This window comes from Parasteatoda tepidariorum, chromosome 3, assembly GCF_982258835.1.
Source record: "Parasteatoda tepidariorum strain Cologne lab strain chromosome 3, Ptep-v5.0, whole genome shotgun sequence".
In the NCBI taxonomy this organism is placed as follows: Eukaryota; Metazoa; Arthropoda; class Arachnida; order Araneae; family Theridiidae; genus Parasteatoda; species Parasteatoda tepidariorum.
Window position 1 is genome coordinate 33,066,829 of NC_141757.1, and position 144,179 is coordinate 33,211,007.

At 30.2% G+C, this 144,179-nt stretch overlaps 1 protein-coding gene across 1 annotated transcript; it reads right to left on the reverse strand.

Moving 5' to 3' along the window:
* Positions 1 to 32,244: 32,244 nt before the first annotated feature.
* On the reverse strand, positions 32,245 to 107,710 carry LOC107456506 (uncharacterized). Its single transcript, XM_016074380.4, has 4 exons — positions 107,553 to 107,710; positions 95,546 to 96,368; positions 50,890 to 51,116; positions 32,245 to 36,917 (listed from the first exon to the last, which is right to left on the reverse strand). Exons 2-4 carry the CDS (start codon positions 96,357 to 96,359, stop codon positions 36,849 to 36,851), a joined length of 1,110 nt encoding a protein of 369 aa, XP_015929866.2. The 5' UTR covers positions 96,360 to 96,368; positions 107,553 to 107,710; the 3' UTR covers positions 32,245 to 36,848.
* Between the last annotated feature and the right edge of the window lie 36,469 nt (positions 107,711 to 144,179).

The window sequence follows — 144,179 nt, forward strand, 5'->3', positions numbered from 1 at the left end:
TTTGCTAAAAAGGTTGGAAATGTTTTTTTCTTTTTCTTTTGGAAGTTAAATTAATAATCGTTTGCTTTTTTTTTCTTCTTTTTTTTAAAAATTTGGTCAAAGAAATTTTTTTTTTTTTAGTCAAAACTGTTCAATATCAAATGTTTTATTGTAGTAGACTCACTTGAAAAGCTTGCTCTTAATTTTTAATTAGCTTTTTAAATCATTCGAAATTACCAATCTGACAAAAAACTATTTTAAATTTTTTAGTGGAGTCAGGTTTTATTCATCAATATGTCAATAATATAAAAACTCAAAATACACAAAACGATCGTTTGCTCCAGCAAGAAAAGCTCAACATTTTACCTCAGATAATTTGATTGTCGGTATTATTTAATTATTTATTGTTCAACATTATTTTTTATTAAAACGACTGTAACTAACACGAGGAAATTTTCGAATAATTTTTCACCATGTTAACAAAAATATCGAATCGCGTCAACTGCATTATTCTGCATTAGCCATCAGATGAAGTTTGTTTTTTAATTTCGTTTTTTCATCAAAAGTTCATTTTTTGTACTTCATTTGTATAAGGTGAATTAATTGATAATATGTTATCGTTAACAAATAAAAAATCAATAGATTGCATGAAAGATATCAAGACTACGTAAAACCATGAACTTTTTGTTCTTTATCAAAATACTTAATATAAAAATCTTTGGCAACCAGACTTTAAAATAATAATTGAATTTTAAAAATGCAATTTAAATGGATTATATAGATAATAATAGCTTTCGAATATATACAGCGAATAAAAAAAATAAAAAAAACACTCTGCAATGATACGAGAAACTTTTTCCAATAATCCTTTGTTCATTAAAAATTTTATTTAATTCCTCTCCGTTGCTAGGCAACTGAAAAATGTTTGACAAAAGTTTTTTTTTTTTTTCTGTCGATATCAGATTTTTCCTCATTTCTCTTAAAAAAGGAAAATGTTTTGTGAAACCAGTAAAGTGCTTCTTAGTGAAAATCATTTTTCAATATGTTCCATAACCCGTATTTTGAGTTTTAAAAAAAAAATTAATTCGGATTTTTTTAATAGATTAACGTAAAAACAAACTATATAATCTTTGATAGAACTGTTGTTAAGTATGAAAAGGAGCTTAAAGTTTATTTTGCTTTGATTTAATTACTATTTGTAAAAAGTGAAAACCAGTTAGACGATACAGCATAAAAAAATACAACAAACCTTTAAATATATTTACGAAAAAATTAAAGGATTATACTTAAACTGAAATCGAAAAGTAAATTGAAATAGAAAAGAAATATAAAGGCTCGCAAAGTGTCCTCTGAATAAGTCCTGCATTACATTCTGGTTTCTTTTGTTTTATTTCAATTTACTTTCCAATTTCAATTTATTATTACTATTATTATTATTTGGTGAACATGAAATTGTTTCATTAATGAATATGGTTTAAAAAGCGTTATCATTTATTTTTATCAATACTCCAACACTTGTCTACCACATTGAAGTTAAAAAACAATAACAGCGAGGGAACGAAAAAAATATTGCTGTTACTAATGAAAAAAACAAGCTTATAATCATGATCAATTTTTGACTATTAAAAATAAATATAACTTGGATAGAAATACGTAATTAATCTGTTTTTTCACACAAAGCAAAACTTTTATTCGTTTTAATTCTTTTTTCATAGATGTTTTTTTAAAAAGAGAAATTATACCCCTCGTATTCTATTTTTTTTGGGGGGGGGGGGGAATCAGTTAACTTCAGGCTGCAGCTCCCCCTATAATAAGGAGAGGAGTGATATATTACTCCTCCGCAACCTTGAAATATCTTGGCATCATATGCACACCCCAGCACCAGAAAGAAGGGGGGGGGGGGATTGATAAAAAACAAAATGGAACACTTCCCCCTAAATAGATATATTTTTTTGGGTTGTGTTAGGCCCCTAATTACGCACCTGTAGTTGCACGTGCGTTAAAGAAACAAGAACAGACATGACATAGCAAAATCTTGCAAAGAAGTGAAAAAAACAAGTAAGATTTTTCGTTTTCCACAGCAAACAATGTTGATTCTACCCGAGATCGTACTTCTTGTAATTTTTATGATACTAAAAAGTGTTTGAATGCAAAGTGCAAAACGATTTCTTATATGTCGGGAAGCAAGAATGACAACTGAGTCTTATACCCCACCTTAAAAAAAAATTTAAAAAAATAAAAAGTAGCGAAATAAAAATTAAAATAATAATTTGATTAATTTTGCCACCAATTCAAAACTTCACACCCCGATTAGCAGGTCTTACATATTTATTTAAAATGATTATACATAGTGATGGACATAATCATCGTAGATCAAACTTTTCATATATTACTTTTATAATTTGTTTCTTATATATTGCAAAATTGCACAGAATCCTTTTGTACTTAGATAAAAGCTAAAATTTTAAATAAAAGCTTTTCAAGAAATTTACGAAAATAAGAATACGAAAATTCATAAGATATAAGAATAAAACTAGATAGATTTTTAGTTATCTGTCGCAGATAAGCACATAAGATTTTTTACGGCTCATTTACCTCTCAATACCTACTAGTTTGGGTGTTTAACTTACCGTAGCATTTTGTTTTGAAGCGAAAAAGCTGTAAGACTTAGAAACTTGAAATTTCTAAGTTGTATAAAAAAAATATACAAGGAATTCAACGGAATGAAAAAAATTTTTTAATTAAATTATTAGTTTGAGAATTATCAACTGTTAAATTTGTTATAAACAAAAATCACGATGTGCTACCTGCTAAATGCAACTACAGAGTAGAAATTTGAAGTACTGAAAGAGCCATTTTCAATTATTAATGTATTTTTTCTTTTACTTCAACTTATTCAATTATCAACTCAATTATTGACTTTTTATATATTAGGACAAGCAGCAGTCATTCAAGGGCCGGGATAGCTTGATCGGTAGGGCGCTGGGCCCATGTCCGAGAGTTCGTGGGTTCGAACCCAGCCGGCCGAAGAAGTGAAGTGACTGATTCACGTTAAATCTGTCGAGTCGCAAAAGTCCTCCGTGTTCCCATAACAAATCAAAACCTCTGGTGGTACTGGATTGGAGATGGATCGTTCTCTGATTCAGGTCAAAATTGCGATCTGTGGATGAATGAATGGATGTATGAATGGGTCCGCTTTATAAACGGGTGCGACGTATGGTGTGGCAGAAGTCGAATTCTTGGCCATAGATGGCGCCACTGAAAAACAAGAAACGCACACTCTGACTTAAGTTCGCTCGATTTCACCAAGCAAGCTTGCCCGTGAGGCAAGTAGCATTAGAAACAACAACTAATATTTCTTAAAAAACCACTTTAAAGGAGAAAGAGGTTCACATGTATGGGTAAGGCGAATTTCTTCCTGGATGGAGAAGAGAAAAAATAGATTTCTTCTAACGTAAGGGGAAGAAATTCTTTTTAAAAAAATATTCAACATTAAAACAGCGTTTTAAACAGTTTATAATTGCGATCTAGCTTAAATAGTAGTATTTGATTAACAAACTATTTTAGTAAAAGTGAAAAGTAAAAAAAAATAACGATTGGAGGGGAAAATAAATAGAATGAGTGTATTAAGAAATTAAAATGACTGTAATTCCTCAAAATTTTACGTCAATGAGTCTAATAAAACCTGATTTCGTAATTATATAATTGTTAAAATATCATAATCTTAATATATTAATAATAAATAATTAAAAATCGCATATTAAACACATAAAATACTTCAAAACGCATATACAATCAGCATACTAATATTTATAATAAAATATTGTAAAGTATGAATACTCAAATCGAATCTTATGTAGTATGATAAATAGTTTTTAAAATTCAGTATAGTAAAAAAAATTGAAAATAGTTATTTTTAAAGTTAGTTGATGTGAAAAACTTTACTATTTGGTGTTAAATTTATTAAATTTAATTTATTGAAATTTGAGCCACTCTTATAATACTTACTGCTAAACATCCTATTATTTTATTTTATAGCCGTCTATGAGCAGCCTAATCAATATTTTGGATTTACGACTACTATTGTTCAACTACACAACCTTGTAATTTTGAACCCAATCCAGAAGACAAGGGAACTCCTGGATCAAGTACTGGGAGAAATTTGATTCGTGGAGGACTTTTTGATGGAACTAACCCGCATTTGCGTTTAACACTAGATTGCCTAAGGAAGTAATTTTGACTGCTTTTTAATTTCAATTAGAAAAACAATGATGACACAATTTCTTAGAATTTTGCAACTTTTTGTACAACATATAATTTTTTTTATTGTTAATATTTACTAATAACTTGTTTTATAACTGAAAATAATATCAAAAATATTAAAAATTAATTTTAAACAAATTTCTTTTTACATTAGTTATCCTTTCAAAATGCAATCATTTTGACTGATTTCGGGCAGTATAGGTATTTCAGTCTTTCTAGTGTTAGTGGAGAGGAAAACCACGAAAACCTCCCACGGTTAGCCTGGTGGCAAAGAGACTCTAACCCATGAGTCATCTTTCACTGAGGATATTTTTACGTCAGCACTGTGGTCGGTGCAAACCGGGTGCGGAATTTGTATCGACCAGCTATCGTGAGATTCGAACCCGGTTCCCCTAATCGGAAGGCGAAAGCTTCATCGCCTGACCCACCATCTTAGTAGTCATTTTTAGTTTCTCCCATTTTGTTCAATTTCTTCCGTTTTGTCAAGTTTCTTCCAATTTTTCCCAAATCTACAGGGCAAAATGCCAATACATCAAATGAGAATCAAAATTTACGAAAAAATTATATTGGTCAAGCTTAATCCGATATTTAATTTATAAGTTCTTATAAATCAAAAAGTAATCAAAATTAGGAGAAAAAATATCTCAGGCACGATTGTTCCCATTATCAATTTAAAAGTTCTTGTAAAGCAAATAACCAAGCAAGTTAAGCAAAATAAGAAAAACAATTTCTAGGACATGATTACTCTGATAATTAATTTAGAAATATTTATAAATCAAAATTAGAAGAAAAAAAATATCTTAGGCACGAAGATTAGGCAAATCAAATAAGATGTTCTTTTGAACCCAAATCTCATTCCTCATTCGAAGAAAAATATCTTGCTCACTATTTTTCCGATAATCAATTTAGAAGTTCTTAAAAAATCAAAAAGAAATCAAAATTAGAAAGAAAAGAATATCTTAGGCACGATGACTTGGTCAAATCAATTTAGAAGTTCTTTTAAGCCTAATGTTAGTCTTCATTCGAAGAAAAATGTCTTGTTCACTATTTTTCTGATAATCAATTTAGAAGTTCTTAAAAAAGCATAAAGAAATCAAAATTAGAAAGGAAAAAATATCTTAGGCACGATGACTTGGTCAATCAATTTAGAAGTTCTTTTAAGCCTAATGTTAGTCTTCATTCGAAGAGAAATATCTTATTCACTATTTTTCCGATAATCAATTTAGAAATTCTTAAAAAAACAATAAGAAATCAAAGTTAGAAAGAGAAAAATATCTTTGGCACGATGATTTGGTCAATTAATTTAGAAGTTCTTTTAAGCCTAATGTTAGTCTTCATTCGAAGAAAAATATCTTGTTCACTATTTCTCCGATAATCAATTTAGAAGGTTCTTAAAAAAGCAAAAAGAAATCAAAATTAGAAAGGAAAAAATATCTTAGGCACGATGACTTAGTCAATCAATTTAGAAGTTCTATTATAACAAATGGTTAATCACCTTTAGAAGAAAAATAACGATTCCGGTTATGAATTCAGAATTTCTTGCAAATCAAAGAGCTATCAAAGAACATCTTGAACACAATCACTTCGCTAATGAAAAAGTTTTCTTATCCTTCGAAATAAACTTTTCATTTAATCCAAGCTCTCTATTTCCATGCATCACAGCAAACCTAATCTCTGCAAATGCTTGTTGAAGTTCGATAAACAAAACAAAAATTCGAATCCACTTAAATCCTTCTAAATACAGCTTCCTTCCCCTCCCCCTCTCTCTTTAGTTGATATGTTTGATTACGTAGAATGTTAAGCGGTCCACCATCACTTCTTATATAGTCAATCACTTTATTTACGGAATCGAACCATTGACCCAAAGTAAATACACTCCATGATTGTTCGATACTTTGTTCGAGTACTTCTTCGGGGAGAAGAGTTTCTCCCTCGCTTGGCCTCACTTACATCATTAATCTTTCCAGTTTAGGACGTTGACAATGATTAAAGTTTTGCCGGAGTGACATCTCCCGTTCAGACCTGATTTCGCACCGTCCTGTATGTGTGTGTTTGCCGTTGGAATTAGTTTTTCTTTTCCGCAAAGACAAGAGCAGATTGATGAGTTTAATTTGTTTAATTGTATAAATTTTTCTTAATGAAAAATGCGAAGAATTACTAATCACTCACTTGGAACTGTATAGTTTACGAACTGAACTTGCATATAATTTATTTATTTATACAAAGAGTAAAAGTTTTGCTAAAAGTTGCTTTTATTTATTTTGAAGGTTCTTTTGTTATAAGGAACATTTTGGAGAAGAATAAGCCGCTTTTTTTTTAAAGTTCATAATAGTTATTCATATCTTAATTTTTTTTCCGTCTGTATAAAGCCAAAATTTCGATGTGCATAAATCCTATATTTTAAAGAAAGAAGAGTGTTTTTTCATAGTTAATTTAAAAACAAGCTTCTTTTTTCCTTCTGAAAAGTTACTGTATTATTTGTGATCTAAAAAAAGCGTTCATTCAAATTTTTAAAGATTGATTCATTTTAGAATTCTAACTTCTATTGTTTGATTGATGATAAATAGAGCCCGGATTTTGATGACCTAAAAAATCTCAACTAATGCCCTTAAAAAGTGCAAAAAATGCCCTTAAAAAGGGCAATAAATGCCCTTAAAATGCAAAAATTGAGCAAAAAATGCCTTAAATAAAGTAAAAATATTGAATTAAAAAAATGTTTTGCTCTTTAAAATTATTAATCATTTAAAAATATAAAGCAATGCAATACTTGTTCTACGTTCATTAAAGTTTGAAAAATATGCTTTATATCCTAAAATAACAAAAAAAGGAAAATATATTGACACCAAAATATTTTTATTTTGTATAGAAACTTTAATGAATATAACAACTTCCATCTCATAATATTACTAAATATCAGAATTACATTGGATTATTAAATGTTTTTTGATAATTTGAAATGTAAACGAGCGTCTCTTGTCTGAAAGTAAATTTTCATTCCTGCAGAAGCTTCTTTCAACGTCTACTGATGTTACAGGGGCGTACTTGAAAAAGACGGTCTCACTTACTGACAATTCTTCTTCAATTTGAAAAGATTTTGCTTCACCTAATATCCTATAGATTTTCTTCATTGCTTGGAAGCCAGTGTAATAATGAAAATTGATAAAAAATAATAAAAAGTGGAAAAAAATTAACAAAAAACTTTAAAAAATGCATTAAAATGCAAAATACGCCCAAAAATTTAAAGAAAAATGCCCTATAAATCTAAAAAAATGCTCTAAAAGACAAAAAATGTCCAAAAATGCAAAAAATGCAAAAAAATGCAAATGCCATCAAAATCCGGGCCTTAATGATAAATTTAACGTAGAACTTCATTGAATTTTTCAGAGTATTTAATAAGTAATATAAATTAAAAATAAAATAGGTTTTTTTTTTAAAGGTGTTACTTTTTTAAATAAAACTGGGAAAATATTCATTTGAAAACGAAGGAAATTCTATAATAGAGGAATTAAATAAATAAAATTAAAAACCATTCTTAATTTCCATTATTTTTACCTTATTAAAATAAATCAATACTAAAAATAAAACCAAATTCAAAATGAGATAAATACTTTGTTAATTAAAATACTAAATCAAGTTAATAATTAATAAAAAAAGTTTTGAACATTTTTAATTTTCAGAAATTTCAAGCTTCTGTGTGGAATACATTTAAATGTCCCTTCTCAAAAAAATAAATAAATGAAAAACTTACTAGAAACCGAATCAAAAACAGAAAGAAAAAAAAAATCACAAAGTAAAAAACTAACTAAATTTAAAGTAAAATTTAGAAAAATATTTATTTATTTATTTTCTTTATTTTAATTTTAGTGTTTCGTTTGTGAAATCGAATGTACATTTTGCGTTGAGTTCAAAATAAATAAAGGAATAAATTGAAATAAAAAAAAAAAATCCCTGAACACATAAAATAAAAAAAGCGATTTTTTATTTCATATCTCATATTTTATTCTCATATCTAATATCTTATCCTATAGCTTATTTCTTACTTTTTATATGATCCTATCTAAAAAAAAAGAAAAATTAATAAAATAACGAAATAGATTTGTAAAATTTATTTGCGCGTAGGAAAAGTACGAAGAAAGTTTATTAATTTTTTAAATAATTAAATACATTAATAAAGCCAATTTTCCTTCGTCCAATCATAATTATATAAATAAATTTATGTTGTTAAAATTTTCAACTCTCAAATAATGCTTTAAGTCACTCCTATATGTTGAAATGCGTTTCTCAAAATTATGGTCAAAAGAGTTTAGCTTAGCCGCCAAGAAAAGGATAAGATATTTTAAATATAAAGAATTGTTTATTTCGAAAAATTTAAAATGAGCAAAACCATCATCAAAATTATTTTTAAGTCCTACAGACACTTAATTGGTTTTAATCAGTGGTTCAAATCCCAAATAACGTCAATAGATTCGCGTTTATCTCTTTGCGGTTGGACTAAATATGGGAGAGTTTTGTAGTTTTCCTCTCCATGCAACGCAATTACAGGTCAATTTTATCAAAAAACCCTCCAAAAAAGGAAGTTGCCGATTACCATTGTTTCAAAGCTTAATCCAGGAGTTCATTTGCCTTCTGGGTTAGGTTCAAAATTACATAGGAATTGAACATTGATAGCCTCAAACATTATTACAAGTCATAGAAAAATTAATAATAATAAATAAAAATTGATTCGAATCAAGGAGCTTTATTTAAATCACGATTTTCAACTTCATGGATTATATTTAAATCAACAGATTTAAATCATTGATTCGAGTGAGTTTCAAACTCAAAGTGGACCAACTTCTTTCATTCTAGTTAACTACATACAAAAATAATTTTCAAAAAATTATGAAAAATAAATAATTCAGTCTAATATATTAGAATCATTTACTTGAATAAATGCCAGCACGGATCAATGATTTTGACTTGCATTAACTATTTTGAATTAATTGTCTCGAAAACTTAGTTATAACAGAACAAGTTATAACAGAACAAGATTTTGAATTAAATTATGTAAAACAGTGAGTTTAAAACAAATTTATTTCGAATCAAATTATTCAAAGCGACATATTAATTTTAGTAATTTGAATCAGTCCTGAATGGATCTAACTATCACACAAATTAGAAATAACTGATTCATATGGAACTATGCAAATCAGTATATTATTAACACTGATTATCGTTAGGGTCAAAATGCATTAAAGGATTAAAGGATTTGAGTGAAACTATTTTGAATTATTCGATTTAACCCAATCTTTGATTTGAATCAGCGATAGTTATTATTAATGGGTTTTATTGACTTAAACTATTTTGAATTAACTGATTCAATTAGATTTATACAAATCAACAGATTATAATCCCAGATCCGAAAAATAGAAATTTATTCAAATCAAACAATTTGAACTAACTATTCTGAATTAATTTATTGAAATCAACTATTTAGAATTAGAGATTCCAATAAGGAATAAAATAAATTAATGATTTTTTTTTTAATGTAACTAAATTGAATGAACAGGTTCGAATTTGTGTATGCAAATCATTGCATTATAAACTCAGCATCTCAAAGTCATTTAAGTCAAACTAATTTGAATAATTTATAGAAATGAACTTATTCGAATTAGCATAGTAGACACATTCGATTCAATGGGAGAAGAAATCGACGGGTTTTATTCAAAAAATTGTCCTGAGTATAGAATCATTGCTCCTTATCAGCGCTAAAATATATTAATGAATTTTAATTTGACATAATTTTTAATAATCAAGATATTAAAACCACCTATTCGAATTAGTGAACTGATCTTATTCTAATCAAATTAAGTTGAACTCGTTAAAATCACCGTATCAAATCAGAGTCAAAATAAATCTAAGGATTTTATTCAAATAAACTAATTTTAACTTTTTAATCGTAACTAAATTTTTTCAAATCAACATATTATTTTTATTGATTCGAAACACCATCAAAATTTATCAGCGTGTTTTATTTGAATTAAAATTCGAACTAAATGGCTGCAATTAATTCATTCAAATCAATAGATTGTAGCCATTGATACAAATTATTGTCAAAATGATGATTCGAATCAATTAACCATTTCAATGGCTCAAAATAACTAGTTTTGGTACTAAACATTACGAAGCATTCGAACTCTCCATAAAAATCCCCATTTTAAAGTTAACAGAACGCATTGAAAAAACGTATAACAAATGTGCTTCTTAAAGTGATTGCAAGCTTGAAATTAATCAGTGGCGTTGACCTTGCCGATATCTAACGTCATTTTTTGTAACTGTGACTGTATCTCCCCGAGGGATCATAAAGGAACTAATAATAAGGAGGAAAGAAGAAAATAGAGAAATTTCACTGATGAAGAAATACATATCTAAACGAATCAAGTGATAGATTACCCGGGTAGTAGGGGAAAAAGGAGAATAAATTCATCTTGCAGTGTTATTCTATCATAGCTGTTTATGCTAAGACCAAATCTGTTCCCACAGTTAGGGGGGTTTCCTGGAGTAAATACACAGTGAGATTGCGTTGAATCCAATTCAACAGATTGTGTCGTGCTGGAGTTGAAGTAAGACTGCACACGGGATCGCCATTTTGGACCACTTTAATTTTATTATAAGAAAAAATAATTTTGAATGGCTCAAAATGGCGAGAGTGAAATTTCAGTTTAAAGAATAAATGCCAAATCAAATTACACTGTGAAATCAAACAGATCTGCGGTGATATGCTCGTTGAAGCACTCGACTCTGTCTCCGACTGAGAACCGAATCCGACACCGGCTTGTAAAATTGTACCGAATCCCAGAGAAGTATTAATTATACAAATAAGTAAATGTTAATTACAATTAATCTTTTGTTTATTTATTTTTATTATTTTTGTAGTGTGTGATTTGAGCGTTTACGCAACAAGATACACGTTAGATCTATCGTGGCTGAAAGTTCACTTGTTGATTGTGGTGTGGAAGTTTGGAGTGAGGGATATCAACTCAGGCGCTGTCCTCGTTGTCAGTTCAGGTTCAAAATCGCTTGACATTTAAATGGCGTTAAAAGATAGAAACCTGGAAAATGGGGCACGGCGCTTGGCCATGGCTGGTTGCCTTTATTCGACGAATCTGGCATTATAAAACCAACAATTTCTCCACTGGGAAGTAAAAGCTATCCTCAGTGGTAGACGACGGATCATGGGTGAGAATCCTCTTGCCGTCGAGCTAATCGTGGATGGCTTTCGTGATTTTTTCTTTCCATGTAACGCAAATGAGGGATAGTTACCTCAAAAAGTCCGCCACTAGGGCTAGTTTGCACCAATGCTTGATCCAGGAGTTCCCTTGTCTTCTGGTTTGTGTTGAAAATTACAAAGCTATGGAGTTGAACATTGATGATTGCAAGCTCAGAGCTAGGCCCGATGTTCAATGTCGGTTTAAAAATAAAATAAAATACCTCCATTGGGCTTTATATATATGCTATGACCAACAATGTCGGACTGAGCTACTGTAAGGCGAGTTAAGTTCATGCTAATATCTTCCTCTGCGTATTTCGATCAAATTGATACACATGCCCCCGATCACACACGCAACCCCCTTCACAAGACGCTTTGACATACTGAGCGAAGGGGGGCAATTTGTCACCCAACCAATAGATTATCCTCACTCTGGTCATGAGAGAGAGGGGGGATGAAATAAGATGACACCACAGAATTAATGACGGAAGCGGGGGTGGGCAGAGAATTTTCGATTTTTCAAATATTCTCTCTGAGCTTCCGTTGTTCTACATGCGATACCTATCTGGATAGTCGAGGGTATTTGTTAAAACGACAAAAGAGATGCTATTGTCTTATTTGATGGAGCGAGTCGTGCGTCAAAATGTTCTCTCCTCCCCTCATCTATATGAGTGCGCTATCTATTTAGATGAAAGATTAGATTAGTGCAAATTGCAAGATTGAAAAATGAAATGCTTTAACGTTATAATTAGTTTCATTAGATTTTAATTTCTATATCTGCTTTAGTTTTATAAAATAGAAATGACTCAACGAAACTTTATCATTAAATTATTAGGGGGACCGGAAAGTAGTGTCGTTTCGGCTCATTAAATATTTGTTAGTCTTAAAAACCGATTCATTTTTATCGATCCAGTTCGATGCATTTTCGATTCGCCATTGAGAGGTTGTTGCTAAAAGGGTAAATACATTATTGATTAAAAATAAAACTTGATAACAAATATCAAATGCACCGAAACGACATTACTTTCCTGTCCCCCTAATACATGTAATAGTTATGTAGATTATACTAATGCGTGGGATGGCAGCATTAATGTATGCATATGTTTTATACTAATTCTGTTTAAATTAATTTCCTTCAAATTGATTTTTTAAACATAGGATGGGTCGAACTCAAAAGCTGAACAACTCAATATTTATCAAATCACCAAAAAGAAAAAAAAACAAACTATTGTTTAAATTTACAGCTCGATGAGATTCGGGCTGTTGAACTCGAATTTAGTGTAAATAAATAACTATTGGAACGAAAATAGGTATTTCTTAAAAAAATAACTAATGAAAACAACTTTTATTACTTTAAATGATTTTCATTACAAATATGAAATATGATTGAGTTGTTATGAATAATGTACCAAATAACTATAGTCTTTCAGAGGATTAATCTGTAAATAAATTAAAAATATTAACAAAAATTGTAAAGTATTTCAGATCAATAAAAAAAATAATAAAAAAATTGTTAGCTGAAAAAATATTAGTTGTATATTATTGTATCACAATACAAAAGTGGAATTACTTAAACTTTGAACAATTTTAGAGCCATTTAAGGTATTTTATTAAAAAGTATGAAGTGGGGAAGGTTCCTTTCACATAAATCTTAAATTAATCTTTAATTAATATTAATTTGTTTAAAATATTTAATTTTATTCAAATAAATACTTAATTGCTTTTTTCCAGCCTTTTTCTTCCGGTACTTTTTTTTTCCAATACTTTTTTTTCCGTCCACCCTTTACTTCGAATCATCATTAAAAAAATATTCTTCTCAATAATGCAACATCACTGACTTAGCAAACTGTTTCTTAAACGAGCAAAAATTGACAAGAAAAGAGCTCAACCATTATCAATCTTTAAAAAAAAATTTATATTATATAAGGAAAAAAAAAATGAATATAAAAGCCTTCAAAAAAAATCGTGTAATATCTTTTTGTATATTTTTAAATGACTCCTTGTGCATAAATATAATTTTTTTTAAAAAATATCTAATTTTGTTCGTGTGAATATTCAATTACATTAAATTCGAGTACAACGGCTTGAATTACATCTGTTGTAAATTTATATAATTAGTAACAACTATGGTTTCAGTATCTTTCCCACAATGGCAGGGTTGTCAATAAATACTATTTAACATGGGCCTCAAGAACTCGGCCACCCTTGAAAAGTTGAATTCTTTCGAGAAAAAATGAGATCTCAATAGTAAGAAAAAAATTAAAATAAATAAATAAATTTAAAAAATGGCAGAAAGTTTAAAATGTGAACAAAAGTTGAAGCGTTCATAGAAATAGTTGATAATACCTACGTTAAATCAATTAAAGGTTAAATATCGGGGGACAATACAAGTCACCATTTCCATGAAAAATTTAAATATTTTTGTGACAATTTTTAATTACGTAAATCATTCAACTTTGGCCGCTATAAATGTCTAAGATAAAAGTACATTTAAGCAGCTTTTTATTTAGCTCTTATAACATTTTTATTTATTTATTTAATGAAGATAATTTATTTATTTGTTTTATGAAATGCCTTGTTATTAAAAAACCGTTTTTACATTTTATTTCGTCAACCGTTCCAAAAGCAATTAAGAAATAACTTGAAATTTCTTAATGAGGTAAAAGAATTCCCGTGAAAACGAAAGAATGTCTATAGCAGAGAAACTAAATAAATAAAGATGAAACCTATTCTTAATTTCCATCATTTTTAGCATATTAAAATAAATCAATACTAAAAATAAAATTACATTAAAAATGGCACAATTACCTGATTAACTGGAAAACAAAATCAAGTTAATTATTAGAAAAAGTTTAAATCATTTTAAATCTTTAGAGATTTCCGAATCATATATAAAATACAATAATTATCCTTTCTTATGGAAAAAACTATACCGATATTCAAAATGTATCAACATTTTTCAAGGATTTAATAGATAATTTCAACTTTATTTTATTAGTTCTTATTGAGTTTTCATTGTTTAAGTCTATAGAGATTTAGAAGCATAAGTATCGATATAAGAAACAACTTCAAAAAGAGCTAATTTGGTGACGTCATCACCATACGCCGCGAAATTATTAACGTTAGTTTTACGTGCAATAGCCTAACATAAGAAATCAAAGATAAATAGTTCAGAATAAATTAGAGCTGGAAGCTAGAAAAATCACCCAAATTATGAAATTTCTATCAAATCTATGGTATTCTCTTTCTTAGGGATGTAGTTCACCAACTGGCGACCGAAGGAAGTCTTAAAGTAGAGATCCGCCTTGTCTCCAAACGTGCGTATACCAAATATGGGCAGATCGATTCAGAATTTCAGATTTAAATTATCAAAAAATTTAAATATTAAGTAAGTCAAATTTTGATCAATAATTAAATTTTTACAATCACACAACGTTTTAGAAAGAAAAGGGAGAAGAAAAAAAAAACATTAGTTTACCAAATTTTATTTCTTTTTTTAAAGGGACGCTAAAAAAATTTCGAGATAGCGAGTTTTCGATTATACAACTTCAGAACTGAACATGTTCTAAAAAGTAGAAAAGTATATTCTAAAATATTCTGTAAAAAGTAGCGTCATGAAACATAAGAATAACTAATAATAAATATGTTTGTAATGTTAAATGATAGTTGACTATAAATCTAAATACAGTAATATAATCTAATTGAGTTTCAAAAGTAAGACAAAAATAATTATGCATTGAATAGAAAAGAATTGGCTTGCAATAAACTTACATTGTGATTTTTCCGAAAAAATTCATTTTCTATTTCGAAAAAATTTCGAAAATATTTTTTTTTGACATTACAAGGTTTTTGAGATATTAGGTGTAGTATAGTGATAATTACAAAAAACAGTAAACTTACGGATTTTTTTTTTCTTCCTAAAACACTGCACCAAAGAATAAAAAAACTAAAGCGTTCTTGTTTCATAAGTCTTAGCTAATGTAAAAAATGTTTAAAATAAAAGCTTATTTTTGTGTTTTCATAAATTTTAAGCGCGCTGCGTGGACGGATGGCTTTTATTAACCGATTTTAAAACCTTTTATGCCGTTTTTATATGCATTACAATAGGCAACTTTTTCAACTTGAAGCGATCAGAAATTTAAATATTTATTCTTCTCAGCTCACTCTACTAAACTAAACTTCCTGCTTTATTTATATAGATTGTACTTTGTATATAATGTAACAGTTAAAGAGAAGGAAAAAAAATTATAAAAAAAGAAAAAAGAATGTGCGAAATATTGAAATGAAGCAAAACCGTAATTAGAAAAAGACTGCATATCAGCATTAATGTACAGATATAAACGTCTTGTGAAAAAAAAATTTTTTAGTGAATATTTATTAACTAGAAAAGTTTCACAAATGACATATTCAATTCATTCGCATATATTTTTTTTTTAACCAACTTACTAACATAGCCAAATATATTTGGATTTGGAATTTATAAATTAGTAGAAACCTTACAGATGATCCATTCAATAATCTCTATTTTCCAATACTTTCATTAATTGTATGTTTTTTTTTTCCATTTAAACACAGGCTTGAAAACATTTAAATGTGATTAACTAAGTTTTGTGAATAGTAACAATATAAATAATTGTCATAAGAGTAATTTTTTTTGTTTTCATAATAATAAATAACTGTCTTAATAATTTACATAAAATCAAAAACTTTCATTTTCTCTTTCATCTTTACACGATCTAACTTTTAATGAAACGAAAGTTATAATTTCTGTTTGTTTATGTCTTTTAACCATTTTAGTTTTACTCCTTATTTTACATTTTCGACGGCAGAATTCCATGTTACAGTGATTCATGGATCATTATTTGTTTGGAAGATCAGTTGAGGAGAAATAATTGCACTTCTTTCTAAGAAAAAGTGTTGTTCTTATTTGTTCCCTCAGTAAACCCAATTATAAGCAGCCGCCACATACAGATTTAGTGCGGGTAAACGCAAAAGAGGCGACACATTGTTAACTATAACCGTATATAATGGAAGAGTGTGTTTTGTGAAGTAAATAAAAGGCTGGTTGACCACTATTTTCAGCAGGTGCTTATGACTCATCCGCTTTCTTTTCATGTCTAGACTTTTAGACGAATAAGATGTGGACACCATAAAAAATACACAGCATAGCCATTGGTTGAAAGTCAGAAAACCCTCCTTTTTGGAAAATGAGAGAACCTCCCTCCCTGATAAACAAGTTTGGAACAACCTCTCTAACAAATTTTTCTTTTTCCTCTTTTTGATTTCTAAACACGTCATCGTGAGTAATGTTCATTTAACTTAATTTTCTTTATGTGCATCATAAATTTTGTTTGCATTGACCTTGTTTGGAAAAAGCGAAGCTCCCTATTTCGATAAAAACCATACGTTTTATCAATGATTTTATCATTTTTTAATAAAATCAAAGAATATTTGATAATGTAAGTTAATCTTAAAATTAATCAATAGAAATACAAGCTTGTCTTAATAAAAAAAAGAACCCAATTTCGCGGAAGATTCGCGAGGAACTTTGAAAGTTTCGCGGTAACGACAATGCCTTACAATACACAATATTGTTGATTGTGGATATTATTGATAACACAGTTGATTTTCACCGGTGAATGTTGACAGTGACATAGTCGCTTTGGTAAATGTCCAAAATATATACTAAGCATCATTGCCCGGTATACCCTTGCCGGTATTCTCCACTCTGAAGTTTTAAGGTTCAGTGCCACTGCCCGGTATGCCCTACATGAATTTTTTTAAAGGTCAAGTGCCCAGTATGTATTTAACCGGTACTCTGAACACTGATGTTTCTCCTAATCTATCCTCAGCAGATATTAGAATATCGAATGAATAGAATAATATCAACGAATAACTTAACATGTAATCGGATATAGCAAATATTTCAGACATTCACCAAAGCTATTATGTGATTGTTGACATTCACCGGTGAAAGTCGACATTCTCTTAATTTTTGTCATTCACGGTAATAGTTATATTACAATTAATAAAATAAAGGCATATAAAAGAGTTTAAAAAAAATATCTTATTTCGCGCAATACTAGCTGAATACTCGTCCTTTATATGGGATTGGAAAAATTTGGTAATCAATATATCTGTACCGAACAATATCCTGCACAAAACCGAGCAATATCCTAAAATTTGGTAATCAATATATCTGTACCGAACAATATCCTGCACAAAACCGAGCAATATCCTAAAATTTGGTAATCAATATATCTGTACCGAACAATATCCTGCACAAAACCGAACAATAACCTAAAATTTGGTAATCAATATATCTGTACCGAACAATATCCTGCACAAAACCGAGCAATATCCTAAAATTTGGTAATCAATATATCCGTACTGGACAATATCCTGCACAAAACCGAACAATATCCTAAAATTTGGTAATCAATATATCTGTACCGAACAATATCCTGCACAAAACCGAACAATATCCTAAAATTTGGTAATCAATATATCTGTACCGAACAATATCCTGCACAAAACCGAACAATAACCTAAAATTTGGTAATCAATATATCTGTACTGAACAATATCCTGCACAAAACCGAGCAATATCCTAAAATTTGGTAATCAATATATCTGTACCGAACAATATCCTGCACAAAACCGAACAATATCCTAAAATTTGGTAATCAATATATCTGTACCGAACAATATCCTGCACAAAACCGAGCAATATCCTAAAATTTGGTAATCAATATATCTGTACCGAACAATATCCTGCACAAAACCGAGCAATATCCTAAAATTTGGTAATCAATATATCCGTACTGGACAATATCCTGCACAAAACCGAACAATATCCTAAAATTTGGTAATCAATATATCTGTACCGAACAATATCCTGCACAAAACCGAACAATATCCTAAAATTTGGTAATCAATATATCTGTACCGAACAATATCCTGCACAAAACTGAAACCCATAAGCTAACACAACTAATAAAGGTAAATTAATTCCATTTTTTAAATTTATGATTATATTTTATTCTTCTCTGTGGTTTTACGATATTAAATAAAGCAAAGTACTTTTTTAGTATTTCAGCAGCAGTCCATCAAAATAAAGATTAACTGTGTTCAATATCATTTTGCGTAATGATGTTGCTCGAGACCAACTCATGGTAGTCAAAATTTTTCACAATCACGTGATTTACTCCGGTACTTATCACTTTAGAGGATAAATAAGTACAGGAAAAACCCGTAAAAAACCTTTTTTCAGAGTATCGATTATAAAGCTTTTTAATTGGTACCTGACGCAGTTTTAATTGGTATCAAATATGCTAATATGATACATTACACTGATATTTGTACATTTGGTACCCATTGAAACTTCACGAATTACCATAATACCAGTAGTGCCTATTACCAAAATTAATTAAGCATCATTAATGTCAATAATAATATTGTGATTTTTTAGATTTTTTCCTAAACTATTAGAGCCATTTTTATCTTAATTTTGATTTATAGTATGTAGCATATTTTCCAATTTAAATTAGCCCTCATTTCCGAAATTAATTTTTGATGGTAAAACTGATATGTATAGATAAATTTGGTATAATTTATATATCAGTACATAACAACTACAGACATTCCATACGTTTTTAAAGAAAGAAAAGGATGGGCGCTAAAATAATTACAAAGAAAAAGAAAGGGTTATATTTGAGCAACAACATAGAATAATATCATGTATAGCACAATATTTTTTTTCTAAAAAACTAATATATCTGTTTGTATGCCATTTAATAGTGACTTGTGTTTAACTAACAGAATAATAATAATAATATTTGAAGTATCTGACTAGTGCGTGCAAAAACATGATTTCGGCAAAATTTTCGAAATTGAGTTTATTATAAATTTAGAATGCCTGTATTCTTAGCTTCCTAAAACCACTTTACTTTTGTTTTGTAATATAATTAATCACAAAGTTAAAGCAGTTTTTGTGCAAACTGATGACAGTGGATAGACTACTGATTTATAAGTCTTAGCGTTTATCTCAAGATCAGGTTTTTTTACATTATACGCCACCTTAAACATGGTATCTCATGTAGTTTTTAAAATAAGTGTCTATAATTTTTTATGAATGTTTATGATTATGGCACACATCCTTCGATCTACAAACTAAGAGATAAAAGTAGAATTTAATTTTTTATGCATGTTTTAAAGCAAAAATATGTGCAAAAGTTTTTAAAAATTTGCTGTTTTAACTACATTGATCCCTAACTCAATAGTATATTGATAGCGTTCTCAAAAAAATCCTCAAAGGATTTTTTATATCGAGCTATAGAAATTTTTTTACAGTGCCTTAAAAGCAAAAGAAAATGCCTCGTTTTTATCTAAAAATGTCCTATAAAAAGAAAATAATAATAATGATAATATTTTTGCTAGTTTTGTAAGTTTTTACACATAATAGAAAAAATAAACTAGTGTTTTAATATTTTATATTCATATTTTCTAAAAAAGTTGTCGAAACTAGTTAAACCTTAAATTAAATGCAATATTTTTTTTTAAAAATGGGGGGGGGGGAGAGACTTTTCTTTAAACCATTCTTAGAGACGAATAACATCCTTTAAAAGTCAGTTTAAAAGTCAAACACGGGCAGCAATTTGAGATAAGAAAGAGAGAGAGGTTTCATAAACATGGAAGGGTGAAATAGAAAAGTATTAACTTTGGAAGAATAAAATAAAACGCCAGTCTATTCTAAACATTCGAAAAGCGTGAGAAACTTGCACCCTTATTGCTTTATTCTAAAAATAACTGAGATCGTTCGAAGAACGAAACAGTCTAAACACGGCGGACAAGATTTCCCCAAAACTTTTTATCTTTTGGGAGCTGATCACAAAACATCACTTCAAAAAAAAAAAAAAAAAAAAAAAATTCAAGAAAATCCTTAGAAAAAAATTACGAAATAACAAATGAATTAAGTTTTTAAAATTTCGTTCTTTTATCTTTTGAGAACTAATATATTCTCAAAGATAAAATTTGATCACTTGAAAAATAATGTTTTATGATTTTGTTCCCTTGTTGAGAAAGCGATTATATGTATAAAATTATAACTGGTCTTACCCTTGTTGGTCAAAATTTTTAATTATAAAGAAATTAAAAATAAGGTAAAATATTAAAGTCCCGTTTTTGATAATTTTAATGGCACATACATAAATATTTTATTACTAGAATCTAATGAATTTCTTTACGTGACTATAATGTGAAGAGATAAGCTCTAAAAATATCATATATACCGTATAAAAAACTGTTAAAAATTAAAATTTATCTTATTTATGCAATTTTTAAAATTATTGAAAGAATAATAATTAAGTTTACTTAATTGAATTTTTTTTTGTTTTGTTCTATTAATGAGTTTCTTTCTTTCTAAAGTACATATTTCTTTGTAAAAAATCATAAGTTTACTTTCTAAACTGCATATTTCTTAATAAAAGTCATATTTATAAGTTTGCTTTCTTTTAAGCTACATGACTCACAGTAAAAATCGAATTTTTAAGTTATCTTTCTTCTAAACTTCTTATATATGTCTTAGTAAAAATCATATTTATATGTTCACTTTCTTCTAAGTCTATATGTTTATGTTTACTTTCTTTCTATATCTATATGTTTACTTTCTTTTTAAGATAAGCAACATGTCTCGTTTAAAAAAGTCGTAAAGTAGTTAAAATTCGATTTCTCAGGAACGATTGAACCAATTTAACTCAAACTTTGTATTTTGCCATGCAAAATGACAGATTTTAAAATGATGTAAAAAATTATATACCTTACAATTCAAAATAATTTCAACTATTAATAAATAAAATAACAAATATTTACTAAAAGTTATTTTTTGCACGGAATTATATTAGATAATCGAATTTCATTAAAAAGTTCTCGAAATATCGTCTGCACTATTTAATTAGCATATTTGAGGTCACCTCCTCGAGCCATTAAGATCCTAGAATGTAAAGATCCGATCTTTAGATCAAAAATTAAGAATTCAGAAAAATCCTTTTAGATTTTTTTTTAAATATAATTTGATTACAGTTTAAACTGATAAAACCTATTTTGATATACTGCTAAGAAATTCTTTCAACTTAAATTATACAAAAATAAAGATATTTATTAAAAATCCAAAAACAGACCAACGTATTCTTTTTATCAGCTTTCAAGAGCTGTTGGTCCCAGAATTGTAATCGTATTTAATTGATATAATATTTTATCAGAAGAAAAAATTGAATAAATAATCTGACGCCTTACACCTTTATATACTACATTTTATATCGTCGAAAAATACTGCCAAACATAGTTAATATTTTTTTATTATCAGTTTATTTGTGAAAAATAAATAAAAAGAGAGAAAGGCATATTTAAAAATGTAAGTAAGAAAGATATAATTTATGTTTAATTGAAAATATATATATATATTGTAGCAAAATTTGTGTGCTTCATTTATTTAACTGCTAACTGCCATTGAGTACACGACAAATCTTTCAACATACAAAACATGTCATCAACATCTGATTCTTCATTCGATAGATTCCAGACACTTTTTCTTGTAAGGAGCAATCCTCTTCTTTCAGGGGTGGTCTTATCCTCACCCTTTTGGTATCAATAAATAAGGGGTAGACGATTCCGATAGTTTGTTTTGAAAATAAATCCCTCGCCTGAAACTGGTGGGCGTACTTTGCTCTCGAACGTTTTGACATAAGATTGATAATAAATAAATGTGAGAAGCAGACAAAAAACCGGGGCCCACACAGAGTGGACCGGGCATGCCCGTGACTCATAGTTCGTGAATAGTAAACGAAAAATGCTAACATTACCTTCGTATATCTTTGATTGCACTAAAGATACATATTGAAACAGTTAATTATTTCGTTTTTACTTATTAAGGGTTAATTTTATTAATTTAGCAGACAGTTTTTTTTAGTTCTGCATATGATTAAGAAATTAACAAGAGTTATTTTTTAAACGGAGTGATTTTTTATTTATGCACTTATCATTTCTGTCTAAGGTTCTGGGGTCAAAATAAAACTATGGTTATTTTTTAAACTGAATGTTTACTGAAGATTCATATTGAAACAGTTAATTATGTTCGTTTTTACTTATTAAGGGTTAGTTTTTATTAATTCAGCAGACAATTTTTTTATTTCTGCATATGATTAAGAAATTAACAAGAGTTATTTTTTAAACGGAATGATTTTTTATTTATATGCTTATCATTTCTGTCTAAGGTTAAAATAAAACGATGGTTATTTTTTAAATTGAGTGTTTACTAAAGACTCATATTGAAACAGTTAATTTTGTTCGTTTTTACTTATTAAGGGTTAGTTTTTATTAATTCAGCAGACAATTTTTTTAGTTCTGCATATGATTAAGAAATTAACAAGAGTTATTTTTTAAACGGAATGATTTTTTATTTATATGCTTATCATTTCTGTCTAAGGTTAAAATAAAACGATGGTTATTTTTTAAATTGAGTGTTTACTAAAGACTCATATTGAAACAGTTAATTATGTTCGTTTTTACTTATTAAGGGTTAGTTTTTATTAATTCAGCAGACAATTTTTTTATTTCTGCATATGATTAAGAAATTAACAAGAGTTATTTTTTAAACGGAATGATTTTTTATTTATATGCTTATCATTTCTGTCTAAGGTTAAAATAAAACGATGGTTATTTTTTAAATTGAGTGTTTACTAAAGACTCATATTGAAACAGTTAATTATGTTCGTTTTTACTTATTAAGGGTTAGTTTTTATTAATTCAGCAGACAATTTTTTTAGTTCTGCATATGATTAAGAAATTAACAAGAGTTATTTTTTAAACGGAGTGATTTTTTATTTATGCACTTATCATTTCTGTCTAAGGTTCTGGGGTCAAAATAAAACTATGGTTATTTTTTAAACTGAATGTTTACTGAAGATTCATATTGAAACAGTTAATTATGTTCGTTTTCACTTATTAAGGGTTAGTTTTTATTAATTCAGCAGACAATTTTTTTATTTCTGCATATGATTAAGAAATTAACAAGAGTTATTTTTTAAACGGAATGATTTTTTATTTATATGCTTATCATTTCTGTCTAAGGTTAAAATAAAACGATGGTTATTTTTTAAATTGAGTGTTTACTAAAGACTCATATTGAAACAGTTAATTATGTTCGTTTTTACTTATTAAGGGTTAGTTTTTATTAATTCAGCAGACAATTTTTTTAGTTCTGCATATGATTAAGAAATTAACAAGAGTTATTTTTTAAACGGAGTGATTTTTTATTTATGCACTTATCATTTCTGTCTAAGGTTCTGGGGTCAAAATAAAACTATGGTTATTTTTTAAACTGAATGTTTACTGAAGATTCATATTGAAACAGTTAATTATGTTCGTTTTCACTTATTAAGGGTTAGTTTTTATTAATTCAGCAGACAATTTTTTTATTTCTGCATATGATTAAGAAATTAACAAGAGTTATTTTTTAAACGGAATGATTTTTTATTTATATGCTTATCATTTCTGTCTAAGGTTAAAATAAAACGATGGTTATTTTTTAAATTGAGTGTTTACTAAAGACTCATATTGAAACAGTTAATTATGTTCGTTTTTACTTATTAAGGGTTAGTTTTTATTAATTCAGCAGACAATTTTTTTAGTTCTGCATATGATTAAGAAATTAACAAGAGTTATTTTTTAAACGGAGTGATTTTTTATTTATGCACTTATCATTTCTGTCTAAGGTTCTGGGGTCAAAATAAAACTATGGTTATTTTTTAAACTGAATGTTTACTGAAGATTCATATTGAAACAGTTAATTATGTTCGTTTTCACTTATTAAGGGTTAGTTTTTATTAATTCAGCAGACAATTTTTTTATTTCTGCATATGATTAAGAAATTAACAAGAGTTATTTTTTAAACGGAATGATTTTTTATTTATATGCTTATCATTTCTGTCTAAGGTTAAAATAAAACGATGGTTATTTTTTAAATTGAGTGTTTACTAAAGACTCATATTGAAACAGTTAATTATGTTCGTTTTTACTTATTAAGGGTTAGTTTTTATTAATTCAGCAGACAATTTTTTTATTTCTGCATATGATTAAGAAATTAACAAGAGTTATTTTTTAAACGGAATGATTTTTTATTTATATGCTTATCATTTCTGTCTAAGGTTAAAATAAAACGATGGTTATTTTTTAAATTGAGTGTTTACTAAAGACTCATATTGAAACAGTTAATTATGTTCGTTTTTACTTATTAAGGGTTAGTTTTTATTAATTCAGCAGACAATTTTTTTAGTTCTGCATATGATTAAGAAATTAACAAGAGTTATTTTTTAAACGGAGTGATTTTTTATTTATGCACTTATCATTTCTGTCTAAGGTTCTGGGGTCAAAATAAAACTATGGTTATTTTTTAAACTGAATGTTTACTGAAGATTCATATTGAAACAGTTAATTATGTTCGTTTTCACTTATTAAGGGTTAGTTTTTATTAATTCAGCAGACAATTTTTTTATTTCTGCATATGATTAAGAAATTAACAAGAGTTATTTTTTAAACGGAATGATTTTTTATTTATATGCTTATCATTTCTGTCTAAGGTTAAAATAAAACGATGGTTATTTTTTAAATTGAGTGTTTACTAAAGACTCATATTGAAACAGTTAATTATGTTCGTTTTTACTTATTAAGGGTTAGTTTTTATTAATTCAGCAGACAATTTTTTTAGTTCTGCATATGATTAAGAAATTAACAAGAGTTATTTTTTAAACGGAGTGATTTTTTATTTATGCACTTATCATTTCTGTCTAAGGTTCTGGGGTCAAAATAAAACTATGGTTATTTTTTAAACTGAATGTTTACTGAAGATTCATATTGAAACAGTTAATTATGTTCGTTTTCACTTATTAAGGGTTAGTTTTTATTAATTCAGCAGACAATTTTTTTATTTCTGCATATGATTAAGAAATTAACAAGAGTTATTTTTTAAACGGAATGATTTTTTATTTATATGCTTATCATTTCTGTCTAAGGTTAAAATAAAACGATGGTTATTTTTTAAATTGAGTGTTTACTAAAGACTCATATTGAAACAGTTAATTATGTTCGTTTTTACTTATTAAGGGTTAGTTTTTATTAATTCAGCAGACAATTTTTTTAGTTCTGCATATGATTAAGAAATTAACAAGAGTTATTTTTTAAACGGAGTGATTTTTTATTTATGCACTTATCATTTCTGTCTAAGGTTCTGGGGTCAAAATAAAACTATGGTTATTTTTTAAACTGAATGTTTACTGAAGATTCATATTGAAACAGTTAATTATGTTCGTTTTCACTTATTAAGGGTTAGTTTTTATTAATTCAGCAGACAATTTTTTTATTTCTGCATATGATTAAGAAATTAACAAGAGTTATTTTTTAAACGGAATGATTTTTTATTTATATGCTTATCATTTCTGTCTAAGGTTAAAATAAAACGATGGTTATTTTTTAAATTGAGTGTTTACTAAAGACTCATATTGAAACAGTTAATTTTGTTCGTTTTTACTTATTAAGGGTTCATTTATATTAATTTAGCAGACATTTCTTTTTATTTCTGCATATGATTAAGAAATTAACAAGAGTTATTTTTTAAAGGGAATGATTTTTTTATTTATGTACTTATCATTTCTGTCTAAGGTTCTGGGGTTAAAATAAAACGATGGTTACTTTTTAAATTGAGTGTTAACTGAAAATTCATATTGGAACAGTTAATTCTGTTCGTTTTTACATATTAAGGGTTAATTTTATTAATTTAGCAGACAATTTTTTTATTTCTGCATATGATTAAGAAATGAACAAAAGTTATTTTTTAAACGGAATGATTTTTTATTCATGCACTTATCATTTCTGTCTAAGGTTTTAGGGTTAAAATAAAACGCCCGATAGTTGTTTCTTAAATTGAGTGTTTATTGAAGATTCATATTGAAACAGTTAATTTTGTTCGTTTTTACATATTAAGGGTTAATTTTATTAATTCAGCAGACAATTTTTTTTTATTTCTGCATATGATTAAGAAATTAACAAGAGTTATTTTTTATACGGAATGATTTTTTATTTATGTACTTATCATTTCTGTCTAAGGTTTTAGGGTTAAAATAAAACAATGGTTATTTTTAAAATTGAGTGTTTACTGAAGATTCACATTGAAATTGTTAACTTTGTTCGTTTTTACTTTTTAAAGGTTGTTTTTATTAATTTAGCCAACGTTATCAAACCGGCTTACACCAGTTAAAACAAAACAAAAATAAAATTTCAATATATCTGAATTTCAATAAAAAAAATTTTTTAACTATCCACAATTACTGATCAAGTTATTCCGTTTTGAATTCCGAAATTTATTATTAAGTGTGATTTCTTACAATTCCAAAACAAAAAGCATCAAGTTTTTTTTTTCTTCTTTTTTCTTTAAAACCGTCGTGGAACAGCCGATCCAATTTTTGGGTTTACGAGTACTAATGTTCAACTCCGGGGCCTTTTAATTTTGAACCCAATCCAGAAGAACTCCTGTATCAAGTATTGGGAGAAATTTGCCTCCGTCTACGACATTTAGATGGAATTAACCAGCGGAATTCGTATAGACCAGCCATGGTTGGGATTCGAACCCGGTTCACTTGACTGGAAGATGAATGCTCTATTCCCTGAGCCATCGCGGCTCAAAACATCAAGGTTATGAAAATCAAAAATTTAAAAACGTCAAGATGAGTAGAAAAGGGGAGTCTCCTTGGCTCATCTCATCATCTGCGTAGACTGCGCAGGAACTCAAAACTACAAAAAATAATTCGAGAGTATTTACTAACAATATTTTGCGAAAGTGCTCTCATGTCACTACTGCCGCTGGACGCAGTGTGCTTAGAAAGAAATAATTAATAGTTACTTGTGGAGCAGCGTACAATATCTACATGGATTAAGACATTCTTTTTTGTTCTCTTCTGCAGATTTATGTTAACATAGTTTGCTGTTTGTATTTGCTAGCTACATTTTTTCTAGCTCATCAGTCAAAAATGCATTCAGATTTTTAATATTACATACAAAATTCTAAGCCTTGATTCATTATTGAAAATTAAATTGTTCAAGATCATTACAGTATTGTTTTCGATGTAGAATGAAATAAAACACTATGACAGCAAGACAAAATTTTCTTTCTCTAACTATGAATTACTCATTATTCCTCAAAATTAGGTCAACTACATGTAGTTTGACCTAATTTGAACAGTAAGTGTCATTAATCTGCTTCAAAATATTAACACAAAAAAAAATCCCTTTACTTTTTCTCTATCCATAAAAAATACTGGCTTAAAAACAATATTAATAGTTTCTGCAACCCAATCGCCCACCCCCGCAAAAAAAAAAAAGACTTACAACCCCCTTAAAAGCCAACGCACCCCTCAAATCTGTCAAAGACACTTCATGAATTTGCTCGCTTCTTGAAAAGTGGATAAAGTAGCTACAACCATGGAATAAAACCTTCCTCCCCTTATCAGCCCTCTTGGTGAGGGGGAACTAGATCATTTATCATCGTAAAAGGAATGATGCGAGGCCAAACCGTCTGAAAAAAAGTGCCAAAAGGTTAAAGAAAAGATGGCAACTCACGCGCAGATGACGAATGATATGTTTGTTCTATTTGGAATAAAAGCTGGAGAATTCAAAGGTATTGGATATTCCAATTAAAAACAGACATCATAATCCAAAAGAGGGCATTCGATTGAGCATCCGCCCCCGCAATTTTGCCGGATGGATAGGGGTGGACGTCTTTTAAATGGGATCCATTCCCTCCAAAAAGTGGTATCTGATCGTTTCCACAAATTGGCACAATCTGCGTAATCTGTTGCAATTCGTTATCGGCGTATAGTCCTATCTAAAGTGGATTTCACCCTCTGCAATTATAATTAAAAGCATAAGGACAGATTCTTCTTTTTGTCCTGAATCATTGGAAAGACGAAAGTCCTTTTTCACGCTGTTCTTATCTGCTGGACGATAGACTCAAGAGAATGGCATGGTGTACGTAACGCCAATTACAATTCCAGCTGCGTCACTCGATGTAAAGAACTGATTTATTTAAATAGTTTACTACAAGATGAACTAGATATTGGAAGAAATTGCATGAAGAAGCCTCTACCCTCGCCATCTTGTATTTTGGGTTAAATTTTTGAGTTTCATCTTGATATTTTTTTGAGGAACAAACTTTAGATGATATAGTTCTTTTCGACAGCAAATTATACCTTCCAAAAAAAAAAAAGTTATAAAAAAAGGGGTTGCTTTATTAGATGAGGAGAAATAGCGCTTAATATTTTTTAGAACTTCCTGTGATTTTCTTCAAAACTTCAAAGCAATAAAACTAAATATTTTGTTATTTTGAGTCAGATTTACATTTTTTAAAATTTAATTTCATAACACTTAACACTGATAAAAACCGATTTCAATGTTGCTAAAAAATTCTTATAAACGTAGACAATTAAGAAAAATAATAAGTTTGATTTACTGCGCATAAGCTGCAAGTATAAAGAACTCATAAAATAAGTTAAAGATAAGAAAGAAAACATGGAAAATAATATGAAAAAGGTTATTGAAAAGTGAAGAAGAAAAATTATTAAAATAAAATATTTTTAAAAATATTTAAAAAAAACATTTGTTTAAAAAAAAATTTAAAAAGGCAGAAAGTAAAGTAATGCAAAGATATAACCTCATCATCAGCTCACACGATTATATCCACAAAAAGGAGTGCTTTCTAATATTGTACTAATATAGCTAAAGCAAAATATATGGAAACAATAGTATAAGGAGCATTTTTTTCATGTTTTCTCTATATCTTTAGCTTATATGGCTTCTTAATAACACAAATAATGTATATAACTCATCCCGAAGGGGTAATTTTTGAGGGGTTGACCAGGTACTGAAAAAGGGGTTCGAAGTAGAGAAAGAAAGCATATTCAATGAGTTTTGGTGAGTTTAATTTTGGTGAAAACAAAAGACTAATTTTATAGTTATAGTATTGAAAACAATTAGTTATTGTATAGTATTGAAAATAAATTATAGAATACTAAAGAGAAAACATTTCAATTAGATGACAAAATGATTAAAAATGAATAAAAATTATGCAAGTTCGAAATCTTTTTTCTTGTCGAATTTTCGTAAAGTTTCTCATGACTTCATCGTTGCTCTGATAAATCCATCACGATTTTTCTGGCATCGAGTTTTTTCGAAATTCCAACATATTCGAAAGATTTTGTAATTATAAGTTCCCTACTCGCGATTTTTTTAGAATTTTTTGGTTTAAGAAATTACTATTTATTCACCGTTGTAGAAAAATTTACTTCCCTCGAGGTCTTCATTTATATAAGCACGCTCTTGACTTGGTCTAAAAGAAAACAACAACAAAAAAAAATTTATAAAATAAGTAAATATTAGAAAAAATAATAAGTGCGAGACGTTGCCAAAAATATAATTTAACATTGGTATCGAAATTTTTAAAAATCTTAAGATAAAAGTCGTTCTTACTTGGAATTGTTTTACAAGTTAAGGCTATCGGTATTTATAGTGAACGAATAAAAATTACTTGTCATTCATTTCCTTTTACTGTTTCACACAATCTGTGTTCCTCAGTTAAAAAAAAAAAAAAAAAAAAAAATCCTGTAGCGCTGATCATTTTTCACTTTATTTCTATTAACAAAATATTTTTATATATAATTATAATATTTATACGTATTCAATAAACAAAATTATCTTTTTTTATAGAAAAATATCAACTTTAAAGGAATAGAACGATGATGAATAAACCATGATGGTTGGCGAACGGAGTCTCCTAGTTGAAATACTAGAACTTAAAAAATACTAGAACTGCAGTACTATTTATAAAAACTATTCAGTACTATTTATAGTTTCTATGTATGCGTCATGAGCTTTTTGAGAAATTCCGCCCCTGGTAAACATCACCATCATTTTGCAGCGTGCTGTTCCAATTTTAAAACTCTATATTTTCCAATGAACTTGATAATTTTTAGGCTTATCACAATCGGCCTATATGCCTTGAAGACAATTTAAAATTCAGTAAAGTGTTACTCAGTCAGACTGAATTCGCTTAGGTTTACAATAACCCTTTACTCCACCACTACTTTCGGCTCATTTCAAACAGCCTGAAATAAAGCAGGCTAATTCAGCAACAGAGGATGCATTTTCTAATCATTCTACAGGCATGTGGGTTCTCTGCGATTAGCCTAAAAATTGTCAGGCTGATTTGAAAATGTGGGAAACTTTGCCAATTAGTTAGGCACTTAACTAATGTTGTAAAAGACGGGATTATTCTATTCGAGAAACGGAGTATAAGGGCTGTGCTCCTATTTATCGTCGAGGACCGGTCAACATTTCATAATTTTACTGCTGACCGTTGAGGGAGGGGTAGACGTTGATTGTTTTTATCCAAGGTTTTTATTTTAGAATGTTTCGATTTACTAATAGTAATTGTATTTAAACATGCCTTTAAAATAAAATACAGTTACATGCGCGGTATTGGCGCTGCTTTATGTGGTATCTCTCAGCTCCCGGTCAGTTTCCCGTACATGGGAAGTCGAATAAATCTGACAAAAATGAGCCACAGTAAATAAAATAGAAATAATTTAATGTTATTTGGGCAGCCTGGTACCATTTACTCCACAGACTGGTACAAGTCCGCGGTTTGGAGACCACTGGCTTAGGGGATAAAGCTCTCTCCTCCCAATGAGGTACCCAGGTTCGAATCCCAGCGATGGTCGGTCGATATGAATTCTGCTTCCGGTTCACACCAACAAGTACTGACATAAAATATTTTCTGTGGTAGACAGATGATGGGTTAGAACCCCCTTGCCCTGTGCTAATTGCGGGAGGTAACACAAACGCAGGTTAGTTTCATCAACAGACCTCCGCGATGGCAGTTTGGTTCAGTGCTTGATATAGGACCTCCCTTGTGTTCAGGGTTTGGGTTAAAAATGACTAAGCTACCGAGTTGAACTTTGATAGTCGTAAACCCAATATTGGGTAAATTGTTCAACGCCATATAACATACAAAAATAGGCTTGCGATGTGTGCATCTAATGCTTTCAGATTGGGTCAGACTTGGGAGTTTTTTGAGATTGCTAAGATGATATTGTAACATCGTTCGAAAACAGAGTTTAAACGGTTTTACTCTTAAAAGAATTGAGATATTCTTTATTTCTCGATTTATTATAAACACAAGATTTTGTGCCGACTTAAAATATTTTGAAAACGAAGTTTTCATTTTAATATACATTTTTCAACATTCATTCAAAACATTTTTTCATAACTTTCTCATTAAAATAAAGAATTCTTACAAAATATTTATTTAGATATTGAGAATTTGATGTGGGTGCATTTTAAGTAGAACGATCGAACCAGATTCAGTTAAAATGTTCCCCCAAGTTTCTAAAAATCGAAAAAATTTATTATTCTTAAAAGATTTTAACATTTTTATTGTAGTTTCTTTTTCCGATAGAACCATTCAAAATATTGGAGTAAATTTATTATTAAATATGACGTCACGTAAAAATTATAAACTGACTCCAGACTTCCTGTCGCGGACCACACACATTATGAATATTGTAATTATAGTTTTCATAAAGTATTAAATCCCTCCCTCTCCAATAATAAAAAATAAATAAATAAATAAAAATAAGAATGACCACAACAAATTGCAAAAACGAATAATTTTATTTTTATCAATTCACATACACTTTCATATCCGAAGAAATATAAAATCCGTTTAACATTATTCAGAACAGTTTAATTTTTTTTTCTCTATACAGCAGCACAAAAATATTTTCGAATACATCCAGAATCCAATACTTATCAGATATTGTATGTATATATACATATATTTATATCAAAGGCTATGTATAAAAAAAAAAAACCATCACAGAGAACAATGAAAAAATAGTGGTATTTACACAGCAAAGTTACGAGCCTAGCGGAAAAGGGAAAAAACTACACGGCGCTAAAATTTTTTTCTTAGTATTTACAAAAATTTACATTATCTGATAAAACATTTCAGATAAACCGAAATCATGGTTAAAAGTAATTAATACAGCATATATACCAGATATATGAGCTTAATACTCAACATTACTTTCAACCGCTAGGCCAGAAAATCTAATTTATTATCTTGATTCTCACATCGGGTGATAACTTTCGCCAAATTGTAGAGAGATCCAGTTCGTTGATTGGCTAAAAGATTTTCAGCAATCGTACGTCATTTAATTGGCGAAATATTACCACCAGAGGTGAAAATGGGAGATTAAGCCAATCGTATGCTACAATTTTTACAAGCAAATACAAGTAAGAAGTATTTTAATACACAAATATTGGAAAACATAATGATGCTATTGGCATGTTAATTTTTTAAATTACAAGCAATAAAAAAATACAAATGGAATTCAATTTATTTTATGTTTACGAAGATAATATGACATGAATTAATTGTTCAGTGATAATTTTTTAACGTTTTCGCAAATAGTAACTTCTTTTTTTTAATATATAGCATTTGAAAAATATTTGTGACAAAATTGCTACCTTTAATTTATTAAATTTAAGTAATCTCGTTCACACATTCTAATAAATGTAGAATTAATTATTATTATTTTTTTTAAAAAAAAGTTCGATTTCAATCAATGCAAATAAACCTGGAGGCGAATCATTCATAAAAATGATCTAGAGTAACTCGCCATTTTTCTTTATTGCTAAAATTCAGCATTTTAATTGTTATAACGAATACTTATGATATATCCGCTGTATAAATCTTATCACTTATTTGTATAAATGAGCAATAAATATAAAAATAAGTGAATTCAAATCAATAATTATTTTCCTGCTTAAACGTAACAAAATGCACACAAAAAATATAAAAAGTTTGGAAATCTTTGACTATAAACACAGTTACGATTATCACAATGCTGAGATCAAAGTTCACAGTCATGTTTCCAGACCCAAAAATATATACAAATGTATATAATATATATATATAGTGTAAAATGAATTACAAAGAATTATTGCAAACTTTTCACAACAATAGCAAATGGACAAGCATGAGGCAAAAGGCACAAACACAAGTGAATAGAAAAAAATTTCTAGATTAGTAAGGTTTCTGGATTAAATATGAAAAATAGCAAATAAAAAAACGAAATAAAATAGTTAAAGACTATTTACAATTTGAATCAGGAACATATAACATATGGCAGCAATCTTACAAAGGCAATCAGGGCGTGGATAGGATCAGAACTATTATTCTATCAGTGTATGAGTAGGAGCTGAAATTTTTTTTTATTTTATCTACCACTACAGTTATTTGCTTCATTTCAGAAAATTTTCACTTTATATATGGTATAAAAAGTATTTTTTTTTTGTTGATTGTAGAAACATTGTGCGTTTCTTGGGCTTTGTGACCAAGAAGTTAGCAAATGTGCTAACATTTATATGATAAAAGGCAGTTTTGATTGCTTGCAATATTCACAACACCTTTCCAGCAACAGATGTTTACGATGAAATGAGTGAAATATCGAGCCAAATATCGCCAAATGAATTTTTTAAAAATCCAACATCTTAAAATTGTTAGAATCGGGATATCGATTATGCATTATAAAAATTAAGGTAAAGTATAAGAACTTGTTCGAATAAATTAAGTAAAGAATCGCTAGTCATATGTGATGATAATACCACCAAAATACAAATTTAAAACTAACAGAACAAAAACTAATCCGAAAAACTGAGATAGCAGTGAACTTAATGACGATAGCAGTTTATCTTAATTTAACCCTATAAAGTATAATTATAACACCCTATTTTTGAATTTCCCTCTTTTTTTTATTTATAATTTTTCTATTATATTATTATTCGTGTGGTAAGTATATCCTTACATTTAGAATTGGAACTTCTTTAACTAGAAATAATTTTTCATCTTTTTTAAAGGGCTAATATTTTTTAATATATTGAAGGGCTATATAGTGAAAAAATATACAAAAATAAATCAAGCAATCAGTACTAAAAGCATAAAAATATTTCGTAAAAAAATGAGCAAAGCAGTACTTAAAAAATTGAGCATACTCAAGTATAAAACATAAACAAATATTTTGTATAATATTTATTAAAAAGAGTTGGAAAGGTTTAAAAGTATTTTTAGCAGAAATTAGTCACAACTACTTGTTTTAAAAAAGTCAATTAAAACAGCAAAAATCAAATAACCAGAATTTTAATCAATAATAAAATAATAATTCCTACAATCAAATTGCCTATATTGAAAAAGTTAAGAGAGCAAAATTATTAAGAACTCCTAATAATTTTTTTTTTATAAAAAGATCAATGTTATTAAAATGGTTAATATGTTATAATAAACTTCAAAGTAAATAATGATAATTTTAATCAAAATGATTTTTTTTTATTGGGAATATAATAAATTATTAAAGCAAAATCTATAATTTAACTAAAAGCATAAGCAATAACAAAACCCATGCACAAGCTGTACTGTTATTTGTATTATAAAAATAAATGATTATATTTAGCTTTGGTTAATAAAAGAGGCCACACATATATTAATGAAAATATACAGATAATACAAATCTATATTATAATGATGCCAGATGATAAATAAATAAATAAAAACTACCAATGAATAAAGAAAATGCATTTTCCAAAGAAAAAAAAATTACTATCAAAAATTTATTTTACTCGTCAATTATTTTACTAGTCAAAAAAAATTATGCAAAAATATACAGTAGAGTCTCCCTACATCGAAATCTCTCTAAGCAAATGTCTCTATCTGACATTTTTATCCAGAACGTAAAATAAATTCACAATATTCTTCGAATTGGGTGTTTCCATACAACGAATTTCGAAGTATTTTACAATTTTTTATCATTTTCGATGAAATTCTGAAGTTTGTTTGAACATTAAAAGAGAATAGGAAAATAAACATATTAAGTAACTTGCTCGTTTGAAGTAGACTAACAACTATAATATATGTATTATTATATTCCCATGAAAAATATAGAGCAAAGCTAGACTTTATTTTTAGCTCTTAAAATGTGAAAATTTCTTTTAATTGATGAGCTGTCTTAACTTCTGAACATTTATTCTATTATTACAATAAAAAGTAATGATTTTAATAAATTTATAAACATTTTTTAACTTATAACACCGACTAAACATTCTGTAACGTTTACTTAAATGGATGGTTGCACAAATCTATAACCGCCGTATAAGGAAATTTTCTCTAAAGCGAATTTTTCAATTGATTTCGTTATAGAGAGACTCCACTGTACTTACAGCAATTTTTATAGGTTTTATTAAGGTTAACAACTAAACATACACAGAAAAACGTCATTATTTTATTACAATCATTAAATTTCCGTAAAATTGTTAAGAATTCTTAGTCCTAATTATTATTAAGAGGATGTAGTTAGTAATGTTTAAGTCGTTGTTACAACTCATTTTAACAAAAGGTACTTATTAATTGAAGTGAGATATTTTGGCAGTGAAAGAAGGGAACAAAAATTGAGCAACAAAATGTGTGTATTCAAATGAAATCTCTTTGGCAAGTAAATACTTTGGTCGTGAGAAAGAAAAAAAAATTGATTTAGAATAAAATTTAGAGATCGACGAAAGATAATGATTTAAGTTTCCAACAAATATATATTCAAAATGCTGAATTTTTCTTTTCATATTAAAATTAGATGAAGTAAAGTAAATTAACAAACACTATGCAAATATAAATTGAAATTTAAGTATTGCCATTAAGAAAAAAGAAAATCTAGGCAGTTTTGCTCAGATAAAAGAAGAAACCGTAGGTCATCCTCGCTTTAATTATATTAAAACATGGGATTACACTTTTTTTCTCCAACTTATCAAAAACAATTGAAAAACACAACAAATATTGAAAAATTATTTCTTTAAAGAAAATGTTACAAATGGTTAAATCAATACAATAAATTTTAATAATTGGAACTATAATGATAATATAAAACATTACAAAAACTTATATAATTAATAGCAAATACAATAACAGAATATCCGAAGTTCTCTAACATATTTTCTTCAGTTTAAACAATTATAACAGACTTAATTGTAACAGTTTTTTTCATTTTTTCTTCTTAATTTCTTTTCCACTGATGAACCATTTCTTTCTTCAGTTTCGGTTCGCAAAACTTGTGTAGAGCGAAAATACAAATGTTTTAATACCTCAATGATTGCATGAAAAATATGTTTTATGAAGAGAATATCAGTCAATGGGATCACACACACTATCAGTCTAGAATTTTTTGAAGAATTTAAATACTGGCCGGTTATTGTTGAAAGATGATCTGTCATTATTTGATTGCTAAAAAAGAAAAAAATATATCAGTCATTCGATAAAATTCAATAGTTACTAAAATTACAAACATTTATTTTATTTAAATCTTAAACCACACACAAGAAATGAAATGTTCAAGAATTTTCATTAAACGCTAATGACGAGATATTTCGACAAAAAAACTATTGAAAGTTCTTTATTTTTGAAGGACTTTCGATAAAGAGGTTAAAGCTTATCCCTAAATATATTTTGACAAGAAAAAAAAAGATATACTACAAGGGGCACTAGCTATTCATGGGCTAGATTTAAAAGCATACTCGCTACCTTCAACTATCTTCTGTCTTATAAAAATACCACGCTTGCATCAATGTATATGTTACTCTGAATGACCGAAATTTCTGGTTGTTTTGGTAAATGTCCGAAATATATATTATAGGTCTAGTTAAGTGCCAAAGCCGTCGTTGAACAGTAGACCCAATTTTTTTTGGGTTTACTACTACTAATGTTCAACTCCGTAGCCTTGTAATTTTGAACCAATCTAGAAGACAAGGAAACTCCTGGATCAGTACCACCAGAGGTATTGATTTGTTATGGGAACATGGAGAACTTAGCGACTCGACAGATTTAACGTGTATCAGACACAATTTACTACAGGGGAGTCTTCGGCCGGCGGGATCGAACCCACGAACTCTTCTACATCAATGTTTTTATTAAAGGTCAGTGCCACTGTCTGGTATACCCTACACTGATGTTTTTTTAAGGATCAGTGCCACTGCTTAACAAAATTTAACCAGTACTCCGAACTCTGATGTTTATCCCAATCTATCCTCCGCAGATATTAAAATATCGAATAAATATAATATCAACGAATAAATTAATATCGAATCGGATATAACAAATATTTCGGACATTCACCAAAGCGACTATGTGATTGTTGACATTCACCGGTGAAAGTCGACATTCTCTTGATTTCGGTAGTCATTCACGGTAACATATATACGAGAACAGTTAAAAAATTTAAGTAATTTGAAAAAATATCTTTTTTTCTTCTTTTTCTTAAAAAAATAGGTTTAAAATCTAAAAAATAATGGATAGAGCATGTAATGCATGAGCGAACTAAACTTCGAAAGGAGATACGGATTGACAAATAAATATATTAAATGTCAGTATTAAAAAAAAATTGTTTCAGAACATCTTTTTCTCATTTCTCTAGCACTTATTTTTCTTGATATATAAATATATTTTTTTCATTCCATCGTTACGGTTGTCACTCAAGATGTTTTGATGGTGAAACGCGATTATGTCATTTATTAAACGTCCATGTCTTCACTCAGGAAAAAAAAAAAGAAAAAAAAAGGAAAGTGTTTATTTGATCAAGAAAGGGAAAAATCAGGGGGGGGGGGGGTTGAAGACGCGGATATGCAGTTATTCTGTTTTTAAGTATAGCTTACCCATTGATAAGTTCACTTGAAAGAACTATCGCCATTTTTTCCCTCTTAACTCTCAAACGATACTCCATTAAAAATTACAAACGATTAATTTCAGTTTATTTTTTCTGTGGCAGCAAGATAAACTGCACATGTCACGCGTTTGATTACACTACAAGATAGAGAAAAATTGGTATTTGAGTCGCCTCTTAGTGACACTTATTTCTGAAGCTCGATTAATGCATATCTTTTAACGTATAAATCAATTATGAAAACATTAAATTAAATGCAATATTTCTTTCGCTTGGGGCATCGAATACCTTTAACATCTCCGCAAAAAAAAAAAAAAAAAAAAACATTTGTCGGTATTTAATCAGTTTTTTTAATTTTTTCGTTGGCAACTTTGTTTATCAAATCTGTTTTGTTTTCTTCATTCAAGTCTTGAGAATGGGAGTTTAAATTCGAGTGCTCGAATGCTCTATATATTTATTTATGAAGCAAGTGTATACATTTCAAGTGCAAAGAAAATAGTTAGGATGCAAGTGCCTACGAGTCAGTACAATTAGTGCTAGATAGTTAAAATGCAAAAAAAAAAAAAAAAATCATTCGAAGCATTTTTTTTGTTCAGATTATATCATTTCATTGACTTTTAAAACACATAATAAAAATTGAAATTAATTTATTAGTAATAAGATAGTCCTTCAACTAATAAAACTGAGATAGTAAATTTTTTTCTAAATATGAGACAAATTCGCATTTTTATCATTAATGAAATAAAATTAAATTCGTGTGGAAAATGATTTTCAACAAAGACTGATTTATTTAAATTTTAAAAATTAAAAAAAAAAATAAAAATAAAAAAACTATAAAAAAAAACAATTTTTTTTGGTAGTTTGTTTGAAAATTTTAAAATAAATGGAATAAAAGAAAAATACGCGAATTGCAACGCTTACTGAATAAAAATAAATAACTCTTGAATTTTGTACTAAAGTTACTCACAATCCATGCATATACTTACAATAATCAAGCCCCTATGATAAAAAAAAACACCATAAATTTCTTTATTAAAATAGGTACTAAAGCGAATACCGATAAACCGTTGCAACCCAATTTACCGTTTACAATACCAAAGGTAGCTTTCTTTATAATAGAAATGGTGTTAACAATAGCGTTGAATCAGGTGTTTCAGGAAACAATGTTATTTTTCCCCTCGTCTCCCCATCAAAATTTTATGTATTCCCCATTTTACGAACGATGCTTTTGATATTTAACCATAATCAGAGCAGGAAAGCCGTGAGAAAGTGCAGTATTTTTTAATAACATTTATTGACACGCAAAATAAAGTGGAATGTTATTAAATAGTGGAATATTATTAGGTAATGTAACGCTGGAAAATCTATTCATTTCAAAACGATCACAGAATAAGATTGCTATACACAACGAATACAATTTAAACTAACCAATTCAATTTCTTTTTATGAACTTTATTTTATTTTATTTTATTTACATTTTTGTTTAGAATGCGTAGTATCGATTGAGAATAGCATGTGAGAAAAAAATTTAATAGCAGCAATAAAAAATATATATATAATTATTTAAAAACCTTTATCTTAAAAGCTAACACATGAATGGACTTCGGGCAGATAAGAGCAATATAGTGATAAGACACCTTTTTCAGATTTCTTCATTTAAATGCTTTGTATTGTTTCCAGACAAATACTTTAAGTATTAGGAACATCCACATTTAACATGTATGTAATACGATAGATATGTACTAACATATATATTGATACATACATGTCTACATCAAAAAACCTCGCATTTTCATGAGCATTTTCAAAGTGTGACTTATCATTGTTTGTCTTCAAGCCCCTTCAATCGTTAATGATAAAAAAATAATGAACTTTCTACTTTTTATCTTTTTTTTTTTAATAAAACAAGAATTTTATTATAAAGTTATTTTAAGAAAGAAGAACCCTCTTAAGCAACAATTGAGAATTTTTATGATCAACGTAATTTATTATTAAAAATATCAATAACTTTTTAATTTTTGAATATTTAATTACATCCGTTTCCCCTAATGAAGTTAATTGATTATCGGAGGATAAAGAAAAAATTTATAATACACATTTAATTAAATACAACAATAATTAGTATTATACATTTCATTAATACAAAACAAATTTAAACAATTCACAATAATCATTAACAAAATTATTTAATTAATATTATTTATTTTTAATATTTTTCAATGATATTTTTCTTAATTTTTTACATGATACTTCTTTTGCAAATTGAAATTGAAGATATTTATGTTTATTTTTAAAACCAAATAAATGATTTCATATTTATGAAAAACTTATCTACTGGAGAGATGAAGTCATCTTAAATCTTCTTAAATAAATGAAGAAAAAAAAATTACCATAAGATTAAATTAAGTACGATTCCATTAATGCTAGCGAGGAGTGTAGAACAATTACTTATATATATCCTACTGCATCATATCAAACGATTATTTCCGAAGATTTAATAATTTTCCCACAGTATAGATAATACAAAAAAGCGACGATATAATAATGATAACCGTTTAAACGGTCATTGAAATTTAATAAGAACGTTCCATTAATTCTCGAACACAGGGAGCGAAAAAGAAAAAAAAGTTAATAAGATTCTGTTACAATGCAGAGCTACTGTAACCGAAATAATGCAGAAATAAACCCTCAGAGATGCTTTACCTTAACCGAAAAAGGCAGGTGTTGCCATCTAACCTCCCCTCTTTCGAGACAATCCCCCTCCCCTAATACATCTTTCAAAAGAGGATAAAAAGAATGGTGATATAGTGGAGGAACACAAAACTAGAGATCTCTCAACTTCCAGGTGGGGGAGTCCACTGAATTTATAGCAGTTAAAAAGAAAAACTGCGACCGTGGGAATTTTCGCCGACGACTCCCCCACCTGTAGAGGGCAACCTTGGAGGATTGAGCATCCAAAACAGTCATAGGTGAGTCATGCGCTAGCTGTAACCGTGCACACTTTTTGTATACGTTATGTAGAGCTAACCAGGTGTTTACTTTTTGAGCAAAGGGAAGAGTAAAAACAAAGTAGGAAAAAAAATTTAAAAAAAAATATTTCAACTGTTTCGGGGTCATTTACGTCAATAACTTGCTTACAGTCATTGACGTAACTTTTGATTCGTTCATCTAAGTATTACTCATGTATTGCTCACTATAAGTGATTGAAAAGGTTGTCAGATCGTGACTGACTAACGATAAAAAATAAAGAAAATAAGAGAAATAAATATTATTTATAAAGCGACAATTGCTTTAAAGTGAAATAAAACGATAAGATGCCACCAAAGAAAAATTTTTCAAAAAAAGAAAATATTGTGCGGCTATTTCGAAGTAATTATAATCATTTATGCAAAATAAACTACTTACATTTCGAAAACTATCAATTATCTCCAAAATATTGAGTTTAATTATCATTACAATTTAATCCTATTTAAATTGGCTGCTTTTATCTATTGTTTTGATCTATACATATTTAAAGTAACGGGTGCAACACTTTATTTTTGTCGACATTAAGCTATAAATAATAAACATTTCTTCAGAATGATTAAGTACATTTTTATATTGAATTCAAACAATATCACGATCCTTTATATAGATTTAAAATTGATCAATCACTTATTTTACTTTCAAATTATTTCAGTTCTCGCATTTAAAAGAAAAAAGAAAAAAAGAAAAAAAAGACGTTACAGTGCGATTATGTTGCAGTGGAGAAGAAAAAACATTGACCTTGACTTTTATGGACTCAAGGGATCGAATTTACACACGAGAATTAATTTGTGCAGACTATACTTTCGTAGAAATTAGAACATACAATTTCAGTAACCAAAAATGTCTTCTTTTTTTTTTTATGGGTTCTGATTTGAGACTCTTGAATTATAAGGGGCAGATTCATATTATCTTGAATTATAAGGGGCTGATCATATTTTCATTTCTTTTTATTTACTTATTTTTTCACAAATAAACTGATGGTGGATATTTACTCAATTCGGCAGTATATTACGATACATGTAATTTTCAAGGCCATGGTCCAAAGTTAAACTCCGTAGCCGTGTAATTTTGAACCCAAACCAGAAAGAAGGGAAACTCCTGGATCAAGTATTAGGAGGAATACGTCTTCGTCGAGGGCTCTTTAATGGAACTAACCTGTATTTGCGTTACCATGGAGAGGAAACCCACGAAAACATCTCTGGTTAGCCTGACGGCAATGGGATTTTAATCCATGAACCGTCTGTCTATCTCTGAGGATATTTTACGCTGGCACTGTGGTCGGTGCGAGCCGGTGCGGAAGTCGTATCGACCAGCCATTGCTGGATTAAACCCGGTTCACCTCATTGGGAGGCGGACGCTCTATCCCCTAAGCCAGTGTTTCCCACAGTGTGGTACGCGTACCCCTAAGGGTACGGGAACAGTTTAGCGGGGGTACGCGTTCTTATACGAAATATCTTGCAACAAACAAAAATTTCACAAAATTTTATTTAAAAACAATACTAGCCATGAAAATTTACGATGATGTATTTTTCTATTGGCTATTTTTTGCAGAGTTAACAGTTAATAATGAGTGGCATCAACAGCCAGTTGTGATTTTTAACTTTTGAGCAATTTTTTATAGTAAAAAATCCATTCATTTTTTTACTGCGAAAAATTTAGAAAGGGTACACAAAAGTCATAAGTTTGGGAAACACTGCCCTAAGCCACCACAGCTCCGAAAGGTATATTGTTGTCAAAGACACTATCATCAAAAAATAAATAAATAAATAAAAAATCGAGAAAATGCCAATCAAAAATTTAGTCAGAAATCCAAGATGGCGAGAGTAAAGACCTCTTAAGAAGAAAGAAAATAAAGAGTCGTGATAAATAAATCATGGAAAAGTAAACAATTAAGTATTTTGGATGCTCCTCTAAAAAGTACCATTAAAATGAGACAAAATAAAACCAAATGTGGAACAATCACTGTTTTCCATATCCTAAATTACAGAGATAAGAAAAGCAGTGAAAGAAAAGTGTCTGAAAATGATTAGGAACACTGTCTCCAACAGATGTCAACATGTAATATGGGCACCACTTCATGGAAAGACAAAAGAGGGTCTTGTTTCTTCCCCAACTGCAATCAAGAGTCTCACTTGTCCTGCGACACATGGGCGCCCCCTCCCCCTCAATAATAGGTACCCCAGGCGACATAGGCAGGTCACTAGACTGGACTTCGAACCTAACTCCTCCCACACATTTTCTGTTAATAATCTGCATAGATGGCAGAACTTTTACCCTCCTCAATGGCAATTCGCCGCTTTAAAGCTGTTTTTCGAAGTGTATAGTCGCATGAAATGAGGCTTTTTTGCAAATCTGCTGTAAGATTGCAACAGTTGCACATGCTTATTCGGTCAAGCTTGGCCTATCTTCAGCCAGAATCCTTTATGTATATTCTGAAAAAGGCGCAAAACGTCAATTTGGAGAAAAGTCGCTGTTTTGAGAAAATGAAAAGCGTTTGTGGTCTGATTTTTTAATATTTTAGAACTTACTCCAATGCTGCATTAACTGGGATTTTAAAAAAATGAAAAAAAAAAAAAAAAAAAAAAAAAAAAGGCATTGATTTTGATAATTTATGTCAAGGTGGAAAAATGTCGCAAAACATTGGCGATTTTTAAAAAAGTTTAATAACTTTTAAATCATTTTAGTTATTTGGCCTTTCTTAAGTCCAGATAATTCTCTATGGCAAAATGGTATAAATAGTTAAAAGTTATAGATTTGCTTCAAGTATAAGACACTTAAACTATGACTTCTTTTTATTTTTCTTCGCAAAAGTGGTTCGAAAAAAAAAGCCACGGTGTAATACATGATTTCAAATTAATAAATAAAACGGAAAGAATTATCAAGACTTTAGGCCACACAAATAAGTTAAATAATTTAAAAATTGTCCCAATTAAATTAATTAAATATTATTTTTAGCAAATTTCAACGAGCTAACATTATGCAGCAATGTAGGAACAGTTTAAAATGTTAAAAAATTTAATCACGAGCACTTTTCCACACAACTATGTCATTCCATCCTAATGACGTTTTGCGCCATTTTCGTCAACATTGGTGTAATGTTCTCCCCCCCCCCCCTTCACGGAGGGAAACTTTTGCAACAGAACTTGTCTCCACGAGATGGAGATGAAACAACTAGTTAAAGATCAAGATCACTTGACTTTATAACAGTCATATTGCTAAACCCACATTAGCAATGAAAACAGCATATTATTCGAAAAAGAAAACGTTTTTTCACGTGGTGACAGAGCCTTTGAAAAACAGCTTTATCCAAATGAGCGTTCAAGTCATTAAGTAACTAAATATAAGCAGTGCCTTCAAAATTTAGGAGAAAAAGTGAAACCAAAACAATCCATTATAGTAGAGGAGGGGGAATGAGCAACCTTGCACCAGGAGAAAGAAACCAGAACTTTTCTCCCTATAAGAAGGGGATGAAACAGCTGACTCTTATTTACATTAGCCACCTGGCAGAAAACAACCGGTTTCTCCCCTTCCCTGCATGTCATCGTTCTTTTCTTTCCTTGTTTCGTTTTGTAATGTCTCAAAACAACAGCATCCATTTAAAAGGTAAACGTTACCATCCGAATCTCTTTTATCCGGCTTAGATTTTCCAACAAATTTGCGGTTTTTCTGAGTAGACCAAAACAAAAACTATTTTTTTATTCTTCCCAAATTTATTTACAATGTCCCGGAAATGTAAAGAAATTTGGAAGACGAAAATTGCCGCAAGTATTAAGATACATCAAACTCTACGTTTTCAAGCACATTTTATTTTAAATTCGTTTTATTTTTTTTTACGTACATTGGAAGTTTAAAATATCTGTTACCTGTTTTATACATTCAAATAAATGTTTATCTTAAAATATGAATTTCCCTATGCAACTTTAATCATTTTTAAATAGCAATTATAAATGCTTTTTTATTTTAATAATATAATCGTAATTACATATATTATTATTAATAATATAATCAAATTAAGATACTTTGTGGGCGCGTGAAAACATTTCATAAAATGTTTCTACGCGCAATATACTTTGAAATACGTTAATATATTAAGAAAATATATTAGTAAAATATATTTTCTAAATGAATGTTTTAAAACACGCAGACGATTTAGGTTGTCACTGTCATGAAGGACGTTGGGTATAGGTTCATCTCAATTATTAACAATCTCAAGTTTACCTCTAATATTTCAGACAAATAAATAAAAAATAATGAATCATTATCGAATTGAGTTTGGCAAAGTTAAAGACAAGCTAAAAATTAAAAAAAAAAATCATTTTGCAGATGGGAGAAATTTAATTCGATTGTGAAACTTTAACAACAACTATAACCGCGTACTTTAATTTTCTTCCCTTTCAAAAATTGAACGTTTCAGAAGCCAATTTAGCTTTTTTGCATGAAACTAAATAAAAAAGTTACATTTTCCAACATAAAAACTATAAATCACGTTAATTAAGTTTGATAATTTATAAAAGAAATTCAAAATGAATAATCTAATAGCTTCCTGCACGAACTGGAAAAAAAATCCGATTTTTACGAGATGACAGAAGCATTAAGTCACTCTTGCACAGTAAGTAAATAAATTCACTGAAAAGAACTTATAGAGATTTTTTATAATCAATGAAGGCTGACAGAATGCAATAGCTATATTATATAGCTATTATATAGTTATAGTAGATTGAATTCATAGTTACGAACTTAAATTAGCTGCAAATATTTTTGTTCATTTTATAAACTATTCGCCATAAAGCAATAATGAAATAGAAAGATTAAAACTCATTAAAAAAAAATTGCACCGACCACTATTTAGTTTCCTTACCACTTAAATTCTCAAGTAAACGATAACCGGATTAAGAAAAAAAAAAACTATTTCCGTTGGTACCTTAAAAGCAAAGTTTCTAAAATATACAAAAACGAAAAGAACTTTTGATTAAATCCGAAGAAGCTGGAAAAATCAAGCAAAAGTACCAGGAAAGTAAATTCAGTAGATGTTACTGTAGAAGTAATCCTCAAGTGGTCTAACCCAACAAGATTAATTTCATAAGTCCATGAACTTTGAGAAAGTCTAAAAATGGAAGAAATTTTGATCCTTGCCCTACTTAAAACCAATACAGTTTAACCCTTTGCAATTCTGAGTACTTTAACATTCTGTTTGAACACAAAATTATTTAAAATACATAATACAGAACTTTTAAAACTCTTAAAATAATGTTGTTGGTAATGATTAAGGTATAAATTTTTTTAATTTAAGGGGGTTAAAGTTAATAGTGCCCCAGAGACGATACATCGGAGTGCAAAGGTTTAAAATAGACTCGGAAGATGCCTAAGCAATCCTTCACCGTGTGTAAATGCTAAAAATCTTCTGTACTTATGCATATAAGACATACCTAACGTGACCGATGGCAAAACGTGATCTGGCTTGCAACTCCCTCATAAGACAAGGCAACGATGCAGGCAATGACAGATTAGTAAATTAAATTAACATTTGCGAAAGCAATAAAATCTACACGACTAAAAAAAAGCACGTCCAGAACAAGAAACCATTTCAATATAAACTACAAAAAAATAAATGAGTTAAAAAAATAAATCACTGACGTATCTGTGTCATTAGATGCCCGATGCATCTTAGTTTCAAAATGATTGTTTGAAAGCGGCAATCGAGCAAAACCAAAGATCTCCTTTAAAATGAAAATTAGACAGACAACAACGATAGCTAGAGACGGAGGGAGGTGACGATTATTTGAACCAGAACGGTTTCAGCCACTTCGAACGATTAGTCACCTACAAGTTCTGAATCATCCAAGCAAATCCACACTTTCTCTCTTTAATAACTGAGGTAAAAGGTCAGCAGGTGTTATGGCAGCAACTCATCCACACTCCACCGAATCGAGAAAAAGAACAAAAAGAGAAAATAGCTCCGAATGTTCGATGACTCGGTTTTTGGGGGATGCCGATGATTTACCAAAGAACTTGATAAACATAATCACGAACTTCCGGTCGGTAGTCTTCGGCAGGTACGGGCTACCTACCTCAACGGAATTGGAGTATGAGTCACAAGGAATACTTCCAGGTCTCCTTCCCCACCCCTCATTTTTTAATCTAAAGAGGATAACTTGTCAAACGGAAGGAAGCGGATACAGGTAGAATGGACCGTTGAACATCAAAGGAAATTCGTGCACCCTCCATAAATTATTCTAAAACTGTCACCATAAATAGTCCTTAGACAATTTTGAAGATATAAGTCTGAGTTTTAATAATCTAACTGTCTGAAAAATTGCGATTTATTGTCAACTTTATTGAAATTTTACTTTTACTTTAAAATATTAAAAAAAAAAAAAATTACTAATTTTGTTATTCTAAATATTTGATTAAGTTTACAACATCAACAATTTAAGCACAAAGACCATACATATTCAGAACATTAAGATGTCAATGAAAAGTCAGAGAAAAAAATTTCTACGCCTCACCTTTATTAACTATCAGCGTTAAAAAAAATAACTTCATTTCATTTGGTTTAAAACTATTTAATTACACCCCCTGTTTTGTCAAGTTTTGAGCTTTGACGGACCGTTTCATTAATTTTTTAACCTTTAAATCTCACTTCTATTTTTTTTTTTATGATATATTCCACTATCTCATAAAGAAATTGATTAATTAAATGGTACAAAACTCGGAACTAGATAAATTGTGTCAAAATAAAATATTTCGTATTCGAGGCAACATAATCAAACGGTATTTAAGTCAAGTTTCGCACTTTTAAATTTAAATTTGTCAAAACACAAAAAAAAGGTAAAATTACTGGTTGTTTAATTAAAAAAAAATAATAATAAATAAAAAATTTTGTTTTTTTCGTTAAGAGGCGAGTTTAGCCGTAAACAAAATAGCAAAAATAAGTCTTCTTTTGATGGAAAGCAAACTTAATTTTTTTATTTAATTTATTCTTTCATTTTTTAAAATTTTTTTTTTAACTATTCTTATTTTTATTAATTTATTCATTTTTCTCACGAGACATATATTTTCGGGAAAAAAATTGCAATAATGGTTAGAACAAACCCGAAAAAATAAATTCCGCGGAAATATCAGTTTCAATGTCAAATCGTCTGGATTTCCGCTGTTTCTCGAAGAAGTAAATATCTCATTTTAAAATGAAAATTTACTTAGAAATTAACATCATAAATAGACCCAGAATAAGACAGACGGAAAAATTAGTCGTATCCATATTCAATGGAATAAAACTAATTGAAGTTCGGGGGACATTATTAAGAAAAATTTAACAGACATTAATGGCATAAAATTCGCTTAATCAAGCTATTTGTATACACATTTGACCTTCCACTTAACTTCGCGAACGAACAACAAAAGAAATCGTCTGCCAATTAATGATGGCATCACGTGACAGTAAATAAATCGTGTGCGTAGTGCACAGAAAATATGACAGATGTCACTAAATGAAGGAAAGGGACGATTCTAAAACAATGGATTAGTCAGAAATTGAGAAGATCTAAAAATACGACTCATAATATTCAAAAACTTTTGTGATAAAACCGGTCGTTGACTCATCTGGTTACAGGCACTTTACTTTATGGATTATCTTCATGCTCTCGAGTAGTTCATTTTTGTTTTTTTAAAACCGCAAAAGCTCGTGACTGAACCAAGAAGTTATATTTACTATTCTTAAGACGTTTTATCTACCTATACCATAACAGTTTAAATGAAGGTAAAACTTGCGGTTTAGTTCAGTTAAAACAATCAAGACAATCTCAAATAATCGCAGCATATCGCCTAAGGTAAAATGATTAAGCCGAAATTGTAACTTCGAAAACATTAATAGTCAAAACACATACATCTTGATGAAGTCTATTTTTCTCTAGTTATTTTTTTTTTTTTTTTTTTTTTTTTTTTTTTTTTAAAAATAGAATCTTATTGCATCTTTATTTTTTTTCAGTAGCCAATTTAAATTTTAAAAGTTGAAATTTTATATCTTTATTATCTTTACGCTGGTTTAACAATGACAATATAAACGTTCCAATATTTTTAAAAATGGTAGGAAAAAAAAGAAAGAAAAAAATTCTTACAACTGCAACTTTAAAGTTACACTTAAATATTTAATAATTTATTTAAACAAGCAAAAAAAAAATTTAGGGCATGAAAATATATACATATATTTTCTATTTTTTTTCAAAGGCTGAATTTCTTATGTATTTTCTTCTTTAAAAATATGCAATATTTCCTCAGACGCCGAAAAATTAAATCCTATTGAAATAAATGTCTCAGTGAAGAATATGGATTTAAAGAAATGGAATTGAAGTCATTTACGCGAAAATCCATTTCACATTCAGAACACCGAGAATTGCTTTACATTTAAATAGCTTCCATTTCAAAACAGAACATGTAGTAGATACACATCCATAAAGAAACAATATTGTCTTGTGCCATAACAATTTAAAAGACTCGAAGAAACAGAGTCAATAGAATAATTTTTCAGAATCTTTAGAATTTTTACGATTTGAAAAACCCCGTCTAAAGAGAAAATGAGAATAAAAAAATACATTCTAACAGCTATTAAAAAGGCGAGCCTAGGATTTCAATCAAGGATCCTGAAAAAGACAGAAGTAATTCAATGAAAAAAGATCCCTTTCAGCAGCAGTTGCTTGTACTTATGTTTCTGAGCGATAGATGGCGATCCGGAATGGGCTGACATTTATCTTGTCAGCCGCATTTAATGGCCACATCGAATGAGTATTGGGGGAATGGGAATATCTCAGGGGTGCAGTTGAAGCACATATCCCTTCAAACATAAAAAAGGGTAAATAGAAGCATCACTTCAACAGTTAATGCAATTAAAGAATTTGTTATTGACAGCCGAATATATAGCCTGTTTTACAACAGATAACAAAAAGCTAACTTTCTCTTAGTAAATCAAATTATTTACTTTAAAAACATTTAATAAGTAGGTACTTTCGGTTAGCCGGGCTCAAGTAAATTCAACTAGTTCTTTTCTTCTTTTTTTTTTTTTTTTTTTTTTTTTTTTTTTAAGCAAAATTCTATTTTAAATGAATTTAAAAAAAAAAAAAAATAGTTGAATTTATTTGCGCCCAGCTAAACGAAAAGTACCAAGATTTTTCTATTTAAAGAATTTTTTTTTTTAGCAAACGATAAAAAGCAAACGATATTCAAAAAGCAAACGATTTTTAAAGCAAACGATATTCAAAAGTAGACCTCAAAAATTCATTAAAAATATGATTTATTCCTTAATGGAAAAACAATTCATTAAACGATAACAAATTATACACGAATTTGTTTAAAAATTGTTTTCGTTACGACTAAATTCTGAAATTTATATAACAAGCAAGTAATAAGGATCTGATGCATTTTCAAATGCTTGCAACGACAATTAGATGTTTTAAGGGAACTATTTCGAACAATTAAAAGAAAAATTCTTGAAAGATAAAAGTGAATATTTGATGAACTAACCTGTTGTCCAGATAGCCTTGTCTGAAAATCATCACTAATCCTCCGCAGGGACCTGCCAATGTCTCGCAGTACAGCATGATCAGGAGGCAGGTTTACTGAGGCAGATCTACTCCTCCGGGGAGAAGCGTGCAGCAGAAGATCGGGCAAGGGCTGAGAGGCTGCTTCTGAATTGAGGCGGCGGCGGTAATCAGCAGAGGGATGAAATGATACATCGGCTTCCGCCATCTCTGTAAAAAATAACAGATATGAGTTTGAGTGATTCAAGTACATCAAGTCTTTTAGATTAGATATTAAAGCATGCTATTTTTATTATTTATAAAATGAATTTAACTAAGCAATCAACGATTTTTAAAGTGGAGACGATTTTATATCTATTAAAAGAGGTACGCAAAAAAAGTTATATATATATATACACACACAAACTTTAAAACAACCAGATTTAATTCCATTTTAAATTATCTTTTGATAACTTGGTAATCTACAATAAAATAATGCCAATGCAAATATTTCTTCAAAGTGATAAAATGCATCTAAACTGGCTGCAGCGATAACAAAAACACAAATATTTTCATGCAAATTGCTTAATACTGCCAATAGAACTTCTTTCAATGGCAGTGTAAATATGTAAACTGCTAAAGACAGTGTTTTTGATTGATTTCTGGAGGAGGCACGCGACACCAGACAGATTGCTTACGTTTTTATCAATTTTGATAAAGTTTTCTTTTTTCAATAACCTTGAAAACATTTTTAAGTAAATAAAATCTTGATTGTGGGTTTTCAGTCAAGTGGTTTAAAAAGTAATCCAGTTTTAAAGTTCAGAATAAATAATCTAAACTTTATTTAAAACAAAATTTGCTCCGAACATTGCTGTGAGTATGAATTTTTAATATTAAAGTGCGAAAAAGTACAAATAAAATACATTATTCTGACAATTAATCAAATTCTAAATAAAGTACTGTTCAACTGCGAATCATCAAAAACTACGATATTTTTTGCTAGTATTTTGTATTAGATAACTCACTGATGCAAAAATTTGTCCTTTCAAAATCAGAGCAATAATTCTTTTAAATAGTGAAACATGCATTAAAATAGAAGCTTTCAAAAATGCACTAATTACGGCGAAATTAGAAAATGCAGAAAACTAGTTTTTAAGTCCCCCCCCCCCACTTTTTAACACATTTTTAATATAAGATTTAAAGAAAAGTATAAGTCAGTTGGAGTAAAGATGGTAATACATTCGTTTGCAGGTTATAAAAAATTTGAGAATTTAAGAATTTTTTTTTTAAAGTTTTTAATTAGAACCTTTTTTTCAATATATAATATATGAAAACATGAACATAAAATTTTATCTGCACATTAAATCTTAGTTTTTACATGTCTTAGTCGTTAAAAACAAAATAAAATGCATACCGATTAACAAGATATAAAATAATTACATTTAATACCATTCTCGAAAAAAATAATAAATTAGGAAATAATTAATTACAATCAATAAATACAAATTAAAAGCCGAAACGAGAAATGTTCCGTTTTCATGCAATTAAAGATGACATAAAAAGGAGAAGAAAAAAAAAAACTTTGGAGCAAATTAAATGAAGTGCAAACGATAATATATATCACAAAGCATAAAGTCGATTTAGCAAACGATATAAATTCATCAAGTCAAAAACGAAAGCTGTAAGAGGAAGAAACAACTGCATTATGAAAATAAAGAGAGAAGATAGGAGAGAAAGAAAAAAAAAGATGGCGTAAGAGGTGGTGGGAGGACGACAGAAGACATTAAAACGGGACTCGAGTGATCTGGTCTATTGTGAATGGGTACAATTAATAACGGGGGAGCGACCATAATGACGACCATGCGCCAAAATTAATGCAGCGTGACTGAGCTTTTATTTCTCTCTCAGAGAAAGGGTTGCCGCTAGACTATTTCAATATTGGCGATCGAAATTTGGGAGGAAATCAGTTTTGCTACCTTTCTTTCAATATATAGAAGGGAAAAAACTCGTTACGATAAATACAAAGGGTTACGTTATTCTTGTAATAATTAGAAGAAATGAAAATTTTTAAGTTAGTTAAAAGATAAATAAAAACTTTCATAGAGTAAAATTTGACATTAAGTTTTAAAAATGAATCTGATTGGAAAATCTTAGTTATCTTTGAGACAATAAAAAAGAAATAAGTTTTAAAAATTTTTTATTTTACGTTATTTACTTAATGAATTTTTAAACCAAAACAAATAAAAAATAATAATAATAATCTTTAAAGGAAAAATAGTGCTAGAATCACTTAGAAGCGTTCCTAAAATATATTTTCTTTCTATCTGCTCTAGCAATTTTACTATATACTTATGTGCAAGTTCGCTTTCCAGATTTTAAACTGAAATTTTTATTATAAAAATAGGCAAAAATAATAAAATATCAACTCGCACAGAAAATACAACAGTTGATTTATTTAATTAATCTTAATAAAATTGAATCTAATGAATTATCTTTCTTATTTCATCCTAAATCGTTATAAATGCATTTCAATACCGACGAAAGTTCTTCTCCAGTTTAATTTCTTGTTTATTTAATTAATCTTAGTTCGTCATTTAATTAATCTTAATAAAGAATTGAATCTAAATTATCTTTCATATTTGATCTTAAATCGTTGTAAATGTATTTGAATATCGAGAATAGTCCTTATGGATGAACTTGACAAACGGACAAAATCACTAGAATGATGCAGGTCTCTGAAATCAGGATAGAATGACAGCTATGTATCATGGAAATATTTAAAACTTCCCCGGGTATAACCGCATAATTATCGATATCACCGCGATTAATTGTCAGTTTTTTACTACACCTCAATAACAAGGTAACGTTTTGTAGAATGTTAATCAATAAAATGATAACATCTACAAAAAACGCCAGTTTGCATGAGAGGTTTTATTACAAAACCAGGCACGTACGGGGTCGCGAAAAGGGGCGATTCCCGCCAGGCAAACCCCGCCAAAAAAGAAGAACAAAGACATAGACAGTGGGCTCATAAAATTGCGAGGGTGCCATCCTGTTGATGGGGTCTAGTATAATAAACACGGCATTTCTCTCGATATGTTGGCGAGACGGAGAAGCTTTTTATATTTATATCTGAAGGCATTCATTTCGCGCCATGCTGGACCAGCTTTCTACTCCTTTTCTGCAGTGCTCTGGATGGGTGCTAAAATAAATATAAAAATGTTATGGATGGCCATAACGACTTTGCACACTCTTCGCCAAAATGCCGCTTCACTGTAGTTTATTCCCTTTTTTTCTTCTTTTAAAAAAAAACATTAAAAAATATATACACATCTACAGTTTGGGGAATGGATAGAGTGATTTTTATTCAAAAGACTTGCAGCAATAAGGAAGGAGTATATAAAATGCAAATAGCCGAGTTGAAGAGCACTTTATTTTACACGAAGACAACGCGAGTTACTCTAGCACTATTCAAACATCTTAAGAAGAGCATATACTTCGGGAGAAAGACGTCACGGCAAATTCAGTTTTACCTACACTATTAATCTTAAATTTAAAATATAGAGAAAAGAAAATTCAGATAAACCCGAAATAAACCATAAAATTTTAAATACTAAAAAGAAAAAGATCAAAATGCAAAGAAATTGTGGCAAGATTACAGAGTAGAGAAGTAATCGTACCATATTATGTATGCATTTTGATACGCCGAGGAAAAAAACAAAAACATATTATATATATATATATATATCCCCTATATATTATCACCTTTATATGTTAAATTTTCTCATTTTATCGACATGAACAGGCTATAAGTATCGGACCAAATTCGTAATTGAATTCTAACGAATTAACAAGTTTTGCGTTAAAGGAATAAGACAATCGTAGAAACAAATACAATTCTTCAATAATAGAGCAATCAAGTCAGTATGTCAAACCGATTTAAAGCTTTGTTTAAAAAATTTTATTAGTTCCGCAACATAGTTTTATGAAATAAATAACTCAAAGATTTAGTTAGTATTGAGCCAAATTAAAAAAAATATAAAAATATTTTTGCAAATAAATAAAAAAAAATTTATATATATTTATACAGTGATTTGTAGTTAAGATATCGAAATAAGAACTAATCAATCCCAATCCTTCCCCCATACATTTAGATATTCAGAATACAAAATTTTGATCCAACTCCGCACAATTTTTTTCATTTTTATAACTATAGTTTGCATTTTATAAGTAACCTTTCACTTTCAAATGGAAAGAAAGATTGTATTTTTCGAACATTAAAGTATCGAACTCAAAGTAAAATATTCCTCAGGAAAATGTTTCCTCTTCCATATATATTGAGCAACTCCAAACTTCAAGTATCTGCTTTCCAAAGTACAAAACTTAAGTAACACAAAATATTACATAAAACAGCCGCATTTCTTGTTTATGGGTTCACCCTGCACATATTGAAAATTCTAGAACCTTCCTGTATGTATTTAAATGAAAAATAGAGAACTCTTTATATTTCATATGAATTTCAGAACTCTGGGGGCGAATAGATTCTGCAGACTTATTTACCGTGTTTGATACAAGAAGCTACATATCAAAGTACGCGTTTTTACGATCTCAAAACCCCACACCATCACAGAACCCCCACCCCATAGAGAAAGAGAATAGAGATCCGCAGCGTGGTTTCCCAAACAAACTGCAACAAGAAGTTAGCTTTTTATAACCATTTGATTCCCCTTTTCCGCAGCAAGGGTCTATGGGGCCATAAAGAAAAGTTCGGTTTTTATGGAATCTCTGCCAAACGCGTGTTAAGATGGAACATTTTCGATTTCCAAAAATGTGATGTAATACTTTTGACCGAGGTAGTCGTAAAAACTCAGAGGGGGTGGTAATTTTGCTACTTCACGCCAAGAAAAATAGATTCGAATCGAAAAATTTGACACTGCTCAAAATAGCCATAAATGTCCGAGAAGAGTTGGCGGGAGACTTTAAAAACTAGATTTCTGCAGAGGATGGACGATGTTTATAACAGTCCGTTGACAGTTATTTCAAACAAACTTATAACTGAAAACCATAACTTAGAAGCAAATAGATTCGACTACAGTTTCTAAAAAAACTTAAAATCTCGGGCTATAGATAGGCCAGTTTTAAAGTGAGCTAAAAGATTGGATTTGAAACTATGAAAGGGAATTAAGATTCTTTTTTTTTAAAGATACGTTATATAATATAGTGTAATGTACTATATCGCGCTGGCCGAACGTAAATAAAAATGTAATATAATAATAATAACTTAAATAACGCCAGTCATTTTCTATAATAAACACAATAACACAACAGCAATTTCGAACGAATTCGTTTAAAATAGTTCACAATTGCAACTTTTAATTTTTGCTTTTTTTTATACACAAAAAACAAAATAATAAAACAAATAATTATTTGCTTGATTTGAACAAATAAGAAACTTATTTCAAATTAAAAAAGTCAATTACGAACAAATTTTAACAGTATTCGTATCCAAGTTAAACTTCTTTTTGACATATACCAAATTTAAAGTGATTATGTAAAAAATATGCATTTGCAGAAATTAACTTGAAATTTTAAATATCTATGTATGCCAATTTATTTCGATTTTTTTTTAATATTTTAATTTAATTTTGAGATGAAGAGATTTTTTAAATTTTTCAATAAACTAATTAAACTCGTCAGCGAATAGCAAATCACTCTTACAAATCACAATCACTTAAAACTTATTATGTGCAAAAACTAGCAGTGTGAACAGATAAACTCATAACATATACAAATATGTTTAAAAATAAATAAATTAATAAAATTTTTCAATAAAAATCTAAAACTCTAGTTTAAAATACTAAGTGTAAGTAAGTGATTAACCTGGGAGGAAAAAACACCCACTATTGACTTTTATTTTAAGTGGAAGTAATAATAATATAAATAATAAAGAATTTAACAGTTTTGGCTGATTTTGAGATGAAGATAATTTACTTTTCTTTAAACAATTTAAGTAAACAAATATTTAAAAGAACTAACAAAACAAATCACTTCAAAAAAAAAAAAACATTGTTATTAAGAGTTAAGCACAAAATCAATAAACTGAACTAAATTATAAACCTTTTTAATTCCAAGAAAAACAATCAACATCCATCGTTCTAAAGGCACGTGAAAATTTAAATAAACGTGTCCCATATTTCACAAAAGTAAACACATCGACTAATGATTCTGCAGACGAGTCTACGTTTCCGCCATTAAAATTTCTCGCCAAAATGCAAACAAATATCCATTAAACCGGTTGTATTTTAATCCACAGAAGGGAAAGATCACAAAACTTTCAAATCTCAAAGCATACCTTCATTAGCAGGAGGAGCTTTTTTCGATACCGCAGTCATCATTGGCGATACAAATCAGGAGATTTTGGGTACAAAGAAAAGCACTTTGCCGAGCCCTCTATATCAACATTAGAAGTTAGAAACTTGGGAAGCATTCAGACAAGTAAGGAAGCGGTCAAAGACAGTACTTATCCTCCCTTATACTATAGATTTTAAGCAAACACAAAGTTGGCGCCAAATTTCGAAGAATCCGCGTGCCAAGTGTCTTTTGAGAAGGAAAAGGGTTTTTGAAAAATCTCACTGCAAATCAAACACTTTCTCTAATTTGAAACAAAATTAACTTTTATAGAAAAGTGTCCAAGATACAACATACATTTCATATTTACTTTAGTATAAAATTTAGACTTATGAAAAATCAGTTGAAGTTTGAATATACGCAAATTAATCAGTGAAATATAGATGAAGAATTTATCAATGTTACTTAAAATAAATAAATAAATAATAAAAAAACGTTATTTTTCTTTTTACAGAAGAATTACAAAATTTTAAAATTAGAAAAAAAAATTGAATTTTTTTTTTAAATTTGCCATAAATAATATAAAAATGTCTGATAGCGTATTTTATAATAATTTTATGTATCGATTTTTGAAACTAACTAGAATTTTATTTTTAAATAGTCTCAAAAAATCTTATTAAATCATAATACTTTTAAAAAATATCAATTGAAAATAATATATCCCATTTTTAAGAGCGAAACTTTTGTTATGTAATAAGAGTAAAATTATTGATGAAATTAATTTAAATCTTAATTTGTTCCAAAATTTTTCCTTACCTGAAAATCTTTAATTCAATTAATAACTTACCCATCTTTTTCTAATAATTTAATACATAAGTTAATTTCTTAAAAATAAATTTGACCACGACGAATGGTGAATAGCTAATGAGTGAATAGCTTAAAAAATAGTTTTTTTTAATCAGTATATATTTAATGATATTTACGATATTTTAAATCAAACATTAATTTATATATATATATATATATATATATATATATATATATATATATATATATATATATATATGCTAGTTTTTATTTCCAATTTGTGACTTTCACTTTTTAGAGCTTCGCATTTTACCCTGCTTTTGCACATTTTCAGACTAATACGGCCTAGCGCAAACCAAAAATCGGAACTCTTTTTGGACATAACGTAAATCTTTAATGTCAAACACAGTAACGCTAGCATATGTCATTTAAAATTTCCTATTACCCACAGAAAATCGAAAAAGTAGTAAATCCCATTTTAAAATCGATACAAAACATTCATACATTTCGATATCTGAAGTACAACACCCTTCTAAATCCATTATCATGGTTTTTGTGGCATGAAGTCTATTTTCAAAATCCAAAACGTCAACCAGTCAAAATCCATTATATTTCAAATGCAAATTTCGATTCGACTTTTGAAAACTTTGAAATGCAATAAATAAAAAAAAAGACACAGACGCATCTTCTTCCTGCACGTATAAGGGGCGTACCCAGCCACCGCAAAACCAGCCACATTTTATGCAAAAATAGACCCATTATTTGGAGGGTTTGAAAAGTATTCTTCCACCGAAAAAGGAAGCATCTTTCACAGTCAACGGTGTCGTCAAGTAGAGGAAGAACGCAATATATATCATACAAGTGCAAACAATAGCCTAGCTTTTGCAGCTAATGTAAATGGGTATCGTTCTTCGACCATCCCCTCCCACAATACCTCCCGTTCACAAGGGTATATTTCTCTTCAGAACAACCCCCCCTCCCTCCAGAACATGCAAATTGCCCCAACGAAGGATGGCACTTTAAGGTTCGCGATTCATCTAGGCTGTATCACTAACATATAAATATAAACAGGGCCTTATATTCTGCTATAGATTTAAATGGCCTGCCATACGTTGCCACTCGAAGATGCATAGTAGACCATCCATTTCGGCGGTTTGTTGTATATGGGGGTGGTGTGCATCATCTTCGAACATGACAGTCGAGCATTCTAGAAATCTGCATACGAATCGGCGGATAACAAAGGGTAAAAGGGGATATTAAAACGGTTACAGTTATGGAGGGGTTATCAATCACCGTTTAAAGATTTATCCTCAAATAAATCAGATATGAATATGGATTCGAGACGAGTAACGATAATCTGAAATCGGGGTATTGTTTTAAGCATATTGCCTCGATTCATGAGCAATTTTCCTATCGGAAAGAATATTTTTTATATGAGTAATCAAAATTTCACAAAAGTAACTAATTGTATTAGGTAAAGTTTAATGGCATGTGGGTAAGGATTGGCTATACTGCGTAAACAAAAAGTACATTTAACACTCCGATTAAACGGTGTTGTAAATTAAATACAACTTAAAAAAATACAGAAAACGATGAACGATCACTGGAGTACCTTGGGCCTTTTGGGAAACATGTTCACCAAAAACAAAAAGTTTTTGAGATTTTAAAAAAGAAATTTAATTCGTTTAATTTTCTAAAATATATAAATACGCGCTTTTTTAATTTTTTAAAAAAAATTAATGAATGAAACTTATAACATAATTACGTACTTTTTTAAAAATTTGCTTCGAATACATCATATACTGATTAAATAATATTATTATTATTACTTCTCATAAAAAAAATTGCTTTAACATTAATTTTAATAATTTTCCACTTATCAGTAATTTCACTTTAATTTATAGCTCTAATAGTTTATTAAGATGAATTAAATTCAATATTTGACAGCATACCAACTTTTTAAAGCAAATAGAATTTTTTTTAAATTAATTCAACTCAATTTTCGATATGTAAACATCAAATAACAATAATTTACACGACATACATGAAAAGTTATGAAAAGAAGTACCATTTACTTTTCCAATACAAAACTATAGCTTTTTTTCTCCTGCAATCTCAGAGCAGTTAAAGTGACAGTGACAAATGAGGGTGCGGATCAAGGATATTAGGAGTGGACGCCTAAGTCACGTGGGCATGTTTAGACAAATATCGGTTTCTTTTTCTTCCTTATCAAACTACAGTCCGATTGAAAATTCAAAAAAATATTCTATCAAGCAGAACAAAACGGAACACACCCAAGCAACGGAAATGACTGGATGTAACTCTAAATTGCAGGTAACTCGAACATGACAAGACAAACGGTAAATAAGTTCTGAGCACCCCTCCGTAATTCCTGTTCGAGCTTAAAGTGCAGAAAAGCGAACAAAATGAATTATTTAGTCATGCTATACATGATATAACAAGATTTGACAAGCTAAAATTATTTTTTACCCATTATAAAAAAAATATAAATAAATTTTTTTTTTTTTTTTAATGAATGAGTAACTGGAAATTGTCGAGTAAAAGAAAAAAAAACTTTTAGTTTATTATTCGTTTTATTCTTAATGCATCATTGTTATATTTACAATTGAAACTTTCAGAAGAGTATTACAAGAGTTTCAAGTTTAATATACTTAATTTGCCTAATTGATATTAATTTATTCGTTGTTATGATTATATTTATTCGATATTTTAATATCTGTTGAGGTGTTAAGACGAATATTTTACGAATTAGAAAATGAATTCCTACCGAAGTATCACAATGTAAGTTTATTATAAGTGAATTATTTTCTATTTAATGCATAATTATTTTTGTCTTTTAAAAATAAAATTATTATTACAGTATTTAGACTAATAGTCAACTGTCATTACATACATATTTAATAGTAGTTATTCTTATGTTTCATAACTCTACTTTTTAGAGTAATATCTTATAGAATATATTTTTCAACTTTTTAGAACATATTTAGCTCTGAAGTTGTTATCTCGAAAATTAGCAATCTTGAAATTTTTTTAGCGTGTCTTCAACTTTGAGATATCGAGAGTATATATAAATATATATCGTATATATACATATAAACTGCCAGACAATAAATTTTATTAAAGTAACTAGCAACGAAACATAATATTTGTTTCAAAAAGAATAAAATCTCATTGGATTTTAATAATAAATGCTCTATCTATTCCACCACATCTTTCAAAAAAAGAAAGAAAAAGTCATATCCCTAAATCGTACTTGTTTGCTGGCAAGACCTTTACAGACAAAAATTGATTTTAAGGGGGAGGAAGAAGGAAAAAAAAACGGATAAAATGAAAAGCAATGATTTCTCTTTCTTTTGGAATTTTCATACGCTAGTCGATAGATGGCTCTGTCATCGCGGGCATGGTTAAAACGAAATACATTTTTCCGCCACTCTTTTTCGTTTCTAGTTTCGCGCTTTTGAAGGAAAAGAATGAGCGTTTGTTGTTTACATTTGATCCATTTTTAGCATGTAGCAATTAAGCAGAGCGCTCTTTTAATTCGTAAAGCGCAAAATTAAGTTATCAGTCGAGATTAGTATCTTTCTAAATCAGGCGTTAAATAACAGCCGTATGAATGATGGAAAAGTATACTTTAAATGGTGCTTGAAATTAAAAACGATTAACCTAGATTGTGATAGAATACATTTAAATATGATCCTAGATAAAAAAAAAAAAAAAAAAAAAAAAATACTAATTTATCTAAATAGAAACACGAGTTCGGAGAAACGCCGAACTTAGCTGCGCACAGCATGTTAAATTAACATTTAAAAGGTCAAACCTCATGAACTAAGTAAGTATAAAATAATTGGTATAATTTAATCTTGGCACAATATATATATATATATATATATATATATATATATATATATATATATATATATATATATATATATATATATATAAATTACTTTTCTCTCAATCTTTGGGTCTTTAATTCCCTGAATTTTTTCATACCTCCCTGAATTAATAGCAGGCGGTGTAAATCAAATAAATTACTTCTAAAGATTTCGTTTAAAAATTCCAATGCATAATGCACAATTAAATAACGTAGACCCTTTGCGTAAAATAGGAATATGAAGTTGAATTTTTAATTCTTAAATTAGAGTAGGGATGTTACGTTAATTCTATTAAAACCAATTTAGAAAAACAGAAATGAATCATAATTGAATATGCATCATTCTATTATGTTTTGAAAAAATAAAAATTTCATTGAATTTTCCTGTCTTAATCGTTGTCACGAATTTTTACTATTCTTAAGGATACATCATTATGCATTCACTAACTTTTCAATGAAACCCCAACAACAAATCAACAAGTTAACATGAACTTACTCATCTTTCCACACAGTTCTTTTTTTCCCACACAGAAATAAATGCCTTCTAGGCAGATAGATAAAAAAGCCACAAGTAAGCGCATTTAATCCGAACACCTTTTTTTACTTAATCCCTAAAACCAAAAGACCCATAGATGTCAACGATTGAAAAGAAAAACCATACTTTTAATCCTACGATTAGGTATCATTTTATAGCGATCCGGGAAAAAACATCACCCGAAATCCCGGTACACCCACACCCAAATTGGTACTCCGTGGGCTGAAGACACGTGAGCACCACAAAAAAAAAAGTCCCTAGTTGTCTAAAAAGACCTAGAAACACCCTATTATGCGCCCTGTGGGTTTGTCATAATTTGTATTCTCTGTGCATGCGGTGAAGTGGCAGCCTGGAGCAAAAACGTGTTTAGGATTATTAGAAGTGATAGGAATCAGCGGATATTTACATACCTAACGCACGCTAAGATCCCAGGGAGTGGGGTTTATGAGGTTTTTGCCTCACCCTATACGAGATAGATGTTCCATTCATAAGAATGAAATTGGCACTTTTTTCTAATTTATCTAATTAGAATGTTATCTAAGATAAATATTTTTGACTAGAAAATTACAACATAATTAAAATAAAATCAGTTTTCGAAGATTATGTAAACATTTATAAAAAGCAAATATCTTCTTAACATTACGTTTATAATAATTAACAAATTTTGAACTTCAAAGTTTATTGAAATATGATAATTTGTAATTCTAAAAGTTTATATATTTTTCAAAACCAGGATAGCAAAAAGCAACGAATGCTCCACCCGAAAATTGCACCTCTTTTTTTTCTCTGGCTCAATTTCGATGCAAATTATTGCGGACATTACAATCGTGACCAGCTATCGTGGTGGCATCCACATACAAAATTTCGTGTGATTAATTTATAATAGCACATCTTAATGAAAGTTACGAACAAATGTTTTTTTAACAAACTATTTTATTTGGAGATCAAAGGGCAAGAACGGTTTGTGTCCATGAAAGCTGATTCTGGGGAAGAAAACAAAAAGAACTTAAAGACGGACAAGAACAGTTTTTCCAGAGAACGGCCGATCTTTACTGTGTAATAACTCTTGGGAACAACCGATTTCCCACGTCAAAACTTAGTAATTCTCAAAATGCAATCTGCTAGCGATCGAATCGTTATTTGTGGACATAAACAGTTCTGCCCCTTCGATCTCTATTTATGTTCAAGAGTGTCAAATTGTTTTCTAAATTTCGCTTCCAAGAACTAAAACTCAAACTTAAAGCTTTTTTCATTGCGAAATATTTTATTGCAAGCACGTTCTTACTTTGGTTCTCGGATAAAAACGGGCCATAACATCATACTTTTAATCATTAAGAATTAGAAATTATATAAATAATAATTATTGTTACGAACTACCTTAAAGTTAATAACATTGACCATCCTTTTGTAGCAGGTAGAAGACAAGAAACTAACACGTTAAATCGTGTTTGTTTACTTCGAAGCGAATCAGAAGGCTTAAAATCAATTGACACTTACTCAAATAAATTGATGATTACATTAAATTTATAAATACACTTTCAGATCACGCATTGGAAAGAAGGAAGAATAAAAAAAAACTGACTTTTTAACGAGAGTTTTGAAATGAAATGTGTGTTAACAATAATACTATTACTTAATTAAACAGTCCAGAAAGTGAATTTTCAAGGTGATTGGAATATTAATGTCTCGCACGTGCTGATTTGGATAGACGCCAACTCTCCATGTAATGAGGAAATAAAATGATAAACAATAAATCCTTTTTTGATTGAGCATAGACAGAATCAAATATCAGTTTAAAAGTAAACAGCATCAACTTAAACACAGTATTTAGGAAACTTTAGTGAAGACTAATATTAAGGCCTTTCATAAAATATCAATTATTTTTTCTTCTTTTTTAAAACGTTTTTTTTTTTTTTTTTAATTATTCTACAAAATCATTTTAATTTAGTAAATAAATAATATTAAACGTATTAAATTTGTAAACCAATTCATATTTCTAACATTAGAAGTTGAATGAATTCGACGTGGATACGTCAACATCAGCCTTACGATACACTAGCCCCACGAATGCAAGCGTTTATTTATGCCTAATGGTGGTAATTTAAAGGTATACAGAGCAAACGTTAATAAAGCTGGTAAAAAACCATATAATTTATAACATATTGTCCCTTTTTTGAAAGTGTATACATCAATGTTACCAATCTACGAAATCTCATAGAGAAGATTTCAATCACGATGAAAAAAAGTTATTCAAGATGTCAACTCACGCCCCTTCTAAAATGCTGGAGATTAGTAAAGATGAGAAATTTCCGAATCAATTGTAGTACTAATATCTTCATAAAACATAATATTTCTGATTAAAGTCAAGTTACATTCAAATATTAAATAAACTAGAATTGTTAGACTAGAATCGACGTTAGAATTGTTATGGTAATAATAAAAACTAACTTCGTTCCCACTTAAAACAATATACTATATCTATTTTGGCACATTCCCATTATTTACCGTATCACAGAAAAACACTTACAACAAAGTAAGAAAAGCAACGTACTTTAAATGCAATTAAGAAAGATTCTAATAAATCACATTATTTTTAATTACATCTATGGATTGGAAAAAGGTGACACTTAGGCGAATGTCTTCGAGCAATAAGCCATTAGGATCATGACTTTTGTAATAAAAGACAAAATAATTATAGATGAGACAATTAGCTGATGCAACGAGGAAAAAAAAGCTCGAGCAATAAAAGTTCTGCGGGAAATCAAGAAAGTGCCCACTTAATGAACAAGTTCCAAAATCACATAAGACCAACCACTTGCGCAATATCACCCATTTTTCTTCATTTAGGCAAAGCAAAAAGAAATCAATCTCACAGACAACAGAAGAAAAAAGAAGTTCGTCCTCTTTTGACTAATCACCAAACCCCAAGGCCCGATCGGAAAGCATCACCGCGGGGCACAAGTTCAATAAACTTCTTCGCTGCTACCACACTGTCAGGATTCATTAAAAGTGGCCCCCCGGGAGGGTTGGAAATGAGAAAGGTTATAAAAATTACCTCAACAAGTTCACGCATGGCGACGAAATCTGTGCAAGGGTCTAGATAACAGAAAAGACCATCTTAAAACATAAAAATGATGCAGGCGACAATATTCAATTGCAAAAGCTTTGGACTGGTTTTCAGCTCAACTTTTTCCTCTCTGGCGAGATGATGATAGTCATCTTCGCCAATTAGGAAAATATGACACACATTTGGACTTGACCTCTCTGAGTAGTTGCGAAACGATGGGGAAGGAGAAAAAAAAAACTGAGAGTTATTGTAGTTTTTGCACGTGGATTTGTTTACTTCGTTGTGGCGGGAAATCTTTAGAATGTAAACATTCGGTTATCACATAATAAACAGAGTGTTATGACGCAGTAGGATTTACATATAGAGTGCTTATTGTTCTGGCATTTAAATCATTTTATTGCTTTCAGAATTAATATCTAGAACAAATAAATATCTGAAATAAGCATTTAAAATTTTAAGCGTAAGTCATTTTAGAGCGATAAAAAAAAGTTTCGATTAAAGTATAACATAAAACAATTTAATATTGATAATTTTGTGCATCAGACAAAACTTTCAACTCAAAGAAATTACCTAATAATGTAATAACCTTACATTATAAATTCAAGACACGAAAATTGTTTTTTTAACAACTAATATTTAAAATTAATTTAAAAAAAAAATACTGCATATTATGAAAAATTTAGAAACACTTCTTGCACTTACAATACAACGAAAACAAGGTAACAAAAAAAGGTGTATTTTTTAAGCCCTTAGTCTACTATGAGTTAGTAAAAATTTCAGAAAATACCTAGTGATTAAACTATTTAAAAGCCATGCAGGACAAAAATAACAACAAAATGCAAACGGTAATTTGATTTTCATTAAAAAAAAATGTAATGCAGTTTTCCATTGGGGAGGGGGGATGCAACGTTATAAGTTATCGTTAAAGATACCTCCAGATGCAAGGTATTTTAACATAGATTTAACGCTATTTTGAAGTAGCTTAGAGACAACTAAAAATATAGTACATTGTAATGTACCTCCACTTAACATAACAAATGCACGACTGTTAAATTATAAAAATTGTTATTCCAAATAGCCAAACGGATTTTAAATAGCATAAAAACTTATTATTTCAATAAATAACATACATACATATTTCAAAATAAACGAAAAATCACTATTGTCCATACCTACAGTAGACCAATTGAATGATATTTTGGGACAAACAGACATCGAATAATTCCTTACTTTATAGTCATTATATAAAACAATAAATAAATATTAGTGAAATATCCTTTAGGCATATTCATCCACAATTAAAAAGTATCGCCAGTTGGTAAACTTTATAACAAACACAGCGAAACGTCGTTATGTCAATCCAATTTAGAGCTCTGATTGACGATTGATAAAAATTAATAACACTGGTTTTTGATTGACACGTGATTAAAAAATATAGCTTCTCTATTTAAAGAGATAATGTTTAGATAACAATAGATAAAACTAAGTGTTGGCTAGTATTATTCAAAGTGACGCCAACAGGTTGTTTTTTGTTAGACAATTGGCTATTTTCTGCAAGCTATACATATTGACCAACTACTGTTTACAATTGCTAATAGATCACATGACAGAAAGTAAGACGTATTTCATAAAAAAAATACTCGATTTTTAACACGTGAAAAGGGAACTAATGATTTTATGTCTTTTAAAATGTACAATTGTAAAGCGTAGTCGTGACAAAGTATCAAGATATGTTTTACAAAAATAAAACAAGCTTCGTTTCGGCAAGTATAAAACGCAAAATTTTTCGTATTAGCTACTGTAAAAGTGTTTTTTTGGAAAAATTAACTTTAAACCATATTTCAGTACCACAACGCCGTTCTCTTTACTAAGTTCTATATAAAGACAGAATACGACAACAATATGGGACAGAATCTCATGTCAACAAAATATCGTGAGACAAAATCGTATAAAAATACAGTGGGACAAAATCCCACACAAACAAAATAATAACATCGGTCAGAATTTCGTCTTGACCGAATTTAAAGCAAAGTGGGACGAAATATCATGAAGGCAGTATTTTGTTCTAAGACAAATTTCACGACAGCAAAATATCATGAGACGAAATCAAAAGAAGATAAAACAACGCTGAGATAGAGTACGTTACGCTAGAATTATGTTAAAACAGAATACAGATCAACAAAATATCGTGGCAAAACATCATGAAAACAGAATTTCGTCAACATAGAATCTCGAGTTTACAAAATATCGTGAGACGAAATCTCATGAAGACAAAATCTCTCGCAAACAAAAATATCACGAGACAGAATTTTTTATTATGATGGGCTTGCATTTACTCCAGTCAAGATAAATTTCTTAAATCAGACCGCGGAGAAACCTCAAATCGAATTAGATTCTGAGCCGAAAAGTAATAATCTTCAATTAGAAAGCAGAGGAGATAGTGTCTTCCTTCATAAAAGGGCAGAAATAGAGAGTCAATTCCGTATTCTTAAAGCCCAGAGTAGAAGGAGAAAAACTACAACTGCAGGTTTACTTCTGGAAGCCGCTATAACTTCCCTGCCTGGGAACAACCGTGACTGTAAAACAACATTTACAAGGATTTTTCTCGCTTTCATCTTCAACTTGAAATAAGATCTTAACCTAATTATAACGCATAAAATGGTTCTAAATTATGCAAAAGTGTTTGTTTTATTATCCCTAAAAAGGGAATTTAAATTTGCGGAAGCTTTTTATTGGGATAAAAGGTTTCTATAATTAAAGTATTATATTTCATGCTAATTTGAGTTACGGTTACATTAATGCTAATTAGGAAGGAGATTTTTTTTTTTTTTTTTTTTTTTTAAGAAATAATTCTTTGATAAGAATCAACGTAATCTATTGTTAGGTGTCAACTTACTAACTGGCGATATTATTTCTCACCTAACATCTCTTAATTTAGAGTAACCCTTTTTAATTTTTATAATAATAGTAACCCTTTTTAATTTTTATAATAATAGTAACCCTTTTTAATTTTTATAATAATAGTAACCCTTTTTAATTTTTATAATAATAGTAACCCTTTTTAATTTAAAAAAATATATATAATTATAATTTAGCGATGATTTTTAGTTTAAAAACCTTACTAAAATTAGAGCGTTTTAAAACATTTTTTAAATGCTTCAAAATTGTACCGAATTCTTTTTAATTTTGATTACAAATGCATTGAAAATTTAATAACCCTTGTTTATTAAAACGTACTTCGAAAGCAAAAAAATAAGCCTTGGCAATATCACGCAAATTAATCGATAATCAATGTACCGATATCATACGATATTAAAAACTATGTTTGCTGCAAAAATAGGTAGAATTAATGGATGAATGATCACGTGGGGACATCTTAATCGTGGAGCTCATTTTCTAAACGCATGTTATTCTCTGAGAAAAGTTTAAAATTATGTCAACACTTTAAAGAGTGAAAATATGTAACCAAGTGTGTTACAATATTTCTTTGATTAAATAAACACGCATTAAATAATTTAAATATATAACTACAACAATTATAAGGGATCGTTTAATTATTACGCAAGCCTCTAGCGCAAGAAAAATTCATAACAAAAGGAAATTAGTAAATAAAAATGGCTAATTTAAAACACTAAAATCTTACGATTAAAATAAAATCTCTTGAGAAATTTAAAAAAAAAAAAAAAAAAAATGCTGATTGCTAAAACAAGTTTATTTTTAGAGGCGACGGTCCAAAATTACTAAAATGCTCTCAGGTTAACTCTAACATTTTTTTGCAACTGAACTTTTTTGTCATTAACCCCTTCCATACAAAAAAAAAAATACAATTTGAAATTAAAATAAATTCATAAGAACCGATAAAAAAAAAATAACAACACAATTTAATTATTTAAACAAGCCAGGATACAAAACACATAGCCTGCGGGGGAAATCTCTGAAAGCTATATTTAGCCTTCAAAAGACTTTTTTCTTTCCCCTCAAAACACTACCTCAATAGAAGAACAGGAGGGGGAGGGAGGAAAAGTTAATGCACCTATGTAAAAGCAGACGACGCCACACGAATTATCCCATTCCCTCCCTCTAAAGAAAAGAAAACTGGAAATATCACCGCTCCTGGCGCCAAGGGTCGGAGTCGAATCCCGAAAAAAAAGAAAAAAGCGCCACAATTCAAGCAGGCTAAGACATGATGGAAGAAGAAGAAAAAAAAAAAAGAAAAAGTAGCACAGAAGCACCTGTTGCACTCAGTCGATCCAACAATCAAGATGCTTAGGTTTTTCCCACGGTTTCCCATCCCTCCCTTTCCCCCCGGGGATCACCTTCGAATCAGCTGATCTCAGCTGATCTACCCACCAAAAAAGAGGTCATTTCTTATATTTACAAACATTAAGCGACGACAGAGAGAGGGGTTTATAAAGCGGAACTGTTGAAAGCATGTCTGAACGTGTTTTTGGAGATTTGGAATCAACGAGATGAAGAATCGCGTTCGAAACTTATAATAATTTGGAATAAGTAGTTGGCAATAATTTATGAGACATGAGCTAAGAATTGCATCGATTATTGGTATCTTTTAAAATTACAGAAACTTTGAAACGATGGTACAAAATACTTGTTAGAGTTAGATAAAAAATACTATTTATTGAAACTATTTACTTCTCTCTCTCCTTGTTTTTTTTTTTTTTTTTTTAACCCAAGTTAAGCATTTTACTAATGATTTACGAAGCAAGCTCCAATAAGACAAAGATATGCAATAAAAAATCTAAGCACTAAACTATGTTTAAAAAATGTTCCACAATAAATAATTAAGACTCGTTCTTCAAAGGCTCCGTCGTAATATGAAAAAAAATTTTTTTTTTTTTTTTTTTTTTTGCGAAAAAATATTCTATTTTTATGACTGCCGTGAGTTAGCAACTGTTACTCATGAGTGTTGGACTGTTATCTAAAGCCAGCGCTGTCTTTGCTTATTTTGTTAAAATGGAAAACGTTTGTGGGTCTAATTTTTTAATATTTAATATCCCACTCCAAAGCTACATTACTTTGCAAATTAATTTGCAAAATTAATTACATTAATAAAAATTTTCAAAAATTGTGAATAAGACAGTGATTTTGATAATATTCATCTAGGTGACAAAATGTCGCCAAATTGGCAATTTTTATAAAGTTTAATAATTTTTTAAAATATTTAAGTTATTTGTCTGTCCTAAAGCTCAGATAATTCTTCACGGCCAGATTATATATATAATTCGAAATCATAGCTTTGCTTTAAGTGTAAAGCACTTAAAACTATGGCTTTTTTACGACTTGGCCACAAAGCTAAGAAAAACAGTCCTCAATCCAAGCTGGAACTGAGAACTGTCTTCCACAGTGCTTGACCAGAACCAAATAGGAAATGCCAACATGGGAATATGGGACCAATTATGGGAACCAAACAGGTAATGCCATAGCAACAAAAGGACATGAGCCTTATGACTCACCAGGAGTCACCTTTACCCACCTGTGCAACGGCTATTATGACCTCTTGAACTTTAACCAATCCTCATCTTTTCCCCTGATATTTGAGGGGGAGGAATCAGACAGTTTATAGGAGTGTCCAATCCTTTTACAACTGTCATCAGAACTTTTGTGAAGAAAAGTTGGGGAGCGATTTAAAAGAACAAAAAGGCCATGATCTAAGAAATGACACTATTCATAAACAAGTACAATTCCTTTTCTTAAATCGAACATATGGGCAGAAAAAAAGAATAATAAAGCTCCTGTCTGTCTATAGCCTATTTTTTAAGTTGACAAGTAAATTTAAGATATTTTTGAAAGGGAAATAACTGAAGTAAATATTTTCAAATCCCTATGATTTGGGAAATGGTAACAGTTCGAAAATAGTAACAGTGATTGTTTAAGATATAACAGAAATTATTGCTTTCAAATTTACCTGTACAATATTGTGAGGAATACACCAAACAATTGACATGGGTTCAGATTAGTTATGATTGGCTGAAAAGTGACAAATAAAATTTGCTGAAAATTGCAGTAATTTAAAAAATAAATTTTATTACCAAGATTGTTTCGATAACATTAACTGAACTTGTTTCGATAACATTAACTAAACTAACCAACAAACAATAGTAAAAGTTTGATGCCAAAGTCAACAAGTTTTTGCAAGTGTAATAAGCTTGACCTTCAAATTCGAAATTAATTTTCTAACAAATGATGAACTAAGTTCTTCTTACAAGTTCATTTCATATTATCATCTCGCACATTACAAAATGTAACACGATCTTTATAATACACAATTATAAATAGCTGCAGTCCTTAGCGCAACTTACACGTACAATGCTATGCAATCTGAATGTCCTACAAGATTAAAGATTACTATGAAATCATGTAATGAATTCAAAGCTGCTAGGAAAGTTTATATGCATCCTTCAAGTTGACGTAAAATATACGGGTATGTTGAGATAAAACAATATGATTTTTTAAAAAAAAAATTAATGAAACAAGTCAAAACGTAGCGAAATCAAAAAAATTCAATTTTAATAAAGCAACTGAAACACAGAAGTTATTATTTCCCCCAGAGACTGCAAAACATTAAAATTGTTCTGTATTTTACACATACGAAATATATGTGTGCAAACATATTTGATAAAAGCATTCGTGCAATATTTTTTAAACAAGCTTGCTCGGAAACAAAAAAAAAATTATGTAAAACTGAATTCTTAATAAAGTTGCGGAGTGCGAAAATCACTTTTTTTTTTTGCTCCTTTGAAACAAATAAAAAAAAATTGTTTTAGAGATGCGCCAAAGAAAATATAAATCTTAGGGTGGCGTGACAGTGAAAAATGGTTTTCCGAACGAGGAAAGAAAAAAACTTTTTTAAAAGTTTTAATTGGAAAATAGGCTGGTTCGGTTTTGAAGAGGAATAAATTGCGGCAGAATGCATTTTTGCGTGACATACGAAGTTGCATTTTATTCTTTCTTTCATGTTTAGCAGCTCTATATTAGCTTGCTATACTACATTACATCAGTTTAAACAACACGAAGCTATTCATTATCTTTAATTTTAAACATGTTATTCTTAAAAGGTTACATCAAAAAACTAAAATTCATTCAATTATATTAATAAATAAAATAAAAATCTTACCTGAACCAATTTTTAAATAATTGCATTAGGTGTAGCAAAAAAAATTTAATAATATTGGCAATTTTAACAATTTCAAAACAAAGCTATAGCTTGCATTTCCCATCATTGAATAACTTTAACACATGATTTTATCTAGTATCAGCAAGATGTCTGCTTTAATCGTTAATTTCTCGATTTAATAAAAAGGACTTTAAATGATCCTAAACATCAGAACGACTGGATGATCAAAACATATATAATATTAGGGGGAGAATTGATAATCATATTTGGAAGTAAAAGCACAGTTAAACTAACTACGCTGACACAATAGAAATCTTTGAGTTATTTCTTTAGCTCTTTAAAAAATCTTTTCCGAAAATGCATTAAATGTTGGCAACTTAATTTAATTTTTTATAATCAGCAACACATTGAAAAAAAAAAGTTTAAGGTACTTATGCATTTCGCTGACGCAAGTAAAGTCAACTATTTTATTTAATTTTAAATTTTTTTCCTTTTTTTTTTTTTTTTTTTTTACTCAATCAAATAAAAAAAGAAACCTTCGAATTTACTGTTCGTTTCATTGGAGATTTAATTGCTTGCGTCAACGAAATGGGAGTACCAAATTTAGAAAAGGTGATAAAAAAAAAAAAAAAAAAACAACTTACCCCTAGGACGCAAAATAAGATGAGAACACAAAAAGCTCATTAACTGAATAAGTAAAATAATTAAGAAAAATTCCATATCTCGCAAATATTATTAGATAAGAGAGTAGTTTACCAACAATCAAATGAAGCTGATTGCGATAAGAGTTCACAAATAACAAATGAGCGTGAAAGTAACTATTATGATTCTGGTCAACAAACAACCGCAATGGGTGATGTTTCAAGTGAAAATAAAAATCGTTCCATCCCTCCCATTCTACGAACAAGTGTAGCTGCAGGGGGTGGGGAGTGGAGGAGGGAGGACTCAACCTGTCGCACGTGAAGTTTTGCTTGCTCCTGCATGTTTAAGCACCAATAAGGTCTGACAAAGATCTTACTTCTAGTTTCCGTTTCTTTCTTTTTTAATAAAAAATAAATAATAAAAAGAAGGAAAAAAAATTCTAAGGTCAAAGTGACGTTATTTTTTTGCTACGTCATCATCAATAATATTTATACAGAATTGCAATTTTTTTTTTAAATTATTTTTATAAAAATATAAATAAATAAAATAAAGTGCTAAGTTTATTACAAAGGGCGTTTCAGCTTTATTTTTATTTATTTTTTTACTTAACTTAAAACGATAAATTGAGTTTTTTAATTCCCTCAAACGGAGGATAGTTTTTGAATATGACAAAATACAGTTAGTCGCTCATTCCAGAACAATAGGCAACATAATAGTTCATAAATTAATTTATAGATTTGATGTTAAATATTTATCTAAAACGCACTTCTAAAACAATAATTAGCAATTCTAATAACTGATAAACATAAATTATCAGATTACATTTTTATTTCAAAACAAGAAGTGTTAAAAATTTATAATAATTATAAAACATAATTTCTTGCATATTCCATAAAAAAATTTTCAATAAATAATGTATATAAACCCATATAATTCTGCTCTATCTGTTTATTTACTTTTTCCGAAACATACCGTTAAAATTGAAAGAACAATAAAGCGATAAAAGATATATGGAAAACAGAAATACAAAGTTTAAGATGAGTCGCATAATAATTAACTTTGAACGTAGTTGAACCACAATTAATGTCAAGGTGATTGAGGTTTATCAGTAACCTTAACAAGACAATTGAAACAAGTTCATACATGTTCCACTTCCGAGCGATGTTTCTCTTGTGGAAAGTAAGAAGTATCAAGACAACGCGTTAAGAGCCTGACATCTTAGATTTATTTTATTTTTTTCACTTATTTTATTTTTTTACAAACTTTTGTTGTGTGTAGTTTCTGCGACAGTGCAGTATTTTAAAAATTAAGAGAGGAATGGAAAATAAAACGTTCAAGCCTAGATAAAGCAAATGCGCCTTTGAGCGCAGGTCACGCTTTGAGGCATATCGCTCTGGAAAGAATGACGTCACAAATCAAAATTGCACGAATTTTAGTTTTACTTTGCCGCAAAAGGATTAATACATTTATTTTTAATCGACGCATTATTCTAGCTAGGTTGCCACATTACAACTTAAGCCCTCGTGACATTTCCAAGAAGAAGAAAAAGTTAAACAGTTGGTTTTTAAGGGTATGTGTGCTTGTTTGCAGATTTTAAAAATTAAATTTTTCTCAACTGTCGAAAATAGGTTTGAATGCTTGAAAATTTGTTCGAAGTAAATTAAGCAACATAAATATGTTCTTTTTTTAAGCATACTTACTAAAAATATTGATTGCGAAAGTGTTAAGTTAAAAAAAGAAGGAAAAAAAAAAAACGAATTTTAAAATTCCGATAACTACACTATTTTTAAAGGGGGGGGGGACTTTAGCTTCAAGCTACAAAATGTTAATATCGTTCGCAATCTTAGGTTACTAGAGGTTTGTAGGAAAGAGATGCTTTGCTGATATGAAAATTTCAAAACGAAAAACTGTTTTAGTGCAAAACAAAACTGCATAAATGGTTTAAGTATTTCACGTCTGCAATTAATTCATTAATTTTCTTACTAATTCTTTCTCATTACATACCTTCCTCTGCATGTTATGAGTTTAAAACATTCTTTCACATCTGATAAGAATCTTAAAAATTAGCAATAAGTCTATCAATAGGCAGAATAGTTTTTTTTTTCCTTCTTCTTTTGCTGCAGGTGCTAGTCCCAGAGCAAAAAAGAAGAAGAGTGCAGAAGTTAAGGGGCAGCGACCAAAAGTTCGAAACATTCACTATAGCCGACCAGACAGATAGACAAAGATGGGCATGCGGATGGTGCTCAACGATGCGTAAAATCTCGTCATTAACTCCTCAAGTTAGCCCAGATGAAGAACAAAAAATGAGAGAGAGAAAGGGTTAATCACTAAATCCCGACACGTAGTAGCCATTTTCATTCCTACCGCTTTATATCGCCGAAGTGGTAACTTATTAACTCAACTCATCAGTGTCTATTACGCTCCGTATTAAAAATGACGTCACGTGGTCACGTGTTTAAAGAAGGCCGAAAAATGTCCGTCACGGTTCAAGTGATTTCAGCAGTTTTAATCATATATCATTCTTTTCAGCTTTCAAAGGGTTCATTTAAACAAGCTATCTCTCCTGCCTTAGAATTAATTAGGAGATTTGGTTTGTTTAAAAAGTGAATCGACAATTTCCTCGGCGGCGAGTATTCAGAAATAAATCAGATACTAAATAAAGAGATCAATTTGACAGTATATTTTTAAGAATTGAAGAGCAAAGATACGCTATTATGCTCAAATAAATAATCAGGTTAAATCGTCACAAAAAGGAAGCGAAAAAATATATAAATTAAAAAAATTTTAGGGAAAAAAAAAATCTGAAGCAAATTAGCGTCTTAAAGGCAATTTTACAAGAAAAAAATTAAATTTAAAAACATTTATTTATGAAAGGGGGGAGTGTTTAGGAAACTGAAAGGACTGTTTTAAAAAACATTTTTTTTTTCGAAATTTATCGTTGTAAAAACAATGGCAAATTTAGAGCATATTCCCCAAAACATTTAAGCACTTATAGTTCTGAAATTCTATGAGCTTTAAGAAACCACTGGAATAAATTCAGATTATGAGTCTTAACCACTAAGCTATTGCGACTCTGAGTGAGATTTGTCATTTAATACGATTTAATTCCACAAAAAAATTACAATAATATAATTATCTTTCGCAAAAAAAAATTTGTTTAACAGTAATTAATAAAATAAATAAATAAAAACGAAATCTTTAGGTCATTAAAAATGCTTCTTTCAAAACTATCAACATGAGATACTGTCATAAGTTAGTGAGATGATAATAATACAAATTTGTTAAAATAAATGTAAGACTCAATATTCCAACAAAGGCAATTGAAACAAAACAGTGAAAATCACCAAAGAAAGTTTAAAAAATTCAGTTAAGAAGAAATCATTAAAGCTGGCTCAGCTTCAAATATTCCAACCACACTAAAAAGAAAAAAAAGTTGAGAAGATAGGGAGATATCTGTTATTTATTTCCCAGACCTCAAATGAGAAAAATTTTCCCCGACCCCATTATTAAATCTTAATTTCATTCCTGTAATAAAACTCCTCAACTTCACTTAAAGGGAAACTTCATTTCGAACAATTTAGAAATTATATCTCACCCTTTATTCCCCCCTCCCTCTTAAACAACCCTCATACACCCCTTTTGCAAGATTTACAGTTATGGGAAGGCACGGACACGTCCGAAAACTGTCGTTTGGTGATAAGGGGTTGAGAAAGGGTTGGAGAGCTCCAAATTAGCTGACAGAGGAATATTCGAATAAAGAGGGGAGACCGAAACGGAAGATTCGGGGACTAATTAGTATAAAAGGGTTGGCGGTCGAGTCGCGATGCATAATGGATTCCACATCATCGCTATTATTTCAGCTAAACGAGAATTTTTTTTCAAAATCTATTTCATACTCCAATTTGATTTTGAAAATTCCTCCCCCCCCCCTTCAATCAACATGCCAGATTTATGACCAAAGTTTAGCTTAATACAGTTAGAAAAACGTTTTATAAGCTATGTATGTTTTGCCCCACCCCCATGATGAAGTTTTTTTTTTTATCGAATGGGGTAGGGAAATTAAGCTAGCGTCCGGAGTTAGGCTGCCTTCTGGCAGACGATAAAAATCGGATGAACCGTAACTCGTCACGAAAGTACGACTATTATTTCCGCTAATTTTTTTTAAGTAAATCAGATTCTGCCAGAGTTTAAAATGTGGGGATAAGGCTGACTATTCAAAATCTGTAACTTTATATGCAATTTAAACTTAAATAGACATCATTTGGTTAATGAAAAATATACCCCCTTGATGAAAATATAAAACATCAAAAATTTTAAGCAATATTTTAATTTTTTTTAACCAACACCTTATAATTTTATCTTTAACTCTAAAGCGTACAGATTAAGTTTATGCTAAATTGCTGTTTATTTTTCTACAATTTAAACTAACATACTAAACTTAAAATACAGAAATTAATTTTTTCATTAAGCAGTTTTTATTCGCGAATAAAATTTTGACAATGAAAAAAAATATATTTCAATTATGCTACATTAATAGTGCTCATCAACGTTTGATTTAAATTACTTTTTTTTCTCTTTTATAACTTAATATTAACTTTCCTAAGAACGTCTATTCTAAGTACCAGGATGCACAAGTCAAAAGAAACATTATTAATTAAAAGAAAGATTATTAAACAAAATCCCTGGGCAAGGAACATATGGAAAATTTGTTCTCGCACGAATTCGAAAAGCCATACTTAAGTTGTTGTTTTTTTTACAAAAGCTTTCATTTTTAAATTACTTAAAAGTTTTTTTTTTTATTATTCATTATTTTTAATAGAAAGCTCTGAACTAATCATTCTAAACTATGAGATTGTTTACTGATCTTTGACATTAAACTACCGTTGTAAAATAGAAGACTTTTTGTGTGTAATGTTTTCTTTTTTTATGCTTTTTAGGTACATTATTGTGCTGAGTTTAAAAATAAGTCGTAATTGTGGAACGCAAAAACGATGTATTTAATAACTTATTTTTTTCTTTTCGAAGCTAACTATAAATAGCTAATAAAGTACAGATTAGTACAAGAAAAAAAAGTTAATTTATTTTTTGTACAAATCTAGTCTAACTATGCCCGATGTTTAATTGATTTATTGAGAAAATTAAGATTAAAAGCATATTTAGAATTTTCCCATCGAGCCCCACGATGCAAAGAGCGAGGCCCCTTAAAATTAATTTAGAGTTTATTTCATGACAATTAAAAATAGAGTTACGTCAAGGCAGCTGATTGCACGATGCGAATGTAAATTTCGAGTAAAAATATTCAAATGATGGGGTGATGCATCTAAATTTACATCAGAAAAAAAATTTTGCCCGGGACTCGAGAAGGTTGACAGCGAAAATAGTAAAAGCGAAACCTTATTCTTTTCAATTCTGACCTTTTTCTTTCCCCGGGCAATCTCAGTGCTTCACCGATGAAGGAAAAAAAAAATAATAAAGAAAAAAAAAAGCGCGCAACCTACCACAACAAGCAATGACTCAGATTTAGCGCGGGATTCGACAGCTTACGCAACCTTTATCTTCGCGTAGGTAATGTTAATAGTAGTAGCGTAACTAGAGCTATTATTATTATTTAAAAAAAAAAAAAAACGTGAGCAACTCTTTATCACCTCAAAACAAAACTCGTACACCGTATGTGTATTTAGGCATTCCGGATGTTTATTGCCTACGAGTATTTGTTTTGAATTTCCCTTTCCTTGAAATGTGTCATCATTGAGTTTGAGTAGTTGACATTTAAAATGGTGATAAAATTTATTATGCCTATTTATGTGAGAAAATATAAATAACTCTTCAAATGGAATCAAAGACCGAAGATTATCTTCAATGGTTTTCAATTCAGATTCAAAATTATCATTGATTTAGTTCTATCAAAAGGCGTTCATCGTCCTAATTTTGCTATTTCACATGAAATCAGTGATATGAAAATGATATTGTGTTTATATACTAGATACTGTTAGGTTAAGCTATTTCAAACGATGTCTGTTAACACAGATATCATTGATTCTTATATTTCAGACGAGGTTTAGTCCTGCAAAAATGACATTGATTTAGCTGTTTGAGATACTGTTAGGTTGAGCTATTTCAAACGATGTTTATTAACACAGATATCATTGATTCTTATATTTCAGACGAGGTTTAGTCCTGCAAAAATGACATTGATTTAGCTGTTTGAGATACTGTTAGGTTGAGCTATTTCAAACGATGTCTATTAACGCAGATATCATTGATTCTTATATTTCAGACTAGGTTTAGTCCTGCAAAAATGACATTGATTTAGCTGTTTGAGATAATGTTAAGTTAAGCTATTTCAAACGATGTTTATTAACACAGATATAATGATATCTGTCTTATATTTCAAAAGAGGTTTAGTCATGCAAAAAATAAATTGATTTAGCTGTTTGAGATACTGTTTAGTTAGATACTGTTAGGTTAAGCTATTTCAAACGATGTTTATTAACACAGATATCATTGATTCTTATATTTCAGACGAGGTTTAGTCTTACAAAAATGACATTGATTTAGCTGTTTGAGATACTGTTTAGTTAGATACTGTTAGCTTAAGCTATTTTAAACGATGTCTGTTAGCACAGATATCACTGATTCTTATATTTCAGACGAGGTTTAGTCCTGCAAAAATGACATTGATTTAGCTGATTGAGATATTGTTTAGTTAGATACTGTTAGGTTAAGCTATTTCAAACGATGTCTGTTAGCACAGATATCACTGATTCTTATATTTCAGACGAGGTTTAGTCTTACAAAAATGACATTGATTTAGCTGTTTGAGATACTGTTTAGTTAGATACTGTTAGGTTAAGCTATTTCAAACGATGTTTATTAACGCGGATATCATTGATTCTTACATTTCAGACGAGGTTTAGTCCTGCAAAAATTACATTGATTTAGCTGTTTGAGACGATGTTTATTATGCAAAAATGTCATTGATTTCAGACAATGCCAGATGTAAAAAAATATTATTGATTTACGTTTAAGACGGTGTTTATTATACAAAAATACAATCGATATAGATACTTTATTACAAAACCTACTTTAGATATATTTTAACAGCAAAAAAAAAAAAAAAAGAAAAAAAAAAGAAGGTATTTTATCAATAATTATCATACAGAAAAGAATTCTATAGAAATAACCTGAGCCTGAATATTTTGAACATAAGTATAGGAGCGTCAGTTCATAAATATATAATTCGAATAAAAAGATATATTTTAAAATATATATATATATACATAGTTTTCTTAAGTAAGAATTTGATTACTTGATTGGGTAACATAAAAACTTAGAAAGTGCAATGGCATTATTTATTTTAGTCCTCCAAAGAAAAGTGTAAATAAATAAAAAAAGATAACAATCAACTAAGCAATGATGTTCTAAAGCTAATCGAAGCAAGCTTTAAAAGAATGTACTCTATGCGGAAGGATTTAAGAAGTCACTATCACCTTTTACCATCTCGAAAACACAATACTAAAGATGTGATTTCGTTTTTAATTGCTGCCAATTACGCCTATCGCTCATACAACTAATGAAAAGCGAGATGGCATAAAAAATGAAATAAAAATCGCCGTTCCGCTCCGTTGGTAAGATGGTGTCTAGTTGCTTTTTTCTTTTTCTTGCTTTTATGTTTTGTTGGCTGTTGACTCGCTTATTATTACATCTTTTTTTTTCTTTCTATTTGTTATTCCATAGAGTGTCCACGCGAGCAAGGTTGCATTAAAATGTTGATGGCCGTCATTTTTTTTTTTTTTTTTTGATTTTCTTTTGATTCCAAACGTCGCCAAATGTTTATCGCCAAAGCTGACTGTTAACAATTGTTGTTTGTTGATAGTAGCTGTGCAGAGTTAATGCTTTACAATGAAATATAAACAAAATGGTTTCTCTGATAATAGTTACGTAAAAGTGGAAAATTGTTTTCCATAATAATAATATAAACATTTTGTTGTTTATATTTAGCATATAAATGTTTAGGGGTCAGAAAAAAATGATAATTTAGCCTGCTTTGAATAGTGGTAGAATCAAAACAAATGATAAAGTTTGTCATGTAAATCACCACGTTTATTTAAATTTATTATAGAACGCAAAATATATATACGTGAAAAACACAAAATAGGCGAATAACTCACTTAATATTGTGCACAAAAAACTGCAAAACAAAGATTTAAATAAGGTTGTTATTTTTTCATCTTTTGGAGAATGCATAAGTAGCAGCAGGAACTTGGAATAAATTTGGAAGAAAATATTTAGATTATAATTCGTCAAGTAGAACTTAAAACAACAACATACAAACTGAAGAAATATAGTATTTTTTTAAAGTACTAAACACGGGAAGTTTATACATCGTACAAAAATAATATTACATTAAAATAAAATTAAATAATAATACAAAAAGGATAACCACAGCTAGCATAAGATGAAAATCAAAATTAAATAATTGTAGATTTAAGTTCGAATTAATTAAAACGATATTAATATTTATATTTTATGATGTCATCACTCTAACGTAGCTTCAAAATATGATTCTTTATATTTTTCAACTTAATAATCGATCTTATCAACAAACATTAATTTTTTCAACCCAAACAGATTTATGATACAAATTGAATTAAAAACATTTTTTTTTTATTGTTTATTTCGAATTTTCAAAAGTATATGTATTGTTAGGAATCGATGCCTAGTTCAACTAATGCTTTAAAAACGTTCTGCCATTTTATTACTAACAGTTCAATAAAATAGAAAATTAAATCTAAAACGTTTTATTTGTCTCTCTCTCTCATGTATTTCTTCAAATTTATTTTGAAAAGCAAAATGCGAAGATAATAAAAGTTTCATGAATAGAAAAATAAATAATTAAAACACTACTTATAGTTTGCAATTTAAATAAAAAGAAACCTAGTATTCAAGCTTGAGATCTCAAACTAACTTCTTAAGATCTTAAACGTAAAAAAGAAGAAGAAAAAATACATCGTATCTCATAATACTAGTAACCCAAGACATTAAAATGTGACTAACTGCAAGCTGAAAGGGAGAATTAAAACGTTCTCCTTCCCCTTGATATCGTTTTCTCGTTGCACCAGAGCCTAAAAGTTAACCTATATTTCCATCCCTCCCCCACCCCTCTGCTGCTTGACAGCGGGAGGCAGAAGCCAGGGTGCAAGGCAAGCATGAGACAGCAAACCCGGGAAATAAAATATAAGGAATAGAACGAACGAGCAAAAAGTAAAAACGAAGGAACAAAAAAATAATATGAGTGATTGACCCCGAAGGGGCCATTCTGTACGACGCACGCACTGTATTCCAAGGCAAGATTTTGGCATGATGCCAATTTGCTTGATAACAAGGGGAAAGGGGGAAAAGAATAAAAGTAGAAATGAAATAAGGTAAACGAGCTTATCTCGTTTAAAAATTGACATCTTAAGACAGAAGTCTGATTTAGCTGCCTTTTTTTTATTATTAATTTTAAAAGAACGCGTTCATAAATTTTCGAACTAATTGCAAGTTTAGTGGAACTTTTCAGCAAATTAATGCACCGTTAGAACAAATAGCGTTTATTTGGTTAAAGACAATGATAATTATAATTATTTTTAACTGAATGACCTGAGCGATTGTACTGAGAGTAGAAAATTTTTTTGTCGCTAAAAAAAATCGTTTAAACTGTACGGAAGTTGGCATAATAATTATAAAAAATATATATATATACTAGCTGACCCGGCAAACGTTGTTTTGCCACATGAATTATTTCTATAGTATGAAAATATATCTTATTTATTGTAAGTGTGTGCGTATGTGGTATATGAGTGGAAGAGGCATGGAGCGCTGTGAACGATGACGGAATGGGAAAATAACAACACACCAAATAATATTTTTTTAAATTTATTGTAACTTTTTTTAATAAATTATATATACAACGAATTCTGAAAATATTAGTCAACAATATTAATCTCTGAGTGCAATGGAGTATACAATATTTTTTGTCATTCCATCTTTAGCTAACACAATTAAACTGGGTGGTTTGCCCTCTCGAGAGCATGCCACGTATAATTGTCTGTGTGAAAAACATGGTGTGCTCAAATCTAAGACACAAACAGACATTGTTTGGCCTTGTCATTGCAAATGTCAGTCTTATATGGAAGTGAATGCGTTTAAATTGAATTGGCACATCTGTGGGCATCATAGGGATTCGTGGAAGTAATATACTTTCATCCCGGAATTGGTCATTTAAAATAATGACTTCGATGACGTTGTTCATTAATTTTTTAGCGACTAATCGCGTGCCGTTGCACAGCCGTGGTGGGTTCAAATTATGAAGCAAAATAACTGGAGATCCAACTTTGAGTACTAAATTATGCGGTGATATGCCAGGTAAATCCAATGAGTTTAAAAGCTCTGTTGGAAAATTTGCAGCTTCAATGGGATCGCAAACTGCATCAACGGATTTATATGTCACCAAGTTACCTGGCAATAACTGTTGCATCTACAGATTCAATTCGTTGATTCGTTCAATAAAGTTGCAGCAATGCCAGATGATGCAACGGCCAACGCGATGTCATTATTTGATCGTATTTCACCGAGAATTAGCGAAATAATTAATGTTTTGCCAGTTCCACCTGGTGCATCAGGGAAAAAAATCCACCTTGTCCTGCCGAAACTGCGAGCATAATGCGGTCATAAATTTTCCTTTGTTCCTCATTCATTAGTGGAACATTGCGAGTAACGATCGCTGTTACTTCTATCGTATTGCATTGAAGTTCACGATTCATGTCAGTGTTTAATAAATCAGATGCACTTCGATTTGGCGAAAGCATACCGAAATAACTGAGTGGCAAGTTGGCAATAATAATGCAAAGATCCCCAATAACAAACAGTGCTTCATTGTACATGGCATCGCTGAATGTTATCGTTAGATGGTTGCAACGTGTGCGATGTTGATACCGTATATCATCAGTCATCGAATCTTTGTGATTATCCCATAACGTTTCTATACGGGCCGGGAAACATGTAGTTAATACTATAGCGAATAGTAGACGAATTTGCTTTGCAGTACAGTTCAATGCTGTTTCAGCAAGCATACATTCCCACTGGTTGTCGTCTTCCAGCAAGATGAGTGCAAGGCATGCATCTTTATACGTTGGATGCTGATGTCCATCGACTTTACGTATATCTTGAAATGACAATGAGCCGGTGACATTAACCAACAACAGTCGAAAATAAAAGCACTCAGTCTGCCTTGAATTGACTGTAAATATTCTCCCCAAGGCGTTTGATTTGAATAAACCGGGACATGCATCAACCGGTGTGCCTTGCTTGCGTATTATCCATTTTTTTGAACCCGTGTGAATTAGGGTGGTACTTCTGAGTACAGTAATGTCTGTGCAACGGCACCAAAAGCATCCGTACGATTACCCAATTCAAAAAATTTGGCGAGTGTAGTTTTCGGTGAATTTGTAGCTCGGTCAATCGCTGTCTCGTTCATGAAATATACGCTCTGACCGTTTTCAAGATGAACGGCTAAAATGAATAACGGTTGGATCCCGTTCATGAATTGGGAAACCAAAGATACGCCAAACAGCTTCATTGGAGCTCATGAACCGGCCTATTTGGTACAGCGTTATTTCGTCGTTATTATTCACTGGAAGAGCAGTCACATTGGTATTTTCAACTCGAAATACTGCTATATCACTGCCTTTATACACATACTTGCAAATATATTTGATGCTCTTCCTTTAAGGGCGTGCATAAGTATTGGAGTTTAATATGACTTGTTGCAACGTGCTTGAATATTGTTTTTTAATTGTTATGTTTCCACGTCTAGTTTGGATCCGAATACGATTAAATAAAGATATATTTAAAATATACGTTAAATCTGTCCAAAAAATGAAAAAAAATTAGTTATAAACCTATTCTCAGACCTACTGAATATACATATAAAATTTCCTCAAAATCGGTCAAGCCGTTTAGGAGGAGTTTAACCACTAAAACTGTGACAAGAGATTTTTATATATATAGATATATATATTCTTTTAGCAAACGATACATTTAGTATAAATTATAGTTGCATTTATTTTTAAAGTTAAATCGTTTGCAAAAAAATTTTCTATGTTAATTAATGCATTAAAATAAGATATATCTTACACGACGTTGCTTTGCAATTTGCAAAAAAAAATCTTCATATTTTTAAATTTAACTTAAAACAATATTTCAAAAAAAAAAAAAAAAAAAAAAAAAAAAAAAAAACTTTCATCTTTAGACCACGATTTTGAAATAGACAACGTAGTGTTTTGAAACGATTTGTCTTTCATTTCGAGAAAAATATATACATATATACCTACCTGTTTAGGGTTATAAATTGTTACACAACAATATTATATAAAATTTGCTGATGAAATTTCAATATCTTTAATATTAAAATTAACTTTGCCAGTACTTCCAACATAAACAACATTAAAAAAGAATCTTAAGCACAATAAAAATTAATTTCTAAGGGAAAACGGAATCTTTACTCTGTTGTGGACTAAATAAAGTAAAGCTTTAAATGAAATACAAAAGATAACTCTTTTTCAGTTCACTTTATTGAAAAGCAACTGCCAAAGAAAAAAAGCATTAGAGAGATTTAGCATTTTCAAGTATCCCACACGTTCACGTAATTAAATTTTGCGCACACTTTGCGGGGAACCGAGATAATTCTGTGTAGCGCTCAACAGAGCGTGCGCTATGTAACGTGAAAATACTAAATAATACCTCTTTGATGTTGAAATACAGAGAAAAAAAAGTTTCAAAAGCATATTTTTAGTTTATTTTTAATTCATTTTAAAGTTGCACGAAGTTATTTTCAGTCATGAAATTACTTTATTTTTATGCACTTATGTAGTAAAAATTTACTATCGCTATTTCATCGTTAGAGTGAGAATAATGATGATAAATGAGTGCATATAAACATAATAATGTATAAACTGTCACTTGCATGGAAGGTTTAGAGCTACGAGAAAGACAAAAAAGTCAAAACAAACGGCCATTGCCAGTAAAACCACAAAAACCCGAACAGTGTTTACAGCCACTCAGAAGAGGGCTGTAGACCCTTTGCGGCCTCTGACCTGTCTCCGAGCTCCCCTCCCCGTTTTCTTGAGATCAAGGTACAGTTTAGGGGGAGGGTCGAATAAGAAAGGGGGGTCGGCAAAATCCCCGGGACCTTCTTCCAAAACTGAGGCCCAGGCGAGCTGCTGAACGAGTTTTTTTTTTCTTTTTTTATAACAGCACGCGACGTCATGAAGCCCTTCGACCCGTGGACCAGCTAAAAAACATTTGGCGCGATTTATCTTAGTGATATTTATTTTCTTTTTTCTTTTTTGTTGATATTTTTTTTAACATTCAGCTTTTTCTGATATTTTTACTCACTTTTTAATGGTTCATAATACCCATAAAACTTTTTTTTCTCCCCCCCCCATTTTTTTTTCCTTCGTGAGGTCAGGATTTCGGTTTCGGCCTCGTAGACGCGTGCAGAAAATATTTTTGACTTTTATTGAACCTTTTGTTTTGTTCTTACAACTGAAATAGTAGAAACATAATTTAAGCGGTATTAAAATAAAAACTCTACAGAAGTGTCACGAATTTACACAGCTCAAACTTATCTATGACAATAATTCAAAGAACAAATCTTTCCGAATTTAGAGATTCTGGTTAAGTAATTTATAAATAGTATCAATTTGATCTATAATTAATAGATTAAGTTCATCAGTTTTAAATATATGATACAAGATTCCGAAATCTTCATGAGATTGTTAAACGGAATTAAATTTTGAATGAATATTGTATTTAACCTTTATTTTTCTTAGTAAAGCATGGGATTGGAAAAAGAGTGAATTCAAATTAGGCGAGCATGATCACTATTTCATCAATATGCAGGATACAAAAAAAAAAAAAAAAAAAAATGATATTGTTGTTGCAGAAGATATCAGATATTTTGTATTGAGCCGTGGTGGCCCAGGGATTAGAGCTGATCGATACGAATTCCGCACCAGGCTCGCACCTACCACAGTGTTGACAGAAAATATCCTCAATGGTAGACGGGTCATGGATTAGAGTCCCCTTGTTGTCAGGCTAACCGTGGGAGGTTTTCGCTGTTTTCCTCTCCATGTAACGCAAATGCGGGTTAATTCGGTCAAAAAGTCATCCACGGAGGTAAATTTCTGCTAATACTTGATCCAGGAGTTCCCTTGTCTTCTGGATTGGGTTGAAAATTACAAGACTACAGAGTTGGATATTAGTAGTCGTAAACCCAAAATTGGTTTGGATGTTCAACGACGGTTATAAAATAAAATAACTTATTACGCACTATTTCTGAATCAAAATCCTGAATCAAAAAGGGAAACTCAAACGGCCCCCCTCACACATAAAATCAACTGGTCAAAAGTTATCGCAAATTTCTTAATTGAGACTTTCCCCAAAATTGGACTGGAAATTTAAAAGGCAAATTACCCCCACTTAAAACAGGGATCGGATATTCATTTGATCTCGGGAACTCGCATTTGCCTTACTTGGAGAGGAAAACCACGAAAACCTCTCATTGCTACTTCGATAGCAAGGGGACTCAAACCCACTGGAGATAATTTACGTCAGCACTGTGGTCTGTGAAAACCGGGTCCAATGTTGAACTAAATGGTGCAAATTCTTTGAAAGTATCGGCGTAAATTTTGCAAATCGGAAACATTGCGATTTTGTACACTTGTTTTTAAATTTATGGTGACATTTTTTAACGTCCTTTCCAGAAATACCTTTTGGTGTGGACAATCAAAAAACGAAAGGAGGTAATCATTCTTAAACACAACGTGACTCCATTACACTTCTAATTAACATGCAAAAAAGAGCTCTTATGAACAGAAAATAAATTAAACACACAAAAAAAAAGAAAGAAACTGGCGATCGCGAAAAGTAAAAGGTAAACAAAAAACAACTTCACCAATGCGCGCCAAAAGTTGGCGCGCTATTCGAAAGAACGATAAATCTGTCTGCACGCAGAAAAGATAAAAATTAATAACAATAAATAAAGAAGAAGAAGAAACTGGTCGAGGCAACCATGCTTTCTTTTACTACTTACTACGCTCGTAGTATTTGAAGCGTGGTAAGAAAAGGGGAAGGGGAGGGCAGAGCATTTTCAAGCATTAAAAAAATTGTACGGAGGAACGAAGTGGGGGCACGGGTCCCCCAGGGCAGTGACGTTCTGGATTGCATGCTGACTCGCTTTCAAGCACTGATACACGTTGCTGTGTTGACGTTTTTTTTCTTTCTTTATTCCACTTCTACTAACGTTCCTTTTTTTTTCTCTTTCTTTCTTAGATATGCTTATAGAGAGTAATTTAATTTCCAGGCACAGCTGCTGTATGAAATCAGTATCGCTGTGGCCTTGGCTGGGCAGAAAATAAACGAAGAGGGAGGGGGGAAGCTGATAAACTCAAATACGAATAATTGGGGGGAATTTCTGTGCTTTAACATTGCTAAAGAAATTTACAAAATTGCAGCACATTCGTATGCAATTCAGCAATCTATGAGAACATTCCCCCTAAGTGCAGCACTTTAACGCTGCAAAAGAAGTTCGAAAAATTGTGACACACTTTCGTGCAATTCAGGCACTCAATTCCTCCAAAGTGTGTGCACGATTATCTTTAAATCTTTAGAAGTAAGCATTCACATCAATGCAACATTTAGCATAGATTCGTAGAGTAACGTAACTAAAATGTGCATGAAAAATATGTCGGGGTTCATGATGCAAGAAGTTATCACTATATTTCTAAAATTATTTTTGCACTCTACTACGTTCTTTAAAAATAATTTTGGGCACAAATGTTTGTAAAAATAACATCATATTATATAGCTATTTTAAAAACTAATTTTGCACTCTAATGCACTTTCTAAAACATTTTTTGTACTTTACTGCACTTTCAGAAATATTTTTGCACTGCCGTAAATAAACAAAATAGTTCTGAGACAATATTTTTTTTTAAATCCTAGCTGCACTAATAAGATTTATAATAATTTAACCCAATTGGTATAGATTTGAAAGCAAAATCACTATAAGATGAAATAATAAATACAAAAAAAAAAGGTCTTTTCTTAATATACCCCACACTATAGCATCAAGGGATAAGAAGCCAAGAGTGGTTATAACGTTAGGGGATCATAACAGCTATTGTAGTGAGGCGAAATCTTGCATTATCCATAGTGGATAGAGGACTTAAAAATGACAAAGTACAAAGCTACAGCATGGTAAGGCAGTTCAAGGTTCCCAGAATAAGAGAAAGGGGCGCAGGACAATAGAACGCCCTGGGAAAAATCTTTTTTCGTAGCCTATAACGCCCCCGAGGAGTTTCTAAAAGGAACTGCCCGTTATTTCCGATACAATACCATCAACTTACGTAGATCTTCAAGGATATAATATTGCACACCCTCAACTCTGAAAAAGAGATCTCGAACAAAAATAAGGAATGGAAATATTTGACTCAACAAACTATCTCTGGAATGCACCATTGATTGTAGCCTATCTCATAAACAATTATCCAAGATAAAAGCTCTCAAAAATATTGGCTCAAGTTTAAAACACAATTTTGGTATATTGAACCATAATATCATTGAAACTTGCTGAGCCATATCTGCTAGCTTAATAAAGGTTGCAGCAAATTTGTAAGATATTATGGATAAAGATCTTTCAAAATTTTAAAATAGAGAAAGATCGTGGTAACAGAAGACAAACCGCAACTAAATTTTAACAGAGTAGACAAAGATCATGGCAACATAAGACAAACAACTAAATTTTAACAGAGTAGAGAAAGATCATGGTATCACCAGACCAACCACAACTAAATTTTAACAGAGTAGAGAATGATCATGGTAACATAAGACAAACCGCAACTAAATTTTAATAAAATAGAGAAAGATCATGGTGGCACAAGACAAACGGCAACTAAATTTTAATAAAGTAGAGAAAGATCATGGTGACATAAGACAAACCGCAACTAAATTTTAATAAAGTAGAGAAAGATCATGGTGACATAAGACAAACCGCAACTAAATTTTAATAAAGTAGAGAAAGATCATGGTAACGTAAGACAAACCGCAACTAAATCTGAACAGAGTAGAAAAAGATCATAGTAACATAAAACAAACAGCAACTAAATTTTAACAGAGATCATGGTAACATAAGACAAACCGCATCTATTCATTGAAAAAGAAATAATGAAAAGCGTAATTAAGAAGCTCAAAATTGCGTCTCAGTCACACATTTAATAACCCCAACACCCTAAAGTAGGGTGTAACATAAAATTATCCAAATAGCATACATTATTTATACACTTACAAACGTAAAAGTGATATTAATTGATGAATTTGTAAAACAAAGAATGCACGGGGGAGAGTAAATGCTAGACAGTACCCCATGGAGTGACAAATAATCCTGTCCCTTCATTAATCCAATCCCTTCCTACAGGAGCCAGAAAGCATTATCAGATAATGAGATCCCTTTTTGATCCATTATCTGATACATCGCTTCCACTAGAAGTGGGTGAAACAACATTCAGACAAAAGGAATGGAAGATGAAAGAGGAATGGAACTCAAAATCTGGTAAAAAAATAAATAAAAGGAGGTAGCCAAAAAAATATATATATTCTTTTTTTAAGAGATAAACTTCCAGTAACTATATCCCCAAGCGGAACAGATAAGGGGGACTTTGATAGACGCATCGGCGTTATGCATGGAAGAGATGTAAGTGGCGCCTTTAAATGCGAATTTTGATATAAAAGATCTCTCTGGGGATGTTTTGTTTACGTTCTAACTGATTGGGGGAAAAATGGGACAGCTTGACCACGAATTTATTTCTGTATTAAAAATGTCCGATTATGTCTTTTGCAAAAGTACCTGTCAGACACTGTGTGACAGTTCAAGACTGCTCTAAAAATATTTGTTCAGAAAGATAGACAATCAAACAAATCTAACATTCATTTAAGATAAATTTTGTTCTGTGATAGAGGATTAAAAAAATAAATCCTAACTTTTGATTTTGAAGAAAAGGTTCACAAATAAGCTTACAGTTAAAAAAAAATGCTTTTTCTTAAAAATATATCTGTAAAAAAATATGTTAACTTGGAACTAATATGTTTGATAAGTTTACTTAGAACTACGAAGTAATTGTAGCTACAATAATGTGGCAACTAAACCATGCATTACTTTTACAAGTTGTTATCAATTTTAAACACTACCTATGGATGAGTGTTTTAACAGTTTATTTTAAAAATTAGAATTTGAAAGAATGGACAAAGAGGTAAAATTCAATTTATATTTCAGCATGCAAACGTTTTATAAGTATCTTATCACAAAAATAATATAATAAGGTAATTTAAGGATTACGTATTGTAGTATCCAGTGATAAGGCACTTAAATTACGTAATCATGCTTTAATCAAATGTTAAGGTAATGAGACATTAGTATCAGTTACCTTATCACTAGACTACCCAATACATGTATTATGTGCCCTATTACTTTACCAAGTGTATCTTAAGAAAATTATCAAATTACTTCCTCTGAAATCTTTATGGATTTTATCTTTGCAGTGTTAATCCCCATTTTGATAATCATTACAAGTTAGTTAAAAATAAATAAATACTTAAGAGAAAAATCTTACCAAAACAGAATCTAAATTCCAAAATAACATAAAACATTACAGACTAGAGGATAAACACAGCACTACAACGCTACTATCTTCAGAGACTTAAAATAACAAACAATTTGTCCACAATCAAAAAACGATCTATTCCACGCCTATTCAATCACACCACACCTGCCACACACTCAAATCAACAAAAAAAGGTACCAAGTTCACTAATGACAAATCGAATTAGTTCCCCAATGCCCATGCACAATTACCCCTCCTACGAAAAGAGTTCTTTCTTTCCTTTTCCTCTATCCCACCTGGAAATAGTTTATCCACCATCCGGAAATGCCGACGATTTGGTAGTGGATGATTCAGGAGTTCTAAAAGAACCGCAAGAATGACACCCTTCGGACAATTGGAACAAAAAACATGTATTCCAGACGGTAACGACCTGAGATGAATTTAGAATAAAAGCGGATGCCTTTTTCTGGTGCCATTTGGATCTCTGGATATCGACAGAGCGTGTCAATTGGCGATTTAATTAGAGTATCGGGATTGAAAAAGTACCACCGCGCGGTACTTAAAATCATCAGTACTTTTTTTTTCGCAACAACCTCCCTTCCTATCATTCGGTAATGACAAGATATTAACATATCTATTGTGAAATGATGTCCACAGTAGATTGTTTCGCAATAAAAGTGATCAAACAATCAAAAAATGACACGTGATCTAATAGATCGCCAATATCGCATCATTAGTAAATCATATCAGGTGATGATTTACATTCATGGGACAAATGGGAATTATGGTATATCGGACTCATTAGTAAAACTCATAACAGGTGATGTTTTTCATACCTGGGAACAAACGGAAACAGGTAAAAAAGCAAAAAGATAATGACACAATTGGATGTAAACAGAATTTGAGATATAAATTAATAAGGCACTAATTTGTCACTGCAATACCAAGATATTTCATGCATAATGAGCTTAGAAAAAAATTCGTTTGTATGCATTTCTATGCTACAGATTCATTTTTCCAGATATTAAGCACTTGTTTTCAAAAACATACAAATAAATACAGAAAGTTAATCGTATTTTGAGCGAGGTAAACCAAAAACCTGATTTAGAAATCTGTAAGGCTGTAGGTTTAGAACTATCGAAATCAAACTGGTCATAACTTTAAATCAAATTTACATATTCTCTATATACAAAATGCTTTTCGATTATTTGTAACATCAGTATATTATGATATATTGGCAAATTTAAGATTATACTTATTTCGATCTTTGTTAACTTAGAACTCGCAATTTTTTTAGGCTACGGAACCCTAAATGATCCTAAAGATAATCCCTAAAGATATGATCCTAAAGATAAAGATAATGAAAGATAATCCCCAAAACTAGCAACAAAGTAGTTGTATAATTTCATACTTTCGGAAGATTTTAAACATACAAGAGACAAAGTTGCTCATATAATAACTCAACAACTTTTAGAGACAAAATAGCAATCATCTTACTCTAAATAAAAAAATTTCAACAGCACAGTCACTGTAGTTGCAAAATGATGCACACTGATTCATTATCTTCGAAAATACCCCCTTACCCTTCCAAAAGAACCATCAAACACTTGGTTAAACAATCGAGAACACAAAGAGAAAGATCTTCAGCTGAGCTATATGTTTGGGTGGAACAGACGAGGCTCAAACCCAGTATTTTGCTACCATTAAAAAAGAAAACGATTTCGCAATAAGGGACCTCGTTTTTTTTTTTCAATCAGTGAAAATGTCGCTTTCAAGTCGGAGCACCCAAAGATTAGCAAGAAGAAAGCGATAAAGTGTCGTGGCCAGGGCAAAATGAAATGCTCTCTCTTATCAAAATGGAAGAGAGTTGTTCGACAACAAAATGGACGGAGGTATAATTTGCCAGGTCATTGTTCCGACCTTGGCTGAAAATCCAGTTCATCTTTTTCTTCGCCCTCTCGTGTTAACGTTTTTACTTTCTATTAAAAACACTCATCGAAACTTCTGAATCTCGCGACAACTTCTAAAATCTCTAGATTGATTTCTTCTCTAGTAGAAGAATGTGGTGTTTTGATGCACTCAACGAAAAACAGAACATAAACTTGCAAGAATAATTAAGTGAAATGGTTTAATCTATAGCAATAATGTAACTAACTTTCTAAGGCTATTTTTCGAAACCTTTATTTGCATGTGATGAAGCTTTTTTTGCGCATAATGCACTACTTTCGTAACTGCTATGAGTTTGCAACAGTTATTCATACATGTCAGATCAAGTTTAGTTCATCAGTTTAGTCAGCGCCCTCTATGTTAATTTTAAAAATGGCGCAAAACGTCCACGGGAAAAAAACAATTAAAGGTGATGGTGGTCTAATTTTTTTTAATGTTTTAAACGTTACTCGGAAGTTGCATAATACGGGCTCATAATTGTTTTTTAAAAAATGGAGGATTATTAATTGACTTTTTATTATTTTAATCTTGGAAAAAAGTTTGCAAATTGGAAATTTTTAAATATTTCTTTTAATTTTTGCTGTAAAACCCAGATAGCTTTTTACTGCAAGATAACATAGATAATTTAAATTAAAACTTTAACCTCAAGTATAAGGTACTTCAGTGTGTTTTTTTACCTTAGACAAAACAGCTGTGAAAATGGCTGTCAAAACTTTACATTAGAGTACGTTAAATCATAAATGCACCTAAAAAAACAAAATGGATTGGAAACACACCTTTTAAGTTAACTTTTGCAATATGTTTACTTCGTAAAAAAAATAAAATTTTTACCACCGTTGAGATACATGAAATTACGACAACAAATAACCTACGATAAGGCCTTGCATTATTTTTTAAATAGTAGAATGCGCTGCGTTATATAGAAAAATAGGGTCCTAACCATAAAAAAAAAACCTTAACTTTAACTAGCTTCGTGGGAACGGGAGTTCGAATCCTGCCGGCCGAAGACTACCCTCCCCGTGTAGTAATGGTGAATGGTGCACGCTAAATCTATCCGGTCACAAAGTCCCCCATGTTCCCGTGACAAATTATACCCCTGGGGTACTGAATTGGAGTGTGGTCTTCTCCCGTTCAAGTCAAAATTGCGATCCATGGATCAATGAATGGGTCTGCCCTATTAACGTGTGAGACGTATGGGTGTTGCAGAAGTCGAATTTTTGGCAATAGATGGCGCCACTGGAAAACAAGAACAATCGCACCTTTTGCCTTAATGGCCTGAGACGACAACTTTAACTAGCAACGCAAAAGCGGCACCTCAACTTATACGTTGAAAACTATTAACAACCCTAAGCCTAAACAAATAAAAGGAAAGAAATGACATAATACCGAATCATAATTAGCGGGCTAGCAGAATACGAAAGGCACATGCTGACTTCGTCATAAATAATTATTTTTTAAAAAAAAACATTATCTATAATAAGTCAAGTTATTGTTCCTTTTTTTCTGAATCATTCTATGTCATTCAAAATTAAATGAAAATAAACATTATACATTCATTTTTAGAAATAAAATTCTTAAGAACTCACCGTAAAAATCGTTTTGAAACACGTCATCACCAACTCCATCTAGTGGTTCCAGGTCGAAAAAGGATTCCATTGAAGAAGATAAAGAAGAGCCAAGATCGAAACTGGGCCTCAAGTTAGAAAGCGATTGGTTTCTTCGATGGTTACTGGACAAATGATTGGTGTTGCTAGACATTACAATTGGCCACACTCGTGGTTGAGATCTGTATAAAAATTCATCAAAAACTGGCAAATTGTGTGAGTGAGTGAGGGGCAATGATCGGGACGAATGTATTTGCCTAGGATGCAAAGAAAAGCTCGATGAAGGCAACATAGTGGAAGTTCGTCTGGGTACAACTGGTATTTCAATTGGCAGGCTGGACGGTCGCTGGTACGATGAGGACGAGAAACTATACATATCACAGTAAACGTTTGAAGGTGTTCCATCGAAGGACCGAACAGTTGTTCTGGAAGAATGCGACCTTTGACACTGGCAAAAGTCGTTGCCGCATTCACTACATTGTTCATCGTCTGGGTCCCGGACATCTTCGAATACTTCCAACTCAGTAAAAAACTCTCGAGAGTCCGATGGGTTAAGGTTAGGAGACATCTCGTAGCCTGAGTCGTGTGAAGGAATCGTATTCGAACGACCCCTCTCGGTTTGTTCAACCATCGTGGATGATGTTGGTTCAAAAAACAAACGAGAATTGTTTGGCCACTGACCTACAGAAGTGTGATCGCTTGGTGGTGGTGCCAGTCTGTCACCGCCTTCAGCAGTGAGAGGAGGAGTTGGTGGTTCACCAGTACTAGGAGAATTCTCGGTGTGATGATGAAACATTTTCTAAATCTAAAAAGAAATACTTATATAGATATATGAACATTATTAAATAACTATCGCCGAAAAATGCAACATAATGAGTACATAACTAACTACAGGGGTCTGTCCAGACATTTTGTGAAAGGCCCGTTTTTCGTGAAATTGTGTAAAAATTACTCATACTCTTTCAACCAGGGTCCGCTTTTATGAGTTTGCGCAAATAGGGTCCGGTTACTGCAAAAAACTTTTTCAATGAGTTTTTAAATTGTAAATAGATACAAGATTATGCTCGCACTGTAAAATTATAATAAAAAAAATTAAATTTTCAAAAATGAACAGCTATTGCTGCTTCTAAATTAGAGATGCAACATACAAATATTTGGTATTTAGCCTATACTGCTGAACGCAGAATATTCATTTCGGACGAATAAACGAAGAATCGTCTGCCGAAGACAAAACTTAATTCGTTTACATCCATCTTTCTTGTTTTCTGCCCCTGGGAAGGATTTAATTAAATTAACAAAATAATAATAAAGATAAACAAATTTGTGAAGGGTCCGTTTTTATGAAAAGATATTTTGTGGAGGGTCCGTTAACGGACTCAAATTTTTCCAAACAGACCCCTGAACTATATCACAATACAAGAAATAAAAAGATATTACTAAACTGCGCAGATACAGACTGTTTTGTGAGGTTCTGTTTTGATAAAAATCTATCACAGTTCTTTAGAATTTATGAAAACAGGGTCTTGTAAATCAAAATAAAAGCAAGACCCAACTTTTACAAATTTATGTTTGTCTAGTCTGTGTAAGTAAAGAACCTCCCTCGCCGGTCGCCTGGAGCATTGTAAAATAAATATTTTAGTATGCTCAACAACCCCTCAATGTTTGTACTATAATTATCGAATCAACGTCTAGATTTCTTACAATCTTGCTTTTGTCTGCTTATGAAAAAAAAAATGCAATTTAATGAATCCTAAATTAAGATACAACAGAGTTATTTTTGCATGTATTTTGTGGAAAAAACGCAAAAACAATGCCATTCGAAAAGTTGTACATTTTAAAATTATATATTCAAAACATCAAGATTCTTTAAAAAAAAATTACCAAAAAAAATTTTTATTATTAAAATTAAAATTTAATTATTGCGCAGCTGGCCAGCATCTTAACAGGGTTTTTTTTAATCAAATTTAATTTTTTAAAAAAAAACACATTTTTGTCTTGTGTGTATTCAAATATACAGACAAGCAGATTTTAAGGAAAGCAAACTAAAACGAGAAAAAATATATGAATCACTGAAATACTACAATAAGATCAATCTGATTCAGAAAAAAAAAAAAAAAAAAACTATCAATTAATTTTTACTTATTCCCATCTCCCACGAGAATACACCACATTTAGAAATGGCCCTACGTCGAAATTTGCCTATTTTTAAAAATCATCGTTAGGCAACCTGGTAAATAAACAAACAAAAGATGACTCGTTGCCTACACGTGATTCCAAGATATAATTTCACAGACGCAAATCGAGATAATCGGAAACAAAAGAACAACCCCTGGGCAACATTCGAATGGAGAGTAAGGTTAACGTGTCTTAAAACTTTAAGATAAGAATATTAATTAAACAATCTTATCGACAGGGAAAATGTACTTGCTTAAACGTATATAAAGTATCGATAGAACGTAATTATCACGATAACAATTACAATAAGTCGACACAGTTTAGAGTAAAGTTGCACAACCCTATTTGGTCACCTCTCACCTAAGTTACAAAACAAAACAAAAAACACTTATTTTTAGATTATATTATAAATAAAGTGTGTTACAAAAAAAGAATGTTTTAAATTTAGTGTCATAAATTTATTTTTGAATTAATTAAAAAATTAGGCTTGCATTTTCAACAATCAAAAAATTTTTAAATTTCAACTTTTAAAATGAACTTCGAATTTGAAAAAAACCTTAACTTTCTCCCAATGTTTCTATGTATTTCAATAAATATGTTTTATTTTCTTTAAAAAAAAAGGGGGGGGGGGATATGTTATATAACATGAAATTTTTTTCAATTTTCAATGAATTTTAATATTTAAAACCACTTTATTTTATGCCAATATATTACTAAGTTGACTGTTAAACAGGATCTCTAGAACACTTGTTTACATGAAAATTAAGTAAAAATATTTACTCATGCGGCCCTTTATTAGTCAACTTGCTGTGCAAGCGGCCTTTCATTGAAAAAGTTAGTGAAATAATTTTATTTATAATTTAATTATATTTTATTTTAATAATAATAATTTATTTTATCCCTTATAAAAAAGAGCTTTAATAAACAAAATTGCAGCAAATATACGACTTAACATTACCTTAATGGCTAAAATTAGCTTAGCATTTATAACGCATTAGTGCATTTGAGAGAAAATAAAAACCGACCGAGCAGAACCATTAATTGATCGTTCCAGACCAACATTATGAACGTCTGGTTTTTCTTTTTAACCATTTAACAAGAATTGTGATGTGACAATTCCAAAACAGACACAAAACTGGTCAGGCGGGATGGCTCAAAACAATGCAAAAGAAAACACTTTCTCCTTTTCTTTCGATTGAATTTGGGTCAAAGAGAAAGTACTCAACCTTGGAGACGTATTTATTTAAATTAATCTCTGAAGAGAGCAAATTAAATAGTGTGAGCGAGGGCGGGAATTATTATTTTTGAAAAAAATAATGCATGACGCCTCTACTGAAATTAAAGTAATATCGAATCTTTAAAATCTATTTTTTTCCCACAACCCGCAATGTTTCTTTTCTTATGTTATTGTTTAACTTTAAAATGGCCAACCTCAAAAAAAAAAAAAAAAAAAAAAAAAAAAAAAGAAATTGCATAAAATAAAATGTTAATGATGTGTTAATTTAAAAATTGGAAATAAATCTTAAGGCAAAAAATTCTGCAGACAAATTAAAGTACGGATATCCACAACCAAAATAAATAACATCATTTTTTAATTAAATTTAAACTTATAAAATATACAACATCATAATTCTTTTTTCAAAACTACTCACAATTCTACAAAAAGTTTAATAAATTAGTCTTGTCATAACTTCTCAATGCGGTTGGGTTTAAAAAATTGATAAAGTTAATGAACTGAAAACTAGGTCAAAATACATAGTTAAAGTAGTGAAAAATCGAATAGCAAAAATAACATGATTAAAACGTTTTACAAACGATTACACAAAAGGTTTTTAAAAAGAAGTATTTGATTGACACATTATTAAAACACCTCGCTTACAAAATACTCGTTATCTTTCAAAAATCTGTTTTTTCGGTAATCCAAAATTCAGTGCGCGGAAAATGACAATAATAAAAAAAGAATTGAAATAGATCACAGACAGTCATTTAATCAGTAGACTGCGTGGTACTACTAATGACGTTTTTACGATCGATGATATTGAAAACGTGAAACTATAATCGCGCTAATCATAACACATTGCAATGCATACGTTAACGTGACGTGAAAATTTCTTTTTTTCTAAATCCGAATTAATTGCCAAAATTAAATTTTAAGTAAAAAAATAATAAAAGTTAAAGGGGTTGTAATTAATGTTTACGCTTACCAAATATCTTATTTTTTTCCTTTTTTTTATCACTAATTTACAAATCATGTAAAATTTTATCCTTTTTTCCTTTTACTTATGAGCACTAAATAAATTGTTCTTTAAAAAAAAATAATACACTAGTTAGTTGTCATACCTTCGTAACTCAGTGCAACTTATTTCCTTTTTTTTCTTCTTTTTTTTGCCTAACATTATCTTTAAATTTTGTATCAGCATTTTTTTTTTTTTTAAATTTGTATTAAAAGCCACAAATGCCAACTAAAAATGCAAACATTGAGCAATATCTAAATCAAGGGCCAGTAAGGATATATAAAAAATTGAAACATAAACACTTAAAAGAAACTAATTACGAAAACTATAACTACAAATTTAAAAATTAAAAAAAAAAAACTGCAATATTCTCTGTTCGCCATTGACTTAATGGATCAACTTACTATCCGTACGTTTATTATATTTTTAAATTTATAATTTCTAAAATTCTAAGATATAAAACTTATTTTAGAAAGTTGTGACAAATCTAGAATAACATATGGGTATGAAAATTTTCTACCTTAATAGGGACTTTTTTCAGGAATTTTAGGGAATTTTTTGAAGCGTACAATTAAATCAAAATAAGCAAACGGATTTCAGTATTCTAAAGGGAAATGTATCAGCGGTAACAGCAATGTAAAAACTATTTTTCCCTGCCGTAGTCTTCGTACGCTTAAGTACTTCGTATGCTAGATTTTAGACATTTCGGGCTGCTCCTACCCCCTTGTCGGCAAAAATTATCAGATCTCAAACCCCTTCCATGATGACACAAAAGAATCGAACCACTATTTGTTTTTTTTATTATTTTTACTTCCAACTTTTACCCTATTAATCTAAATATAAGAATATTTGGATAAAATTTAAACAAAAGATGACGCTTAGCGTAAAACAAAATTTACAGCTAAAATAAGCAAATCCAAAACCCCTTCGAATTTAAGTGCTTACGCATTATTTGTACGGCCTTTTATGGTACAAAGACATCCTCATCACTTGGTAAATTCGTTTTCTTAAAATAAATTTACAATGCATTTAGGCACGAATTGGAACACAAAATTGTGAAAATGGTGACCTGTTAAGTTTTACGCAAATTTTCAATATAGGCCTACATCAGGAAAATACAGATTTTAAAACTACAAGCACGGTTTACTTAGGATTTATCGAAGACAAAGCAAAGTCGACGTGAGTATTTTGAAATTCACAATTATACTGTGTAAACAAACTACATAAACAAACAAATCATTCCGAAATGGCCCTGGCCAAAGTTAACAGTTTTACACAGACTTATTCCAGACAGTAGCCAGACTTTCTTCTCGAACTAAACAGACATTCGATTGTATATTGGTAACGGGAAACCCGGAAATGAAAGCGCAGACGATTTCTAGGGCAGCAGACCCAAAAATTATAATTAGTCAGAGATAGACCTTGAAAAAGACCGTGAAATGAGGGTAGCCTGCACTCTATACAAGGAAAGGGGGGATAAGATCGAGGAAGCTAAAAACGTTCTTTTTAGAAAATATTCGAATCATCAGGTGCGCCTAAAAACTATCCCCCTCCCCTTAAAGGTTGACCTCCCAGACACTTCACTAACCAGAGTTTACTATTACGCAATTCCTATAAACCAACTGGAGGATAGTTTAAACTCAAGGTTAAACGGGAATGATGGAAGTTTTTTTCCCCTTCATGACATTAGGCAACAAGCCAAATTTGAAGATAATTAGTTTTATTTTAACTAACGCTAACCATGAGGGAATATAAGGGGAGGGGGCTGCAAAAGCTGCGCAATAAACTGATCCTGAATGCGTTTTACGAATATCGAGAAGGTTTTTCGTAGAATATTAAATAAAATAAACAAAAAAAATGTTCACGGACACTTGTGAAACAATACAGGTGTGTGCATCATATAGAGTTAAGTGTATCTTGAATATCTAGTAAAAGTCATCGCAAATAATAGTTATCATATATAAATGAGTAAAGTATTAGTTAACCTTGGAATTAGTAGACATTCGAATAAATCAAGAGTCGTTTTTAATCTTTTACGAAAGTTTCTGGTAACCAAATGAAGGAAGAAACTGTTCTCTAGCAATAAGATAATTGTCACGTTAAAAAAAATAGAAAAAAATGGTGGCCTACAAAAATTTCGAATTTCAGAAACCATGATAATTTTTTAGCAGCTAGCTACTCAAGAATATTCAGATTTTTCAAGTTTAAAAAATAAAAATAATAGGTTAAATTTTTAAAAAAATATTAGGCATCAATCATGATGAGACATTGCGGAGACTAGGATCTCAGGGATTTGCAGACCCTTGGAATAAGATAAATGTCTAGTAAAATTAAGATTTATCTATGGCAAAAAACTATAGTCTTTAACTTTGTCTTTTAAATAATTATATATTGTAGTATTTTGGGGGAAATTGGAAGGAAATTAGAAGCACAAATAAAAGTTTAGTAAACATTATTTTTTACAAACGAGTTATAACTTCCCCGTCAAGATTAAGTCCTTCACGATTGAAAATTCTATGTTCGATTCCTGCACACTGTTAGATTCCTGAACGTGTCTCATATTTAATTGCTTGCCAAACTTGATATTTTAAAACAAACGTAGTATTACAGATTTAATTTTTAAAATGCCAGAAAATTATTGAAAAGAGTCTGTTATAAAAATGTTCGTAAATGTAACATAAAATAGATCGGTAAAAATAACAAATTTAAACAGGGTTTACTCATATATATATTTTAATTTTTTTCTTTTCTTTTTTGATCGTTTCTCGAACTTTTTGACTTACGTTAAAGAGCAAATTCGCAAATCATTAAAATGCAAACTGCATTTTGCTATACTTCTAGAGAAGGAATAGTTTTAATTTAATTCGTGACGTCACCAAAATTAATTCTACGTCGTTAATTCTTTAAATCATTTTATACGCTAAAACCTCTGTGTAAAATAGACATTAACCTTTTTTAATTCCATTTCTACCATACACAACAAATACTTGTATTTATTTATTTATTTTTTTTTTGTACATATTTTTAAGCAAAATCGATAGGGGTGCTGCTAGATTATATATTTTGAGAGGGGAAAATCCCATTTTACCGTATCATAATATATTCTTTGCATGAGTTAGCTTTCGCTGTTCCCAAATAAAACTTTACATTTATATTTATCTTTTTCAGATATTTTTATCTTTTTTAATTTAAAATTTGTTAAATGAACGCTCATTTTTATTTTAAACTTAATTTTTAGTGGCGATTACATCGCATTCGAGAAAGTAGACAATTGTTAAAAAAAAAAAAAAAAAAAAAAAAGAATATATGTCAGACACAATTGGGTACTTGCAACTCGAGAAGAAGTGAAGTGATTATGCCTAATCATGTGATTTAAATCAGAATTTAATTGGATACTCGTAAGCAACTTCACACGCGTGTGTCGAGCCTGGTTGGCTTATCAATCGACAAATGCCACAATTTACCTATTAATGACGTCACTTGCAGGTATCCAATTTTCCAGGAATTAGTGAGGTAAAGATTTTTGGGAGAACATAGTGACATCCTATGCCGAAGACCGAGGAAATCTATGAATGAATGACTCTCTTTGGAAAAAGTTGTTGCACGAAAAACTATACATATACTGCATAAAAAACTCACTCGAAAAAAATATACAAATTCAAAAATAACTTGCTTTCTCAAAACTGAAAGATGACGAAAAATATAATAAATAAATAATAAAAAGAAGAAAAAAAAAACAGAATTGGGTGTCAAAAAATTTACTTTTGCAATTAAGATATAAAGAAAAAAGTTTAAATGGTTTGCTTCAAATAAAATGCATTCTCAAATAAGCTTATTAATAAATTCATTCCAAAATATTTCCAAATTCCTCTGATTGAAGCTTTCAACTCCAGAACAGAAGTGGAAAATAGTGTTACTATAAAAAAATTAATGAATAAAAAAATCTAAGAATCGTCTGATTCTGAAAAATAAAGAGCAGACGATAATTTGTGGGATAAGAAGTGAATTACATCATTCAGAAAAGAAGGTGAAAAATATTGAATGCCGGTCTAGAACTTCCGTTAAAGGATATTCAACTACGCATCGTTATGAGAGAGAAAAAAATATTACAGCAGAATATTCAGAATTTCCTGTTCTAGAGACGAAGGGATTAAGAAAAAAACAGAACCAGTCAAAATAGAGTTAAATAAGGTTTTCAGGGATTCGTTTTCTGTTTTTGAGAATTAAGTGTGCGGCGTAGGATGATGTAATGATAACTATTGCACTATGTTTTTTAATGGGAAAGCCGGGGAAAGATAAACATGAAAAAATATTCCCACATATAGATAAAAGGAAACTATACAAATATTTAAGAAAAGATTAAAAATAGAATCAGTGAAAACAGAATTAATTTAGATTTATAATAGGATTAAATTTCGTACGCAAAATTAAGTGCGACCCAACAACTATTCGATAAGACTAAATGCGATGTTCGCCAATATTCCTATGCAACAAAAAAATTAAATAAAACAACAATTATTCAAAATCTCCATATATTTGGCATTTTTACACATAAATAATATTAAAAATATTGTTAGTTTTTTTTTCAAAAATATTTTTTTTTTATTAGTTTTCTAAAATTCTTTTTAACGTTGATAATATAAGCAATGGAAAGAAAATAGTTATCAAGCCGTTTTTCTCAAAACCAATAGTGAAGCATTATTTTTTCAATTGAATGACAGAATACAGATAACATGCTAACAATAAGTAAATAAACATAAAAAAAATATCACAATAGAACGAAACAGAAATCTAGATTTTCAAAGATTAGTTTACCATGCCTTTCGAGCACAATATTCTCCCTTTGAAAAATAGAATGTATAACATTAACTCATAATTTTAATCAAGTTTTTTATTCTTTGCACATGAGTGTTTTAAAAAAAAACAGTACTATATTCTCGTACATTCACAAAAATAGAAAATGGGCAGAAACACTGGATTTTGGGTTTTTTCGGTACTAAAAATTAGCAGTAAATTAACAAAAAAAAAAAAAAAAAAAAAAACTAGACTTTTTACAAAAAAAATCTAGATCGAGTTTTGAATTATAACAAACCAGTTATTTCTTTTTAAAACAAAGGTATTAAGAATTAAAACAAAATTCATTTAAAACAGAACTCTTGCTTGACATTATAAAATATAATGTAAGGGCAAAGCAGGAATGAAAACGAGAGATCGAATCATGCAATGAAATCGAAAAAAAAAAAAAATAATAATAAAGCACAAATATCTGATAGAACCAGTAGAGAAAGATAATGAATGATGGGTAATCTTAGTTCTTATGGAGAAAGAAAATACAACAAAACAAATCTATTAATCAAGTTCTGAAACAAACTAAAGGTATTCCATATTGGTTAAGTGTCATATATCTTGTTCCAGAAAATGGAAACAGTGATGAGACTGTCACCCCCACACCATTAAACAGTCCCATTTGTCATGGACGATGATGATTTGGGCATTCATAACACAGAGCCAAAAAATAATCAATTATTTTCAAGAAGAAATTAGACACAGAAAAAAAAGAAGATTAAATACTCAGATAAAATAAAAAATAACTGTTTTATTCAATCTTAAATTTAAGAAGATTATTTCTATAACCATCAAATAAGTTAATTTTATCAGTCGTAATGATCATGTTAAAAAATTTTAAGTTGTATGATAATGGTATATGGTAAAAAACTGACAGTTTAAATTGACATTGAAACAAAACGAAAAAGAACTACTGATGTACAAAGATATGACTTAAACGAAATGCAGCTTAGAAAAATTTAAAAATGTATTATTACTTAAACTGTTTTAAAACATGTAATTACTTTATGACAAGTAAAAAGAAAATAAAAAGAATATTCACAATCTACATTCTAAAATTATTCATCATAAGCCTGCCAGTGTAAAAACTTATAAAATTTAACTAAGGTGAAGTTAAGCACAACTCTTAACTAGTACATAATTGTTTTAAAGAATTTTTTAAGGATAAGATTAGAGAATAAATTTACGGGCATAAAATTGGGAAAAGAACACAAGGTCTGAAAATACTTAAATTCAGAGTATGAAAAAAGGAAATGAAAAATATTACTAAAAAAAAAAACATTTAATTTATTTATATGCTTTGGAAGTTTTTATTCTTTTTTCTACTATGTGAGTACATTGGCAGTTTAACAAAATTTTAAGCTTGATTAAAAAGAATAAAATAATAAATGGAATTTAAAGAATCTCATGCCTCAATCCCACATATCTATCAATTAACTTCTTAAATTTACAATAGAAAATAGCATATATATACACACAGTCTACAAATAATTATGTTTGAACATATATAGTAAGTTCCCAAAAGGGGGAAAAACCCCATTAAAGTTAATCATGCATTAAAATTTATTTACTTGAATCAACCTGATATATATCAACAAGAATCAAGTAACACTATAAGAGCTTCAAAAAATATAAATGAATAAAATAATGAAAGAAAAAGGAAAATTACAAGATTTAAAACATAGAAATATGCATGTAATAGATGCCAGAAAAAATAAGCAGCAAAAACTACCGCAATCCCTGCGATATGATTAATGCTGATAACGAAGATTGTTATTTTTTTCCTCAATCATTTTTTTAGCGTTGAATAAAATAAGAAACATAAAATGACAACGTTCTTTTACTTAATCTGTACTTAAGCAGAACAAAAATCGTACTTAATCAAAAGTTAAGACTTCTTTACAAATAAAAAAATAATAATAGAGATTAGTACAAGATTTAATTGACATAATTTTTTTAATTTAGAGTAATATGCTGTTATTGTAAATTTAAAAAATAAAAAAGCAAAAAACATCAGTTTAATACGAGAATGCGACTTGTTAAACATTCATAAGCTTGCCCACATAACTTACTTATGTAAACAAAGATCAAATCATCATGTTATTTATTTATGCACTTTTTTTTCTCCTTCATAAAAACAATAAATAAATAACCAACAAAACTGAAATTTAATTAAGAACACTTTGCATTTTTATAAATTGCATACGAAGGTCTCGTAACTTTAAGTAAACATGATTTCACAAGATCTGCTTAGATTTTTAATTAAAAAATTCCTTTTCAACTCAAATTGTAAAAAAATTAGTAGAAAAATATTAAAATGCAGAATTAAATCAACTATTGCAACAAAGCAATGCAGATCTATTATGTACACAAAGGAAAAATCTTAACAGTTTGGAATAATGAAAAAAAGCGACTAAAAATTTAAGTCACGTGATCAAACAAACGTGAGTCAGGATGTAACATGTCTCCTTCATCCACTTGTTTATCGAATAAAATTCGATGATTTTGTCTTTTTTTTTTATCCTTAGCAAATTTTTAGGATACACAAAATTAATTTCTAAATCAAATAAGGTAATATAAAAATTTATTTAAAATTATTTACTTTTATTATTAGCTTTAAAAAATATTTAAACTTTTTTTTTTAAAGAAAGAGAAGAAGAAAAAAATATGTTATGAAAATGGACGAAAATTTCAAATATGCAATTTTAAATAATAGAAATAAAAAATATACATACTTCAAATACAGTAATTAAGATAAAAACCAATTAAAATTTCCAACTTTTAGGAGAACGTTTAGGAAACACAAATTCGAATGACCTACTCGCTCGAGAGCAAAACTAATTTTGATACCGAAATCTAGAGAACAGCGAACTTTTCACCCGCGGCAACCAAAACATTGGGTTACCAGATCGAATATCGCCAAAATCCGTTGCTCTCGGAGTACAATCTCGCCAAGTTAAAGAGATGGTGCGCAAGATTTAGGTTTAAAAAGCTTATTAAAGCTTGAAAAAAACATTGCATTCAGAATTTAGTTTTTTAAAAAATCAGTAAATTGTGAATCGAACCTTCGCTCTAATGACAACCGTAAAAGTAAATTAAAAATTAATTTCAAACGCACCACATGAATGGAAAAAAATCTTTGTAATAAGCGATAATGAAATAAATCTGGTAACCTGTTTCGCATGATGTCTAGTTACGTCACTTAATTTCGCGCTAAAATTGGCCAATGATGTGGAGCGAAAGCTCTACAGGTTTAAGCGCGAGAAACATTGTTTGGGAGAAGAGAACGTACGATGAGCACGTGTGTCGCCTATCTCCCCCTTCTTCCTTCGCGTTATGTGTTTTTTTATGAGTGAGATTTGTTTTTTCTTCAACTTGACGGTAGCTCACGCTATGAAATCCGGAGAAGTGCTTCCTTCAGGCAGTGTCCGCGGTATTAATCTCGCTGATTTCTTTTAACTTATTAGATGTTTAGTTAACTATAAATGATGCGGATTTTTTCGCCAAAATTATTTTATTCTTTAATGTCAATACAGTTATAATTAAAATAATTTTATAGTAAAAGAAAAGGTATTTTTTTTTATTTAGTGCTTAAAGTTTTTTAAAGTAATTATTTTTTTAATGGTCCTCCATTACGAAAGAATGCTGCTTTTCTTTTAAATGCCCCTAAGTCTTTAAATATTACATATGCATCAGATAGGAAGGGTGATTTGCTATCAAGGAAGGGGGAGGGGGTAAGACAAGCTTACACAAGACATTATTCTTTTTTAAATCCATATGAATTCCTAATAACAAAATTTTTAAATGCATTTAAAATGCAAAAAAAAAAAAGTTTTACTTAGAAAATTATTTCATTTGAAATAAAAGGTTAAATTTGGAGGAAGAAGTTTTCTTCCAGGAGTTTCGGAGGTAAAGAGTTTTGAACACAGAAGGAAAACACAAAATATTCATTGCCAAAATTTTATAAAGTCAATTAAAACGTAAATTATGTTTGGCAAAATTAATTTGACTCTTAAAATTGAAATAATTAAATATTTTATCTGTCCCTGTTTTCCAAAAATTTACATTTTACCATTATTTATTTTATTTGAATATACCCCTAAAATCGAATTGCTTCTATCCCATAGCCAATGCTAATAGATTGCTGAAACTTTCTTACGAAAACACATGTATAAGTGGGTTGTTATAATCAAACACTAAATTGAAAGAAAAAAAATTCAACTGACCACTAGTCTGACTGAAGCTTTATATTGTTGTCCCACACGTGGTCAAGTTAGACAGTTTGTACGATGCTTACTATTCATTTATGTATTATTTATAAACTGATTCCCCATTTATCGAATCGCTCATTAATTGGTTTGCCTCTTTTTATCCTTCATTTATTCCATTAGTTCATTCTCTAAGGGGCAATCAATTATTACGTAAGCATGTTTTTTGCTCTATTGGACTCTTTGCCTTGTCAGCAAATATAAGAAATTACAAAATGTTTCCCCTGCTTACGAACAGCAATCGCAACAACACCCACCCTTCTTTTTTGCTTTGACTTCTACTTCAGTAGCCAAACAATGAAAATTCTAGGGTTAAATTTAAGTTTGAGATGTAACTTTGCATAAAGCAAAATTTACGAATTTAATCAATTAAATTTTATAACACTCCCTGAAGAATTTTTATTTTTATTTTCATTTCTCCAAATTTTATTTTTTTCTTTCAAATTTAAAATTTTTTCCCGCTTTTCTTATTAAATTTTTGTCTCATCCTAAGAGAAATTTGGAAATAAGAGGATTTTCGACTTATACGTAAGCATTGCTCCCCTGCTTCCCTCTCACAGTAAGCAAATCATAAATCCCCTTTCCCTTTATTGGTGCTAGCATAATACTTAAACAACAGCCCCGTATATCAATACTTATTTTAAGAAATCATTTGATAAATTATAAAGGAATGAAATATTAATAGATAAAAATTATTACTAGCTGTTTTCTAGCTACAGGTCACCTTCAAAAATTATTTTGTACAAAACATGAACTTTAATGCCAATCCCTTCTATAATATATTTATCGAGCCATAATTCGAGTATCGAGCAGTGGTGGCTCAGAGGATAGAGCGCTCGCCTTTCAATGAGATGAACCGGGTTCGAATCCCAGCGATGGATTTGAATTCCACACCCGGCTAGCTCCGACCACACTGCTGACGTAAAATATCCCCGGTGGTAGACTAATCAGTGTTTAGAGTCACCTCACCGTCATGCTAAACGTAGGAGAACCCCGAAACTATGTCAAGATTAGTCTGGCGGCAAAAGGGCTCTAACCCATGATCCATTCACCACTGAGGATATTTTACGTCAGGACTGTGAGGCGAGTCGGGTGCGTAATTTGTACAGACCAGCCATCGTTGGGATTCGAACCCGGGTCGTCTCATTGGGAAGCGAGTGCTCAATCCCCTGAGCCACGACGGCTCAGATATTCGTTTTAATATAGATTAGCCAATGCCAACAGAAATATAAAATAATATGTTTTCAAAATTAAAACTTGTAATTAACTAAAACGCGTGTGAAACAAACAGGCTATAAGATCAAGACTAATGTGTTCGTATTATTCAGATTCTCTTTTTCAAGACTAGCATGGATATAATAACCTCTAAAAAAGGCATGATTATCTGCATTCTCATGTAAATAAATTTTAGAATTTTTAATGCGCAACACATATTGCATGGAATTTTTCTCTTTTTGTAAATAACAATCTATTTTTAGGTCCAATTTTGAACACATGCAGTCAAATTAATGAATGAGCAATTGACCGAAAAATACTCACTATAAGTTTGAAATAAATAATAACTGATCACCCAATAGCACATTTAATGCGGTAATATTTGAGATTTACTTTATCTTTTGGGGATGCAAAATTACTATACGAGACGAAGTTCCTCCCGGAGTATTGAAATTTAAAGTGATTGTACTGAGATAAATCTCTTAGCACTTAAATTATATTTATAGTTATCAGATGATTAAGAATTAAACTTTGTTGGTTAAAAGATTATATATTTAATGTAACACCATTTTGTTAACATAGTTTTAAAATATTCTACCTGTAACGGAAGTTGCATTGATAAATGATATGGAAAATTTGAGTAAATCGAATAAAAGATTTTATCAGTTATAAAGTCCTCTATTTATCTCTACTTCATAACAATCATTGATAATTCTACATCCGAACAATCAGTCATTCCAAATTTCTTTTAAAAACTTGTTTTTTAAATTTTGCTTAAAAACAATCTAATATTTAAAAAAAAAAATAGTGCTTGGAGTCCCTCCGCGAGGAAGAAGTTAAACTTCGCAACCTGCGACGTTAATTGTAGAAGAATCAGCAGTCGTAGAAGGATCACTAGTTCTATTCAATGACTCTTTTTCCTGCTCCGCTCGCTTCCGTGCTCTGTAATCACGGTAATATTGTGCATTTTTCCCTCTTGGACCTCTGGAACCAGTGGAAGTGCTTGTGGTTGCCTCATCGTCTCGCCATGGAAAATGTTTTTGCATTAATAATGTACGTGAATGCGCCATAATGTAATTTCAGAAGAGAAAACCTAATAATCAATTGATATTCACAACAGACGTACCTTGACACAACCTTAAATCCGTCGCATTGTCCGTGGGATTGTTTTCACTCATTTTTTACAATTGTTATCCACTAAATTTGAAAATAAAAAATACTACCCTGTTAAATTATATGTGCATCAAAACAAACTAAAAAAATATTTATAGATAAACAATACTTGTATGACTTTTATTATTTTTATGCTAGTGAGAATCAAAACAGTATGGAAATGAATGAAGGAAAACTGTATCCTACCACGTGATTTCCCGGCCAATAAAAATGTAGCGTTAAACGTTTAACGCAACCTTGTTGGAAGTCGCATAAGAAGTATAACTTCAATATATATATATATATATATATATATTTTTTGTATATATATAGGAGTTCATTAATTTTTCTTAAAACCGTATCTTGTAAAATACTGATAAAATATTTCGTGATTTTTATGTTATTTTGCTCAAATGTTAGAGAAATAAATCCAATTCAGGGTAATAAATCCAAACCGGCTCGATCTCTCTCCTGCTTTCATTATGAAAACTCATTGAAACAAAAATACAGAATGATTTGTTCACATAAATTGTTCGCTTTTAAATTTTCATTTCTACATAACTTACGGCTCTTTTTGTTTTAATTTTTGCTACTCACGTGAGAAAAGAATTTTCAGCCAGAAATTTTTAATCATCTAACGCAGTGTTTCCCAAACTTATGACTTTTGTGTACCCTTTCTAAATTTTTCGTAACGCTGAGTACCCCTAATAAAAAAATGAATGAATTTTTTACTATGAAAAATCGCACAAAAAGTAAAAATCACAACTGACTGTTGACACCACTAATTATTAACTGTTAACTCTGCAAAAAATATCCAATAGAAAAATACGTAATCGTAAATTTTCATGGCTAGCTTTGTTTTTAAATAAAATTTTTTGTAATTTTCGTTTGTTGCAAGATATTTCGCATAAGAACGCGTACCCCTGCTAAACTGTTCCCGTACCCCTGGGGGTACGCGTACCACACTTTGGGAAACACTGATCTAACGTTTAAACTTTTATGCCTCATGACTGATATATCAGCTTTTTGTTCTTTGTTGACAGAGCGAAAAAGAAATATCGTTGGTTATTTACCAATATACATTCGCATTATGTGTCAGTGATTTTAAAAGGGGTTGCTAAGCTTTCCCATTTTTAAAACTGATATTTTTTTTTTTTTTTTTTTTTTTTGTATACGTATCTATTTTTGTGCAATCGTCACAAAAATTTTATTACGGCTGAATATTAATTAATGTTACGTCTATTTTTTGTTTGACCACACTGTGATCGTCTCTTGGGTCGTTCAACTCAACGATAAAAAGAAGCTTTGAACTTTCTAACATCTTGTACAAAATACGTTTCTAATATGGGGATGAAAAGGCAAGTAAACATTTCTCTTCATGTTTTGTCAATTTTTAAGAATTTCCTCCTTTATTTATTCAATTAAGAGGATGCAGCCTGCCCTTTAAACTCGATATAATCATAGTCTGAATGAATGAAAATTCCTTTCCAGGTGTTTTGTCAACAATATGTCTCATTGCAAATAGGAAACAAAATCAAGGAGTCGTCTCACTTCCGCACTATACACACCCTTGTTGTTTCCTAAAATCATAATTTTCCAAAATCTCGTCCTTCTTTTTCATATTTCGTAGAAGATGATCGTCATCTTTGCGTTCAAAATTAATGACCTAAGAAATTCTGTATACTAAATAATTTAGGCGGCGTTTCTTAAAATTACCAAGAAAAAAAAAACATGTATACATGTAATTTAATTTAGTATCTATGTGTTAAGATATAAATAGTTATATAAAAATTATAAAATGCTGCCACAGTCGCCTGTCTCAAAGCTATTTTTAAAAAAATCGCTAAGCGGGCTTCTTACTCTCGCAATGTAAAAACTAATTGATAAAAGAAATTTTGCACATTTCTAGCGAAATGTTTAAGAAAGATTCTTATTTAAGAATATTATGGATGCGAAATTTAATTTTTAAGTTATTTTGAGTATAAGTGAAATATTGTTTGTTTCTTTATGCGCCATGCAATTTCGCTCAGATAGAACTAGTAGCTGAATACCTCCTCAAACTCTTCCTCTCCTCTGGCAAGCAAAAATAAGAATATTACATAATGTGTTTATTTTTAAAGTGGTATAATTGTTTTTGTTTATGTTCGATTATTTTTTAAGGGGATATAAGCAATCCTTACCATCCCTTTAATTTAAAAAAAAAATAATCATTACCTCAAGATAAAACACCTAACAAAAAAAAATTACACAGAGAAGAATTTTAAATTTAAAATAAAGACATTTGGGAAAAGAAAAACTTTTCGAAGAGTTTCAAAGATCAAACGTTTTCATCACTAAATATTTCTCTCGAACATTCTATTAAAAATTTTATAAAATTAATTAAAACGTACATTTTATTTAATAATGCACAGTAGTTTTTTATTTTCGTATTTATACAGTAGAAATCAAAGTTAAATAAAAAAAAAAATCGGTGAGTATGACAACTTCTTTGCGTGAGCAAAAGGGATAAGGAGGAATCTAAAATCGCAAAAATATGCTTACGTAACATAAAAACGGCCCCTATGAAATTTTAAAGAAAATCGAAAGGTTTAGGTGCAAATTGACGTTTTATATGAAATCAGGAACATTAGCTTTAGAAAAAATAACAATAACAGGAAGCTGTTTTTAAAATAATTCTTTCCCGATAAAAACCAGCTTTACTTTATGAATTTTCACAAATGAATTGATAATGGATATTCACTCTATTTGGCAGTATCTTTCTAAACATGTAAATTACAATCACAATTTTAGATATATAAAGCAAGTGGTATTTTATATTCTTTATTATTTTATTCTGACAAAATACTGCCTATACAATTCTGCAATTAACAGTTTTGATAGATACTTAAATGATACACAGTTATATTAGATTTTGGATTAGTATCTTTATTTTTAAGCAATTAATTTAAAAAAATTTTTTTAGCGCTATCCATATCGGTTTTCATCACTTTTAACTGTAATAAAATTAGATTTTAAAAATCTATTAACTGAGAAATGTGTAGTTTTAAACTGCATTTTTTCCAAAATTGGACTTATTTCACTTTGAAAAACTACTGGTCATATGCTATACTTGATTTAAAACTTGATTCACTTCAAAAATATATCGGTATGTTTCAAGCGCTCAAACATAGGCACCCATTTTCAAGACATGACATACATGAGTGAGAAGAAACAAAGGTGATTTGAAGTATAAAACGCAAAGTTGCCAACAAAAAGTAGAAAAATAAGGGTGAAATACGCAACTAGAAAAACAACAGTAGGCGAGAGGAAAAAAAAGGATGACAAAACAGAACAGAAAAAACCACAGTATGCTTGTATAAAAAAATATGCTAGTATTATATGCTAGTTTCACCTTTAAAACTAATGTGTTTCCCTTTTTTTTTTTTTTTTCGTTTGATGTAAATGAGTTTAATAAATATCGTTCCATAGCATTCCGTAGTTCCATAGTTTTTTTCTAAATTTAAAGATAAAGTTTTAAACATGTATACATCAATTTATAGCCTTATCTTCACTTCTTTTACCATCTTCAGACACTTTTTTAAATTGTTTTTAAATGAAAGCTTTTGGAGACATTCATGATCTTTCTTTTAGTTTGTTTCATTCCTAACTGTTCTTCTCTTCCTTTAACTCAAGAAAAACGAAACTATCTAGATACCGCAGCTGTTCTTTTTTTCCATTTATTTATTTCTTTTATTTTATGCGTCTAGGGTTAGGGTCTATAATCTTGTCTATCACATCTTACAATGTTTCAGGAACACGCCGTCTCTCTGAGCCATGACCTTGAAAAATCTAGGGTTTTGTCGCCATATATGACGCCAGAATTGATGGAGGAGGAGCGGAGGGCGAGACAATAAACTCTATAGGATAAATAATATCTTCTAATGTAAAGAGGGGTAGAGACGGGGAGGGAAAGTTCTAAATATGATTTTATTCCTTTTTATTTCATTTTCACAAATAAACTAAAAGGTAAATATTTACCATGGTTAGTAGACAATAGGTTTACTAACCATTGATATTTACTCTATTAATGGTGTATCTTTCGATATATACAAAATACAAGGTCGTCACCCAATCACAGTTTCAGATATCAAGTGAGCGGCATTTCAGAGAATGAGAGAATATAAATTTTTTTTCTGATTAAATTATACCAAGTCTCATATCAGCATTTTTCGAAAGAGAATTTAGTCTGCTATTAGTTTTTTTTTAATAAGTTTTTGTGCAATTTAATTTAAAAAAAAAATTTTTTTTTAGTCCCATCCAAATCGTTTTTTATTAGTTTAAGTGGTCGTAAATAGTGCACTACAAGTAGTCGCTACTTTTTTCTATAGTTTGTACTATAGTGTGCTACTTTTTTCCATAGTTTGCAGTGTAGTGTGCCACTTTTTCCATAGTTTGTACTATAGTGTGCTATTTTTTCCATAGTTTGTACTGTAGCGTGCTACTTTTTTTCCATAGTTTGTACTATAGTGTGCTACTTTTTTCCATAGTTTGTACTGTAGGGTGCTACTTTTTCTCTCTCCATAGTTTGTACTGTAGTGAGCTACTTTTTTCCATAGTTTGTACTGTAGCGTGCTAATTTTTCCATAGTTTGTACTGTAGTGTGCTACTTTTTTTCATAGTTTGTACTGTAGTGTGCTAATTTTTCCATAGTTTGTACTGTAGTGGGCTGCTTTTTTTCATAGTTTGTACTGTAGTGTGCTACTTTTTTACATAGTTTGTACTGTAGTGCGCTACCTTTTTTCATAGTTTGTACTGTAGTGTCCTACTTTTTTCATAGTTTGTACTGTAGTGAGCTACTTTTTTCCATAGTTTGTACTGTAGTGTGCTACTTTTTTTCATAGTTTGTACTGTAGTGTGCTAATTTTTCCATAGTTTGTACTGTAGTGGGCTGCTTTTTTCATAGTTTGTACTGTAGTGTACTACTTTTTTACATAGTTTGTACTGTAGTGCGCTACCTTTTTTCATAGTTTGTACTGTAGTGTCCTACTTTTTCCATAGTTTGTACTATAGATTGCTATTTTTTTCCATAGTTTGCACTTTTTCCCATAGTTTATACTATAGTGTGCTACTAGTTTCCATAGTTTGCAGTGTAGTGTGCTGCTTTCTTCCATAGTTTGTACTGTAGTGTGCTACTTTTTCCATAGTTTGTACCATAGTGTGCTACTTTTTTCCATAGTTTTTATTGTAGTGTGCTACTTTTTTTAAAAAAAAGTAGAGTTGTGCGATACGAAAAAACAGTAGATTGTAGTAATTCCTGGCAAATACTTTTAATGTTTGTTCAGAAAGGAAATACGGTTCCATAACACAACTAATTTTTAGATGTGTACAAATTTTCGCTGGTCCCACAATGGATGCATTGAAAATAACCCCATGAGTGTAGCTGAGCATTAACCGAAATTAAGCATTTAAAAATCACGCATAACTAATATTTAAACTAGCCATTATAAAAAATTTATAAATAATCATTTAGGTCACACTTTCACATGCTAATGCACACTCGTGAAACATTGATGTTATTTAAAAGTACAGGAACGTATTTTCGATACACTTAATTTCTCAGAGAAAATAAAAGAACATTAAACAATTAAAAAATTGCAAGTTTTTGATAATTTCGCATTTCTTAAATTAAATGCTCGCTGTCAAAGGAGGCATAAAAAGTTGAAGGCTAAATGAACACATACGAAAAAATGCTTTGAAATAACAAACTGGCTCCTGTAAACATGAATGAATATTTCTTAATTATTCCCTTATATTTAATGTAAGTCAATTTCTTGTTCAAAAATATTTTGAATAAATTGTGTAAATTAAGTTCCGTTACTAAGTCCGTCTTCTTAAAGTTGTGAAGCAGTTACTAAATTCCAAATAAGTTTGTAGTCATTTGAAAAAAAGTAGTTATAGTTAATTACATTTGTAACAAAGTAGTTGCAGTGGTAGTAAACTTCAAAAATATCCGACCACTGATTTAAACTGAAATAAAATTAAATTTTAAAAAAAATCTAAAAATAGAAAAATGTGTATTTTTGAACCTTATACTCAAAGAGCTCAAAACCATAGATCGTATTACTTCAGTGCTTTACATTGTTGTGGAAAAAGCCATAAGAGTTCTAAAACTTATCAAACAGTATTCCTCTTCTAATAAAACGACCCGTTTATAATTTTTAATCTTTTTTTAAAGGTATAGTGCTGTGTCGAATAGCATTAAATCATTAAAAAAGTACACAAAAAAAAGACAATTAAGAATTTAACTTAAAATTCTAGTGGTAAAATTAATAATAATTCTTGTATTTTAAATAATTATAATAATTTTATATCCTTTCTTGAAAAGCCAATCCAATTTTGAGTTTACGACTACCAATGTTCAACTCCGTAGCCGTGTGATTTTGAACCCAATTCAGAAGACAAGGAAACTTTTTGGACCATGTATTGGGAGAAATTTACATTCATGGAGGACTTTTTTGATGGAACTAACCAACAATTGCTTTACATGGGGAGGAAAACCACGAAAACCTCTCACGGTTAGCTTCATGCCAGGGGGACTCTCAATACTAAAACATGAACTTTAATGTCAATCCCTTCAATAATATATTTATCGAGCCATAATTTAGTAACGAGCTGTCGTGGTGCAGGGTATAGAGAGCTCGCCTTCCAATAAGGTGAGCCGGGTTCGAATCCCAGCGATGGATTCGAATTCCGCACTCGGCTAGCACCGACCACAAGGCTAACGTTGAATATCCCTAGTGTGAGACAGATGATGTGTTAGAGTCCTCTTGACGCCAGGTTAACAGTGGGAGGTTTTCGTGTTTTTCTTCTCCATGTAACGCATATACGAGTTAGTTCCATCAACATGTCCTCCATGAAGGTAGTCGTAATCCTAAAATTGGGTCGGCTGTTCAACGACAGTTATAAAAAAAATTCTGTTTGTAACTTTTATTTTTGATTGAAATGTGCTAATATGCCAGAATTCTTGTAGTGGAGTTAAAAACTTAAAATAGTTTGCTTATTGTATATAGCTTTCCGATAATACAAACTATTGGTGTTGGTTTTGAAGAACGATTCAACTAATGTTACCGAAAGCAGTTGCCTGCATGGGTATGCCCGGGCAAACTTTTCGCTTCGGGGTTAATCTTAGATGCCCCTGAAAGTGGAAGTGCAATTACTTGAGGGAAAACAGACAACCTAAAAATCATTGGAAAGATATATCTGAATTCATATTTAAAATTTCAGTTTATGTAAGTAAATGTAAATTGTTATTGAGCTAAGAAAAAAAAAATTACGTTTAATGAAATAATTAAAACAAAGAATATATAAAGCGTAATAAAATAATCACACCAAAGAATATATAAATCGTAATAATTAATGACTCAAAACTCCAGTATTAAAATTACCATATTTAAAAATTTGCGCATCTTTGCTTGATATTAGGAAGCCAGACACTATTTAAATTATTTAGCATTTTTATTTTAAATTTTTCACGTTTTTTGTTTGTTTATGCAGTTACTCTAAGTATGGCGTTAGGATGATATCAGTACCTTCTGCTGCATTAAAACGGAAAGAAATCCTTCGAATGTTTTTTTTTTCTTTGCTGTAATTTTTTTATTAATGAAAATACAACTCTGGCCGTGTGAACAAGAAGTATTTATCCCATTTATATATTTATTTTTATGAAAAAATTACAAACGGAATTTTTTTTCCAAGAAATTTAAAAATTAAAAACAACTGAATCATTGACATGCGATTTGTTGCAACGTTTCTAACCACAACAACATCACTTTGGGAACAAATTTGAAAAATGGATTGTATTTGCCCTTGTGGTTGACCTATTATCACGTGCTTTCTGCATGGACCCTATAAGTTTTCTGATATCCCTGCAAGACTGGCCTTGACATTTTAACTCCCTCCCTGGTTTTCATGAACTCAGATCATGGATTGGCTCTCCCCTCAATTACTTTCTTCTTCAAAAACCAATAGAAAAACTTTAAGAAGTTTGTACACAAACATAGGAGGAGGCAATGAAACTATATGGTTACTATGGCAAATGAAATAACATTTTTTTTACATATATATAGAATGATGCTATTTTTGTAGCTGTATTGTGCTTGTAACACAGGTCTGTCAGTTTTTGTCCACCAGACCCCTTTATGATGATGATTATGAAAACATTGAAAATGGTGCGAACTGTTAAAAAGAAGTAGTTAGTAATATGTAAATAAAAGGATGTGTGATTTATTCTAAGATATTTGAAAAGTTACTCCGCTCTATTGTTCGGTAGGCATAAAGAGAAAACAATAAAAAATAAATTTAAAAAAAAATGGTGCAAACTGTTAAAAAGACGCAGTTAGTTATATGTAAATTAAAAAGGTCTGTGATTCATTCTGAGATATTTGAAAAGTTATTCCGCTCTATTGTTCGGTGGACAAAAATAAATAAATGGTGCAAACTGTTAAAAAGACGCAGTTAGTTATATGTAAATTAAAAAGGTCTGTGATTTATTCTGAGATATTTGAAAAGTTATTCCGCTCTATTGTTCGGTGGACAAAAATAAATAAATGGTGCAAACTGTTAAAAAGACGCAGTTAGTTATATGTAAATTAAAAAGGTCTGTGATTTATTCTAAGATATTTGAAAAGTTATTCCGCTCTATTGTTCGGTGGACAAAAATAAATAAATGGTGCAAACTGTTAAAAAGACGCAGTTAGTTATATGTAAATTAAAAAGGTCTGTGATTCATTCTGAGATATTTGAAAAGTTATTCCGCTCTATTGTTCGGTGGACAAAAATAAATAAATAAATAAATGGTGCAAACTGTTAAAAAGACGCAGTTAGTTATATGTAAATTAAAAAGGTCTGTGATTTATTCTGAGATATTTGAAAAGTTATTCCGCTCTATTGTTCGGTGGACAAAAATAAATAAATGGTGCAAACTGTTAAAAAGACGCAGTTAGTTATATGTAAATTAAAAAGGTCTGTGATTTATTCTGAGATATTTGAAAAGTTATTCCGCTCTATTGTTCGGTGGACAAAAATAAATAAATGGTGCAAACTGTTAAAAAGACGCAGTTAGTTATATGTAAATTAAAAAGGTCTGTGATTCATTCTAAGATATTTGAAAAGTTATTCCGCTCTATTGTTCGGTGGACAAAAATAAATAAATAAATAAATGGTGCAAACTGTTAAAAAGACGCAGTTAATTATATGTAAATTAAAAAGGTCTGTGATTTATTCTAAGATAATTGAAAATTTAGTCCGTTCTATTGTTCGGTAGAAAAAGAAAAAAAAAGAGCACCGGAAGGAGTTTTTTCTCCTCCAAAAAAATCACGGAAACAAATTTCCTCATTAATTAAGTACTAGTGGTCGAAGTCGGATTCATGAAACGTGTTTACAACATCAATTAAATACATTTAGTTAATCAAAATAATAATTTCTGCACACCTTGACGGTTGATAATTTTGATCTTTATCACAACAGGATTTTTGAAGAATGTCACGGATTCAATTCTCCTTATGACTCACTAAACTTATCACTTATTAAATAAAATCTAAATTTAAAAATCACATTCTAAATTAACTAAGTAAAGCAACCATCTACCAGCTTATTCGCCAACTTAAAAATTTAAGTTCTGTATCTTTTATAAACCATTCAAGCACTATGTTCTAAATTAAAAACCGCTTAGATAGTCATTAAACGGTCAACAGCATAATAGCTAAAATGCTAAAATGACTTTAAAACATAGCAGAAAAATGTTTATTTTTTCAGTTCTTTCTTTTTTTTAATTATTATTATCTAACACTTAGAACAGTGGTCGGTAGTAGCACAATACAAGTAGTGAAAGTACTGTAGTCGCTACTTTTTTTCGTAGTTTGAAGTGTAGTATGCAATTTTTTTTTTAAAAAGTAGAGTAGTGAGTAATGCGATACAAAAATTAGTAGTTTGTAGCGATTTCTGGCAACTATTTTTACGTTAGTTTCGTATATGAACAGGGTTCTAACAAAACAAATTTTAATGGATACAATTTTTCGCGCTTCTGTCAAAGGAAGCAATTTTAAATGCCCCTATGACTGTGAGTTAACAAGAATTGCGTATTTAGAGTTACGTATAACTAATATTAAAGTTAGCCATTATGAATAATAGATAATTTATCACTTTGTCACACTTTCTCATGCGAATGCACACTTGTAAAACAGTTATGTTATTTCAAAGGAAGGAAACATATTATCGATGTACTTAATTTCTTAGAGGAAATAAAAGAGTATATTACACACTTAACGAAATTTCAAGTATTTTATAAATTCCTAGCATCGCTAGGCCGGCCAGGTGGCCGAGCGGTTAGCGCGCCTGACTGCGAAACCAATGGCTGCGGGTTCGAATCCCGCTCTGGGCATGGATATTTCTCTCTCTGTGTGTTGTCCTCTGTTATGTGTGAATGTGGCCCACCCTATAAACGGGTTTGTGGCAGTGTGGCGTGAGTAATGTTACTCGCCTCCGTGACTTTGGTTCACAGGTGCCCACTGGGTAACGTGAAATGAGTAACAATTCCGGCATCTTCTAAGGCGAAGAATAATGTTCAGTGCCTTCCATTTGAATAAATAAAAAAAAAAGCATCGCTTATTCGCTGTCAAGAAGGGTAAAAAGAAGATAAAATGAAAAAATTTGAAAAAAAGTTTTTAGAATTACATATATAATATATATATATACCCAATTAAACATGAATGAATATTGTGAATTAATTCTTCATATTTAATGTAAGCCATTTTTTTTTATTCAAGCCCATTTTGAGCATAATCTGTAAATTAATTTCTCTAGCGGTGTAAATTATACAGGTGTAAGTTAATTTTTCAGCAAAGTTTGGTTCCTTAAAGTAGCGAAGTAGTTACTACGATTCCAAAGTAGTTTGTAATTACTACATATAAAAAAAGAATTTGTAGTTAACTACATTTGTAAGAAAGTAATTGTAAATGTAGTAAAATACAAAAATAACATAGTTTTTCCGACCACTGATTATCACTTAATGTAACAAGTGATTCCAATTGGGCCTTTAAACCCGAATTGAAACTACTTATTATTCGAAATAGTCGTATTATTTGAAAGTAATTAGATATCTCAGAAAAGTAATTAATATTGACAGATTCATTTAAAGTTTACGAAAAGGAATCTTCATTCCATTTAATAGATATATAGAACTTTTCTGCAGTTCTCAAATGCTCTATATTTCACTAATTAGAATTATTATATTTTGATATAATAATATACAAATAATACTTTTTGAACTAGTTACATTTTTTTTTTTAAATTTTACTAAATTGAAGTACTTTATTATTTTTGTTAATATTTTTAACTCAGCAAAAGATTAACCATTGAGAGATTACTATTTATAATAATGCTATTATACATTATATAATTGTATTTACAATTTAAAATATATAATGTATTAAAAGTTCCCCTCCCTCAATCCGTAATTTTAGAATAAAAATTCTAGCAGCGAAAAACGTGTTTTCTCGACGGTAGTCGCATTAGTCGCAAAAATAAACTGTTATTGTCAAATTACCCTATGTAGTCAGGTAAATTACCTTGAGTGTTCAAAAAGATGATCAGTTAATTTAATTTTTTGCCTTTTTTCACCCTGTAACTATTTACGCAAATCATAAATAAATGCTCTCTGCAAAACTCGTTTTTTCTAAAAATAATTTCATGCAATAAATTAATTTTTAATAATTGATTATTATTCAATTTCATAGTTATCTAAACGTTATTTGTGTTGTAAAGGATATATATATCTAAATTTCTTATTTTATCTAAATTTATATTATCTGAAAAACAATGTAGTTGGTAAAATTAAAAATTTAAATGAAACTGGCTGGATACTTCCCGATGAGCTGGACAATTCCATCATTATAGACCAGCGGTTCCTAAATGGTGCTTCGCGGAACCCTGGAGCACCATGGAAGAGTTAAGAGTTCCGCTAGTTATTATTTGTATAACCAGTGCTGAATTTTGAAACTTCAGATTATATTTAGATCCAACTTATAATTCATAATTCGATTGCCTCTGGGAAAATACTTAAAGTAAATTACTAATGAAATAGAAGTGACATTTTTTAAAAGAAAATATTTCTTATAATAACAATATGTTGAATAAATTATGAAAAAAGCAAACAATTATAAAATATTGCATTTGTTTTTCCCATTATGCTTTTCTAATCAAAATAAAATAATTTATATTTTTAATAACGAAATATGTTTCCCTAATAAACATTTTCAATGTTTATAGCAGTTCTTTTCATTTTGAAGTAAACTAGAATTTGAATTATTTTATTCATTTTCATATTATGCATATGATCGAAATCAAGAGAATGCCGACTTTCACCGGAGAATGTCAACAATCGAATAGTCACTTTGGTGAATGTCCAAAATATTTGTTATATCCGATTTGATATTAATTTATTCGTTGAAATTATTATATTTATTCGATATTTTAAGATCTGCTGAGGATAGATTGGGATAAACATCAGTGTTCAGAGTACTGGTTAAATGCATACTGGGTAGTGGCACTTAACCTTAAAAAAACATTGATGTAGGCATACCGGGCAAATGTATACCGAGCAGTAGCACTCAATTAATAGCGAATAGTACAGAGAATGAAGGAACATCTATGCTTTGTCTGGGATTCGAACCCAGAACCTTTCTGACACAATACCGGTTCCCTGACTCCTATACAGTCCGGTGGGCAATGTTACAACTAATCTAGTGTTATTTTTGAAGTATTCTATCTTTAAACTAATTTTAAAATTTTCTTATACTGACTTAAATATGCGTTATGTGCCTTTCAAAAAATTACTGTTGATATAGTGTAAATGATTGCGATGAATTTATTGAAAAAAGAATTAATTAAATAATTTGTTCGAATTCGGATCCAACTTCCGAACTTTTCCTACTTTACTTCTGACTCACGTGTGCATTGCAATGAATCAGTTTTGAGCGAAAGCTCCATACATCATTAGACATACACAAGATACGCGATCGTTCCATGTTGCCCGTCTTGTTAAATTTTTCGTCCTAAAAGGTAAACATTTAGTTTTTCGTTGATGGTGTAAAAAAAAATCAAATAACTGAAAGAAGCCGTGAGGGTTCAGGGGATAGACCATTCGCCTTCCAATGAGGTAAACCGGGTTCGAATCCCAGCAATGGTTGGTCGATACGAATTCCGCATCAGACTCGCACCGACGGCAGTGCTGACATAAAGTATCCCCAGTGGTGGGGGGTTCATGGGTTAGAGTTCCCTTATCCTCAGGCTAACCGTGGGATGTTTTTGTGGTTTTCCTCTCCATGTAACGCAGATGCAGGTTAGTTTCATCAAAAAGTCCCTCAGAAAGGCAAATTTCTCCCAATACGTAATCCAGGAGTTCCCTTGTCTTCTGGATTGGGTTCAAAATTACAAGGGTATGGAGTTGAATATTAGCAGTCGTAAACCCAAAAAATTAGGTTGGCTGTTACGGTTATGAAAATACAAAAAAAAAAAAAAATGAAAAGTGATGCATTTTCGATCGAAAAAGCTTTTAATGAAATATTGTTAGTATTCGTGAGTTAAATTTTTGAAAATAATAATGTTCAGCATTTTGCTCTTTTAAATAATGGCCCAATTTCTCGAAATATGTTTATTATGTATTAGGAATTTGATTATCATTTTTCTGAATTAGCAAAATCTTATAACTATAGCTGCGGTCAGTGTGCGGGTGGGTGACAGCTTGGATCAGTCTGCATAGGGACCGAGGGTGTGCGGTATTGGTCCTCGTTAAACTTTGCTACCGTAAAGTGCTCGACTTCGAGTGCAGGTCATTGGGCTACCGAAGCGGGGGTGCCATCCCCTCTGCAGAGGATCAAAATTGTGATGGCATGTCTTCGGATCAGCCTCAGGGATGTTTCCCAGACCGTCGCCAATATGCAGCCCTAGTGCGACGTAAATGAACTACAACAACAATTTAGAACCTGGTGCTTGAATGATTTTTAAAAGATACAAAGCTTAAATTTTTAAGTTGGTGAATAAGCTGGCAAATGATTGCTTCACTATTTAGAATGCGAATTTGAAAATTAATTTTTATTTAGTAAGTCATCGGTTTAGTGAGTCATATAAAGAATTCAGCTCGTGGTATTTCTTAAAAAATCCTGTTATGATGAAATCTATGTTATGAGAATCAAAATTATCAACCTTCAAGGTGTGCAGAAATTATTATCTTGATTAACTAAATGTATTTTAACTGATGTTCTAAACACGCTCCGTGAATCATTGTTAACGGTATGTTTTATTTTCGTTAAAGACAAAATGGTATCATTAAAATTAATGTGTCACCCATCAGATGATACGTTAGATTATTTAACGTAAATATTTGAATGATTATGCGCATGAATTGATCTCTTATCCGTCACTTTTTTATTATCCTACAACTAATTCGTATTTTTTTCATTACTCCGTAATTTATAAAGTCACGTGCGAGTAGTAAATCACGTTTCGAAGATTTAATTAGAAAGAATACTATGTTTATTTTTTTGAAAATAACTTTTAAAACTATTGCATTATGCAAAGAGGTCTTAAAACAATTAAAATAAGCAAATTGTTTGGAACACTGAATAGCGCTGATGAAAGAAAACATAAAATTAAAGTACATTATCATTACTTGTTCTATTACCCCTTGTCCCAAGGTACAACGAGTTACCCAATCAAGTTGTTGTACCTTGTTGTAATACAAGGTGTACACATGCGTGCTTTAAGAACGTATATGTTATTATGTGAGTGTATTTAAATAGTATTTTTAGGTCGTAAAAATTGTTAAAGCTAAAAGCGCGAATTTTGTCCCGACGTACAGTGGGCCAACAAAGGGACTACCCTGAATAACTTTCCATCTAATGATCAGATCTTCACATTCTAGGACTCCACCTTAATGGCTCGAGGAGGTGACCTCAACTATGCAAATTAAATAGTGCAGACGATATTTCAAGTTACGAAATAAAACACAAAAACGTACCTTCATTAAATAAACATACCTTTTTTTTCCGACGAATTCGGATTTTTGGCCAACAAAATATAGAGGGTACCAGCAATCTGGGAAATATGGTCCCCATTGTTTGATCAGGAGAGCGATCCAAAATTTGGACCCCATAATGTTAATTTTATTTTTTACGTATTTCGCCATTTCTCCAGAACTTTTTAAGCGAATTGAAAAATCTCGACCCGCAATTATAAAATACGCTTATCAAAAGATAAATTCATGCAAAAAAATTTTTTTTACTAAATATTTACTATTTTTTTATTATTTTATTTAGCAATAGTCGAAAAAATTTTGAACTGTAAGGTGTATAATTCCTTACATAATTTTAAAGTATCTAATTTTACATGGCAAAATACAAAATTTAAGCGAAATCGGTCGAGTAGTTCCTGCGAAATCGGATTTTTAAGAAAGTCGTTCAATTCAATTTTGATTTTCCGAACCGATTTCGCTCAAATTATGTAATTAATCATGTAAAATTAGATACTTTAAAATTATGAAAAAATTTATATACCTTACAATTCAAAAGCTTTACTACTGTTACTAAACAAAATAATAAAAAACAGTTAACATTTACTAAAATTTATTTTTTGAATGGAATTATCTTTGGATAACCGAATTCAACATCGCGAATCGAATCAGTCATTACATTTAGACAATAGTTAATGAAGTATCCTTCTTTCTTTCTTTTTCTTTTTGATTTTTTCCCCTGTCCTTTTCCGTCTACCATAAAAACAATCGAAAAGTGGCACGAAGCTGATATTTATTTATATATATGTATCTGACTACTCATATGTTTTTTTTTTTTTTTTTCAAATAAAAGTTCAGTTAAAGGGTGCAGGTGTAACGCAGCATTGTTTTTAAGTCCCACCTCTCTCATATAAGTGATAAATGACTTTAAGAGTCCCATGTTGACAAACAGATGATTGTGTGTGAGGGAGAGGATGGTCCACAGCTTGACGTCTTTAGGAAAACACATCGTGGGTGTTGTTTGTCTAAACATCGTCTCAAATTTAAAGAGAACATTTACACATGTTTGGATAAGCTAGCTATACTCTGTTTCTGTTAGCAGCCTATTGGAATAACTTCCATCCTCTTTTGCTGCGAAAAGACTTCGAAACTTGAAGGGGTGTAGGGAAATGTATAGGGAGTACAATGGAATGAAAAATTTAACATTCGATAATTATTAACTGCAAAACTCGTAGTAAAAAATACCATACAAACCGCTCTGCAAGCCACAGGAATCTACTTACAGAGCCGTCATTTGACGTGCTGAAATGGCCGCCATATTCCTTTATGAACTTAACGCAAGTTTTCTGTTTCTTTTGGGGGGGGGGTATTTTAATTTGTGTTTGAAATTTATATCAGTTATAAATGATTTTTTGCGCACATGATTTCACATTTTATTTACTTATATATATATATATATATATATATATATATATATATATATATATATATATATATATATATATATATATATATATATATATATATATATATATATATATATATATATACATAAATGGGGGGCTAAAGCATCTACCGCCCGGTACCGCAAGGGCTAAAGAGAGAATAGAGAGAATAACTCTCTTCTCTTTAGCCCTGCGGTTCCGCGGTCTCTGAAATAGTTATAACTGTAATAAACTACAAAAATAATGTAGCTTTCTGACCACAGATTGTACATTTACTATTACATAATGTATCTACCCCATGGTCCTATGGGACTCTTGAAGCAACCTACTAAAAATTCGCTTTCTTTTTCTTCTTCTAAAAAAAAAAAAAATTGTTAACACTAGGTTGCCTAAAGGAAGTCATTTTGACATCTTTTTAACTGCTTTTTCATTTGCAAAAAATGTACAAATAATAATGCATAAATTAATATTTTCTTTCCAAGTGAAGTAATTTTTTTATTGTTAATAGTCACTAATAACTTGTTATATAACTGTAAATAATATAAAAAATATTAAAAATTAATTAAACAAATTGCTTTACACATTTGTTATTCTTTCACAATGTAGTCATTTTGACTGCTTTTGGACAATATGGGTATATATACTAACTTTCAGTCTTTCTAGTGGCGAAAAAAAGAAAAAAAAACTTATTTTTTCTGTGTAGCAGTGACAGAAAAAAAACCATATGCTTAATTTCAATGCATTCGAAGTAATGAAAGCATGTTTTCGGATTCCTGAGTATTCTTTGGTATTTCCGAACACTTGAGTTTGCATTATCAAAATTCTACGCCCAACTCTTTTTATAGTATACCACTTAGCATTAAAAATTTGACGGTGGAAATATAAATCTTTTCCCAATTCTATACAGTAACTAAAAAAAAATTGGGGGCGGTGACTACGTTTTCTGCTAGGGTGGTCTGAATAGCCCCCTTCTATACACCCCTTTCACTGATCAAAGATATATCCCTTTATTTTTGTTTCCCCAATAAATCCCTCGTCTCGAAACTAGGGGGAGTGTTTTGCTGTCCAAGAGTTTAAGTAAACAAAGTAATTAATTGAGATAATTTGTGCAGCTGTGTGAACTGCGCGTATGTGACTCACAAATTGTAAATTATGTCAAAATAAATAAAATAAAAAATATATCTGACTTCATGGGTGTTTGAAAAAAGAAAATCTTATTGGCTGCTTCTATTTTACGTAATGTATAATCCATCCAATCAGAGTCACATTCAATGGCAGTGGTTATAGTAGATTTGATTTTTAACTTCTGAAGTAATTTGCTCAATTTAAAAAATTCAAATTGCGAACGAAACTTGGATTTAAATACTGCAAATAAAAAAAAAAAAATACCCACATCGTTCAAATTCTGAAATATATTAAAAATTACTTTATTTAAATGACGTAAAAGTCTGAATAGTTTTGAAGTCTTAAGTTTTCCGATCATAATTAAATTAAATAAAGAAATTAAAGCACTTTTCTTTTTTCATTGAATTATTTCTAAAATCCCAGTGATATAATTTGGAGCTATAGTTGCTTAGTTTTCTAAATAAAGAGAAGTGAAAAAAATAATAATAAATGGCATTAAGGACCCACACCGTTCGTTTAAATTGGGACATATTTTCAAAATTCCAGCGTTTTGAGGATCAAAATTAGATTCCTGAGAGAGTACGTTTTGTGTCTGATTTCGTAACGTATATCTTTCAATACGTGAATAATTAGTGGTTTATAAAGACCACTTAGATATTCATTTAGTGGTCCAAAAACTTAATATGGTAGACAAACTTGAAACAAAAAAAATCGAACTTCACTATAACATAATTCATGTTATGGTGCACATCAAAAATTATTTATTGCCCCCTATAACACCCTAAGGCGAATTAGGTTCATTACCCCATAATGATTAGAAATTAGTATTTATTAAATAAAGTAAGGTAAAATAATATTAATAAATATATTCAACGTGGAGATGAAAGTGCTGGGAAAAGATATATAAATAAATTAATGAAGAAATCAGTGAAAGTAAGAAATGACAAAGTATTGTACTAAAAATTAAGTATCAAAAAATTATAAAATTTTAAATAAAGTCAATTCTAAAAGAGCGAAAAATATTATTTCATTGATGAACAAATTATACTGTCAGTACATGAATGCAAAACATAGCATAACATGTAAATTTGAAACTTCAACATTTAATTCAAAAAGATTAGTGTAGTAAGTAGCGCGATGCAAGAAATAAACAGTAGTTCGTAGCATAGTGTGCTACTTTTTTTAAAAAAAAAAAAGTTGTGTAGTAAGTAGACAAGAAAAAAACAGTAGTTTGTAGCGATTCCTGGCAACTACTTTTAACGTTAGTTTAGAAAATAAACACAGTTCTAACGTAGCTAATGCAGTAGTTAACGTAGCAACTGAGCGTTAGCAAAAATTACGCATTTAAAAATCACATCAACTAATATTTAAACTATTGTGGCTGGGTGGCGCAGTTGGTTTGGCGACGGCCTTCCGAGCGCGAGTATGCGGATTCGATCCCCGGCCCAGACACCGGATTTTCGGGATGCAGAAAATCCTCAGCGGCCATGTCGTATGATTATGCGGCAAGTAAAAGATCCCTGGAGTGCCTTATTGGCTTTTGGCATTTCCGGCAAAATTAAATTCCTAGTGCACTTTAGCATCCAAATACAGTCTCGGTGCTGCCATCTAGTGTGGCAGAAACTAGACGTCCAAATTTACATGACCAACGGTATCTCACCCATTGTGGTGGTCCTGAAAGAGTGGATACCACCTCTGGAGAACGCACTAGGTCTGCTCATCGGCAAGACCGATTGTGCAGCTCATTGGAAATAATAATAATTAAAAAAAATATTTAATCTAGGCATTATGAAAAATGGATAATTAATCACTTAGGTCAGTGTTTCCCAAAGTGTGGTACGCGTACCCCCAGGGGTACGAGAGCAGTTTAACGGGGGTACGCGTTCTTATGCGAAATATCTTGCAACAAGCAAAAATTTCAAAAATTTTTATTTAAAAATAAAGCTAGCCATGAAAATTTATGATTACGCATTTTTCTATTAGCTATTTTTTGCAGAGTCAACATTCAATAATTAGTGGTGACAACAGCCACTTGTGATTTTTAATTTTTGCGCAATTTTTTTTATCACGGCAAGAACAATCATCCTTCATGATGCAAATAAACTTATTAACAAAACTTGTTACCAAAAAAGAAAAATAAACATACTATTTCTAAAAAAAAAATACATTCATTTTTTTATTAGTGGTACACAGCGTTGCGAAAAATTTAGAAAGGGTACACAAAAGTCATAAGTTTGCGAAACACTGACTTAGGTCATACTTTCACATACGAATTCCCATTTGTGAAACATTCATGTTATTTCAAAGAAAGGGAAAGTATTTTCGATTTACTTAATTTCTGATAGGAAATAAAAGAGCATTAAACAATTAAAAAATTTCAAGAATTTAATAATTTTACATTTCTTAAAACAAATATTCACATATATATATAATAAGGCATAAAAACTTGAAGGTTAAATCAACTAATTCGAAATTTTTTTTGGGGGGAGAATGATAAATTGGCTTATGTATACACGAATAAATATTTTGTAAATATTATTTCCTTTCATTTAACGCAAGTTCATCTCCTTAAAGCAATGATATAGTTACTACAATTCCAAAATAGTTTATATAGTCACTACAGTTAAAAAAAGCAGTTAACTACAAAATTAATGTAGTTCTTCCGACCACTGAATAAAACTTTCAATGTAGGATTTAAAAATTAAATAAGGGCAGTGGAGTCAGAGTAGAAGACAATTTTGCAGGAGTTGGAGTCTTCGACTTCTGTAATATTTCTCTACTCCGACTCCGGTTAGTTAGAAGTTAGGGTCCGGAAAAAATTTTATCTTGTGAAAATTATTTCGAAAAATATTTATAATTATGTACATAAAAATATTAACATGATGAACATTATGACAATCATTTAATTAAAACTTATCAAAAGCTTAATTCATCACATTTGAACGTTTTTCAGGCTGGGTTTGACTAAACTATATTGAACACAAATTGCTGCAATTAAATAAAAATTGTGATATTAATCAATAAATCATCAATAAGCAATCTTTTAATTTACTAATTCCAACATCAAATTTATTCAGCTAAAGGTATTACATTAATTAAAAAATATGATTGAATTGAATGTATCATTTGTGATCGTTTCTTGTTCATGAACATTCGCAATTTCTTTGTCTCAAGACATTTATATGTGTGCGTTTGAGATATTTTATTTTATTTATTAACCGTCGTTGAACAGCAGATCCAGTTTTGAGTTTACGACTCCTAATATTCAACTCTGCAGCCTTGTACTTTTGAGCACAATCCAGAAGACAAGGGAACTTATGGATCAAGTATTGGGAAAAAATTGCCTTAGACGAGGATTTTTTGATGGAACTAACCGGCATTTGCGTTACACGGTGAGGATAACCACCAAAACCTCCCACAGTTAGCCTGACGCCAAGGAGACTCTAACTCATGATCCGTCCAGAACTGAGAATATTTTACGTTAGCACTGTTGTCGAAGTTAGCTAGGTGCGGAATTCGCCTCTGGGATTCGAACCCTGGACACCTCATTGGGGGGCAAGTGCTCTATCCCCTGAGCCACCACGGCTCCATTTGAGATATTGACCTGAAGCTCTTTTTCTTATCATGGTTTTTGCACAATTTCAATCTTTTGTGCAGAGCCGTGGTCGTGGTGGCTTAGGGGATAGAGAGCCCGCCTCCCAATGAGGTGAACCGGGTTCGAATCCCAGCAATGGCAGGTCGATACAAATTCCACAAACGGGTCGCACCGACCACAGTGCTGACGCAAAATATCCTCGTTGTAGACGGAACATGGGTTAGAGTCTCCTTGCCGTCAGTCTAACCATGGGAGCGTTTCGTGGTTTTCCTCTCCGTGTAACTCAAATGCGAGTTAGTTCCATTAAACTTTTCCTTACATTTGATTCAAGATCTCTCTTGTCTTCTGTATTGTGTTCAAAATTACAAGGCTACAGAGTTGAACATAGGTATTAGTAAATTCAAAATCGGGTCAACTGTTCAACGACTTAAATAATATATTTATAAAAATATTTTTTTTAAATTTATTTCTTCTATTGCCGTGCTATAATACAAAATGTAATTTGAAACAAAATACCTTTTACTTTAATTATAAATAAATAAAAAAAAAGATTTATTATTCGAAATTAACAATTCCTTAATGGTAATACTAAAACCTTTCTGGGATTTGACAGAAAATTTTATTGAGTAAACGGAATTGATCACTCGAAAAAGTTCGGAACATTTCAACTCCGTAGCTCTGATTTTCTTTTTCAGCCTATGGTTTTCCGAATGATGTAATCGAATTGCTCTAAAGGTGTTTACTCATCATAAAACCCACTCTAATGGATATTATCCGTATTATTTTGACACCTATTCAGAACTTCGTAACACGATCTTTTTATAGCTGATTTTGATTGCATAAACAAAAACTGAAAACTAATCACGCCATCTCTTTTCCAATTCATTAAAAGTGTCGCCAACATATAACCTCACGAGGTCAATTTCTGGAGGATTTGGCGAGGTCATTTTTCATCTTTGACCCGAGACAATCAATGGCCGTCTACCCAAAAGGATTAAGAGGCAACCTATTTATAAATGTGTGTTGGCGATGATTCAATGGAATCATATCTCAAGTTTATTTCCCAATATAAAATTCAATAAAGCCACTCTTTGTTCTTCGAATAAACTTCAAGACTGATAACTGTTCTACAACACCAGATGTTAAAGTCATAAATTTTAACCTGGTCGTATAAACACCGTGTATATTAGCGTAACTCGTAAATTGCTTGCTCGGTTTAGGGCAATAATTTTCCAGTTTTATTTTTGTTTTTGAATTTGTTTTTGATGGCTATCATGATCTTAGATTTCCACTTTTGCTTTTCTATTTTTTTTCTTCATTTCTTTAATATGAAAGAGATCTTATTTCTCTCTTGCTTGCTTTTATTTATTTATTGCTTTTTTTTTTACTCACAAATAAAAAAGATAAATCATCTTATCTTTTATTAGGAAGTTTTACAGGTGCATTTAGCGATAAGTTTTTTGATTTCTTTAGAATTCTGTCATTTAAAATATGAGGGCTGTTTTTTCAAAAAAAAGGGCCATTTGAAAATAAAAACCAAACAAAAGAAAATTTTCATGAAGCAAATTTGTTTTTTGATTCTACATGAGCTTTTTTTTTCTCTTTTTTTTTCTTCAAAATAATTGCAAAAATGAGCGGCGATTGCTCAGGGGATAGAGCGTTCACCGCCAATGAGGCGAACCGGGTTCGAATCCCAGTCGTTACGAATTCCGCATCCGGTTTGCACCGACCACAGTGCTGATGTGAAATATCCTCAGTGGTAGACGGATCATGGGTTAGAGTACCCTTGCCGTCAGGCTAACTGTGAGAGGTTATCGTGCTCTTCCTCTCCATGTAACGCAAACGGGTAACTCCATGTAACAGGTTAGTTCCATCAAAAAGTCCTCCACAAAGGCAAAATTTCTCCCAATACTCGATCTAGGAGTTCCCTTGTCTTCTGGATTGGGTTAAAAATTGTAACGCTACGGAATTGAACGGAAGAAGCTGTAAACCCAAAAAATTGGATCGGCTGTTCAACGACGGTTATAAAATAAAATAAAATAATTGCCAAGTTTGCTTAAACACTTATCATATCACACAAGCAGACTTAGAATACCCTCTTCATAGTAACTTGCCGATAAACAAGAGGTAACGACCGTCTTTGTTATCGTTGTACTGGTTGCCGTCAAAATGATGTTTGAAACATCGGAAAAGATAAAAATCACTTAGCGCAAGGTCCGGTCTGCATAGGGGTGGTCCAAAACTTCCCAGCCAAAAGAGTCCAATCAAGCTCGGGACTGAGCTGTTGAGAGAGTCATTGTGATGGAGTAGCAAAATTTCCTGTCAGCATGTCAGTTGGAAATTTCGAAAACTTCACCAATCTGCTGTTAAATGTATACAGCAGACAGGTTTTTTGCCGTCTGAAAACGCATCACCGACCGCACCTCATACGCGGTGGGCGATTTGTTAAACTCGAACATTTTAAAGAAACTGAACTGACCGTACAGATTACATACACAGCTGTAACTGAGCACAGTTGTTCCCAAAGGATGCGAGGGAGCCGCGATGGCTCAGGAGATAGAGTGTTCGCCTTCCAATGCGTCGAACACGGTTCGCATCCCAGTCGATACGAATTCCGCATCCGGCTTGCACCGACCACAGTGCTGACGTGAAATATCCTCAGTGGCAGACGGATCATGGAATAGAGTCCCCTTGCAGTCAGGCTAACCGTGGGAGGTTCCCGTGGTCTCCCTCTCCATGTAACGCAAATGCGGGTTTAGTTCCATAAAAAAGTCCTCCAGGAAGGCAAATTTCTCTCAATACTCGATCCAGGAGTCCCCCGTCTTCTGGATTGGGTTCAAAATTACAAGGCTACGGAGTTGAACAATAGTAGTCGTAAAGCCATGAAATTAGGTCGGCTATTCAACGACGGTTATAAAAAAATAAATAAAAAGGATGTCAGGACACGACGCAAGCACTCGTTGTGACACACATGCGGAATTCGTATCGACTGGGATTCGAACCCGGTTTGTTGCATTGGAAGGCGAATGCTCTATCACCTGAGCCATTACAGCTCTTGCTAGGACAATTAAAATTAAAAAAAAATTATCTGCTTGCTGTTCTTTGGTCAAGTCCTGAAAAAGTCTGTATTGTCTCTTGGACCAGTTCAATGTTCGCACAAGTTTTGAGGGTGCATTCGCCAGAAAAAATAACACTATAAGTTAAAATTAAAGTATTTTTTATTTAAAAAAAATTTTAATTCACCTTATAAATAATAATAATTCTTAACTAAACTTTCAATATAATTACTATAAGATAGTGAGTTATTTTATCCTATTATCAAAAGAAATTATTTCAATATGGTAAGTGAATTCAGTGCTTCAATTTACTATCTTAAATTCATCTTTTCATCGCGATTACTATTTTTATTTTCTAAAATTAAAATAAAAACAATGCTTATAAATAATCGTATATCTCTTCACTTTAGTGTTTTTGTTTCATATTATAACTTTAAATTTTTTATGATAAGTCAAAGATAGGACACACTTATAAATTTAACAGGGCGGCGCACCTAAATCTATGTACGCCACTGAAACAATATATTGGTTCTGTTTTTGTATGTGTGAATCATACAAATTACACAAGTTGTTGTTTATAGTTCTGTCGTTGCAATGTTTTTTTTTAAGAAATCACTGGAGCGAATCGAGCGCTTACTTGTTTTTTAAATAACCCATTTCGAATTTCATCATTTGTAGATAATATTTTCGTTGCTTGGGTGGAAACTTTTTAGAGGTTATAGACCGCAAAAATCTTACAGTTTTAAGATATTTTATTTCGCGATAGAAATCACGGCATTTTAGATAATTCATATCTGAAATATCAAATAAAAGCTAGATTCATTTAACGTGAAATAATTACTTTGAAAGTTCTAAAAATAAAACTTTAAAAATTAAAATCATGGTTCACGTTAGACACAACTAAAAATGGTACTATCAAGTATTGAATGTCCTAAAAATAAAACAAAACTTTAAAAAATTAAAGTAAATAATCAAAAAATTCATTAATAAGTATTGAATACCCCAAAAAGGATAAATTACAAGTGTGTGTCATATATTATGTTATCTCATATGTTATCTCATATTATCTATGTTATCTCATATTAGATCTAAGTACTATCACATACTATCTCCTTAACATTTGTAATTTGTAATATACGTTGTAATCTTTAAAACCGTAGTTCATTGTAATTTTTGACACGTTCCAAGTTACTTTTTTTAATCTCATTTGACTTTAGGTAAAAACCGTTCTTGGAAAATTTTTCTTATTTATAAATTCTATTTTCAAATATACTTTAGTTTTTTTGTGAAATAAATTGAAATTAATTACTTGTTCTGAGTTGGTTTTCATGCAAACTAGTGAATATTGGAAGAAAAAAACTCTGCAAAAACTGCTTCACCTATGCGTGAACTGTATATTTTCAAGAAATTAATATTATAATTACAAAATAAATCATAACTGAAACACTAAAATTGCATCATAAAAAAAATTGCGACAGTTAAAACAATTATTACTTTAAGTTTAAAAGAAGTATTTGATGAAAATATGAAAACGTGGAAATGTTAATTTTGCTGGATGATATAAAGCAGGGGTTTCCAACTTACATGAGGCCGGGGGCCACAATTGAAAACACAATTCAAATGGCGGGCCGCAACTTTATCAAAATTTTATGAAGGACTCTTTAATGTTTGAAGGAACATTAAATATTACTGTCAGATTTTTACCAAGTTGTCACAAAACAAAAGTATTGAATTTCAAATTAAAATAGGAAGTAGATTTTTAAAAATATTTAATTGCATATTAAAAAAATCGGGCTACAATAACTTTAATGTGCACCCATGTATTAAACAATTAATGTGCAACAGATATCTAATTGTTAAGATATAAAACTTTAAAAAGGTTGGTAAAATTACGTAGTAACACACAAAATGTTCAATGACGAAATTGAGGTTTGTCTGCTGCAACCACCAGAGAATAGATATTTACATTTTAAATTTAAAATTTGCAAATGTGTGTGTAAATATTTTCGTCCAAAATGAGTAGTTTCAAAAAGTTAAATCGGAGAATTTCTTCGAGAAAATTTCTGATACACACATGCTAAATTATATTCACAAAATACAAAAAAATGAAATAAAAAAGAGCAACATACACGATTATTTTTGTATTTGAATAAATATTTTCTTGGATGCAAAACCTGAGAAATAATTTTTTTTTTTTGCACCGTTGGTATGATAAATTTCACAGAAACGAAGAAATTAGGTTTTTATTAACGAGAAAAGTATTTTAAACCCATATAGATTTTTTACGAAAATTGTCCGCAAAAAAATGATAACTAATATATTTTAGTTCGCGGGCCACAAAAAAAGGCTTCACGGGCCGGGTGCGCCCCCGGGCCGCCAGTTGGAAACCACTGATATAAAGCAATATGTAATTTGCAATCAGGTAAAAATAATAGGAGACTTTTTTTTCTCCAAGTTTATAACATCCAGCTGTGGTTTTCGTTTCTTTTACTTTATATTCAAATAAAGAAAGAAATTTAGACCGAATACACTTATGTCAGTCGTAAATCAATATAGTTGGGCAAAAGTATAATTTCCTTACGATTATAATAAAATATAGATTAAAGGAACGAAAACGAATCGATTATGTATGGGAAAAAATTTATATCTTTCACTTTTGAAGAAGAGTAATGATTTTCTGAATTTCTGATCAACAGACTTCAGATTTTATTATTCTGAAAAATCGATATCAAACAGCTGAAATATATTTAAAAATCCATAACAGAAGTTTTCCTAAAAATGAAAATATTTTTTTAAACAATAGGCACTTGTAAAATGGATTAAAATACTTAAAATGAATTTTTTAATATTATACAATTTTCACAATTATTGTTATTATATTGTTAATAACAAAATAAGTTTATTAAATAAGTAAACAAAGTTATTAAAAGAAATAGAATTTTGAAAAACAAAAATGTACTCATCATGAAATCATCAAAAAATGTACATCCCCATGTGGATAATTCTGCTCCAATAATAGAAAAAAATGCTGCGCAGTAAAAATTATCTTATAATAGCTATTTTATAATAATAATAGCGAAAATGTATTAATAAAAAAAATTAAAAAAAAAGTAAAAAATAGATAAAAGCGATTACAATAAACTAGGAGGCTTCGCCCCCTGCTCGCTGGCATTCGCCAACCACCGGAACTGCTTTTGGCAGTTCATTTCGGATTGCTTCGCAATCCGATGCTCGCTCATTGGATGCGTTCTTAACGTCTAGCTTTTGTATACTTTTCTGAACACTGAAGTTCCGAAAACTTTTCACTGTAGAAACTAAACCTGTGAGTTTCAATATTAATTTGAAATTACAAACAGTTCGCATATTTTTCTTAATCACACTATTCTAAATTTCAGTTGTTGAGAAAAGTAACTGTTGTAAGTTTTGTTTTAAAGTCTTTCCCACCAGAGGGCTAAAACCATGTGTTGTAAAACAATATGAAATAGTACTGAACGCCGGATGTAAAGCATCGGCTTCGATGAAGATAATTTTGTGAGAATTTTTTTGATAATTCCTATCAATTAAAACGTATTAGTGTTTTATGTAATATAGATTAACCATATGATGCTCACTACGTGCTCTTGCGCGCCGAATCCTATCAATTAAAAATGAAAACTGCTGCCAACGCGAGAAAAGAAATATCATCGGTTTTATTGATACATACGTATTAGCGTTTTATATAATATAGATAACAAATTTTAAAAAATAAATTAATTTGTGTAAAGGATATTTTAAATTATGAAATCAAACATAAAAAAATATTTACTCTGAATAAATATGACTGTTTTAATTTATTCATGGTCGAAATTTTTTTTTTGAAGTGTTAGACAGAGGAGGTATCTTGGAACAATTTTGATTTTCTCTTAATATACAGTAAAAAATGAGACCTATTTTTGAAGGTTACCCAAAATGAAATAACACATATATTAGAATTTCAAACTCCAATAAAGGCGTAATATACGTATTTTAAGACTATCAGACTTGTAACGGGTCTAAGATCTTTCCAAATTGGAAGAACCTTTTAATGTTAATTATACTTTTTGCGTATTTCACCCTATCTCGAGAACATTTAAAGCGAATTGAAAAGTTTTTGCACGCTAAAATTCATTTATCCAAAGATAATTTTATGTAAGAAATACATTTTAATAAATATTTATCATTTTCTATTATTTTATTTAAGATAAGTCGAAAAAATCTTGTATTATAAGATATTCAAATTTTTTACAACATTTTAAAAAATATAATTTTACATGAGAAAATACGAAATTATTGTGAAATCGGTCTAATAGTTCCTGAGAAATCGAATTTTTAAAATACACCTTTTTTTTTCGCTTTAGAATTCTCGAGAAATAAAATTAACATTAAAAGGTCCAAACTTTGAACCGCTCTCTAGACAAAACTATTGGGAGCATATTTCGCAGACTGTGTCTATCTCTAATAATTTTAGGATCAGAAATCTGAATCCGTCGGAAAAAAAGGTATGTTTATTCAGAGAAAGTACTTTTTGCGCCTGATTTCGTAATTTAAAATGTCGTATACGCTAATTAATTAGCATATTTGAGCTCACCCCTTCGAATCATTTAGAAAGAGACCCTAGAACGGGAAGATCCGATGATTAGATCAAAAGTTATTAGGTTGGGCCGTTTTTTATTTTGCTCACCGTAAAAACGGATGATAGATGGCAGGCTCTGTGCGATGCTATGATTATTATTTACTTTTTTTTTTTTCTTTTTGGCTCAGCAGATATGCTTCTGGCATGTATTATCATATTTAATAAGATTTATTATTTGTATAAATATAATATTAGTAAAAAGATCAAACACAGATTTCATACCTGGTCAGAATAATAATTTGTAATATATTTCATATGGTAACTGCTGAAATTTTACTAAATTTCGATATATAACAGAAAGGTGAATTTCTATTTCTTGATCAGTAAAACACTTTATATAAAAATAGGGTTCAATTTAAAAACTTTCATTATTTCCCGTCCCCTCCCTATCTTACTTGTGAGCTACAATTTCCATCATCAGTAAATTAATCTTTTGTTTGCGTAACTTTTGAAGTCTAAAAAATATCTATGTAAAGTGCAAAACTACTATGTTTTGATTGTGCATTTGGATTACTTTGATGACTTTCGCTTTTACAGATTTCACAACCACAAAAATACTGTTGAAACAGTCAAATTTGCTTCAATCAGATAAAAGGACAACAACAAAAAATTAAATATTTGTTACAAATGTTGGAGGTAATCCTTGCAAACTCGTTACTAACGATTTCTTTTGTATCCTTTTATTTTAAAAAACTCTTTTATTTAATTCCAATCGTTAAAAACCTCTATTTTATATATCCTGCAACGTAATTATAGATTTCAAAATGTCTTTCACTTCTATTTATATTGGGAAAAAAATGACTTTCTCAAAGAGATTAAATTTGAGATTATTTAATTTTTTGCTCTTTATTTCACATTTAAATTAAAGGAACAGTGATTATTATTATGAAATTAGTATAATAATAGTAATTAAAATAAAGAAAATTTGAAATTTTTTCTTTGTTAACTGGTTAGACAGTAAATTAATGTTTAGAGTTTAATTTTTTTTTCTGTGAATAAATAATTAAATTTCATATTTTTTATGTTTTTAAATTAGTTTAAAGTGTTAATATTCATACTTTCAAAACCTGTTTTGTCGTGTTTAGTTTTAACGTGAGAAATGATTCATATTAGACGAAATAAATGTTTAGTTTTGTGTTATAATCCTCTACTGAAGTTATTTCACATATTTCTCCATTTTTATCTATCAATCTGATTAACAGTAATAAGATGTCAAAGTTAATATTATTCATTTTAATAAGAGAATACTGCAAAATCCAAAATCAAAATGATCAAGGATAACAAAATGTTCACAAATAATTTTGCCAAGTAATGTGGGAGATAAATTCACCTGCAATTTTGTAAAACATGGGGATATTTGTATAGTAATTTTGTTTCAAATCAAGATCTTAAGTAGTCTAAATATGAAAGAGAAAATTTTACATATTACTGAGAAAATTATTTAATTTATCATTGGTTAGAAATTAAGCTAATTGACATATTTTTTAAACATAAATAAAAAAATTTTCAACGTACAATATATCGTAATGTGAAAATTTTATTGTAATGCTTTAATAAGAGCAATAAGTAAATAAAACTGTAAGTTAATCAATATTTATAATAAATTCATGAATACTAAATGGGCCAAGATGTTTAAATCTATCCAAATTTTAGGTAGAATTAATCCTAAATGCCTTTAAAAACAGATTTTTAAAGACATCCAAATTGAGAATTACAGTGTCAAGAAAATTTTTTTTAGGATTGTGCAAAGCAGGGTCCAACATGGCTAAAATGTGTATTCTTGTAGCAAGCTCTCCTCTACCCCCCCCCCCCACTACAGCGCCTCTGGCGCAGTGTTGCCAGAACTTAAGATTAAAAAGTAGCGAATGGGAGCTCCAAAAGTAGCGGATTCGAACATTTTGTAGCCCAAAAATAAATCATATATATATATATATATATATATATATATATATATATATATATATATATATATTAATATCACAGCATAAATAAAGTGTAAAGTTTGCCATGTTTTGAGTGCTCTAATTTATTTGGCTATATTTCTGTAAAACAGCGCCGTTTGCCAGAAAACACTAAAATTATAGAAACATTGGATAGCTCGTTTTTTCAAGCTTTTTTATGTGTTAAAATCAGTCGGAACTGTCTTCGATATTTTAATGTTGGTGCGGTCTTTGAGCTGCATAAGAATACTAAGTGGTTTCGACCTCAGCTCGCTTCGTTCCCCAACCTCATGAACCTTAATTACTCGCATATAAAAATGTTCTCACTAGCTAATTTTTTTTTAATAAAAATTATCTCGTGTTTCGAGGAAATTAAAAATAAGACCTAATAAGGACCCAATCTCCAACAAGAAATTCAGAAAAGTTCAACTTCATGGGCCTACATCTGTGTGCATTTGAAAATAAAAGGCAAAAAATCCTTTTTTGATAAGCAAAATAATTTAATTAGTCATTTCTGCTCTGAAGTTCGAAACAATACAAAGAACAAACATTCAGCTCGCAGATGGGAAATATGACTTTGCTTTTCTTTGTAACAGCATCAATAATTGTTTCAAACTCGATTGAAAATAGTTTTGATAGTAATTTAGTGAACAAATGAATATTTTGATTTGGGTCACGTATGAAACAGTATTTTAAAGCGTCTACGAAGCAACAAATATTTTTAACTAATTTTTTTTTCATTTATAGTAGCCGTAACATCTGTTGTAAAGTTAGAAAAAAAAATGATAGAAAGATAGATTTGTACTAAATGCTCGTAAATATTTTCTTTTCTCGCATCTCGCTTAGTTGCTGTGCTTACTTTACTTGCACAGTGAAACCTGTTAAGTTGACCATCTCTATAAGTTAATCAGCTATCTAAGATTTTAATGATCAAGTGCAAAACTGGTAAAAACAATTTATTATCATTTTTATAAGATGACTTCCCTTATAAAACCATCAAATTGTAGTTCCACTTCTGTTCAGTTTACGCTAGTTTCACTGTAGTATAGCTTTAATAATTTTCTAAACTCCTTTTATAACACACAGCATATACATTACTGTATTTATTATTCAAAGTAATTATCTTTCCTAGGTATTTTGCAATTACTATAAATGTTTCGAAAGGTTTAAAATGTTGACATTTTCGAATTAAAAAAATTGTCGTTATTCAATTTTCCTAATCCCTAAGTGCATTATGTTTCAATTGACTTAGTCATTTTTATTCATAATTTCATTGTTATAGTTAATTATTATTTGAAATTTCATAGTATATATTTTTGTTTTAAAATCAAAATCCATCTTTTGCGTTTCATCGTCATCATTGGGTGGGCCTTGGCCTTCTATGAAATATTTCTTCATGTCGTTCTCCTTGATGCCAATTCTGTTTATCATTTGCGTTTGGTAATACGAATTTTATTTTAATATGATAACTATCCAAAACTTCATTTTTATTTGCTTCATTTATTTGTTTCATTTATTTATTGCATATTTGGCAAAATGAGGTGAAAAATAATAACTGTAACCATAGCAAAACATATTATAGCTTCCTTTAAAAAAATAATTTAATCATTTACAACGGGCAAATCTAAGCTCTAGAGAGATATAAAAATTTTCATATTTTTCGTGCAACTGTGAATAGATGATGGTGATTTACAAAAGTAAAATGAATTCACTAAAAAGCATTTAACAGTACGATATTTTTTGGAAACTCATTGTCATTCACAACAACTGTTTTCACTCAGCAGGTTTAATGACTTTGGATTTAATTTTTCTGAGTTTCAAAGCGAGTAACGTGACTCATTTTTCCAGAAGATAAACGGTTAATAATAGTTG

Coding starts and splice junctions, on each gene's coding strand:
- LOC107456506 (XM_016074380.4), bottom strand. CDS start 96,359: ATGTTTCATCATCACACCGAGAATTCTCCTAGTACTGGTGAACCACCA. Junction 51,117..95,545: donor GTTTCAAAACGATTTTTACG/GTGAGTTCTTAA, acceptor TATTTTTTACAG/AGATGGCGGAAGCCGATGTA. Junction 36,918..50,889: donor CAAGGCTATCTGGACAACAG/GTTAGTTCATCA, acceptor TTTCTTTTTTAG/CAATCAAATAATGACAGATC.